Source organism: Equus quagga, chromosome 5 (genome assembly GCF_021613505.1).
Source record: "Equus quagga isolate Etosha38 chromosome 5, UCLA_HA_Equagga_1.0, whole genome shotgun sequence".
In the NCBI taxonomy this organism is placed as follows: domain Eukaryota; kingdom Metazoa; phylum Chordata; class Mammalia; order Perissodactyla; family Equidae; genus Equus; species Equus quagga.
In genome coordinates, this window is record NC_060271.1 from 34,175,455 (window position 1) to 34,299,634 (window position 124,180).

Here is a 124,180-nt window from a genome sequence, read left to right on the forward strand (position 1 = left end):
TCAGACAGAATCCAAATTTCCGGCTTCTCTTTAAAAGATCTGGCAGTCCTGGCTCTGGATTCCCACACGGCAACGACTGGCCGGAGTGAAGCCGGAGCTGCCCCCGTGGACTGAACAGGGGTCTAGCTTTGCTCTAGTCTTCACCGTTCCTTATTGCCTTATGCCCAACCTCCCTCCCCATTGCTCTCCGTCTGGAGGGCTCTCTAGTGGCCCGCCATGGAACTCAATCTTGAGTCCGAGCCTCTCAAGGTGTATCAGTAATGGGAGAGTGGGCGCCTTGAGAGCAGAGAGCATCTCTTGTGCAAATTTGTGTTTCAAGTGCTGAGCTCAGACCCAGGACATAGTGGTTGCTGAGTAAATACTGTGCAAGCACTTTAGAGGCCCCATCCCAGCATGAATCACTGAGGGCTTTCTGGAAGAGCAGTCACCTGCTAAGAGTGGGTTGGAGAAATTGGAACCCTTGTGCACTGTTGGTAGGAATGGAAAATGGTACAGTCGCTGTGGAAAACAGTATGGTGGCTCCTCAAAAATTAAAAGTAGAACTACCATATGATCCAGTAATTCACTTCTGGGGATGTGCCCAAAAGAATTGAAAGCAAAGTCTCAAAGAGATATTTGTACACCCGTGTTCATAGCAGCATTATTTGCAATAGCTAAAATGTGGAAGCAGCCCAAGGGTCCAGCAACAGGAGAATGGATAAGCAAAACATGATCTATCCATCCAGTGGAATATTATTCAGCCCTAAAAAGGAAGGAAACTGCTACACACGCCACGACTTGGATGAACCTTGAGGACGTTACACTAAGTGAAATAAGCCAGCCACGAAAAGACAAATACTGTCTGGTCCCACTTACATGAGGTGCTTAGAGTAGACAAAATCAGAGACAGAAAATAGAGTGGTGGTTGCCAGGTGCTGGGAGGAGAAGGGAACGGGGAGTTGGTGTTTAATGGGCATAGAGTTTCAGTTTTATTCACAAGATGAAAAGAGTTATAGAGATGGATGGTGGTGATGGTCATCCAACATTATAAATGTATTTAATACCATTGAACTGTACACATAAAATGGTTAAGATGGTAAATTTTGGGTTTGTGTATTTTACCACAGTTAAAAATTGGAAAAAAAAAAAAGAAAAAGAGTGGATTGGTGTTCACCAGAACAAGAATGTGAGGAAGGACATTTTAAGTAGAAGGAGCAGCCTACGCCAGCCTCACGGGCATGCATCAATTACAGTGGCTCGTTCAGGGAACGACAAATTGATGAGGTAGTGGGGAGTTCGGCAGGGGTCTTCTAGTAAATGTTTAATAACTGGCTCTCCAGGCAGAAAAAAAGCCCTGGTTTTCAACATTTGCCCATTTCTGTAGTGTAACCCCTCCCATCACGGGCAACGTCATGCTACTAACACAGGTCACTGACTGCAGAGTTGGAAAGAGATGTACAATCGCACGCCACTGATTGAAGCAGGATGCGTGGCAGGTAAGAGCCCACGCTCTTACCACCTGGAACCACCACTTATTAGCTGTGTGACCCTGGGCAAGTTGTTTAACTGCTCTGAGCCTCAGTTTTCCAAGCTGAATAAGGGAGTTAATCACTTGACCTGCCTCATCCCCACGTTCTGAGTTGACACATGGCAGGTGTTCAGAATTGTGCTGGCACAGAGTAAGAGTTCAATAAATGCTTGCTGTTTTTATACTCGGAAGGTGGAACATGCCCCCACTTGATTTCTCAGAAAGGGGACTTTCTTGACCTGTCTAGTAGGAATTTAGGAAGGGCTGGCTGAAGGGACACAGCTGGGTAGGTCACGAAGAGCCTTGGGTGCCAGGCTAAGGAGTTTGGCCTTTTCTCCGGAGGGGGTCCCAGAGTGACCTCCATCAACAGCCAGGAGATGGGAGTTCAATAAAAAGAGACTGAATATCTCCTGCCCCAGACCCCCAAAACTTACACGCACAAGGACAGGGTGGGGCGACACAGCCCAGCAATCACATGTGTGACCCCCAAGCCGGGTACCAGTCAGGTCACAGGGGCAGCACTGTCTTGGCGGTGGTGGCAGGAGTGCGGGGCCCAGGACGGGGCCTCCTAGCCCACCTGCCCTCAGACAGGTGCCTGGTCCCGAACCCCACTCTAGGAGGGTTTCTGGAAAACGGGGCTGTCCGGGTCATGGGATGCCTGTGGGATGGAGGGAATGTGGGCTGCCTAGGGTTTGGAAGGGGGCTTGGGGCGCCCAGCCTCCGTCTCCACGTTTCTGAAGGGCTGTGGGGCTCCAGACTGTGGGGGCAGCGCCAGGCGCCGGGCCTCTGAGGAGTCAGATTTTGGTTACACCCAGGGAAGTTTTTTCTAGCAACTCAAGTGTCCTTGAAAGGACGAGCTGTCTGGGGGCTGGTGAGTTTCCTGTCCCCAGAGGTACTTTCAGAAACAGAAACTCGGTCTGGGAGGTGGAGGCTGAGGGGTGGGACAAGCCCCCGCTCGACTTCTCGGGAAAAGGAGCTTTCTTGAAGCCTTGGGGACACGGGAGACTCACGGAGGGCACACGGAGTCAGTCATGCCAGTTGTGAAGCGTGGGCTCACAGGTCTGTAAAAGTGTGAAAAAAATTAACATTCTACCAGGATTTTTAAAGAAAAACAGAAAAATCAGGAGCCCTTCCATTTCTCTGTGGCCTGGAGAGGGCTGTCAAATATTCTGTGCTCCCTGCCTTCCGGGTCCCCCCTCCCCAACATTCATTCATGCCCGAGTCACATTCAGGGAGGATGCAAAGAGCAACATCTGCTGAGCGGGATATGGACTGGATGAGCTCCGGGGGGCCCACCCGGTGTGACATTCGGTAACAGTGTGTGCTCTCACGTTAACCTGTTCTTGAACATTCCAAGCTTTTCTACTGAGGCGGTTAGCATTGGTTGCTCCCCCTGCATAGAACACTAATACTTAGCATTAGGTCTCATCTTAAATGGCACCTCTTCCAGGAAGCCTTCCCTGACCATCCACCCAGGATAGCTCTTCCTCCCCCAGTTAATCTCACATTCCTGTTTCTCCTTTGTAGCACTTACCATCATCTTTAACTCTCTCTAATTTCTTTCTTCACCTTTTTATGATTTATGTCTCCTACCCCAACCCCTAGTGGGCAGGAAACTCTCAGTCCTGCTCTTCATCCTACTCTCAGCAGCCGCACAAAGCCTGGTACATATTTGGGGGTCGATACTTATCTGCAGCGAAAAGAATGATTGGGTGGGTGGACCAGTTAGGGCCGGAGGGGGTGGCAGCCTCGCTGGATTTCAGCTGTTCTGTAAGTTGGCAGCTTGCTCTAAAGGGACACGCAGCTTGGCCGATCTTGGTCTCAGTCTGGTCACCCATAGGTGACAGCTATTTTTCAATAACGGGCTCAAGTCCGCCTTTCATCGAGACTGTTGGTGGAAATGCAAATCCAGTCACCTCCTTGATCACAAGTCCACGTTATGTTTTATCTGAAAAACCACTTGAACTGCTCACTCTCAGAAACATACCCCAAACCGGCCTTTCTTTCTCTCTTTGCGTCTGTTGTTCCCTCCCCCTGGAATGCCCTTTGACCTCTCTTTCACCTGGTGAAAGCCTCCTTGCTTCTCCATGCTGTATTGTCACCTGTTTCTTGGAGGGGGGAGAAACCCTAGGTCAGGTACTGCTCTGCTTGGCAAGATCCAAGATCCAGGGTTCCAGAACACTGTCGATTCCAGGCCACTCCACCTGCCTCCAATCCCAGAGCAAACCAGCAGCCATTTCCGGAGCCAGTCCTGCAGGCAGAGCCCTAGGGAGGCGCCAAGAACACACAGCTGACTCCATCAGCCGCTGCACTCCACAGTCTATCATCCAGCATCTGCCCGTGAGGAGCGGGAAACGAGACCAGGCCTCTGAATGCCCGTGACACCAGAACAACGTCTGAACTCCCTCCTTGGGCCTAAGGCGAGCTGCCACCCCTTTGAGCCGCCCTCCCTGACACCCGCCAGGCAGGGTGCCCGGCTTCCTCCTCTGTTCCTGGGTCCACCTTCCTAACCTCCATTTCAGCACACATCACACGCTGCCAAAGTCAGAGGTACCAGCCTCCCGCACAGGCACGTGGCCCCTCGCGATCTGGCCCCGCCGCCAGGTCCGCAGCCCTGCTTTGACACCATCCACTCCCCAGCGCATCCCTGGGAAGAGGCCTGTGCCAGCCCTTCGGTTCCCCAAACACGCTGCATCTCTCTCCCTCTCTCCCCTCACTCCCTTTTCACCTGCTAGTTCCTGGCCTTTCTTCTCTTGCTCAGCTCCTACTCCTCTTTCTAGACTTAACATGCTTGTCATGCAATAGCTGTTTGGTAGCACCTGTTCTGTGCCAGGCTGTCTTCTGGGGAAACAGCAATGAACAAAATAGATGAGAACTCCACCCTTGTGGCCCGCATGGACCCTGCGTTCTGGTGGGAGGAGACAGAAATAGACAAGCAAATAAATAAAATATACAGTTTAGGGCTGGTGCTAAGTGCTATGAAGAAAGATTAAGCAGGGGAGGGGATGGGAGTGGTGTGTGCATGTGCGTTTGTGTGCGTGTGCATGTTGAGGGAGGGGCTGATGGTGGGAGCAGCCAGTTCAAACAGGGTGGCCAGGAAAGTTCGCACTGCAGAGGTGACATTTGAGCAAAGCTATGAAGGAGGTGAGGGAGCAGGCTATGGGGATATCCTGGGGGAGAATGTTCCAGGCAGAGGGAAGAGCAGTGCAAAGGTCCTGGAGCAGGAGCAAGCCTGTGAGTTGGAGAATCAAGGAGAAAGTTAGGTCTCCCTTTGCCAAAAAGCCTTCTACTGCACCCACCACGCTACCCGAAACGGGATGGGTTCCCCTCCTCCGTGTTCTCCCAGCATCCTGTGAGCTCCCTCATCACAGCATCAAACATATTCCATTACAGTGTCTCCCCCCAGACTGTGAGCAACTTGGGGACAGGGACTGTGTCTTTTGACATTCCCCTGCCCAGCATAGGGTTTCATATGTATTTATTGACTGCCTAACTGAATCAATGAATGAATGAACAAACTAGACAATGAATCCTTGAGGACATCTCATTCATCCCTACCCATGGCAGCACCTAGTTGTACACTGTATGGCACAGATTGGGTCCTAGAAAAAAAAGGTGTGTTGAATGACTAATAGAAATAGCTAATGCTTATTAAGCACAGATACCATGCTAAGTTCTTTATGTGGCTTATCCCATTTTATCCTTAAAGTGGTCCTATGATGTAGGCAGTACTATCATATGCAGTTTGTGCATTAGGACACTGAGGCTCAAAGGAAGACAGTAACACACCCATGTCATACAGCTGGTAAGTGGCTAAGCTCTGAGTTGAACCTGATCAGTTTGACTCCCAAGGCCCCACGTATACTTAGCCTGAGGCTAGCCTGCCTTCCAGAGAGAGGGGAGGCCTGGGAGTTGAGGGAGGGGAGTGCCAGAGAAAGATGGAGGAAGGGAAGAGAAAGACCCCCGCATAAGGGCCTGGAATGGCACCTTCCCTGTCTCCGCGTTTCTTTCTCCGTGCCCCAAAGTGCCTGCCGCACAGAGGATGCTCAGAAAAGGTTAGGGAATGTTGACAATTCCTTTTCCTAAAGATGAATATTTTCATGTGACTTGGGTTAAAAAGAAATTCAGGCAGGGCCTCAGATTAACATAACAAGTCCCAACTCTAACCTTATCAATAGCCCAGCCCAGCTTTGCCCCTAATTTCACGTATCATCTTCTGGGTCACCTCCATCTTCTGGGTCACCCCCGTCTTCCCTTGAGATGTGGCCTTGCCTCCTTGAAAACGACACAGCTCACCAGGTCTGATATGTTATGAGTAAAGGACACCAGCAGCCTGAGGGATCTCCTCCAACAGGGTCTGTGCCTTGCCCTCCCTTCCCAGGGACCCCGCTTTGCTCTCCAGACACCACCCCCACCCCCCCACCTTCTCCAGTCTCTCCCGCTCCAGCTTTGTGCAGCCCCCAAGCCCGGAACTGACCTCTTTGGCCTGGCCTCAGCTCCCGCTCCTGCGGCCTGCCCCCATGAGCAGCCTCATCGGGCAGAGCCTGGAGCCCCGGGCCCTGCTGGCTCCCCACCACCAGCCACAACATTGAGGTCCATGGGGTGCAGATCCCAACAGACTCCTGGCCTCCAGAATCTTAAAGCCAAGAATGCAAGCGAGCGGTGAAGACAGGCCTGGAGATGGTGAGGAGAAACTTCTGCCTGGACCCAGCCAGGCATTCCTCTGCTCAGCCCCCAGCTGCTTTCACAGACACAGGAAGTCCAGCAAACTCTCCGAGCCTGGGGCTGGCTCTCCAGCAAAGGGGCCTGGGCAGCCACCCAGAGAATTCCAGTGGGGGTGGATGTGAGACCTGAATTATCCAGGTCACGGCCTCATCCGGCTTCACAAGGCCTGGCTAATCCCCTCAGCCTGGAGCAATCACTGCCACCTCGGCCCTGAGCTCAAACTTCCTTAAGGACCTGACACCCTGCTAAGCAACTTGACCATTTGAGTACCTGGGGGTTCCTAGTCTTTGCTGAGACAGGAGCATGAACGCAGAGCCTGGGGATGGGATGCCCAGGAAAACAGATGGGGAGGAAGGGGGTCAGAGGAGGAATTGGAGCCATCCAGGAAGCAAATAGACTTCTAGAGGTGAATTCTGAGAGTGGGGACCAGTGGCCAGAAGTGTGGCGGTATCATTCATTCAAAAATTATTTCCTGAGAACCTACTGTGTGCCAGCCACTGGGCAGAGGGTCCGGGTGCAGAGATGAATCGGGGTCTCTTTGCTCAGAGTTTAATGGTGGAGACCTGACGAGTGAGCACGCTGTCAGAAACACTGCAGAAGTGCAGGGACACAGAAGCCCAGCCCAGCGTGGAGAGGGCCCCCAGCCCAGCCAGGGCAGCTGGGGAGTAATAGCAACAGCGGCCGCTGATAATAATTGCGGCGTTAACATGCATGGGGCGCTTACCGTGTACCAGTACGAGGCTAAGCACAAACTGTGATTTATCCCGTTCAACATAGACATTAACTGTGGGACAAGGGCTGTGCAGACAGGGGGTCCAGGGCGTGGGCCAAGGTGACACAGCTAACCAGACGCTCCGGCGAGCTTAGGACTCCGTTCACTCAGACTGGCAACCCCTCATTTGATTGGTATAGTCCTTGACACAATATGGATATTAAATCTTTTTTTTCTCATGATCAGAGAGGAGCAAAAAAATCATTAAAAAACAATCCAGAAATGTGTAAAGTTAAAAGTGAACCTTTGCCATAATCTACCCAAGATAACCACTATTAATAATTTTTATTTTTCTTTCTTTTCGTTTTTGTCCATAGTAGCTTTCACTTTGGTTTCAGATTTTCGTTTTTTTTTCTTTTTTTCAAGAAATAAAGCTTTACAGGCTGGCCCCATGGCCGAGTAGTCAAGTTCGCACGCTCCGCTTCCGCAGCCCAGTGTTTCGCTGGCTCCGATCCTGGGCACAGACATGGCACCACTCATCAGGCCATGCTGGGGCGGCATCCCACATGCCACAACTAGAAGGACCCACACTAAAATATACAACTATGTTCTGGGGGGATTTGGGGAGAAGAAGAAAAAAATAGATTGGCAATGATGCGGGCTTGGTGAGTCAAGGAGTCGAAAGAAAGATTTCTTGGACTCTCAAGGTCTGGCAATAGTGCACTTTTATTCAGAGAATAATATGGAATAGCATGGGGACAGGACCCATGGGCAGTAAGAGCTTCAAACACGGGTTGAAGGTATGGCTAAATTTAAGGCATAGGTATGTGAGTTATCTCTTTACAAGACAAAGGAAAGATTATGTAAAAAAAAAAGGTCGTTAAAATGGTATCAGTGCAGGTGGGGTCTGGTTCTTGAGTGGTTCCTATAACTTTAGGTAAGAATCAGATTGGATTAAGTCAGGATGTCCTTGCTGTCCCCTTTAAGAGTTTCTAGAGATAAGGTCATCCCCCCCCCTTCCTGGTGCAGAGAGGGAGACACCCCCACGGATGGAGACCTCCCTTACAAATGTAAATGTCTCTTAACAAAGGGCAAGTAAATTCCACTTTTCAGAGCCTCTTTCCTGTCTGCAGTTTTCAAAAGTAACCAGCCCAAAATAATCCTCATCAGCAAAAGATGTTAGCACAGGTGCCAATCTTTAAAAAAAAAAAAAATTAAAGCTTTACAGGTTAAATGGAAATTCTCATTGTCCCCTCTCCCATCCTACTTCTGTCCTTCCTTCTCTGCTCCTTCCTTCTCTGCCCACAGGTAACCAGATCATGAAATTGATGTGTATCCATAAACAATATATAACATTATTTCCTGCTTTCTATTTCTACACAAGTGGAATGAGAGTGTACTTAACATTTGCAACTTACTTTGTTCCCTCTATCCATGTTCATCCCAATAGAAGTGATTTATTCTAAGGTATATATTGGAAAGGGCAATGTTGAGTAATATTCACATTTTTTCCCAAAATTTTATTTTGAAATCTACAGAAAAGTTGCAAGATGAGAACAATTAACACCCATAAATCCTTCAACTCACCAACATTTTGCTACAATTGCTTTACTTCTCTCTCACACACATTTGAGGGTAAGTTGCAGACACTTCTAGGGGAGGAAGACATTTCCTCTACCCTCTCTGGGTTCGTCTGGCCAGAGAAGGAATTAAATTCACATGAGACAGAATAGCAGGAGAAAATTAAACAAAGCTTTATAAAATATATACATGGGAGGCTCAGGCAAACTGAGCAACTTGCCAAAATGGCTGAAGCCCTCACCTTAAATATCATGTCCAGCCAAAGACAAAGGAGGATGTTGGGGATGGGGGGAGTCAGTTACAGGAGGTTATCAGAAACAGGAATAAGATTATTATACAGATTTAAGTCCTTGCCTTTGGTATTGATTAAGAGTTTCTAGAGATAAAGTCATCCCCCTCTTCTTCCTGGTACAGAGAGGGAGGGACCTTTACACACAGAGATTTCCTTTACAATGTAAATGTCTCCTAACAAAGGGCAAGCAAGTTCCACTCTTCAGAGCCTCCTTCCCTGTCCCAAATAATCCTCATGCCAAAGAGACATATCTTGGCGTGGCCAAGAGCAGTCCCCCACACACTTCATCCGAAGTAATTGAGCAATCTGTCATCCAGACAAGACATTCTCTTACATAACTTAACACACTTACGACACTCAAGAAATTTAACATTGATAGAACACAATTATCTACTATACATTAAAAATGCTTAATGTCCAGTTTTCCCTATTGTCCCACCAAGGTCCTTTATATCCAATTTGTTTGCTTTTTTCCAATTCAGAATCCAAACAAGAATCAGGCGCTGCATTTCCTGTCATGGCAACCTGTTGTGCCTCTTCAGTCTCCCTTAATCTACAAAGTTCCTCAATCTTTTTTTTTTTTTTTGTCTTTTATGACATTCACACTTTTGAATCCAGGCCAGTAGACTTGCAGAATACCCCTCAGTTTCAATTTGTCTTACTGTTTCCTCATGGTTACTAGGTTAGACATTTTTGGTAAGAATACGACATGCACATTTTCAATTTTACTAATTATTGCAAAATACTGTCCTTAATGTTTGTACCAGTTTACACTCCTAGCAGCACCACAGCCAGCACTTGACAATGTTCCACTTGTCCTTATTTCCCAATCTCATGAGTAGGAAATGGTATATCCTTGTCATTTTAACTAGTTTTAACTCCCTAGCTGTTAGTGCAGCTGAGTGGTTTTGCATGTACTTAGCAGCCATTTGGGCGTCCTCTTTAATGCACACCTGTTCATATTTGTGCTAATTACGGTCCTATTTCCTCCCAGCTCCATCCCCATCCTTCCCCTGCTCAGCTCTATTTGGGAGCAGGGGTGAGGTGAGGGGGGTACATTCCTTCCTGTATCAGCTGCTTCCAGGAGGCAGGAGACTGGAGAGCAAGACATCAATCTTTTGCTCTGTATGTTGCAAATATATTCTCTAAGCACGTCAATTGTATTTTACCTTTATTTATGGTGTCTAGTATAAAAGCTTTCAACTTTTATACTATAAACTTATATAGTGTACTATGCTCTATAGCACAACTTATACTATGTAAGTTATGTGCTATATGAGTTATATACCATACTTATACTATAGTATACTACACAATACAGTAAACTGTACAGGATAGCTTATATAGTAGAAAAGCTTTTGAGTTTTATGTCATAAAACTTACCAATCTGCTTTAGCATTTTGTTTGAAAAGTCTCTCGTGACTCTGAGGTCATAAAGATATTATTCTTCTATTGGTTCTAAATTTTTAGTTTTTCCACTCGGAACTTGAATCCTTTAATCCATTTGGGATTGGCTTTTGTGTATAGTATGAAGCAGGAATTTAATTTAGCATCTCCGTAGGGAAGGTCACGTATTTCAACACCTTTTGTTGAACAGTCTGATCTTTCCCCTCCGACTTTAATGCTCCCTCAATTTCCACCTATGCTTAGATCTATTTCGGGGTTTCCTTTTTCTTACTCTCATCTATGTGTCTACACTTGCTGTAATATCACTTTGCCCAATCACTATGTCTTTGTAAGTCCTCATAGAAACTAAAGGAGGTCCCTCTCTTTCTTCTTCTTCAAAAACGTTTTTTTTTTTTTTGTTATTCTTGGACCTTTACTCCTCCATATGAATTTTAGAATCCACTTTTCACATTCCATGGCATCTCCCATTGGGATTTCTTTTGGAATTGCATTGAATTTTATAGATGACTTGATGATATTTAGTCTTGCCAACTCTGAACATGACATGATGTTACTCTATTAATTTAGGTTTTCTTATATGTTCTTGATTAATATTTTATAACTTTTCTTCGTAAAGGTTTTCACATATATTTATTAGATTTTTTTCTAGAAATCCTGTATTTTTTTATCTTATCATGAATGGCATCTTTCCTTCCATTACATTTTCTAATTGATTATTGGTGATACATAGGGATGCCTTTGGTTTTGTATATTGCTATGATATTTAGCAACTATCAAATTCTCTTATTAGTGAACCATGGTGATTGTCTCTTGGATCATCCACAAAGAAAATCGTAGTGTCTGCAAATGAGAATTTTGTCTATTTTTTTATAAATTTTACACCTATTTATTTTTGTTGTTTCATTCCACTGGCTAAGACTTCTGGTAAAATATATAATTCCAGGTGTGATAGCAGGTATCTGTGTCTTAGTCTTGGCCTTAATTGATTCATTAATTAGGTATATATTTATTGGGTGCCTACTATAGGACAGGCACTTTACTAAGCAGGCAGTTAAGCAAAATAGGAGGTTATTGTCATATCAAATTGAATATAATTCTTTAAGTTCTGAAAAAGTCACAAAATATAATTATTACCTACAGTGTGAATGATTTTAGATATTTTCAAAAAATCATATTTCTACAAGTGATAAAATGGCAGTGGTAGGCCCCCACATTTCAATAATCACTCTAAATGTAAATGGATTGAACTCTCCAATCAAAAGACACAGAGTGGCAGGATGGATTAAAGAACAAGACCCAACAATATGCTGCCACCAGGAAACACACCTCAGCACCAAAGACAAACACAGACTCAGAGTGAAGGGATGGAAGATGATACTCCAAGCTAGTAATGAACATAAGAAAGCAGGTGTCGCCATACTTATATCAGACAAAGTAGACTTCAAAGCAAAACAGGTGAAGAGAGACAAAGGGGGCAGTTTATAATGATAAAAGTTTATATGTCAAGAAGACATAACATTTATAAATATATATGCACCCAACACAGGAGCACCAAAGTACGTAAAGCAACTACTAGCAAAACTAAAAGGAGATATCAACAATAATACAATAATAGTAGGGGACCTCAACACCTCATTAACACCAATGGATAGATCATCCAGACAGAAAGTCAACAAGGAAACCGTAGAATTAAATGAAAAATCAGACCAGATGGACTTAATAGATATATATAGAACACTCCATCCAAAAACAGCAGGTTCCACATTCTTCTCAAGTGCACGGAACATTCTCAAGGATAGGCCATATGTTGGGAAACAAAGCAAGCCTCAACAAATTCAAGAGGATTGGAATAATATTAAGCATCTTTTCCAACCATAATGCTATGAAACTAGAAATCAACTACAAGAATAAAGCTGGAAAAGGGGCAAAAATGTGGAGACTAAACAACATGCTACTTAACAACCAGTGGATCATTGAAGAAATTAAAGGAGGAATCAAATATTATCTGGAGACAAATGAAAATGAAAATATGCCATATGAACTCATTTGGGATGCATCAAAAGCTGTATTAAGAGGGAAATTCATTGCAATACAGGCTCACCTCATTAACAAGAAAAAATCTCAGATAAGCAATCTCAAATTACACCTAACAGAATTAGAAAAAGGAGAACAAACAAAGCCCAAAGTCAGTAGAAGGAGGGAAATAATAAAAATTAGAGCAGAAATAAATTAAATTGAAACAAGAAAGATAGTAGAAAGGATCAATGAAATGAAGAGTTGGTTCTTTGAGAAAATAAACAAAATTGACAAACCCTTAGCCAGGCTCATGAAGAAAAAAAGAGAGAAGACTCAAATAAACAAAATTAGAAATGAAAGAGGAGAAATCACAACGGATACCACAGAAATACAAAAGATTATAAGAGAATACTATGAAAAACTATATGCCAAAAATTTGGACAACTCAGAAGAAAGGGATAAATTCTTAGACTCTTACAACCTCCCAAAACTGAATCAGGAAGAAATAGAGAATCTGAATAGATTGATTACAAGTAAAGAAATTGAAACAGTAATCAAAAACCTCCCCAGGGGCTGACCTGGTGGCGCAGCAGTTAAGTGCGCACGTTCTGCTTCATCGGCCCGGGTTCCCGGTTGGGATCCCGGGTGCGGACACGGCACCACTTGGCACGCCATGCTATGGTAGGCATCCCACATATAAAGTAGAGGAAGATGGGCACGGATGTTAGCTCAGGGCCAGTCTTCCTCAGCAAAAAGAGGAGGATTGGCAGCAGTTAGCTCAGGGCTGATCTTCCTCAAAAAAAAAAAAAAAACCTCCCCAAAGATAAAAGTCCAGGACCAGATGACTTCTCTGGAGAATTCTACCAAACATTTAAAGAAGATTTAATACCCATCCTTCTCAAACTATTCCAGAAAATTGAGGAAGATAGAGCACTTCCTAACATATTCTACGAAGCCAACACCCCCTGATCCCAAAACCAGATACGGACAACACAAAGAAGGAAAACTACAGGCCAATATCACTAATGAACATAGATGCAAAAATCCTCAACAAAGTTCTGGCAAACCGAATACAGCAATGCATCAAAAAGATCATACAGCATGATCAAGTGAGATTTATACCAGGGACACAGGGATGGTTCAACATCCGCAGGTCAATCAACGTGATACACCACATTAACAAAATGAGAAACAAAAACCACATGATCATCTCAATAGATGCAGAGAAAGCATTCCACAAGATCCAACATCTATTTATGATAAAAAATCTCAATAAAACGGGTATAGAAGGAAAGTACCTCAACATAATAAAGGCCATATATGACAAACCCACAGCCAACATCATACTCAATAGGCAAAAACTGAAAGCCATCCCTCTGAGAACAGGAACAAGACAAGTGTGTCCACTTTCACCACTCTTATTCAACATAGTACTGGAGGTTTTGGCCAGAGCAATTAGGCAGGAAAAAGAAATAAAAGGAATCCAAATAGGCAATGAAGAAGTGAAATTCTCTCTGTTTGCAGATGACATGATCTTATATAGAAAACTTCAAAGAATCCACTGGAAAATTATTAGAAATAATCAACAACTACAGCAAAGTTGCAGGATATAAACCCAACTTACATAAATCAATAGTATTTCTATACTCTAACAGCAAACTAACAGAAAAAGAACTCAAGAACACAATCCCATTCACAATCACAACAAAAAGAATAAAATACCTTGGGATAAATTTAACCAAGAAAGTGAAAGACCTATACAACAAAAACTACAAGACTTTCCTGAAAGAAATTGATGATGACATAAAGAGATGGAAAGACATTCCATGCACATGGATTGGAAGAATAAACACAGTTAAACTGTCCATACTGCCTAAAGCACTCTACAGATTCAACGCCATCCCAATCAGAATCCCAATGACATTCTTTACAGAAATAGAACAAAGAATCCTAAAATTCATATGGGGCAACAAAAGACCCAAAATTGTTAAAGCAATCCTGAGAAAAAAGAACAAAGCTGGAGGCATCGCAATCCCTGACTTCAAAACATACTACAAAGCTACAGTAATCAAAACAGCATGGTACTGGTACAAAAACAGATGCACAGATCAATGGAACAGAATTGAAAGCCCAGAAATAAAACCACACATCTATGGACAGCTTATCTTTGACAAAGGAGCTGAGGGCCTACAATGGAGGAAAGAAAGTCTCTTCAACAAATGGTGCTGGGAAAACTGGACAGCCACATGTAAAAGAATGAAAATTGACCATTCTTTCTCACCATTCACCAAAATAAACTCAAAATGGATCAAAGACCTAAAGGTGAGACCTGAAACCATAAGCCTTCTAGAAGAAAATATAGGCAGTACACTCTTTGACATCAGTCTTAAAAGGATGTTTTCGGACACCATTTCTTCTCAGACAAGGGGAACAATAGAAAGAACAAACAAATGGGACTTAATCAGACTAAAGAGCTTCTTCAAGGCAAGGGAAAACAGGATTGAAACAAAAAGACAACACACCAATTGGTAAAAAATATTTGCAAATCATATTTCCGACAAAGGGTTAATCTCTATACTATACAAAGAACTCACACAACTCAACAACAAAAAAATCAAACAACCCAATCAAAAAATGGGCAGGGGACGTGAACAGACATTTCTCGAAAGAAGATATACAGATGGCCAATAGGCACACGGAAAGATGCTCATCATCGCTGATCACCAGGGAAATGCAAATCAAAACTACACTAAGATATCACCTTACACCTGTTAGAATGGCAAAAATAACCAAAACAAAAAGTAACAAATGTTGGAGAGGTTGTGGAGAAAAAGGAGCCCATATACACTGTTGGTGGGAATGCAAACTGGTGCAGCCACTATGGAAAACAGTATGGAGATTTCTCAAAAAATTAAAAATAGAACTACCATACGATCCAGCTATCCCACTACTGGGTATCTAGCCAAAGAGCCTGGAGTGAGCAATTCCAAAAGTCCCATGCACCCCTATGTTCATCGCAGCACTGTTTACAACAGCCAAGACGTGGAAGCAACCTGAGTGCCCAGCAACTGATGATTGGATAAAGAAGATATGGTATATATACACCATGGAATACTACTCAGCCATAAAAAGGATAAAATCATCCCATTCATAACAACATGGATAGACTTTGAGGGTATTATGTTAAGTGAAATAAGACAGACAGAGAAAGACAATCTCTGTATGACTCCACTCATATGTGGAAGATATACAAACATGTGGACAAAGAGAACAGATTAGTGGCTACCAGGGGAAAGGGGGTGTGGGGGTGGGCACAAAGGGTGAAGTGGTGCACCTACAACACGACTGACAAACAATAATGTACAACTGAAATTTCACTAGGTTGGAAGCTATCATAATCTCAATAAAAAGTTCTAAAAAATCAGATTTCTGATGTTATAAAAGCTCCTCATCTCCTTTATTGAATTGGCTTAATTATGTGGAATTATTAATTTTAGGTATAAACTTATTTTTATTTCTCAAACAAATAACTTGTGATGAAATTGCATCAATAATCAGAACTTTGTCTAATCATTAATATCAAAGTCATTTATAAATAAATCAAACAGGGGGCCGGCCTGGTGGCGCAGCAGTTAAGTGCACATGTTCCACTTTGGTGGCCCGGGGTTCCCCAGTTCAGATCCCAGATGCGGACACGGCACCACTTGGCAAGCCATGCTGTGGTAGGCGTCCCACATATGAAGTAGAGGAAGGTGGGCATGGATGTTAGCTCAGGGCCAGTCTTCCTCAGCAAAAAGAGGACGATTGGCAGCAGATGTTAGCTCAGGGCTAATCTTCCTCAAAACTAAATAAATAAATAAATAAAACATTAATAATTGAGAAAAAAACCCAATTTGTATTATGTAAGAATTCCCGCCCAGATAAAAAATGACCATAAGCATATCCCCTATGTTAGTAGGGACAATGTGAAAAATAGCAATGATTAAATCAAAAGAAAAATAAAATACCAATATTTTACACATATACACAAAATAAAGAACTTCTCTGATACATAAAAAGAAATTGTTAGCGAGCCAGCCCTGATGGCCTAGTCATTACAGTTTGGTGCTCTCACTGCTTTGGCTGCCCAGGTTCACTTCCTGCTCTCAGGACCACACCACCCACCTATCAGTTGCCATGCTGTGGTGGTGGCTCACACAGGAGAACTAGAAGGATTTACAACCAGTACATACAATCGTGCACTGGGCCTTTGGGTAGGAAAAAAAAGAGGAAGATTGGCAACAGATATTAGCTCAGGGCGAATCTTTCCCTGCAAAAAAGAAAAAAAAATCATTAGTAAAGTAATAGACCAGCTGGGACAATTCAGAAGGTTAGCAGAAGGCAGTAGTGTGCTGGCAAATGTTTTACAACCCACTCTTGTGGGAAATAAAAAGCCCTGATTTGTAGAGTTCGCCAATTTCTGAAGTGTAAGGTACTCTTACTATGACTGATTTCAAGCTACCTAAATGACACGACCGAACGTGCAAATAGGGAAAGAATTGTCAAGTTGGACTTTATTAAAATTAAGAACTTCTGTTCTGCAAAAGCCAAAAGCCACAGACCAGGAGCAAATGCTTTGCGAAATACATATCTGATAAAGGACTTGTGTCCAAGATATACAAAGAACTCCTGAAACTCAACAGTAAGAAAATAAACAACCCAGTTACAAAATGGGCAAAAGATCTGAGCAGACACTTCACCAAAGAACATAAACAGATGGCAAAGAAGCACATGAAAAGATGCTCCACGTCATATGTCATCAGGGAAATGTGAATTAATACAACCCCCACTACACACCTATTAGAACGGCTAAAATCCAAAACACTGATAAACACCAAATGCCAGCAAGGATGTGGGGCAACAGGAACTCTTGTTCATTGCTGGTGGCAACACAAAATGGCACAGCCACTTTGGAAGACCATTTGGCAGCTTCTTAGAAAGCCAAACATAACCCTACATTAGCATCCAGCAATTAAATTGCTAGATATTTCCTCATTGAGTTGAAAACTTATGCCCACACAAAAACCTGCACATGAAAGCTTATAGCAGGCTTATTCCTAATTGCCAAAAACTGGAAGTAACCGAGATTTCCATCAATAGGTAAATGGAGAAACAAACTGTGATACGTCCATACATGGAATGTTATTCAGCAATAAAAGGACGGAAACTATCAAGCCACAGAATACACAGAGGAAACTTAAAGACATATTAAGTGAAAGAAACCAGTCTGAAAAGTCTACATACTATAGGATTCTAACAATATGCCATTCTGGAATAGGCAAATCTATGGAGACAGTACAAGGATCAGTGGTTGCCAGGAGATCAGAACGGGGAGAGCAGATGAATGGGGGAAGCACAAAGAACTTTTAGGGCTATGAAACGATTCTATAAGATACAGTGACGGCAGACACATGACATTATGCATTTGTCAAAATCCGTGGAATATACAACACAAAGGGTCAATCTTAATGTAAACTATGGGCCTTAGTTAATAATAATGTATCAATGTTGATTCATTCATTGTAACAATTGTGCCACACTAATGCCACCCTAATAATAGGGGAAACTGTGTCCAGATTGGGAAGAGGTATATAGGAATTCTGTACAATTCTTCTGTAAATCTAAAATTGTCCTTAAAAAAAGTCTATTAATTTTAGAAGAACCATTGTTGTAATAAATGCTTTTACATGATTACATACCTTCTTGATTACAGTGAAAGCATGGTAAAGATTTTCTTTCTTGGTTCAAACCTATTCTGTGTTTGATTGGCTTTCATGCCCTAGGGTGGTATTTCTCAAATCTTACTATGCCTACAAATCACCTGGAGATTTTGTTAAGATGCTGATTTTGGACCACAAGTCTGGGGAGAGGCCTGAGATTTTTATGTTTCTAACAAGCTCCCTGGTGATCCCAATGCTGCTGGTATGTGGTCCATACTTGGAGTAGCAGGACATGCAAAAAAGACCCGAAGACTCGGGCCCCACCCTCTGTAATCTGTTTTCTAGATAAGGGGGGAAGAAAGATCTAATTTCATGACAATGCTCATCAGTGCTTTTGTGGTTCCTTTTTTAAATTCCACTTTTAACGCTGCCCTTGTTACCAAAAGCAGGGTGGGTTCCCCTACTGGCGCGTTAAATCGGACGTTCTACCAGAAGTTGTCTCACAAAGTAAAGTACATTTGTGGCAAATAGGAGACCACGTGGAATCATTTCCAGAGTTATGGCGTCCCGGAACAAAGGGAAGCTGGGACCTTTTATTTCGGATGGAGAATGAATATTCAAAAGGAAGAGGTGGGTATTTGCTTGAGCAGTCTCAGTTGGAAAACATGCTTCCACACACGCTGCAGGTTACAGAAATCAGCTCCTGCTGGAGAGCTCTTAGCCAGAAAAATAAGGCAAAGGTCACAGGCGTAGCTCTCTGGTGAGGCGTGGTCTTCTTCAGGGAGATTGGTGATTGCATCTCCTTAATGTAACAAAAGGAAAAAAACAATTTGGAAAAACAGTTAAATGCTTCCAAAACCACCCTTGAGTTCCTCTGAGAACTCAGTTAGTGGGTGATACCCTTTCTTTCTGAATCACGTTCATTTTCTGTTTCCAAAGGCACTGGAACTCTCTGCTTCAACTAAATGAATCGGCTGAGACTGGAAGTTTATATGGCTGAGTGAAACCCAACAAAAGGTTATGGCGGCCAATAGGGCCACCAAATATTTGCGTTTGTACAAATCAAGTGAATGTTGTGTTCTAGAGGCTTCGAAGGTCACTACTGGCATTGCCCAGACAATGGCTACTTTGGGGTTAGAAAGGACAGGCTGCTTACTTGAAAGAGAGTCTTAAGTCAGGTGGCAAACACAATGAGAAGGAGGTGGTTGCACTGTACCAGCTTCGTGTTCCCAGACAGCCATGGCGCAGCACAAAGACTCAGAGGGGACTGGAGTCCCAGCTCTGCCAGATTCTCTGGGTCTCAGCTTCTCCAGCATTCCCTGTTCCCATATGAGATGACTGAGTCCCAGCCTCTTTAGGGGCCCTTCCTACTCTGTGTTCTTTACTTTTATTCTAAGCACATTCATTCCAAATCAGGGCCCGACTCTGGGTTTTCCAAGGCCAGGGTTTCAAGTTTCCAACTTGATGAGGATCCAGGCTGCCCCAGGGAGAAGACCAAGGCGTCCTGCCCTACATACCCATCTATATCATCCTCCGGGAAGCTTAGGATGTCCTGATTTAATCTGATCTGATTCTTATCTAAAGCTATAGGACCACCCAATAACCAGACCCCACCTGCACTGATACCATTTGTCGCCGAAAATAATCCATAACCAATCTATAAATGAAAATTTGGGTGAGTTTATTCTGAGCTTAAATCTTAGGATTATAACCCGGGAGAGTCTTTCCACAAAGGAACAGAGCACTCCAAAGAAGTGGGGGTACACAGGGTGGTTATATACCCTCAAAGAGGGTGTTTCACATATGATTGGAATGTCCCTCCCACAATAGTCACAAGATTGCCCTGTCGGCACAGCGCTTGATGGACACAGCAGGTAGTGGGTCTGCTATCTTGCTGGGCATAGCAGGAAGCAAGTCTGTTGTCTTGGATGGGTGATCACAGGTGAGCGCAGCAATCAGTTCGGAGCCTAAGGAAAGATACTTAACCCAACGTTGGGAAGGGGAGGGAAGTTGCACCTTTATCTCAAGGGCCTTTGCTCTTGCCATAGAGAATCTCTAAAGCAGATATACAATGCATGCTCAATGGCCTCGGTCAGGCCCTTTTGGAAAGACAAGGTCAGGCTGAATTAGGTTTATACCAAATGGCTTCCTCATATATTCCAGTATATCCTATTACTTGCCATTTTTATTTGTCACATTTTAACGATTTTTTTCATGATCTTTCCTTTGTCTTGTAAACAAATGACTCACGTATACCTATCCCTTATAAATTTAGCTCTAACCCTCAACACATTGCAGCTCTTACTGACCAGGGGTCCTGTCCCCTTGCTACTCTATGCCATGCTCTGAATAAGGGAGCACTACTGCCAGACCTTGAGAGTCCAAGAAATCCTTCTTTCAACTCCTTGACTCACCAAACCCACGTCACAACTGATCAGCTCCCTCTCCCATGCTTATCCACCTTTGGTCCATTAAGCGGTAGTCAGACGAGGCTGCAGCCTTGGACTTCCAGCTGCCTGACTTCATGTCTCAAAGCCGAGGGGGAAGCCAGTTCCAGGACGGGCTGCGTCTCCCGGGCAGGCTGGAAACCCCAGGACGCTGGGCACTGTTAGAACACCCTCCTCTCGGCACCTCTGCCCACAGGCTCCACTGACATCAGATGGCCTCGGGGCACCTGGCTCCATCCTGGAGCCAAAGAAGATTTTGCTGCAGTTGAATAGATTCAGAAAAGTCAGTTAAGGAAACGACTGAATAGGCCGCCAGCACTAACCGGAGCACCTGTTTGCTGTGAGGAAATCAAACTCGTGACTTAAATCAAACACAAACTCTTCAAGAAGCCATGAGCAGGCATTTCCCTGGTCCTTCCCCAGACCTCAGCTACAGGTCCTGGTGATGCAGGATCGGCGAGCCGAGGAGTCGAAAGAAAGATTTCTTGGACTCTCAAGGTCTGGCAGTAGTGCTCTTTTATTTAGAGAATAGTGTGGAATAGCATGGGGACAGGACCCACGGGCAGTCAGAGCTGCTGCTGCCCTGAGTTGAGGGTTAGGGCTAATTTTATAAGGCATGGGTATGTGAGTTATTTCTTTACAAGACAAAGGAAAGAATATGAAAAACCGTTAAAATGGTATCAGTGCAGGTGGGGTCTGGTCATTGGGTGATCCCATGACTTTTAGACAAGAATCAAATCGGATTAAGCAAAGGTCAGAAGCCACCACCCTAAATCAGTTACGTGAGATTGCCAGACAGCAACCAACTTAAGATCTTGCCTTCCCCATTAAGAGTTTCTAGGGACAAGGTCATCTCTCTTCTTCTTCCTGGTACAGAGAGGGAGGCATATTTTACAGATAGAGATTTACCTTACAAATGTAAATGTGTCCCAACAAAGGGCAAGTTCCATTCCCCAGAGCCTCTCTCCCTGTCCCAGTTTATCGAAAGCAATCAGCCCCAAACAATCCCGATGCCAAGGAGACATATCCTGGGGTGGCCAATTTCAGGTCCCTACAAGGCCATCCCCCCTTCCTTCACAAATGCAAATATCTCTCAAAGAGCAAGCAAATTCCAGTCCTCAGAGCCTGCTTCTGATCTGCAGTTTTAAAATTAACCAGCCTAAAATCCTCATCACTGGGGCTCTGGAAGCTTCAGACTACAGCTCTGTCCAGTTATGAGCCAATCATGACCCTAACAAGCAACTTATAAGCCTCCCAAATGTTGGACCTAGAATTAATCATGTGCCCTACTACCTGGTGTTTGAGATGATAAATACCCACATATTTACCACTCATTCACTCTACACTCACTTATGGAGCCCCTCCGTTCAACAGGCCCTGTGCTGTGGGAACAAGATGCACAGTAGTTTGCTTTCTGTTGACGAAAATAATCCATAACGAATCTATAAATGAAAATTTGGGAGAGTTTATTCTGAGCTAAAATCTGAGGACCATGGCCCGGGGCCTTTCTTCCCGAAGCAAGAAAGGGCACCAAGGAAGTGAGGTATACAGAGTGGTGGTTATATACCCCCAAACAGGATATTTCACATATGATTGAAATGTCCCTCCCACAATAGTCACAAGATTGCCCTGTTGGCACAGTACTTGATGGACACAGCAGGTAGTGGGTCTGCTATCTTGGTGGGCACAGCAGGAAACAAGTCTGTTGTCTCGGATGGGTGATCACAGGTGAGCGCCGCAATCAGTTCGGAGCCTAAGGAAAGATACTTAATCCTTAAGGAAATGCCAACGTTGGGAGGGGGAGGGAAGTTGCACCTTTATCTCAAGGACCTTTGTTCTTGCCATAGGAAATGTCTAAAGCAGATATGCAATACATGCTCAATGGCCTCAGTCAGGCCCTTTTGGAAAAACAACGTCAGGCCGAATTAGGTTTACACCAAATGGCTTCCTCATATACTCCAATATATCCTATTGCTTGCCATTTCTATTTGTCATTTCTCACCTTGTCAGCCCAGGGCAAGTTCCCTCTGAACGTTCAGCTCGGGAGCGGAAGGGGACTAGACTAGATCCACGAGTGCTAACAGAGTTTTTCCTCTGCAGTGGGCTTCCCTGCTCAGCTCTGCTGTCCTGGCACTCTCCATGTGGTTCGAATTGAAGGGACAATTTTCTTACGTCTTCTTGGAATGTAACGTAGGGAGACAGAGGAGTATGAGATGCAGAGAGTTTCCTGTCGGATGGGAAAGAACATTCCTTATTCTCAAGGGGTTCTCAGTCTGCAGAGAAAGACACAGCTCTGTGCTTGCAGAGCTCCCAGAATTGGAAGAGCTCCTTGTTTGGGGACAGACTGGATCCGTAAATACTAATCTCTAAGGATTTGCGGCACCTTATAAAACAGCAGAGGGCTGGCTTATTGCTGAGGGAAGGAGGTGGGTGCCTTACCCCCAGGGAGGTGTTTTGATGGAAGATATGTAGAAAGAGGGATTCCTTCGGGCCCTACTCATTTCAAGCATGAAGGAGAAGCCCACATTCATACTCGTGCTGAGAGATTTATGACACAAGTGCAGCGGACAGGCCAGGGTGGAGCAAATATGAGATGACCTCTCTGGGTGCCAATTATTTTAAAGTGGAAAACAGAATCAAGGACATTTTCTGGAAAAGATGAAGAGGTGGATTTATTTGTGTTCCTGGATCAAATCCCAGAGAGAAGTCTGAGCGATGGAGAGACTCAGCCCGCCCAGAAGGAATGTCCAGAATCGCCAAGCTGCTTGGTCCATAAAGGGTCATTAAGCCCAGTCCCCTGCGGCAGTGAAAGACCTGCTTTATCCAGCCCCCAAAAGGGCTCTGGGCCTCTTCCTTAAACTCATTCCAACGCTAGCCTCTGGATGCCTCTGAGTCTTAAAACAAAACGAGGTTTTCTTCATACCCAACCTCAACGTACCGCTGTATTGAATCTCTCTGTGTGTGGAAAGTACTGAATTGATTGAAGATGAGAGCTGATCAATAGCATTCCACCTTTTACAACATGGCTTCACAGTGCCATAGGTTGAGCCAAGAAGGCCAGAAGGCCTGCGGTACTCTAAGCCCTTCTGACTTCTCCACTTCCATTTCATCCCCTGTGCTCCATCCCAATGGCCTTTTCTCACTTCCTCCAACAGCGCACTTCCTCCTGTACACAGCCGTGGTCCTTACAGCTTCCTCTGCATAGAATGCCTCCAACAAGCTTCCCCTAGGACACCACTCAGTGTTGGAGGTCTAGCTTATTTAGAAGAAAAATATTTACAGAGGGCAGTGCATCCTACAGAATCATTGGGATGTCAGAAAAGCAGACCAAGTTTCCAGACACGACTCCCAGAGTCACATCACAGAGCTGCTCTGCGAAGGGAGCTGCTGCCCTGCCACCACAGGAAGTTGCTCATCAAATCACAAAGCTGTCGTCATGGTTTCCATCCCCAGAATCTCGCCTCCGCTATGACCCTAGGCCAGAAAATTGATGCCTTCCATCCAGCCCCTTTTCCTAGTCACTCAGTTCTGATAGCAAAGCTCAAACAAATATATCTGATAGGCAGAATCTTAAACTATATGGAATCTTATCTGCAAGGAGTTCTTATTTAAGTTTTCCAGCTTCTGCAGTGCAGGAAGCTGAAGGAGATGGAATTGAAGGAGGTGTTGAACAAGGCAGTCCACAGATATCTTCCACAGTCTGTCTTTTTGTTTATTCTATTGCTACGTGTGCCCTTCTTCTCATATTTGCACCTCACTTCCAACTAAGTGATCTCCTATTATTCCAGAGGAATGAGAATGCCAAAATGGCCATGTGGTAATTCCACATGGAATTAACTTCCAGCTTAATTGAACCAATTTTCTGTACCCTGGAGAAGGCATTCCTCACTTGGACGTTAATATCTTTAATCTCCCAACCAGGCCACAGAGGGAACTGGTGCCTCCAACACAATCAGGAAACTGACTTGCCAAATGGAGAAGCTGCTTCTGGAGCTGCAGCTCCAGAATCAGGATGTCCGTCTACAAACTGCACCAGCAAAATGCATGCCTCAGACCCCAAAATCAGTTCTGAATTCAAGATTCACATGGCTGTAACTTATTTACAGAACCTAAATCGAATTCAGAAACCTAGCTGCAAAAGACACCAGGAATGTTCTCTACAAGAAACCCACTTTAAATATAAAGACATACATAGATTAAAAGTAAAGGGGTGGAGAAAGACATACTATGCTAACACTAGTAAAAAGACAGCAGGAGTAACCATTCTTGTTTCAGACTAAGTACACTTCAGAGCAAGGAAAATTATTGGGGATAAAGACAGGTATTCACACACTATAAAGAGATCAATTCTCCAAGAAGATGGGACAGTCTTTTTTGTATATGTGCCTAACAACAGAACATCAAAATAAGCATGGCCAAAACTAACAGAACTTCAAGAAGAAATAGCTGAATCCTCTGTTGTAGTTGGAGGCTTCAACACCCCTCCATCAGCAATGGACAGAGTCAGAAAATCAGCAACGACATAATTAACAACACAGTTGAACTGAACGGCACTGTCAATCAACTGGATCTAAGTGACATTTATAGAGTACTTCACGCAACAGCAGCAGAGTACACATTCTTACCAGGCACATGGGAAACATTCACTGGAATAGACCACATTGTGGGCCATAAAACACACCTTAACAAATTTAAAAGAATAGAAATCATACAATGTAAGCTCTCAGACCACAGTAGAATTAAACTAGAAATCGATAACAGAAAGACAGCTGGAAAATTTTAAAATACTTGGATATTAAACAACACAGTTCTAAATAACACATGGTTAAAGGAAAAAAATCTCAAGAGAAATTAAAAGATATTTTGAGCTAAATGAAAATGAAAATACAACTCTTTGAAATTTGTGAAAACAATGTTTGGGGGCACTTCATAACATTGAATGCATACATTAGAAAAGAAGAGAGATCTAAAATTAATAATCCAAGCTTCCACCTTAGGAATCTGGAAAAAAAAAAGAGCAAATGAAATCCAAAGTAAGTGGAAGAAAAGAAATAACAAAAATTGGAGAAATCAATGAAACTAAAAACAAGAAATCAACAGACAAAAGCAGTAAAACCAAAAGCTGTTTCTTTGAAAAGATCAATAAAATCAATAACCTCTAGCCAGGCATCTAAAAAAAGGAGAGAATGTACAAACACTAATATCTTACACAAAAGAGGGGCCATCACTACAGATCCCATGGACATTAAAGGGATATAAAGGAATATCATGATCAACTCTACACTCACAAATTCGATAGCCTAGATGGACTGGACCAATTTCTTGAAAGACACAAACTGCCAAAACTCATGCAGGAAGAAACAGATTTGAATTTCTTCAAATTCTTGAAATTTGAATAGATTGATATAAATTAAAGAAATTGAATCAACAATTAATATCCATCCAAAACAGAAACCACCAGTCCCAGATGATTTCACTGGTGAATTCTACCAAATATTTAAGAAAGAAATTATGCCAATTCTCTACAATCTCTTCCAGAAAATAGAAGCAGAGGGTATACTCTATAACTCATCCAGAAGGCCATCATTATTCTGATACCAAAACCAGACAAAGACATTACAAGAAAGGAAAACTATAAACCAATGCCTCTCATGAACATAGCTGCAAAAATTCTCAAAAAATACCAGCAAATAGAATCCAGTAAAGTATTAAAAGAACTATACAACCAAGTGAGATTTATTCCAGATATGCAAGGTTGGTTCAGCATTTGAAAATCAATTAACATAATCCAACACATAAACAGGTTAAAGAAGAAAAGCCACGTGATCATAATAACAGAAACAAAAAAGCGTTTGACAAAATCCAACACTCATTCATGATAAAAACTCTCAGAAAACTAAGAACAGAAGAGAACTTCCTCTTGATGAAGAACTTGTACAAAAAACCTACAGCTAAAATCATACTTAAAGGTGCTAAACTGGATGCTTTCCTGCCAAGATCAGGAACAAGACAAGGATGTCCCCTCTCACCCCTCCTATCCAACATCATACTGGAAGTTCTAGCTAATGCAATGAGGAAAGGAAAGTATACTGATTAAGAAGAAAGGGGGAAACTGTCTTTTTTCACAGATACATGATTGTCTTTGTAGAAAATCCCAAAGAATCAACAAAAATAAACCCTGAAACTGATAAGCAATTATAGCAAGATTGCAGGATACAAGGTTAATATGCAAAAGTCAGTTGCTTTCCTATATCTTAGCCATGAACAATTGGAACTTGAAATAAAAAACAATACCCTTTACACTAGCACCCTAAAAAATGAAATACTTAGGTATAACTCTTACAAAACATGTACAAGATCTATATGAGAAAACTACAAAACTCTGATGAAAGAAATCAAAGAACTAAATACATGGAGAGATATTCCATGTTCATGGATAGGAGGCTCAATATTGCTAAAATGTCAGTTCTTCCCAACTTGATCTGCAGATTTAATACAATCTCAATCAAAATCCCAGCAAGTTATTTTGTGGATAGTGACAAACTAATTCCAAAGTTTCTGTGGACAGGCAAGAGATCCAGAATAACCAACACAATAATGATGGAGGAGAACAAAGTTGGATGGCTGACACTACTTGACTTCAAGACTTCCTATCAAACTACAGCAATCAATGACAAACAGATCAAGGGAACAGAATCAAGAGCTCAGAAACAGACCCACACAAACATAATCAACTGATCTTTGACAAAGGAGCAAGGCAACTCGATGGAGAAAGGATAACCTCTTCAACAAATGGTGCTGGAACAACGGGACAGCCACGTGCAAAAAAATGAATATAGACACAGACCTTACATGCTTCACAAAAATTAACTCAAAATGGATTATAGACCTAAATGCAAAACACAAAACTATAAAATTTCTAAAACATGACATAGGAGAAAACCTACATGACTTTGGATTTGGTGATGACTTTTTAGATACATTGGACTCCATTAAAATCAAAACCTTCTGCACTGCAATAGACACGGTCAAGAGAATAGGAAAGACAAGACAGGAACTGGGAGAAAATATTTGCAAAAGTTAATAAATCCATTTCTCACAGAGGCACAGATTTTGCAATTCTAAAACGACTTTATTTGTCCTAGCATTAAACAAGTAAGTAAACATGTTGTGAATAGAGAAACTCCTGTTGGAGAAAGCAGCTCTAAATAAGGAAGGGGGGAAGGTTAAAATGAACCCCGTGGTGTTGGATCAGAATTGGAGGTGTCAGTGTGAACTCATCATGAGTGTGTGTGTGAGTGCATGCGTGTGTCTCTATTTCCCAATTTTGACTGCTAATAAGATTCTCTGAGAAGGACGCAATATCGCTTCTGTGATATTCTTGCCAAAAATGCATAGCCTCGATCTGGTCATGAGAAAACATCAGACCAACCCAAACTGGACATTTTACAAAAATTTGAGCAGGGCTCTTCAAAAGTTTCAAGGTCATAAAAAGCAGACAGACTAAGGAGCTGTGATGGATTGGAAGAGACGAAGGAGACGTGAAAACTACAAGCACTGTGGATCCTGGACCAGAAAAAAAGACATTAATAGGAAAACTGGTGACGCGCAAGTAAGTTCTGCAGCTTAGATAATTATGTGCATTTCCTGCTTTCCGTAACTGGACCACGGCTGTATGTAGGATGTTAACATTCAGGGAAGCTGGGTGAGAGGTACTCAACTTTTCAATAAGTGTAAGTGTCTTTCAGAATAAGAAGTTTTTCCAAACAAAAAGAGAATGAGTAATTTTTTCTCACAAAGGAAAAATTAGGAAGCAGAGAGTAGTAGAAAAATTTCCACCATAATCCTGAAACTAAAAGCAACCACTGCCAATAGGCTGACTCTTTTAATTATTAACAATTTAAAACTTCTGAGCACCGACTTTGCTCCGCGTGCCTCCCTTCGTGCTCGTCCATCGTATGTCGAATTGCAACCCTCCCTTCACCCACTCGTAGTCCTGCTGCGCCCCATCCATCTCTGGCGCTTCTTCCCCAGCGCAGTGTCACCATCTGACATGCTATATAATCTACCGATCGTGTCTTTTGTCTCCTGTCTGCCTCTCCACTAAAATGTAAGCCCCACGAGAGTGGAGATTTTGTTTCATTCGTGGATGTATTCCAAATGCTTAAATTAGTCCTTGGATGAAGGAGCCCAGACAAGAGACCAAATCATGGACTTTGAATTCTTGGGAAAAAATCCTGAAAAGACGGGAAAAGGAGAGGCAATGTGTGACGTCACCAGAGTCCTTGAGTATTGAGACCTGGACGCGATACCAGGGGCCACCAGGACATATGGGAGGTGGGGAGGGGGGTAGTCTGCCTATTGTAGAAACGACAGAGTTCCAAACACTGAGGGGCTTAAAAGAAGGTGAAGCTGAAGCCCATCACCTCTGAACCGTGACTTACACCTGAAACAAACAGCTACGAGTGAAAATCCGACATTACAGAGAGCGAAGGAGATTGACAGAGATCCCTGGAGGTGGTGTTGGCTGGCTGGGGCTTTGCACCAGGTACAAAGTACCACACACTGAATGGCGGAAACAGCAGAAATTTATTGTCTCACATTTCTGGAGGCAGAGATCAAGGGCCCGGCAGTGCTGGTTCCTGCTGAGGGCTGTGAGGACGACTCTGTTCCAGGCCTCTCCCAGCGCTTCCGGTGCTGTCCTGGCCATCTTCAGCATTCCTCGGCTTGCATCCCTCCCGTTTCTGCCTTCATTTTCACACGGCCTTCTCCCTGTGTGTGTCTCTGGGTCCAAATATCCCCTTTTTATAAGGACTCCTGTCATTTTGGATTTGGGCCCATCCTAATAACCTTAACTAACCACTTCCACAAAGACCCTGTTTCCAAACCAGCTCAGCTTCTGAGGGACTAGAAGTCAGGACTTCAACATAGGAATTTTGCAGGGGACAAAATTCAACCCGTAACAGGGGTCCAGCCCTTGACATAAATTGTATTTTCAAGGTGAAAGCACCTGGATGGCTGTTAGCACAGGTTAGATTATGCTACAGTCGCTACCAACCTCAGTGACAGGCAGCTTAAAACAACCAAAGTTTATTTCTTGCTCACACTGAGTCCACTGAGGGTCTGCAGGACTCTCAGGACAGCTGCGCTCCACGCCGGGACACAGGGGTCCAAGCTGCTTCCATCTTCCGGTTCCTCACGAGGGGCGGAGAAAGGCTGGGGCACTGCACGTGGTTTGCACCTTGTTTTAGCCTGGAAGTGACCCTCAGCACCAATGCTCACGTATTGCCAGCCAGCACCAGTCTCCTGGGCCTGCACCCCTATAAGGGGGCCTGGAGAAGGTGGGGCGCAGATGGAATGTTTGTGAATGTCACAGCCTCTGCCATGCTGACTTTTGGGGGGCTGGTGTCAGTAGTGTTTACTTAAGGCCGTGTTTCCTTAGAGCGTTGGCAAAATTGACTTAAATCCTTAGCATATATCAAAGGACAGGAAATAAGCTATTTGCTTTAGAAATTACAGCAGGAGTCACTGTGTCCCTGAAGACTGGAGAAGAAAGAACAATAGTGCCAGGGAGCCTTAATTGGCTCCGTCTCCAAACAGGTGAGGACTGGGGATGAGGGGAAGGCTGTACTTTGGAGGGAAATTCCAGAACAGTCTCTGGCTTTTCCCAGAAGGAGAGGAGGAGGAGAAGAAGAAAGAGGAGCTATAAGAGAATGTAGGGGCGTCTGCCCCATTGCACCCTTTCCCTGCTGGGGTCCGCAGGGGCAGGGCACGTCTTATCACCTCCTGAAAGGCTCCCATGGGGCCTGGCACTTTGTAGAGCCTTGCGTGTACTTCCTGGGAATGAATGATTGAGTGAACGAATGAATAACACTAAATGCACTGTTTCCAGTTCCCAAATGCCATGTCGAGCAGAAGGAAGCAGAGATCCTCACTCAGTCAAGGTCCCACTGGCCGTGCAAACGAGTCCACAGCCAGCAGTGGCAGATACCCTGCCCTCTCCCGGAAGTGGTCGCAGGGAGGTGACTGGCACTCACGCCCGGAGCCAGTTATGGGAGTTTACTCAGTCAGGAGTGAGGCCTGTGGTAAAGGTTACGAAATAATCTAAAATTTTGGCATCAGCTAGCGGCACGTAAGGTTTTTCCCTTTTCAGCTCTGTCCTGCCAGTTGATGAGGGGAAGAAAAGGGGATTACCCTGGGGCGTGGGCATGCCAAACTGTGAGTCCATGCACTGGCCGCACCCCCATGCCATGCCCCTGCCCTGCCAACCCCCCAGCTCCCAGAGGGAGTGGCTATTTAAGGGGAACTGGAGTTCAGAATACACAAGGCAGTCGCTTGGAAGTATCAACTCTCACGTCCTCTGAGAGGTAAATACCCAGAAATGAGTGCTCCTGGGGGAGTGTAAGATTTCCTGCTCATTGGCTGCCTTTGAGAGTGTCTGGGTTGTGTGTGTGTGTGTGTGTGTGTGTGTGCATGCATATGTAGGCATACTTGAGCAGGAGCACGCATGCACATGATTTGATGTGTACAAGAGGGTATGCGTGCACAAGTGTGTTGTGCAGCTGTGTGAGTGTATCGTACAAAAGGATGTCTGCATTAGTGCATGAGCTCAAGAGTGTGTGTATGTGTGCATACGTGTGTAAATGTGTGCATGTTTGTGCATGTGTATATCTGTAAGGGGCGGGACAGTCTTACAAAGAGAGGGTGCTGCTTTCATTCTGGAGAAAAATATTGGGGACTGGATCCATAGAGGAAATTCCCAAGCCTTGACTCCAGTGTGGGGACAAGTAAGATATGTCTAACGGGGGACACACAACCTATGACGTTGGGAATCTCCCAGTTCGTTGGGACCTTCCAGGAACTCTCAGTCCCCTGAGGGCAGAGGTCTCACTAGTGTATCAGGTGGGGGTAGCGATAGGTCTGAATCCTGCACGTGTGTGAAAATGTTCATTCAGCAGAGCTGGGAGGGGTCAGGAAGTCGTGCATGTGCACACTTCTTGTGTACCCTGTGTGTGACGAAAGTAGTCACTCTGGCCCCCGCCTGGGATGGAGGAGCATGTCTGAACATTGCCTTGAAGAGTCCCTTCTCTGGGGTTGTCGAGGGTGAGCAGGAGAGCAAGGGACCAGGGCAGAAGCTGGCACCACCTGGGAGAAGAGTCTAGGTCAATCCATCTGCCTTTCTCCCACACAGAGCTGTCGACATGAAGACCCTCCTGCTGTTGGCGGTGATCATGGCCTTTGGTAAGAGATGACCCTGACCTCTGGCCACAAAGGGGCAGCCCAGGGAGGGAAGCCCTCCTGTTTCCGTTCCCATTGCAGGAGGCTCTCTCTCAGTAGGAAGAAGGAGAGGCTGAGAGGGAGGACACAGTGCCTTAGGCCCCATCACCACGTGATTTCCTTCTAGGCCTGCTGCAGGTCCAGGGCCATTTGCTGGATTTCCGGAAAATGATCCGGTTGATGACAGGAAAGGAAGCTACATCCAGTTATGGCTTCTACGGTTGCCACTGTGGTGTGGGCGGCAAAGGATCCCCCAAGGATGCAACAGATCGGTGAGGCCACCCCAGCCCTCCCTTCCCTCTGCCCACTTGTGGCCCAGGCAGGGCCGGGAGCTGCAACGGTAGGACTGGTGCCCCATGGGCACAGGACCCCAGGAGGGCCTGGCTGGAAAAGCAGCCAGCGTGTTAGAAGCTCTGCTCTAGACTATCCCAAAGTCACTGGGTCTCTGCCCAGGGTCAAGGGGGTGAGACCATGCACCAGGCTCCCTGGAGCTGTGACAGGGCAGCCCCAATAGGATGTTCTCGTCACAGGTGCTGCGTTGCCCATGACTGTTGCTACTATCGTCTGCAGAAACGTGGGTGTGGTACCAAACTTCTGAACTACAAATTTTCTTACCGCGGGGGCAAGATCATCTGCGGTAAGAAAGACTTCTGCACCTCCACCCAGTCTCCTTCATTCGTGTCGCTGAGTGTCCACTGTGCTGGGCACCATGCTGGGCACCAGAGACAGAGTTCCAAAGGGACAGAGTTCCTGCCCCTAGGAGCTCATAGTTGAATGGGAAGTAAAGAAAATGAAAACACAGCATGATAGACTCCAATAGGAAGTAAGCAAACTGGCGGAGCCTGGACACAGGCTGAGGTTCGAGGAAGGCTCCAGAAAGTGGTAACATCCAAGCTGAGTCCTAAAGGCTGTGCAGGAGTCAGGGAAGAGGAGGATTTGGGGCAATCCAACAAGAGGTCACAGCAGGGTCAAAGGGACCAGAGGGAGTTGTCACAATTCTGTGCTACTGAAGGGAAATGTGAGGAGGAGGAGTGGGGAGGGAGGAAGCTGGAGAGATAGGAAGGGGCTAGACCAAGCCCCGAGGCCATATTGTATTTAAATTTTGTCACAAAGCAGTAGGGAGCTCTTAAGTAAAGGAGTGACAGGACCAGATTTGCATTTTGGAGGACTCTCTCTGGCTGAAGGGTGGATCCAGACAGGATGAAAGGGGGGCCCAGTGAAAAGACCATCGGCATAAGGCAGACAAGAGAAAGAGCCTAACGCGTGACAGTAGTGGTCAGGATGGAAGGGTGGAGAGTGACATTAAGATGCATCTGAGGTAGAATCAGCCAGGCTTGATGACCGGGGGATAAGCAGCTGTTGAGAGGGTACATGAGGTGTGGATGGAACAACTGAGGTACAGATCACAGGAGGGGGGTCTGGTGGGTGAGGGGAGAGGAGTTCCATTTAGAACACGTTGAGTTTAGGAGGCTTCCAGAAGCCCCAGGGAGATGTGCAGGCCGCTGGATGTAGAAACTCACGGCTCCAGAGAGGGATCAGATCGAGACCAGGGGCACAGATTCAGGAGTCAGCAGCAGAGAGCTGACAGTTGGTTGTGCTCACCCATCTGATGTTTAAAGGCCCAGAAAGAAGACAGAGGAGGGATAGTCAGAGAGAGAAAGCTGGAGAACTGAGAGAGAAGGTCAAGGAAGGCAAGGAGCAGATGATTCACAGCAGCCAATTCAACAGCGGAGTCCTCTGGGATAAGGGTTAACAAGGCTCCTTGGGTTTGGAGGCAGGAAAACCATTGAAGACCTCAGGGGGAGCCGTTTCCATGCAGTGGTGAGGGCAAAACCAGATTAGAGTGGATTGGGGAGCAAGTGGGAAGCGGGAAGTGAAGCAGAGGCAGTAAGTATAGACAACTTTCTGGAGAAAGCTTGACTCTGAAGGGGAGGAGTAGGGAGGGCAGATTGGTAGCTGGAAGGGTTTGCTCAGTGCCCCTAGACAGCAGATCCACTGGTGAGATTTTGAGAAAGCATAAGCTCTCGTCCCACAGCCTGAGTTCTTTAAGATCAGAAATTATGTCTCCCCATCATGACCTCTCCACGGGGTCATGTATCCTTGGAGGCCTTTGAGTTGCAAGCAACAAGATGCCCAACTCAAGCAGCCTTGGATAATGGGGAAGTCTGACTCTCATAGAACAGAAGCCTGGAAGAGGGCAGTGCCAGGGCTGGGACAGCCTCTCAACTGTGTCGTCAAACACCCAGCCTCTTCCCAACCTTCTGCTCTGCCGTGTTGGCCATGTGATGCCAAGACACACGATGTAGCTCCAAGTATCATGGCCTCACCGTACCAAAGAGGCTTTCCCCTTGCACATCTCTTTTTGAGGGAGGAAATGAATGCTCCCGGAAGGCCCCTTCAGACTTCCTCTTTTGGATCATCGGCCAAGGCAAGGTCACGTGCAACCCAGAGGCCAGTCACTGCAAAGGAAGAAAGGATGACCATCCTGGACACATCCGTTAGCAAGAAGAAAGAGACAACGGCTGTCGGGAAAGCCTTTAACAGAGTCTACCAGTGCTTGGCTACTGGTGTCCCCATCAGACTGAGTGTTAGCTTCCTGAGGGCAGGAATTCTGTCTCCCCGTCAGTCAGAAATATCTGGAGCATAGGTGCTTGTCTCAGACTAGAAGTTTCTGGAGGAGAGGGGCTGTGTCTTCTCCCCCAGGGTTCCCACAAGAAGCCGTAGAATATTAACAAACCCTCTTCTGGTGTTCGTTTTCTTATGATTTCAGCAAAACAGGACTCCTGTAGGAGTGAATTGTGTCAATGTGACAAAACAGCCGCCTCGTGTTTTGCAAGAAACCGGAAGACCTATAGTAAAAAGTATCAATACTACAACAACAAGTCATGCAGAGGGAAGACCCCCCGGTGCTGACAGCCCCCGACCCTGGGAGCCTCGCCGCCCAATGCTGTATCCTTCTCCAGCACCCTGCTCCCTGCCCGATCCAAGTTCCCTGGCCATGAAGGAACCACCATCTCCCATCCTAGAGACAAGCCAGGAGCCCTCCCATCCCCAGACAGAAGTCTTCTATCCAGAACAAGGAGCCTAAAGCCTGGCCCTTCTCCCATCCGTGCCTGGCCCTTTCCCTCTGCTCCCTCAGCATTTCCGCTCTCCTCCAAGTCCAGCTTCCTGCTCCGTAGTAGTAGCTACACTCCCAGGAGGCTCTTCTGAATAAAGCAGTTCATTGGCAAACTGTGTGTGTGTGTGTGTGTGTGTGCACTGCCCCAGGCACTGTTAGTGTGAAAACAAACTGGTACAAGGCCGTATGGCGTAAGGGGTTAAAATCCAGACTCTGGAGTCAGACCGGCTGAGTCAAACCCCCTACATCACCTCCCTAAGCCTTAGTTCTCTCATCCAAACGGAGATAACGTGGGTACCAACTGCATGGGCTTGTTGGAGAATTCAAAGAGAGAAGGAATGTCAAGCACTGGGTCTGGCAGGTCTGCATCTGTCATCATTATTACACGTGGAAGCCAGCCGTCCGCCTCTCCTTCCCTGGGCAAGGGCAGCTCCTGCTGGCCTGTTGGGGGGAAAACAGGAACAACGTTGGTCTTGATGTCCTGGGGAGCTATCGTCCACATCTTCTGCGTGGCACGTTTGTCTCCTGTCTTGCCACTTGGTGAAAGTGGGTTCGTGTAATGCTGGGCACCAGCAGTGCCCTCAGAGCACTATCCCCTCCCCCAGGGCCAGCTTCCTGGGCATGCGACCCGTGCAGAGTCCTGCAGGGCCTCACGCTCGGAAGGATGCCGCATCTGGTTTAATGCTCTGCCCCAGCCATCTCAAAATTCTTAATAAGATGGAATCCCACTTTTTATTTGCACTGGGGCCCACAAATTATGTAGCTGGTTCTACCCTCACCTGAATGCTATTTCCCCTCCTGTCATTCAGGGTTCCGTGGGGATATTTCCACCTGGACCAGCTACAGCCCCACCTGATTCTTCACTACCCATCATCAGGGGTGCTGGGTGTGGACGTCTGCACAAGGCACCTTGCTTAGGGGTGCAGGTGGGAGCTGAACTTTAGTCCACGCACGGCTCAGCAAGCTCTGCGTTCACCCAGAGGCGATGGCTTTCTGTAAGTCATCCTGCCAGAAGGAGTGCCTTTCTCTAATTCTGCACAAAGATGCTTCATTTGCTGGCAGTAGCCCTGATCATGTTTACTGTCACTCACAATAAAAGAAATGAAAATTTAAACTCCCTTGAGATACCATTTTTATCTGTGAGAATAGATCAAACTCCAAAAGTGTGACAACGAGCTCTAGCGGCCAGGCCGCATGGGGAAACCGTCACTGTCATAGGTAGCTGGCAGGAGGCCAGAAGGCCCACAGGTGGCAAACGGGCAACAGCTACCAAAATTATAAACGCCTTTCTCCTTTGGCTCAATGACCGCACTTCTGGAAATTTACCCTATGCTTGCACACACACACACAAGCACATGCACAGTGATTCGTGAGCAAGTTTTTCATTGCCACATTGTTCTGAATTGGGTTGGAAATAATCCCAATGACCATGTAGAGAGGACTAGTTAGAGAAACAATGATACCACCTCAAGATGAAACACACTACATCTGTTTAATGAGGGAAGCTTCGTCTGTTGCCATATAGAAAATCTCCAGGACGTGGCGGCAAGTGAAAAGAACACAAGGGAGCACGGTATAAACCATGTGCCACGTTCCTGTCGGAAAGGGCAGAAATGCGGATATGTGTTTGCCAATATTGCCATAAACACTTAGAGAACACACAAGAAGTTAATTAAAATGGTTACCTATGTAAGGAGCAGGGCTGGCAGGAAAATGCAGCGGGCACAGATGAGATGAGAGGGAGATTTCTCAATATATAATTTTTCTTAGTCCTCTAATGTATTTCTTATTCAAAAGAAAATTAGCGTAATCAAGCACACACAAACATTCCTCTCCCTGAGACAGATGCTAATTCTCAGAGACAATATAGTCTAATCCCAGGACTGGGGAACCAAGCTCGCCAGCCAAATCTATCCACTGCCTGTTTTTATACCGCTTAGGAGCTAAGAATGGTTTTTACATTTTTAAATAGTTGGAAAAAAAAACAAAAGAAGAAGAAGACTTTGGGACACATTAAAATGGTATGAAGTTTACATTTTAGCGGCAATAAATAGAGTTTTATCGTAACACAACGATGATCTTTGGTTTGCATGCTGTCTATGACTGCCTCGATGCTACGACAGCAGAATTGAATGGTTGTGACAGAGAAGGTAAGGCCTTTTACAGGAAGAGTTTGCGGATCCCTGGTCTAAGCCAGGGCTTCTCAAACTGCCCCTGGGGAAGGACTGGTTCTCGTTGTCTCTGATCTGCCTCAGATCACCACTTTTGCAAAATAAAAGACAACCCAAATGTAAAATACAATACGAACCCAAAGGTTTTATTATTCCATTCAATGAACATAAAATTACTCTAAGTTGCTTTGAAGTTTCTAGAGACTTTCAATCTCTGTATGTACCTCACCCTGGATGGAAACAGTTCACAGAGACACTCGCCCTTGGACCCCACTTTGGAAACACTGGTCCGACCCATATGGAGGAAAGACAAATGCTCTTAATGATTTCATAAGCAGCAACGTGTTTCTGTCCTTAAGGTAAGCACCACTATTCCTGGGTAGGCAGAATTGCTTCCTTTCCCCTATCGACCCTTCAGGACCCGCTGGAGTGAGGATGGGACCACATTACTCCTCAGTGATGGCGCTTCAGCTTCAGAAGAGGTGCTCTGAACCGCCCTTTGAAGAAAGCCACAATTAAGTGTTTGACAAAGCCTCTTCTTTCCTTCTGCCTTGATCTAGGGGAAGAGAGAGGCAGCGACTGACAAACTCTGTTACAGCTCTCCCTCTAGCGAAGACTTTGCTCTTCCTAATTGAATATTCTTCCAAGAATATTCTCAGGGCGAGTCTTTATGTGCAAAATCTTCGAGGCCTTCAATTTCTAAGAACATTCCCTTTATACCTCACATTGTATAACAACTTGAAAGGACACAATATTCTAGGTTCAATTGTTTTCTATTATACCTTAGAAATATTCCTCCGTTTTCTTCTTGCTTTCAACGTTGCTGATGAAAAGTCTGATATTAATCTGCCTCCTAATCGTTGGTTGGTTGTCTGCTTCTCCTTCATCTTTAGAATTTTTCTCAGTCTTTGATGTTCTTAACTTTCACTACAACGTGTCCAGTCGTCAGTTTTTCCTTATCTGTCCTGTGTGCGTTCTTATGTCTTTTCATCTTTCTTTAAGTACAAGAATTTCATATTCATTATTTCTTTGAATATTTCCCTCCATTTTCCCTCTCCTTCTGGGACTTCTATTATCTGCACGTGGGCACATTTATCCTCCATATCTCTTCAATTTTTTCCCCCATTTTCTCTATACACTTTCTCCCATGAGGATTTCTCAATCGATGCCCCTAACTCCCCGTGTCATTCTTCAGCTGGCCATCCCATCTCAACAGTTACATTCTTCATAACTAACATTTACACTTAGGGTATTTTTTAGCGATTTCTTATTCTTGGCTTGTAATGCTAATATCTTCCCTTATCTATATATGTATATTTAACATGCTTATTTTCAGTTCTCGTTCATCCATTCTAACAATTCTATTTCACATGGTATATGCAATCAAGTATATTTCCTTTTTTCCTAGTGGGCATAGTCCGTATGCCTCACGGTGAATTTAGAGAGAGGGGAGGGGATGAGTCTTAGATTTCATGATTGTCAATTGCTGCCCCCACAGGCAGGTGCTCTGGTCAGATAGCACCTGAGAAGCATTAGACACCTGAGAAGCAGCCACACTGGCAAGAAGCCGCACCCCAGGTTCAAGTCGGCCGCCCCTGGGATTGGAGGTGCAGTGGAAAAGGAGGTAGTGAAGGATGAGATGAAAGAATGAGTGCCTGAGGGTCGCTGAGCAGCCTGGATTATTTTCAACAATTCCTCACTGCAGCAGGTTTTTGGACAGTCCTAATATTATCTCCAGAACTTGAGCATCTTACTTCTGGCTTCTGGGATGAAGAGGCAAAGGGAGAGGAAGGAGAGAATTTAAGAAGCTTCCTCCCAACCTATCCAGTCTTTGCCAGAACGAGCCATCCTCTGCTCCAGGGCACAGCCAGCTCCTTCTCCCGACAGCCACACCCAGCCTTCGAGATCAGCTGCATATTTCCTGCAGGACGCTGCACGGGCCCTTCGGTTTGTTCTTCAAATCCAAGCCTCTCCCTTGGATTTGTAGGTTTTCCAGACTGGTTTTGGCAAAGGGAGCCAGCGGTCTTTGCCAGTTTGCAATCTTGGCAGAAGAAAAGGGGAAATATATAGCAGAGTATCTTGTGAGTAATTTAAAAGCACACACGCGGAGACACTACATATTTCTCATGGAACCATATATTTAAATAAAAATGAAGGATAAATCGATAGCGGAGCTGGAGAATGAAGGAGAAAAATGTATAAAGCAAAACCAATGTCTTACATAAACCAGTGATAACAGTGTGCCCTGAGGAGAAGCCGTGGTGTAATGGGTTAAGCAATTGGTCAATTCTAAATGCATTTATCTTTTGACGCAGCAACTGCACTTCTGGAAATTTACCTATAAATGCACAGACACACACACACAGTGATGCATGAGCAGCGTATAAGGGACAGAAAATTCAAACCCAGAGCTGTCTCGATCCAAAGTCTGTTCTTTCAACTGCCCATGATGTTAGAAAGCTTGACTGGAATGTCAGTGTGAGTGCCCACTGACACACCGGCCGGCTAGGCCTCTGGGTCCTCATTTATACAATCTAGCCAGAATGAAATGCCCATTTCCCAATTATTGCTATCTCTGGGCTATGTTAACAGAGACCATACAGAATCTGAAAATCATTCTTATTTTGCTTTTGCCCTCAGTTTTATGATGGAGTTGAACTGGTGGATCCTGCCTGATCACCAGAAGAATAAAGTCAGGTTCCTGCTGAGTGGCAGGAAGGTGATGCCCTGAGCCTGAAATCTTCTATACATGACGCGATGGGACGTTAATTAAGTAGATGCATGAGTGAGTGGTGTTGTGGGAGCAACTTGAGGATAGAAACTACATCTAGTTCACCATAAGCTCGGGGCCTGGCCTGGATGCAGCAACCGCTGAGGCTCCAGGACACAGGTCCTAGAGAATCTGGGGAGACCCAGAAACAGCGCCTAGCACAGTCTAACCCCGGAGCCACTCGGATCCACTTGTGCTCTCCCATCCCGCCCAGCTTCCACGCTACAGCACGGTGCCACTGTTATCTCGTGATAACAAGATGCCCTCGCTTCCACACTGAGAGGGAGGTACAAGGTCAATGGGTCACAGAGTCTTCTCCAAGATCCAATCCAGATCTAAAAGATTTTATCAAAAAGGTTAGTGAGGGGCTGCCCTGTGGCCGAGTGTTTAAGTCCGCGCGCTCTGCTTCTGCAGCCCAGGGTTTCATGGGTTCAGATCCTGGGTGCGGACATGGCACCACTCGTCAGGCCATGCTGAGGCGGCGTCCCACATGCCACAACTAGAAGGACCCACAACTAAAATATATACAACCATGTACCAGGGGGCTTTGGGGAGAAAAAAGGAAAAATAAAACCTTTAAAAAAAAAAAGGTTAGTGAAATAGCCACAGTCCCCACTGCTTTAGCCGCTTCTAAGGTCTTAGCTGATACTCATCATCTCCTTCCTCCCACACCCATCTCAGATTTCCTTCATTCTCCGCCCACACTTTGGCTCATTTCTTGTTCCTATGGCATACGTCACCTTCACTCAAGAGGATAGACCTGGGCGAGTGACCCACACAGGTCCTGGAAGTGACTCAGGGCCATTTGGGCAAGGACATTCCAGAGTCACAGGCTCCCTGATCGTGGTCTGGAAGGGGGACCCCAGGCTGCAGGCAGGAACACCCCAAAGGCCAGCAGAGTCCTCGCCCCAGGCCAGGGGCCCTGGCGACCCACGTCTAAGAATGGTACTGCCACCCGTCTTGGCTCAAGAAACTCTGAGATTGGACTCTTGGAGAAAAGGATTTGTCCCAAAGAAGAGGCTCTTTCAGGAAAGGCTAAATCTTTAGGGGAAAAAACCATCCTTTTTTCTAGTCACCTCCCAGGAGCACATCTTCCCTTTACTTCCATGACTCTTATTTGGCCAGTGAAGTGATGAGGCTGTTGCTGGTCTCTGAAGACCTTGAAAATTGAATTGAGACCATCTGAGCTTCCCACATTTAGTTCAAACGTAGCCCGGGAGAGTTTTCAATGGCAAAACTACTGGTGAATTCCATTCCCTACGGGAAATAAATCACATCCACCACTTATGCGGTGTGGACGAGATGAAAGAGCCAGCTGGCTGACTGAGGGACTTTCCCACTTTTCAGCTGGGTCACGGCCCGGGAGTAACTTCCATCCAAACGAGAGCGTGGTGGAGAAAGCTACTCCGAAGCCAGGATATTGACAACAGCCGCGAAAGCTGTGTCTCAACAACTCCCATCTACCAGCACTTACTTTGTGGCAGGTCCTGGGCCAAGTATTTTAAATGCATTTTCTCATTCAATCCTCTTAACGATCCTACGAGGTAGAGAACATTGCTATTCCCACTTTCCATTCATTCATTCAACAGGATACTTATTGAGAACTTTTAATGTTCCAGGCGCAGAACTAGACATTAAGAATCCAGCAAAAGCCAGACCGCCAGTGTCCCTGCCTCTCCGCACTTACAAGCCACAGGGAGGAGCCAGCTGCAGCCAAGAAACAAATTACAAGGGAAAAGAAGATAGCAGTAAATAATATAAAGAAAATAAAATAGGAGAATAGGAGAGGGTAGGGGGAAGACAGGTACGTGTTTTAGATAGAGTGGCCAGGGAAGGTGCTGCATAGGAGAGGGCATTTGAAGTGAGATCATGCATGACAGCAAGGGGTCAGCTCTAAGATGATCAAAAGAAAATCAGTCCAAGGGGGAGAACAGCTAAGGCAAGGGCACAGAGGCAGGACTGAGCTTGATGTAGTTGAGGATAGAAAGAAGGAAATTGAAGTACAGAACAATACCAGAAAGAACCAAAAGAAGGTGCAGTTAGCAAGCAGGAGAGCATAGGAAATGAAATCAAGGCTGCTTAATCTTGCCTGGAATCTCTTCTCAGGCAGATAAGAAGGGAAAAAAAGAAAGAAGAAGAAAACTCCTAGGTATCTGGAATAAAATATGGAAAGAGATGTACACCTACCTGGTGGCTTTGGGAAATAATAATTATAGTAATAGTAACAATAATAATAATAATAATAATAATAAGCTTGTGCCTCTGGATCAAACCATACCTGAAAGCCTCTTGTATTTTCCTTACACAAGTCAACAGATTTCTTTTATTGTTTAAAGCAGTTTGAGTTGGAGTTTTGTTACTTGCATTAAAAACATCCCAAATGATTTGTATACATTCTTATGTTTACTATTTTTCAGCTTCTCTGATGAAGTAACTATTGTTAACTCCACTGTATAAATGGGGAACAGAGAATGAAAAAGGTCAAATGATTAAAACAAATTCTTACTTAGTGAATGGCAATTGGGATTCCAACTCAGAGCTCCAAAGACTGAGCTCCTAATCCCTATGATACATCAGCTCTATGAAACCATGGCAACAGGTCTTCCACTAAGCCTGAACCTCAGAATCTCTCCACACCCCAGCCAGTCATGTGGAAGGATGGAAGAGAGAGCCAGGAAGTCTACACCAGCCAGGAAAAGAGACGAGAGCACCACTCCCGTGTGCCTAACCTTTTTATTTTAAACTTTTGACTTTTGAACATTTCTAACATATACAATGTAAACAAAATCACATAACGAACTCCTCTGCACCCATCCTCCAGCTTCAACAGTAATCCACATTCTGGCTTCTTTCATCATCTGTGCTTCCACCCACTCTGTATCTCCACTCAGTTAACATCATCATCATTATTATTTATAGCTCGTTCTTAGAGGTAAAACAGACACATGTTGAAATACACAAATCTCAGCTGGACAGGTTTACCAAACCGATGGATACACCCTCATAACCCACATGCCATCACAGTGTAGAACATTGCCCTCTCCCAGAAAGCTCCCCCGCGTCTCTCCCCAGTCAGTCCTCCTGTCTGGGTGGATTCGTCTGCCAGGGCTGCCATAACACAGCTCCACAGAAGGGGTGGTCTAAACGGCAGGAACCTACTTTCTTATAATTCAGAAGGCTGGGAGTCCAAGATCAAGGCGTCAGCAGGCTGGTTTCTTCCCCTTGGCTTGCATAAGGCCATCTCCTCCCTGTGTCTTCACACCGTCTTCCCTCTGTGCCCTAACTTCCTCTTCTTATAAGGACACCAGTCAGGTTGAATTAGGACTCACCCTAATGACCTCATTTTACTTTAATTACCTCTTTAAAGACCCTCTCTCCGAACATAGTCACATTCTGAGGTACTGGGGCTTACAATTTCAACACGCGGATCTGGGGGGACACAAGTCAGCCCATATCACTGGGGAACCCGCTGTTCCAATTATTTTCACATTAGACTGGTTTGCCTGCTTTAGAACTTCCTGTAAATAGAATCATAGATGGTGTGTCCTCTTTTATGTCTGGCTGATTCCGTTCAGCATAATAACAACGAGATTCATTCGCAGCCGTGTGTCAGTAATTTGCTCTTTATTGCTGAGCAGCATTCCATAGTGGGCATCACTACAATTGTTTATCCAGTCTCCTGATGATGGACAATCGGGCTGTTTCCAGTTTGGGGATATTTTGAATAAAACTGCTCTGAACATTCTTTTTTTTTTTTTTTTTTGAAAGATTGGCACCTGAGCTAACAACTGTTGCCCATATATTTTTTTTCTCCCCAAATCCCCCCAGTACATAATTGTATATTTTAGTTGTGGGTCCCTCTAGTTGTGGCAAGTGGGATGCCGCCTCAGTGTGGCCTGACGAGCGGTGCCATGTCCACGCCCAGGATCCAAAGGAGTGAAACCCTGGGCCACCGAAGTGGAGAGCACGAACTTAACCACTTGGCCATGGGGTCAGCCCATGAACATTCTGATACATAAGTTTTCGCTTCCCTCGATTGAGTATCTAGGAGTGGGTTAAAGGGTAGAGGTACGTTTAATTTTACAAGGACCAGTCAAAACATTTTTCCAAAGCATCTGTCCCATTTTCCATCCCCACCAGCAATGTACGAGAGTTCCTGTTGCCTGACCTTCTGCGCTTAACATTTTATGGTCAATGATCCCACCCACTAGCAAACATGGCTCAGATGGCGTCCTAGAATCTCACCAGTCCAGAGCAACCCCTCCAGTGACAACCTTGGAGATGCCCCTGTCAGTCTCCCTTCCAATGAGAACCCGTTTGAGGGGTGTAGTTGGTGGGCAGCCCCCACGCTCCTGTACCTTTGGGATCTGCCACCTGTTCATGACAAAGCCGTGTGCGCCTGAACTGTTCCCATGACTCAGCGTGACAGGGGCCTGGATCCAGGCCACCCTTCCTCTTGCAGGACCCTCCAATGGGCATCCTTCCTTTGGGGCTCCCACCAGCCTCTCTGAGACTCCTCAGAACTGCCCTGCGGCTCCCCATCCACTCCTCCTTCTTTCCTCCTCTCCTGTCAGAGGTGTCAGACCTGTTCATGATCTGAACGCCCTCTCTCCCCACTCCTCTCCTTCTCTTTCCCATTATCTTTCAGAGCTGTTTCCCCCAGGACATTTCCTTCACATCCAACTCCATCTTGGCATGGCTTCCAGAAGACCTAAGGCACACACCTGCTCTCAGGAGGAAAGCAAAAAGAGGAGTGGAGAAAACGGGGAGAGTTTTAAAGCTTCTTCTACCCAAGAAGCCTATAGGTCCCCACTTTTCATCCTTCTTTTAGCTAACCAAAAAATAAAACTAACAATGAGGTGCTCAAGATTGTGATATCTGTCAAGAAGGAACCAAACAGGATGATACGGGAAAGAGTAAAGAGCTGAGGGAGGAAGCTGCTGTAAATTGGGTAGAAATGGAAGGGCTCTCTGGGGAGGCGATATTTGAGCCAGAAACTCAGAGATGAGAAAAAGCCACTGTGAAAGAACATTCTAGGCTTTGAGCTTAGAACATCCCATTCCAGGAACAGCAAAAGATCAGAGGGGCTGGAGTGAAGTGGGCCAAGGGGAGCTCTGTTTCTCACTGCTTTGTTCCCCACTGAACCGTGAGACCCCACGATAGTGCCTGACACACAATAGGTTCTTGAATAAATATTTGTGGAATGAATGAGTAAATGAAGGAAATGCATGAAATGCATGCCCTTGGCACACCTCTCACTCCCCCGTTTACATGCATGCACACATTACCACGGGATTGCTTTATTTCAAAGACAAGTGCAACATGACGGATGGCTAAGGGAGTGGATCTAGAAACAGTGCAGGACTGGGGCCCCATGCGGAAAACTTTGCACTCCATCCCCAACAACCTCCCAGGAAGCAGGGCCAGGGCCAGGTAAACATGGTTCAGCCTGACTTTGGCCTTTCTGTTCTTGGGTGGGGCCGCATCCTGCCTCTGGGTGGAGAGGCTGGGGGACCGAGAGTCTGGGTTGTGCAGAAACAAGCAAGTGGAGGAGAGGAAGCCCTCGTCCTGGAAAAAGGCTGGAGGGAAGAGGAGGCCCCCAGCAGGGGGGGACCAGCTTTGCACACAAGGCACTGGGGAAGGTGCACATCATTTCGTTGTAGGTGCAGAGGTTGCCAAGGAAACAGTAGGCAGCCTCCTTGTCTCAGTCACAGGCTGCTTCCTAGCAGAAGGCATCTTTCACCGAAACCACGGAAAACAGACATGAGAGAAGGGGAAAGACACGGGGTCGCATTCTATACTGAACACCTCCGGGACATACAGAGGAAGGAGTAGACTCAGGCCCCCCCCTCTGGGGCCTCTGACCAGTGAGGACACTCAATACCTCCCCTCTGGACCTCCCAATCAAGTGGAGGGCAACACAGTCCCTGGCTTCAGGGAGCACTCAGTCTGATGGAGGAGACAGTCTCTGTCTCTAAGAATCCGCAAGTCTGATGGTGGAGACACCGTCCCAGCTTTAGGGGAGCTCCCAGCCTGATGGCAGGCAGCCCCTGTTCTGAAGGAGCTCTTGATCTGATGGGAGAGACTGGATCCACACCCTCAGGGAACACACAGTCCCTGACCAGGGGGAGCCCTAGAGGTCAGGAACACTCAAAACCGAGCTCAGGGCTCCATCCTCAGAGACCCTAAGTTATCTGTCTCAGACTGAGCAGCCCCCTGCAGCAACCTCTCAACCTCTTTCTGCCGCCCTTCACAATCGGACTTTCTAAAAAATGTGCCTACGTTCACTGTCTCCATTTCCTCAGCTTCCCCTCGCTCTCGATCCACAGCAGCCCGCTTCATCCGCACCAACCATAAGCACCGCACTGACCAAGGTCCCCAGTGGTCTCCAGGTCTCCGCCTTCAGGAAGCCCTCTCCATCAGTGTCCTACTGGAGCTCTCTGCTAGCACCACTCTTCTAACACCATCCGACACCTCCTGCTTCTTGAAACCTTCCACCTGTTGACTTCCAGGACACTGCTCCTTCTTGTTTTCCTTCTACTTCCTGGTTTTTCCTTCTGCGCTCCTTTCTGAGCGCTTAAACATGAAATGGGCAATCTCTTTCAACTCTCAGTGGATAAGTCTCCAATCTAGGGGTCCTCAGCCCCGACCCTCCCGTGAGCCACAGGTGCATACCTCCAGCTGCCACTGGACTTCTCCTCCTGGGTGTCCCACAAGCCCCTGCATTCAATATGTCCCCACCGGAACTGCTCTTTCTCCATCTAAGACCTCCTCCTGTGGTCCTGACCTCAGCCGGAGGCACCACCATCTCCACCCCATCTCCACCCAACCACCCAAGCTGAAAGCATGCTCCTCGCTTAGCAACCCTCTCACTCTCCTTCACATCTGGCAGTCACAGGTACCGCCGGTTCCGCCTGCTAAGTACCTGTCAGGCCCATCTTCTTCCCTTCCCATCATCACTGCCCTGAGAAATTGAATTTTAACTCTGATTTAATTTTAATTAATTTACGTTTAAATAGATACACATGGTTAGTGGCTACCATATCAGACAGCGTATGCCTAGAGTCTACACTGCAGGCTGCCCTACATCTTGGTCCTCCTGTAGTTTCAGCATCCAGCACAGGGCAGGTATCAACAAGCGTTTGCTGAATGCCTAAAGGATACAAGAGTCAACAGCATGCGCTGAGCTCTCACTGCACTCGGAGCTCCTGCTGGAATGTCATCTCCTGAAGCCAGGAGTTGCTGTTCCCTGCTGTATCCTCAGTGCCTAGAGCAGAATCTGGCAAATGTTTCAATATTCTGCAATATTAAAAGTGTCCTCATGCATATAAGGGTCCTTTAGGAGAATTACCTTTCTGAGTGACTGGGGGCTTTTCTTTCTCCTTTTTGTTAGTTATCACTCCTTCTTGTTGTGTTGTAGACCAAGTCTGCACAATTTCCACCTTTTTTTAAAATTAATTGATGGTTTCTTGAGACCTGATGTATGGTCTGTCTTTGGTTACATCCGAGACACACTTCACTAGAAGGAATAGCCTTATTTACAGGGCATAGAATTAAACCTGTTAGATTCTTTACACAAGCATTCAATAAACATTTATTGAGCATTTATTACGATCCAGCACTGTTCCAGGTACTCAGAACACATCAGATAAAACAGGTGTCTGGCAAAGGTCCCTGCCCTGGGGTGGCGGGGGTGGGGGGGGAGGGAGGAGATAGTCTGTGAACAATAAACATAATTAATAAGTAAATTATATGGTATGTTAGAAGGTGATAAATGCTCCGGAAAAACAAAAAGTGCAGCAGGTTAAGAGGAACAGAGGCAGCGGAGGAGTTGTAATCGTAAATGGTGGGGGGGGCCTCACTGAGAAAGTGACATTTGAACAAAGAACTGAAGGATGTGAGGGTGTCTGCCATGCAGATATCCAGGGGAAGAACCTGCCAGGCAGAGGGAGCAACCAAGACTGAGGCCCCAGAGCAGGGGTGCAGCTGGCATGTTGCAGGACCAGCCAGGAGACCAGAATGGCTGGAGCAGAGTGAGGAAGAAGTGTACAGGAGAGGAGCAGGGCGTTGGAGCATCAGGGCCCTGTGGCCATGGTGAGATTTTGTCTTTTACTCTCAGATGAGTGGGGACGCCCTGCAACTTTTCGAGCAAAGTGAGATGATGTGACTTACAGGTAACATGAGCACTCTGGCCGATGTGCGGAGAAGAGACTGTAGGAAGCAGAGGCAGAAACAGGGAGGAAGGGAGCCATACAGGTGAGAAGTCATACAGGTGAGGGATGCTGGTGGCTCAGACAGGGCGGTAGCCGTGGAGGCACTGAGAGGTGGTCAGTTTCTGGAAATAATTTGAAAGACAGTCAGCAGGACTTCTTAACAGATTGGATAAGGGCCGTGAGGAGCCAAGGATGACGCCAAGGTTTTCAGCCTGAGCACCTGGAAGTAGAAATTGCCATCAACTGAGACGGGAGACTGAGTGAAGCAGCTCTCTGGGCAGGTCAGGAGCTCCCTGGCGGCCGTGCTGGGTATGAGATGCCTATTAGACTCCCACGTAGAGATGTCGAGTAGACAGTTGACTAAATGCATCTCCTGTGGGTGGGGCTGCAGATATAAACTTGAGAGTCATCAGCCAAAGGATGGTATGTAAAAGCCATGGGAGCGGTGACACCACTGGGGGAGAGAGTATGAGAAGAGAAGAGGTCCAAAGGCAGCCTGGGGCTCCCCAGGGACAGGCCGGGAAGGAAGGTGAGGAGGAACCAGCAAAGCAGACTGAGAAGCAGTAACCTGGGAGTGGGAGGGACCCAGGAGAGGGTGAGGTGCTGGAAACCAAGTACAGAGAAGGGGCCGAGGAGGTGAAGGATCCGCGTGTTAAATGCTGCAACAGGTCCGGGGAGATGAGAAGTGAGAATCAGCCATTGAACCAGCAGTTCGGCCGTCACTGGTGACCTTAGGAAGAGCCGTGAGGTGAGGTGCTGGGGCTGCGACTTATTGATCAGAGAGTGTATCAGTTAAGGTCCCGATGGAAAAGAGGTGGCCCTTCAAGTTGGGTAGCTCTAGGGGAGTTTCGGCAAGAATGTGGGCAGGTGTAGGGAAATCCCAAGGACTGTGGAACCGTGCGGGAGTTGTCACCATCCCCACCCCTGAAACATCAAAGGAAAGAAGCCGCTTCTGGAACCCAGAGAGCGGCGCAGAGAGGGGCCCAGGGGATTAAACGCCCTGACCTCACCCTCCTCCCTCCTCTGACTTCCTGCTGCTCCTCCCTGAGGCCAAACCCTACGGGAATCCAGAGGGCAGGGGGCCTGTAGACACAGCCACAGAGGTCAGCCTCCCGGGATGCAGGCAGGACAGGGAACAGAGCTGGACGGGCAAATGGAACGTATCCAGGACAGAGTGAGTTTGAGAGAATAGTGTTTGAAGCCTTTTCCCAGCGTTTTTAATTCCGTTGTGCCCAATATGTGCAACAGCTGTAAGAGAAAGAAGTACACACTTACGACTTAAAGGAAAGAAAATTTTTTAAGTTAAAAATGATGAGGCCATGAGAAATGTTACATGTTCCTGTGGGATGAATCTTTCAACAGAATGTTTCTAAAGAACAAAGAACAAACATGCAACAAGAGAAGCACACACTGGCCTTAACCAGAAAGAGAAGCCCTGGTCCTCTTACCTCAAACTCTCCTCCCTTTTGATCCACACTCTCCTGGTTTTTCTCTCCCCTCACTGGCCACTCATTCCATCTCCATTGCAGGCCTCCTGCTTTACTTGACCAGAGTCCTGGGGAACCCTCTTCCTAAGTGGAATGTGGACAAAATGGCTGGCACTCAAGCAACCATATTGAATCATGAGGTACAACACTTAGAATAGCAGAGCTGCAAGACAGAGGACACGCAGACCTTGATGACTGTGGACTTACTTTTACACTCAAGATTGCCTACTTCCAGACTTCTTTTCTGTGAGAGAGAAACGAACTTCCATCTTGTTTAAGCCACCATTATTTTTGGTTTCTATCATTCACAGCTGCACCTAATCCTGATACACCACTCCAAACCCAAAGCTGAAAATCCATTCCACATTCTGTTTCCCATTTCATGTTCACGCTCATTGTCCAGCACACTCTATTAGAGGTTCTGCAATAAGTTCAAATGACACCAGAAAGATACTCCAGCAACAAATTCCAACAATAAAGGGCCCTTTATTTGCACATGAACCCTCTCCCATTCAAATTCCCAAGAAGGAATAAAGTCTGAAAATTATCCTAATTCATTTATTTTAAAATAACGATTTTCCCCCCTCATTTTAATGCACCCAGATGCATCTTAAAATCGATGTCATTTTACAGCTGTCTGACGGGTAGCATTTTTGACCGACTTGTGTAAAAACCTTCTGTTGACCACTTCAGATAACATCAAAGAAAAACCAGCATCAAGGTATGTTAGATTAAAGAGAATACGATTCCACCTTGCAAGCTAAAATCCAAGGGAATTACGGTTCAAAGTTATCCTCCCCAATTCCTCATGGGCTCAGGCGCAACTGGAGGATTCAAGACCTCATTTTCCCTTTTATGTTTCTAGTCGGTCCCTACCATCTCAGCCTCTCTCCTAAGGCAGTGGGTCTCCAATTGCAGTGAGCATGAGAATTACCCGGAGAACTTGTGAAAATGAGTTCCAGGACCCTACCCTTAGAGTTTCTGGTTCAGAAGATCTGAGGCGAGGCCTGGGAATTTGCATCTCTAATAAGTTCCCAGGAGATGCTGATGCTGCTGGTCGGGGACCACATTTGGAGCATCACTAGTCTAAGGGCATCTCTCCCCTCGGTTAACCTGCCTGTCTCCCTTTATGTTGTTTCCCTTCTCCAACTGCTCTTGTTCAGGTTGAAAATAAAAAACCTGAGACATGCTTCTCAAATAGTTCTGGCTCCTTTTTTAAGTTCCTGAGCAATCTTGATCCCTAGAGACAAAGTGTGACAAACACAGGCCACTTTAACTGCCTTCTTGATCCTGGAGTCGACAATAATTGAATTGCATCATTTCTCTACCTCACGACAGGTAGAGGGCACGTTATGCTTATAAGAAAAGGGCCCAGGGGCCGGCTCTGTGGCCGAGTGGTTAAGTTCATGTGTTCCGCTGCGGCAGCCCAGGGTTCGGATCCTGGGCGCGGACATGGCACTGCTTGTCAGGCCACATTGAGGCGGCATCCCACATCCCACAACTAGAAGGACATGCACCTAAGATATACAACTGTGTACAAGGGGGATTGGGGAGATAAAAGCAGAAAAAAAAAAAAGAAAAGGGCCCATTACTTTTTTGTTTTTTTTTCTCTGTTAAAAGATCTACCATCTTTCCCTAGGTGAGCCCCATCTTCGGCCATGGCCTGACTTCTGTAATGAATAAATTCAGAGCTAACGTGGGACTTCAAGTGGGATGGACCACAGGCAGACAAGCCATGTAAATCCAAGGCCAATCCTTCTACAGAGGATGTGTCGACCTCGGCACTACTGACATTTAGGCCAGATAATTCTCTGTCGTGGTGGCTGTCCTGGGCATTGCGGGATGTTTAGCAGCATCCCTGGCCTGCACCCCTGGATGCCGGCAGTACCTCCCAGTTGCAACAACCAAATAGATCTCCAGACATTGCCAAATGTCCCCTGGGGGCCAAAATCACCCTTGGCTAAGAACAACCCTCTACGGTTTAGTCCCTTGGCTCTGAGGCCACTCACAACATAAACAGAAAGGAATTTGGGCCACCCATCTGTGCCGACTGTGTAGGCCTTTCATGCGAAAAGCTGAACCCCTCGTGCCCTACAGCAGCGCTTCTCAAAACGTAACATGGCCGAAAATCACCCAGGGAGTCTTGTTAAAAAGCAGATCCTGATTCAGGAGGTCTGGGGTGGCTCCTGCCTGGGTACTCACGGGATGGTCCAACCTAGTCTAGGCGAATCAGAATCTGCATTTTAACAAAATTCCCAGGTGATTTAAATCCCCATTAGCGTTTGAAAAGTGCTGCCCCATAAAAACACACTTGAATTTAGCTGAAGCTACAGTCCTGGCCTGCACACCTGGCTGAGGAAACACAGGTACCGAAGCAAACCATCACGCTGCCCCCAGGCTCTGCAGGACCTGCATCCCAAAGGCCTCTTTTCCCCCCTGAGGAGTCCTTGCCTCCGCTGTGCATGCTGCCGCAGCTCCCGCACCCTCAACATCTGCTAAATCCCCCTGCTACGCAGGGCGCTGTGCTGAGGCCAAGCCCCTCTGTTAAGGGTCACGCTGAAGCAGCCTACACACTAAGGCCTGCATGGCCCACACTTTTGCTGTGTCTCTGCCTGTGAATCTGCCGGTGTCTGCCAGGACTGCCACCTGAAGCTCCGCCCACATGCACACAGCAGCTTGCCTCCAATACGACTTGCGTTTTGCTAATTCTATTCCTTATTTGTTTCTTACATTCCTAGCTGACATTAGATTTGGGTTCTGGAGCCAAGGTCATTAAATAGCACTTTTCCCTTCCCAAGTAGGTAGGTTTTGCCGTGAACCTTCAAATGTGTCTCCTGTTAACACAGATCCGAAAGAATACTTTATCTCGCCTAATTGTAACGTTTTGAAACATTTTAACACAAGTACTGTAGAATTTCAGTCTACCTCTCCTTTGCCACTTATCACTTTCTACATGAGTTAAAGTCATTTCTGCCCCTGCTTATCTCCTTTTCGGGATGACAAACTTGGAGGAGAGGCTACATATCTGATTTGTTTCTGTACCCGGCCAAAACCTTGCACGTAAGACATGCTCAATAAACATTCATTTAATGAGTGATCGTGACTGTTTTTACTAGGCCCCTTGGTCTGTGTTATTATGAATTAAGTAATCCTTCCATTCCTTCTAGCTGCGACATACAGCCTGGTTCTGTGGGTCAGCCGGCCCTGCTCAGACCCCTCCCACAGATGGGAACTCTGAAACTATGGCTTGCAGATCTTGTGCCATATTGTCTAATTCGCTGGTTGATTCTTGCTCGTGTAGCTCATTGCTAGCCTTTTGTTAATGCTTGAAGTCACTTTTATCTCGTTTGCTTTTCATCCGTTCTTGGATCACCTTTGTTCCATTATCTCAGCAGCTAAGGACGTGATTGACAAGTTATTTCAGATCTTGAGCTGAAAATGTTCTCTGTCTAACATCAGAGTATAACAAGGTGGCCCTGGGTAGGAAGGGACACGAAGCTGTTTTAACTGTTGGTGAGGAAAATGAGAAAGGAAGGGACCTGAGCGTGGCTGTGGGTATCTCACACGTGGTGTGACGTGACACTGACCAGCCTAGACTTGGGAAATGTGATGAGGATGATGGTGATGAGGATGACGATGATGATAAGGAGGAAGAAGGGGAGTCAGCAGTATGATTTCTTCCCTGACACTCAAGTATGAGAAATGTCACATTGCTTCAAATTTCCAAATCAAATCAATTTGGTTCCCCTAACTCAGGTTGAGGGCAATTCAAATCATGTTTTGGGGAAATTTTTCCCCCTTCCCTTGAAGTTGTAACTAGTCCTCAGGATTTTTCCAGCCCAAGAACATTTGGGAAAGAGTTTTGGTATGCCACAGCTGTGTTTCCTGGTGGTCCCTTGGCCCATTTGAAAGGCTGGGGCTATACTCTCTCCAAGTCAAGGTTGAGCCCACGGAGCTTTGTTGAGGTTTCCAACCACAGTGCCTGGGGTTCTGCCTCACCTCCATGTACCACCTAGGGACACCCATCCAGGGGTCTTCTGAGCGCAAGTCTATGACATGTGATACGCACCAGCATTTGAATTTGCCAATCTAGGCAACATTAGACACACAGGCGCTGCCCAAATTAGCCCACGGAATTGCAGAATCTCAAGGCCCCCATAGTAACAACTCCATCCTCATCCTACATTTTATTCTTGGTGGAGGAGCCTCAATATCTATTCCCACAATTTCTCCCCAGATTTTTGGTAACATGAATTAGCAAATTCCCTCGATTCTTTCTGGGATAACACTTCTGTTTCTTATTCCAGAAATCCTAAGCTTGAGCCTGCTGTTTATTCACACGTGCATTTGTTCACTGAATACTTAAGTGCCTGCTCTGTGCCAGGCATTGTTCTAGGCACTGGAGATAGAAGAGTGAGCAAGACGAAGTGGTCGCCCTCAAGGAACTCACGTTCTGTTAGAGGAGAACAGAAGAAATAAACAGAGAAACGTGACATATAAAATGTTGGGTGGTGCCAGGTATGATAAACATCTCCATCTTTAATTAACCTAATTCTGTCAAAGCACCCATCCCATGATGAGGCCTCCCCGTTCCTCATCCCCTTTCAATTGTTGTATGTCAGCAACCATCCAGGCCCCCAAACTTTGCCTTTGGTGAGCAGGTAGCTGTTTAGTGACTGTGGGTACCATGGGCAGCCAGCGTGCCTAACCTGGTCCCATCTCTGCCGAGTAACCTATCCCAGATTCCCTGTTTCCCGCAGGGCCTGTTGCCTACAACCTTCTTTCTGGTACCAACTTCCACATCAGTTAAAGATCTTTGTCTGCAAGCTACAGAAACTTATTCTGGCTAACCAAAGCCAAAAAGGAATTTGATGAAAGGAAGCCGGTGACTCGTGAAATAGAAAGAAGAGCTGATCCAGCAGGCTTTGGGAAGTCTCAAGAGCAAGACCTCACGGACAGCCTCTTTAGGACACCAACAGCAGACTCGCTGTGCTCCATCTGCCTTCAGCTAGTGCATTGCTCTGCTGAAGATGTTGAGTCCCGGGACAGAGTCTGATTGGCTGGCTGAGGTCATGTGCCCAACTTTGGGGGTGGGGTCTCATTGTGATTGGCAGTTCTACCAGGACTATATGGAATGAGAGAAGGGAAAATGGGATGATATCAAAGGAAGAAGGGATGCTGAGCAGAGAAAAGCAGTGATGTTCACAGGACTTCTGAGCTCATGGGCCTCTGTACCCACAGCTCCTGCTGCATCTCCCTCCCTGGGGCTGTCTTCAGCTGAACCCTATGACAGCTCCGCTCTGCAGCTCTCCTCGAAGGCCACCCAGGCAGAACGAATTGTGCCCTCCTCTGTAGCTCCCTGGTGCTTTAGTCCACACTTCTGTTATAGCCGCTCACACACTTGTTTATCTGTCTGCTGGAATCAACACCATGTTAGAACCCTAAATGTTTGCTAAACTGAATGTGTTGAATTCTTTTCTCTCTTTGTACGGACTTGGTAACCATTAATTTGCACCTATTTTGGGTATCTCAGGGCAACGGGGGCCTGCTGCTGCTCTGGCAGTTTCTCTCTGACCTCTGGCAGCTTCTTTATTCATGTTGTAAGAGTTTCTGGAAGCACCAGAGCGGCCTTGCTTTGTTTTTGAGATGTTGCTCTTTGTTCTTGCATCTTATCTTGCTGGTTTTTCTTCCTAGGCTTGTCATTTCTCTTTGTTTAAGAGGATCCAATTGTTTTTGTGGGTGTGTTCTGGCTGACAGGGACTCACCCTTGGCGATTCTTAATGCTGACTCCCTGATATCCCCGATGTATCTTCTAACAACTGATGACGGCAACATTCACATCCTTAGATCAAGGCTCTGGGGCTTAGAACAACTATCTCCAGAATTGCCCAAATCCAGGTGAGATTCTTCTGGGTTTTTCTCCGGGAGTAGTTTCAGTGCCACAATTTTACTGAATTGGTTTGGATTCAGTTTTTCTCCCCAATCTCACAACAGTGGGCTCTTCTCCCCACCCCGCTTCCAATTTAATAGGCATTTCTGGATTTACTGTAGGTTGTTCTAGAAATGCCCTCATTTCTGGAAATACTGTAGTGAAGGGAACATGCTCTGTGTCTCGGTAGCATACATTTGCCCTTTGAACACCTTCCTAACAGAACCCAGGTTTCCCTTTGGGGACCCACCCCTTCTCTGTTGAATAGCAATCATCCAGTTGGGTTAATTACTCCCATTCCCCCAGATCCAAGGGTGGGCCCCAAAGGATAAGTCAATCATTTCCATCTTATCTCCTTTGCAATAGATTGTCTTGGGTTGGTCTTCCCAGAACGAAGCTGAAGCCTTTTGTGCAATGACTGTGGGAAACTATGCCTCCTCTTTTTCTCCCAGTGAGAATGAGGAAGTGTGAAGCCCTGGTTGCATGCAGTTGTCTTACAGTCACTAGAGAAGCCAGCTTAAGAACAGAGGGCACCCTGGGAGAGAGCAGGATAGAAAGAACTGCAAAGAAAACAGAACCAGATCCATGATCCAGCCATGCCTGAAAGCTGCCATGCCTCCAGAATCTTCACTGACTTGAGCCAAAGATCCACTTTATTATTTAACATAGAAAATTGTTTCTTTCGTTACTTGCAGTGGAAAGCACCAATATATAAGAGTATATTGTCATAAAAAAGTCAACAAATTTGTATATGTTATATATATCTTCTTTCCTTTATTCATTCAACAAACTTTTATTGAACACTTATTATGTGCTAAGCACTGAAGATACAATGATGAATATCCAACCCTCATGGAGCTTAGAGTCTGCAAAGAGAGAGAGATAATAAAATACTCATCAAATTTTTTTAAATGCTAAAAACAATGATGAGTGCTACAAAGGAAAAGAATAGAATGCCTTAAAAGCATGAAAGAGACTTCTGTGGGAGAGACACCAAAAATTCAGGCTTCCTTGGTTGTTGGGAGATTATTGCTGGAATGACGGCAGCAGCCCGGTCAGGGACTACATTTCCCAGCCTCCTTTGCATCTGCATGAGGTCCTGTGCTTAGCTCTCACCAGGGGAAGGTGAGCAGCAGTGATGGTTATCACTTCCAGGCTAAAATGGTTAAGAAACAGGTGTGTCTTCCCCTCTTCTCTCTTCTCCTGGCTGATGACAAAGCTCAGGGCGACTTTGGAAGCCACGTGCTGAAGACGGAAAAGTCTTCATCCACCTGGATCCCTGAAAGGCTGCATGGGACAGAGCCGCCCACCCTTCCCTCCCCGTGCCATCCTGCACTGGACCATCATATGAAACAGAAACAAAGGTGTGCTATGCTAAGTCACTGAAGTCTGGGGAGCTGTTTGTTATAGCCTCCAGTATTATCTTAGCCAACATGGCTTCTTGGATGAAGCGACCTCAGCGTTGAGATGGGAGGGAGATCGCTGGGTAAAGAGACTGTGAGGAGCAGCGTTCCAGGTAAGTGTCCCAGGACAGGAAGGAGCGTGGTGCAGGTAAGGGTTTAAAAGAAAGCCTGCAGCTAGCACACGTCACGCCCTGTGCCGGGCAAGTCACTGGGCCAGTCCCCAGCATCTACAGCAGTGCAGCAACTGTCTCGTCTATTTGTCTTTCAACCTAGGCGGTTATTCTCTTTGAGGGCCTAATGGGTTACTTACGATCTTCAGTTGTACCTTGTGTGGGTGGGACGCCCCAGGCACTGGATGTGGCTTAATCTCGAAGAGGTAACTTACTCCAGATCCCAGAACTTCTCAGGGGCAGAACTGGGACTCGAACTGAGTCCGATTGTCCAGAGTCCATGCATATTATTATGGTATGTTAACACACAGCATGTTACTTCCTGCTATTGACTTTTCGTAAATTTCGGGATTCATGAAGGTCTTGGGATATCTCCCCCGTGAATATACCCACCATAGGTGCATCAGCCATTATTGGAAGCAAGGAAAATTAACATATCTACTAGGTGCCCTCAGTGTGAGGGGGAAACAAAGAAACAGCAAGACAGGAGACCCAACTTCTACTGCCAACTTGGCCACTAACTCTCTGAGTGACTTTCAGCAAATCCCTGCTCCTCTCTAGGCCTCGTCACCTTCCAGGAACCCAGGGCCCCGGGACATCTAAGTGAGCAAGAGACAGCAGGCCTGTGCCTAAACTCACCACTGGGAGGCAGCATGGAGCAACAGCATTGGCCTCCGGCTGCTGACCCATTCAGGAACTGGGTGACTTTGTGGCCTTCCCTGGCAGGACATCGAGCCTGACTTTCATCATCTGTAAAACAGAAACAGCAATACCCCCTTCACAGGGCTGTGCTGCCGGTTACACGTAAAGCCCCTAGAACAACATAGGAGGAGCTGAGTCACCACCCCCAGCGCCGCCCTGGGCCCCATGCGGGAAAGGCGCCCACATATCACACACACACAAGCACGAGCACACACATGCATACACACATATGCACAGACACACACAGAGACACGCACACACATACAGACACACAGAGACACACGCACACATAGGCATACACTCACAGGTTCACACATACATACCCCCGGAGGCACAGAGACACACACTGAGACACATAATCACACACATACATACACATACATACATGTACACAGAGATGCACATGCACACAGAGACACACACACACTCATACATACATATGCACACACATAAATGTACACACGCCGACGGACACACACACACACACAAAATCTATTGAAAGGTCCAGAGTGCCTCTGTCCTCTGACGGGCACCAGCACTGGGACACTGCAATCCCCAGCCTTAAACATCAGCTCTCCTAACTATCACCATTCTGGCCCAGCAAACCGCTTCCTCGCATCTCTTGCCCCGGGCCCACAAGACAAAGGGCAGCTGCCTCAGAACATCACCGAGGCTGCGGGCTGTGCTGTTGCCGGATCGTGGACGGACGCTGCTCCCAAGGGAGGCTGCGAGCGCAGGACGGGAGGGTCAGCTCAGAGGCTCCCTCCCAGGGAGCTAGTTCTTGCCCAGCAAAACATTGCCTGCCACTAGCTCCAAACACCCACTTTCCTGTGCCCCTTCATTTCCAACTCACAGGTCCAGAGGTGCCCCTGAATTAGTGCGGGATTCCCCACAGGGTCACGGGGGCACTAAAGGACACTGGGCGATATCAGACAATACATGTTACTCATAAACTTACATAAATGTAGGTTTACACATAACTTTGGGTGATGATGGCAATTCTGTACACTGGCAGCTAAATGAGATTGAATGTTAGAATTGCAAATAGTTTTATTTTTATTAAAATATTTGGCAAGACGTGATCCAATTTCAACAAAACAGTTTTCAAAAAGCCAACTTTTAGTCAAATAAATTTACTTAAAATGTTTTATATTCATTAGCTATAATTTATATTTTGCCTTTTAATTTTAATAGAGAATTTAGAGTATTTTCGAAGAAAAAACTTATGAAAAAATATTAAAATAATTTTAATCTTTTCTCTTTAGACTTATTTTGTTCTTTGTGAAACAATTACATTTTATACACTTCAAATACAATAACACTTTAAAAATCTTTTAGATCATTACTGTCAGGGGAACACAAATCATGTAAAAATTTGATTACAACATAAATGGAGATTTTGCTGAAATGAAAGCAAGAAAAATACGTTTTATGGAACAAATGTATGATAATTTATGAAATACGTAAGTCTTTGTTTTATATCATTTGAACATTGGCAGCCCATTGACAGATCACCCAAGCACACACAATAAGAATTAACTCAATCAGCTTAGACACATTTCTGACTTTCAGTCTTACAAAACCTGTGGCTTTTCATATATCCTTTAATGTGTTGTTAGAAAAGTATATTGAGATAGAAGGATAGAACACACTCTATTCCCCAGTCTGTCGGCTTGATTAGTAAGCTAAGTATTTAGGCACACACCATGAGGATCCCCAGACCCCACAAATGTTAAAATGTTAAGGGTGAGGGGCTGGCCCCGTGGCTGAGTGGTCAAGTTAACGTGCTCCACTTCAGCGGCCGGGGGTCCACTAGTTTGGATCCTGGGGTGGACTTACGCACCACTCGTCAAGCCATGCTGAGGCAGCATCCCACATAAAAGAACTAGAATGACTCACAACTCAGATATACAACTATGCACTGCGGCTTTGGGAAGGGGGAAACAAGTAAGATTGGCAACAGATGCTAGCTCAGGGCCAATCTTCTTCACCAAAAAAACCCCCAAAAACATAAAATGTTAAGAATGATCCTGAACACCACCAACCAGAACAGGTTCTGAAGGCCTCGAGGAAAGAAGAGGGTTACGGGTAGGAAGGGGCTTTGTAGGGGAGGCCCCCAAATCTGTGTTGACTAGTAACCCTGCTGTTAGCAGCCACAATATGGTACTTGCAGGGCCCTCCTCTAAGCCCTTCGCATATTGTTCTGTTAACTCTCCCAACAATGTCATGGGACAGACAGTTTTATTACCCTCACAGTACAGACGAGGAAACGGAGACGTGGGAAGTGAGGTCCTTTGCCTAAGAGGACCCAGTTAGCTGGTGGTGAAGCCAGGCAGCCTGACCCCAGAACCCCTAGAGTCACCTCAGCCAGGACACTGTGGCACTCAGAGCAAACGGGCCGTCACAGCGGGAGGGGCCTACCTGTCCCCCACACGCACAGCAACTTACAGACACACGCACCCCAGCAAAACGCACAGTGCTGGTGCTGCGCACGGCCCCTGCCTGCACCTGCGTGGGCAGCACTGCACCCCAGGGTCCTCCTCCTCCCGCTCCCTTCGTGGGTCAGCTGGGGGCGGTGGAGCTCTTGCGGGACAAGCATCCTCTGTTTCCCCTCCCTCCTCATGACCGGCCGCTGTACCCGTGAAGGCTCAGTGAGAGTGGTGGCCCGCTGCACTCGTCGCCCCTCCTCAGGCCCCACCCACCTAGTGCTCCCAGCACGGCCCCTCCCTCACCTGACGTGTGTGGCCCGTGCCCCTCTGGAGCCTGCGATACCCCGCTACCTGCCTTTTCTTCCTTGCTGGTGTCCCTCCTATTCATTCTCCTCTCAGCGGCCAGAAGCGTTGGGTCCAAACACAGATGTGAGCAGGACGCCTCCTTGTTTCACACCCTTCACTGGCCATCCATTGTTCCCTGGACGGAGACCAACAAGGCAGGCCATTTTACAAGGACGTCGGCCACCTTATAAAAGACGACAACAGGCCCACGCCAAGGATTCTTGTTCTTTACTCTCCATCACAGGCAGGAGAACCCAGATGTGTGGTGACAGTTGTACCAAGCCTGTTCCCACTGGAGGGACAAGCCTCCGTGGCCTTCAGGTGCCCTTGGAGGCTCCCCATTGGATGAAAATACCACTGGGTCTTCCAGAGAGGTGCCTCATTCTCATGGGGGACTCCCAGGCCTTCTCCAGCACTGCAAGCTCCAGGCCACCTCCCCATTAGGCTAGGCAAAGACTTACTGTGGGGTAAATGAGAGGTCACAGTCTCAGGTTCAGCTTCCCAGGGAATCATGCCCTTCAAGGCCCACCCACCACCAGCCCAGTTACCCCAGCCTCCTTTCAGCCCCTTCTGGGTGCCGTGCCCCTCAGACCACAGGGCCTTTGCACGGGCTGTCCCTCTATTTAAACTCTCTCCACTTCCCTCTTCATCCAATAAACTTCTTGAGATCCCTGCTAAACCATTTCTTCCACAGAGAAGCCCTCACTGACCCCCTGCCCATACGACACACCCCTGTTAAATGCTCTCATAACCCCACGGGACAGTCTGTCAAGCTACTCATCCCTACGCGCAGGTTTCCATTCAGTATATAATTACTAACGTTTGTGCCCTGCTGGATTGTCAGCTCCATGAAGGCAGGAACCGTACCTGGCTCTGCTCTCCAGCGTATCCCAGCACATAGTAAGCCCCCAGTATAGTTTCCTGACTGGACAGGCCATGCATCCCATGAGGAATGAGGTCATCCCACTTCGCTGGGCGGGCTCCATCAGATGCTTCAGGCTCTGAGAGAAGCAACAGAAGATGAGATTGAGCAGAGGAAGAGCTCTCAGCACAGTGCCCGCAACACTGTAGGAGTTTAATAAATGGTACTTGGTTTGCCATTTTTATTGTTAAGGTGCTGTTGCTGCTGCAGATGATGCTGATGCTGCTGATGCTGATGCTGATGCTGATGATGCTGATGATGCTGATGCTGATGCTGATGCTGATGATGCTGATGACGACAAAGACTTCTGAACCTCAAGGGACAAGTTTACTCCCGGAAAGAAGACATTGCCGGGCTCGTCCCTCTCCTGTCCTCCACCCCAACCACCCTCCGTCGTGGAAGTTAAGATCTGTCGAGGGGGACAGTTATCCCACTGAAAGGCCGGGGGCCCTCATCCAGCTGCTATACCACAGCCCGGGTGAGTGTTGGGAGCTCTTGGACAGCAGGTGGCTCCCCTGTGGCCAGGTAACAAGGGACAAGAGGAGAGACCCAGTATGTACTGGTTCCTCCAAGGGGCATGGCATCCTGCGAAGGGCTTTACACATTTCGTTTTCTTTTCATCTGGTCCCAGACTCTGAAAGGCAGGTCTCATCACCCTGACATGGATAATGGAGCTGGGCTCCAGAGGGGACGGGATGGGCCAAGGCCACACAGCCTCTAAGTGGTAGAGCCAACACCTGAGTCCTAGTCTTGCTGAGGCAGAAACCTGGTGCTTTCAGCCACATTCTGCCACTGGTGAGAAAACCATGAAATCCACCACGTTTCCTGAATGCCTGACACCCTCCTCCAGGTTCAAGTCCTCTCAACGTCCCCACTTCGAACCTCAGTGAGGGACACCTCTGCCTGGAAGCCTGCCTGGATTTCCCTGCCTGGCTCTGGTCCTACAGTCCTCGGTTTTCTGCTGCAGATACACACTGACAGGGGCTTGCAGGGGCCCCATCCTGGCTGGGACAGGGTTCAAAATGGCTCACCAATGGGACTGTCTCAAGAACCTGGCCTTTCCTGGGGTGCACCCTTATGCGGCTACAGGAAGGGCTGTGGGCCAGACCTCCAGGGAATCAAAGCTAATTTTCGGTTGTTTAGGACGTAGCTCCTCAGTGACTCACTGTTTGGGCTCTTGTGTCCCAGGCCAGGAGCCAGGCGATGCCAGGAGATGCCCTCATTAAAAATCAAAAGGCAATAGAGCAAAGGGGAGCTCACCTGTCTGAGACCATGACTCATGGCGGCTGGGTGACCCTGGCCAGGTGGAGTCACCTCTCTGGCCCCTCACCCCCCAAGTCTTCTGTAAGTGGGACGAGGACAGCCCAGCATGCAGAGTTCCAGGACCGGTTATTAGCAGGAAATGGGAGGGATGGAGGCAGGGCCTTAGCCAAATACATGTCAGTGTTTACCCGGCTTTATTCTTGCGTTAAAAACCATTAGTCTCAAATCACTGTCAAGGATCCCGGCCACCAGGGCTCCATTCCCCGCTCCAGGGTGACACTCCCAGGGACTCTCCCTGCCGGGGTGGGGTCAGGGAATTTGTATCGGAGTCCTTCCTGGGCGTGATGGGAGCCCCAGCCTCCTCCCCAGGAATGGAGGCCGGTGCCGGGCCGAGTCGGCTCCCGAGGGAGGAGGCCACGTGCCCAGTGGTTGAACTCAAGGCTGCAGCGTGAAAGTGTCGTGGGCCCTGGGCGCTTTAGCTTCCATGGGCCCTTTTCTCCATAGAAAGGAAAAAAAAGTAAAAAGCAAGTCTTATGACCCTATTGGTATGAAGACAAATATAATCCAGACTGGATGGTCGTCATTCTGATTTTAAAGAAATTAGAACATTTTGGAGGCCCCTAAGGTATCAGGGAGGCTGGGCCCCACACCCGCTGTCGGGACCCTCTTTGAACCGCCTGGGCCCAAATTCTGGCTCACCGTTTACATAGTCGTGTGCCTCAGTTTGCCTCTCTGTAAAATGGGGATGATGGTGGCCCGTGCATCATGGGCCTGTTTGAGGGCTCCTTGAGGTCTTGCTTGAGAAGGCTCGGCGCAGTCCTGGTTCGTAGTAAGTTCTCGGTGCAACAAGCTGCTCAGTTGCATGCCACCCTCCCATGAAGGAGGCAAGCCCGGGACGCCTCTATCCCTGTAATATAGATGGGAAAACCAGGGTCCGGAGCAAGGGATAATCATAAGCATGGAGTCAGGACTCCAAGGCCACAGATCAAGCAGCTTCCAGGCCCTGGAGGTCGACGGACGTGGCTGGTCAAGTTATCCTAGTCACAGACCAGAAGGAGGGAGGGCAGGGGCAGGAGGAAGTCCCAGGCAGGACAGCAGCATCTTGCCCCCAGTTCTGCCTCAGGGGACTCACGGAAGCCAGCAGCAGCCAGCAAATGAGGCCACTGTGAGTCCACGGCTGGTGGGACTGAAATTTCTGACCACGACTGAGCTGGGCCCTCTCATCCATCCCGCTGACAAGCAGCCACGCTCTGAAGCCTGGCCTCCATGTCCTGACCTGACCTGCTGGACAGGCTGGGCCTGGGGGCTACTGCCTCCCCCACCCAGCCCCTAAGATAGCATCAAAAGGACAGAAGTTTCCAGGTTATGCAGGCATGTGGGTTTTCCAACTGGCTCAGACAGAGCCCATTTTTACAGCAGCCACACTATGTCACTGCATGATGATCTGGGCAGACAGAAGTCACATCTGGGAGTATTTTCCTTGTCAGACAAGCGGGAACCTGCCTGGGAAAGAACAATAAAGAAAAACCCTTAAGCACAGCTGGCTGAGCGCCCAGCCCTTGGCTTATACCTTCCTATACGTCCCAGCCTATGTGGCCTTCAGGTTCTTAGACAGATGGCCCCCCCAGACTCCTGGTGCCCTGCTGCGTGGTCGAGCTCTCCCTCTGGGTAACGAACGCAGAGGCTGGGGATGGGGCGAGGGGCAGGGAGCAGAGGGCACGCTCAAGTAGCCAGGGGCACAGAAAGAGGACAGACGTGGCCTTGTGAACTTACGTTTCTCAGCCTCTCGTGGGGATGCGGGGAAGATGCCAAGGATGAAAAGCACCAGATGTAGCCCCTGGGTCACGCTCCATCAGTGGGAGCTGGTGTGACGGTTTTTAGAAAGGGGTAGGTGATGGGAACGGCAGTGAGCAGAAAGAGTCACAGATGGGCCCCCTCCCCAGACTGCCTGGAAGGGGAGCCCACGGGCCCCCCGGCTGGCCCCTCCCCTGGGGACTTGGCCAAAGTGTCAGACCTGGAAGTGTCATTGCATCACTGGGCATTTGGGGGTTAATGACGGGGAGTGGACAGGACCTGGGTATTTAACTAATTGGGGAGGTGCCCTGAGATCAGAGGTGCCCCTGCTCACTTCCTTCTCCCACAGCCCAGCTCCTTGGCCCCCTGCTTGCCTCCCCTCCCCAGAGGATGAAGTCTCCCCCTCTTCTGACCCTCCTTTGCCTCCTGGGTAAGTGATCTTCATGACCCTTGACTTTGCCCCACCCCAGCTGGGCACTCCAAGCTCCCCAGAGGCCCCTGGCCTGACCCTGGGGAGGCCATGGTGGGTCATCCTGAGGCCAATTCTCCCCAAACCAGCTCTGGCCAGCGAGAGGGGAGAGGAGGTGAAGAGTGCAGCCTGGGGGGCCTCGGGGGCCTGGGAAAGGGGCTGGTGGGGATCCCAGACTGCACACACGAGGCTCCTGCCACCCGCACTCCATCCTCCACCCCAGCTCCCATGTTAGGCTGCCACCTGCCCAGGCGGGCTGCCCCCCATCATTGCACCAGCAGGACCTGGAGGAATCCGGGGGGGCCCAGGTGGTTAGAAAGCCTATCCCGTGGCATCTGAGGAGACCTGGTGGGGACACAGTGCTCCTGGGGGCCCGGGGCTGACACCTGGGGAGACAATCAGGACCCACAGGGAAACATTGAGGAACAGCGGGGAGCAACCGGGAAGATGAGTGGGGGCATTCTGGGAGATGGTGGAGGAGCGGCAGGGGGACTGGGTGCACTGACATAATGGGGGTGAGGACTAGGAATCAAGGCAGGATGGAGGGCTCAGAGATATTGTTACTGATTAGCATCCTTGTTATTGCGAGTGAGGTGCTCGGCAAGGCGAAGTTAGCTGAACCATCAGAGAGGCCTCTGGACTCAGATTGGAGGGGCCCTCAGGGGAAGCTGGTGGCAGAGGGTGGGGCCCTGAGGATCTGAGGCCTCTGCTCTCCCTCCTCGAAGTGGCCCTGGCTGGCGGGAACCTGGTCCAGTTTGGGGTGATGATCGAGAGGATGACGGGCAAGCCCGCGCTGCAGTACAACGACTACGGCTGCTACTGCGGCGTCGGCGGCTCCCACTGGCCTGTGGACCAGACAGACTGGTGAGCAGGCAGCCCAGCCGGAGGAGCTCCCTGCGGAACGGAGGAGCTGGGGACACCTAAAAGTGGGGGCTGACCTCTCCCTGGAGCCCTTTGGGCCCTGAGCCCCCGGCAGCCCCCGGTCCAACCTAGCCTGGCTCACAGTCCACTCCAGGTCGACCGTGACCCTTACAGGTGCTGCCACGCCCATGACTGCTGCTACGGGCGTCTGGAGAAGCTGGGCTGTGAACCCAAGCTGGAAAAGTACCTTTTCTCTGCCAGCAGGCGCCGCATCCTCTGTGGTAAGTAAACAGCCCTAAGCACCCCAGACGCCAGGGAGCAGGGACAGCTTCAGACAGGAATCCCCTCCTGATGATGACCCTTGGGCCTCGTCAGGGCCAAGAGGGGTGGGGTCTTCCATCATCACGGAATTGGGGAGAGGCCTGTCCCTCTGCCCAGACGCTCACCTGGCATCCAGTCTACAGAACCCCAGGACCCATCAACTCCTGCCCTGGCCCCAGGCACTGCCCCCCACCCCAAGGCCTCCTAGCTTCTGCCTCTGGGAAACAGAGCAAAGAGGGCAGAACTGAGCCAGGCCCCAGAGGAGCTGTCCTCACACAGCCCTCCTCAGGGGTCTGCAGCTAAAGGCCTGGTCACCAGGACAGAGCCTCGAGAGCACACTCCCAGACAGAGAGCGGGTGCTTCGATTTGGGACCGCAGAGCCTGTCCCCAAAGGCTGACTCTCCCCAGTGGGGCTGCCAGGTTGGGCCCTGTTGCTCAGCTTTGCCGGGTCCAGTGCCCACTTGGACCAATTAGCTTTCCTCTGGTCCCCGGCCCAGGGAAGCAGCCTGAACCAAGTGTGAGTGTGCAGGGCCTCAGGCAGCCCAGCCCCACGGAGGGAGCCCAGGTCAGAGAACCAGGTCTTCTTCCCCCTGCACAGCCAGGGCAGGGTGGGCAGGCCCAGCATGGGGCACAGTGGAAGGACCTGGGAGAGTCAAAGAAGACTGAGCTCAGGTCTCTAAGGTCTGTCCTGGGGGAGGGGGAAGCCAGAACCAGAACCCCCAGGGGCAGTTTTGGCTCAGGGTTTCTTGCTTCTGCAGCCATCCACTCAGCAAGGCAGCTTTGTCAGGTAGTGAGCTCCCCATCACTGGGGGTTTGTGCAAGGTGGGGACGGCCACCTATCAGGGATGGCACTGAGAGGATGAGTGAGGGGATGTCAGGGGAATAGGGACACAGGCTCAGGGATTTGCTTTCTACCCGATGCGTGACTTTGGGCTAGCGGCCCTGGAAAGCCTCTGCCTCCTCGTCTGTAAAATCAAGATGAGCACTCTCACATCCCTGGCTGAGGCCCACTCCTCCGAGAATCACCTGAGAGAGCGGCCGTGGTGGTCAAGCCCCCTCCACCTCTGAGTGTTGCTGAAACAGCAGGTGTGGGCAGAACCCTGACGCGAAATGGAGGCCGACCTTGAAGGGGGAAAGGAGAGCCCCGGGCACTTCTGAGCTGTGAGATGTATTCGTGGGGACAAGAAGGAGCCAGAGTCCCGCGGGCAAACAGAGGCAGCGGAGACAAAGGGAGGCTTTTGGGCTGAGTGTGGGCACACACTTGGAGAAGGGGGTGGGGGGCTAAGGCAAATGTCAGAAAATAGGGTCCGTCCACTCATGGAGGCAGGCATAGGGCCCGAGCAGGCCCTAGCCTCGGTCCCAGTGACCTCCAGTCTGGACGGGGGCTGCTCTGGGGCCTGCGCAGGCCACCTGGGATTGGATTGCTGTCATTTCATAGCTCTCCTCTCGGCTTGACGGCTGCCATCCACCGTCAGCCATGCATCACACAGACAAAGGAGCTGCCTAGAGAGCCCCCGGCTGGGCCGACGAGAGTTAGTGGGCCAGATGGTCTCCCTGGGGGAGTGGGCTTGGGGGAGGAAGGAAGAACGGCTAAGACCAATTTCCAGCCTTCCCAGCCTCCCGGGCCCCAGCAGGCCCCCCCTCAGGCCCTGCCCTTTCTCTCACCCATCCTGGAACATCCTCCACGAGAAAGGGCTTCCAGCAGAACGGGGGTGAGAACGCGGACCCCAGAGCAGTCCCACGTGTGTCTGAGAGCAGGAGGCCTGAGCAGCCGGGTCCCTGACTTGCCTTGTCCCATTCAGCTGGCAGAACCACCTGCCAGCAACAGACCTGCGAGTGTGACAAGAGAGCTGCACTCTGCTTTCGCGACAACCTGGGCACCTACAACCGCAAATATGCCCGTTACCCCAACAAGCTGTGCACCGGACCCACCCCGCCCTGCTGAGGCTGTACTCCGCCTCCCAGGCCCCCGCCTCCTGCTGCTGTAGCCCCGGCCCTGGGGAACATGGGCACCAAAGGCCCTCCCTCTGGAAAATTCCTTTCCTGCAAAGCCATCCCTCCCTGAGAGCTCCCAGACCCTGGCCTGGACCATCGCTGACCTCCCAGACCACATCTTCCCCTTAGGAAGAGCTGAGCCCACGAGCCCTGGGACCTTCCGCATCCAGAAGACTCTATACCCCACCCCTGGGACCTCAGGTCCCTCTTCTGAACAAGTGAATAATGTTTTCCCATAATTCTAATATTCTCAGATTCCATCACTGTAGGATTTAATTAGTCTCCAGTTTCATTCATTCATTCATTTTCTGAGCACCTACTATGTGCCAGCAATATGCTAAGCACCGGGATTCGGCAGGAACAAATCTGACCTGGGTGGCCCCAACATGCAGTTTCAACATTCTGTCCTTTTAATTTTCCACTATGGCAAGTTTTTGTGATTCTCTTTTTCTAAAATTCTACAATCTTACTTAAGACAATAATGGCAGTCTCCAGAAGGAATATTTCTGGCCGTGTCACATAATGTGAGAAGCATGAAAAATACCAACCTAAAACTATTGTCCCCACTATGTCATCAGGTGTCAAATCCCTCTCATGAGCAAAGACTGGTTAAGAATGAAAGGAAGTTCTAGAATCATCTTATCCAAACCCCTGCTTTGACAGATGGGGGCCAGAGAGGGGAAGTTCTACCTGAGGGCGGCTCCTCACTCCCAGGCCAGTGTGTCTTCACTTCTTCATGAGTTGGTATCAGCCACTGACACTCTGACCCTCTGATTGTCATCTCAGACAGACCAGGGTGGCCAGCGCAGGACAGCAGTGAGGGTGCCCAGGCCGGGTCAGGTTCCTGATACAGAGAGGGAAGTGGAGACATTCCAACATCCAACATGGTGGGGCCAACTCTGGCACCATAAAGGTTTTAATGCACCAAAGGATCCCCAGCCTACCCTGGGAACAATATACTTCAGCAGATTCTACTCTTAAACACAGATGTAATATATCCACTATCTATAATATGATATGATTAATATATATATCTATAATATACGATATTGTATATAAATGATATATGATTTTATATATGTGACAAATACCATATATAAATGATAAATGGTCATATATATATCACATGATAAATATCATATATATCTATAATATGATATAGATATATCATATCTATACTATGATAAAAGTTTCCAGGATTGAGATGAGCCTATTCAATGAGAGAAAGCACGTAAGAAGGCATTGCACGGGGCAGAGCTCACAGGGGACACGCAATAAATGTTCACTCCCTTTGTCCTTTTCATGCCACGTGTACACCATTCAGGACTTTGAGGGCAGGAGAGAGCGTGAAGAAATAAAAGGGATGATCACCATAAACTGTGAAAGGTGAAGAAGTTCTGGGCTAGCAGAAGGAGGGAGAGCAGGTGTGCACGCTTTGCTGCTGTAACTGACTCAGATCCTCCGTCAAGAATCACCAGAAGACCAGATCTCAAAGCAAAAATGGGTCGCGTGGGGAAGACAGCCGGCCGTCTCTGCCGGGGAAGGTGGTCCTGGGGCGCCCTCTGGTGTCCACTTTATTCAGGCTAACGGGGGAAACGTAAGTTTGGCTTAAACCTAGATTTCCCCTTTATCAGGTGGGCAAAGCGTGCTTCTGGGCTAGTGAAATCGGTCGCTCCGCATTGTAAATAATAAACATGCAGGGACATAACCACCTAAGTCCTTACAACCATCTCAGAATGATGGTGCCACTGCATAATGAAGAATCGCGGGAAGGAGGAACTGACTTGGGGAGGCGGAGAGAAGCTGTGCCCTGGGTGATGGATTTAAGGTTCCCATGGACGAGGACCTCATAACCTCATAGCTGTGTAACAATCCAACAAAGCGAAACTCAGAACTTAAGAAGGAGACCTCAGAGCAGCCTGCTGTGACCTTTGGGCCAGAGACCAAGTCTTATCCTTTGTTTTCCCAGGGATCAATAAACGTTTGGTGAACGAATCGAGAGCTCTGTCTAAATTCCATTTGCGTGTGCATGTCTATACTACACACACTTGGTTTCCAGCTGCAGACCTGTGGAAAGGACTAAAAACAGGAGAGGAGAGCCCCAAACTTGAGATCAGAGATTCAGGTAGAAACCTCTGCTCTGCCAGTTAGCAGTTAGCATCTGTTGCAGAGCTCGCCGCTCGATGTGGTCTGAGGACAGCAGCAGCAACATCGTCAGGGAGCTTGTTAGAAATGCAGAATCTTGGATCTGACCCCAGACCCGCTGAGTCAGAATCTGCAGGTTAAGACGACCCACAGGTGATTCGTGGGCACGTTAAAATCTAAGAAACACCGATACACAGGCACAGCTTCAGTTTCTGCATTTGGAAAATGGAACAAGGACATTTCCCTGGCAGGTTCATTGTGGTAAGGTTTCAGTAAGTTAGCTTGTGTGAAAGTACACAAAATAATGCCTGGCCACATAATAAACATTTGTATTCTATAAATGAATGAATGTAGTCATAATAACAATAATAGCTAACATTTATTAAGCATTTGGCATTGACTAGGGACTGTTTTAAGTACTTTACGTTTCTTAACTCATTGAATGAATGAATGAACGAACAAATGAGGCATGGGGGCTACAGCAAGCCTGGAGAAGAGATTTCGTTCCCCGGATGTTTCACAGCTTCCCTCTCCAATTCTGACGACAGGATTTGGATTGTTTTTGCTTTTGTTCTCACTTAGCCCCTAACAAAAGCTAATGAAGCTAATTGAGCTAATGAAGCACTCAATTAAATAACTCACTCAGTAAGTGCTTAGAAATCACACTGGAATTCCCGAGTTAACTCAAGAGTCTGATTATGATATCAGGACGTCCATCTGCTTCTCTGGGGGGTTTTCTGCAGTGTCGCTGCTGGAGAACTGGACACTGTATTAAAGTTTATTCTTTCCTCCAATATGCTTTTATACAAACTATGCTCCTTGCCCCTTCCTGAATGCTGGAGATGGAGACAAATCAGATGTGGCCAACCGGCGGACAGACAATTGTTCTACACTAGTAAGTGCTGTCACAGAGCTACGATCGGATTAGCAGGACCAAAGTTTCTTCAGCTTTCCATCCTCCATCCTGTCCATCAATGCCAGCTGCATCTTCCCACAGCTTGATTTCCATCACGTTGCTCCTCAACTCCTGAACCATCAATGGCTCCCCATTGTCCACCAGCACTTGGCATTCAAGTTTGGTATCATCTGCTTTTTCAGTCTCATTTATCCAGCCATATGTATTTCTCTATGCTCCTCACCGCTCCCAGAACATGCCCATTGCCTTCCTGCCTTCACACCTCTGTGCAGTAGCTTCCTTCAACCTAGAAGCTTCCCTGCTCACACACCACCATGTTAAAATCCACGTGCTTTAAGGTGCCTCCCCAACGCAACCTTTTCCACGATGCTTGTCCACCTGAAGCAGATTTCGCCGTCCTCTGAATGCCAAGCAGTGTGTTCATGCCTTTCCTGGTGTTGTTTACCCCAGGTATTTGGGTTCTTGTTTGGGGTGCCTATCGGGTGGAGGCAGATTGGCCTGGGTTCAGTTCCTGCCTCTGCTACCAATCTGATCCTGGGCCACTTATGTATTCTCTTGTGTGTCAGACGGGGACAGAACCGTCAGCCAGAGTGGTTGCAGGGTTTAAACGAGGCAATGTATTCAAAGTGCCTGGAGCCTCGGAGAAGCTCCAGCCATGCTGGGTCACTTCAGGATTTTTGCTTCCCCTATTGCCTCCATCCCACAGGAGATGCTAAATAAATCTGTTCGCTAGATGCCCCAGAAACCTGATCATTGGAAGTACTTTGGGGAGGCGGCATCATGTGTATGATAAACGCGTTACTCACTGATTTGAACAGCCCCTCAGCTCACTCCTCTGAGTGCTCATTTATCTTACGTGGACACGCGTTTGAAAATCATCAACCTTCAGTGCCCTGAACCGACATCTCACCGAGGCAATGGGGCAAGATTGGCTGGAGAGACGTTGCGCAGCGCTCCTCCTGGAGGGCTGCTGCCTGAGATGTGTTCCAAGGTCAAAATGCACACCAGGGCCAACTCCTGACACTAAAACAGTCAGGATGGATGCGGTACACCCCGTCTTTAGAGTTCATGCAGCAAGCACAGCATTTCCCTTCCAGTAGCAAAAGGCATATGACAAGTGTTCGAAGAAACAAGTTTTCAATCTTTCTCCAAACCAGTTGTATATCCTTCATAAACTCTGTCCTAAACACGAGGGACATCCCACTCTAGGTTTTGCTTATGCTGGTGCTTCAGTCCAAGATGCCTTCACTCCCTATTTCCATATTCTGTCTCCCCTTTCCTGCCTAGTCCAAAAGTCACTTCCTCCGATAAGCCTTCCTTGATTTCCCTTCTGAGTTCACAGCCCTCCTTGATTTCCCTTCTGAGCTCACAGCCCTCCTGTCACTACCTCTCTTAATGGTCTGTGTTCTCTTGGGTCATATGATGTGTCCATTTTCCCTCCTGGACTGGAAACTTCTTGAGGACAACGTCCACTTCTGATTGAATGCCCAGAAATAAAGACCCACACACAGCAAGGATTCAGGAAATGTTAGACAGATTCCTGGATGTTTAGATGGGTGAATAAGTGACTAAAAACTGACTATCTTGAGATATCGAAGTCCCTCTACCACAGGTAGGTTCAGACAAGTTTCTCCCAGGTGGACAATTTTTCCTTCTGCCAAGCCAGCATCTTTGAAGTGACTGGATTGGTCTTGATCCTTTACAACAGTTTACTTTAAAACAGTTCTGAGCCTCGGCCTCACGGTGGTCTGAGCGCCCGCTTGTGCTGCAGTCCAGCAAAGCCACCTTGGCGCAGAGCACATCATGACAAACTTTGACAGTGTTTCAAGGCACGCTTACGCCTCTGCATGCCGGGGACAGGGCTTTGCTGTGGCGTCTGGTGAACAGGTAACTTGCACCTGGGTTTTCAACCCGGCTTTCTCTTAGGCAACCATGGGCAATTCGTTTCCAAGAAGGGACACTGAAACAGCCACTTTCCCCGTTATGGTATTTCAATCTTTAGCTCATAAATTGTCACTCCCTCAGAGTGAGCAATGCTATAGCCTTAGAGGAAAATAGAAATAATAAACCATGTGTTCTCTAATTATTCCCTACCTGGCCTGAGAACATTTCCGTCCTTACAGAGGCATCCAACCTCACAGACAGAGCCTCACAGGTCCTCTAGACCCAGGCAGGAAGCCCCTCAAATACCACCCGACTTACCAGTGGCCCCTTGGCCTGGCCCCCGCTGAACCACTGTGGAGATGGCACTAAGGAGCCAGGAGTTCCCAGCGGCGGGGAGGTGCGCCTAAATCGGGGCATCACTTTAGTCCTGGCAGATCCTTCAGAAGGACTCAGCTGGGCTAACAGGGATCAGAATGGGTGCCTCATGGGCTCAGGAACTGGAGAGTGTGTGCACCCAGAGGTCCTCAGTAGTGGACCAGGGTAAAAATCACACAAGGATTCTTTTCTTTCATCCAGGGTATACCAGATACCTTTTGTATCAAGGTACTGTGGAGCCAACTAAAAGCTGCCTGATAAGTATGAGTTAGAACCAGAGAGAGTGGGAGTCTCCAGGCCGAACTCACAAGGACACAGCAAGGCCTGGTGCGACGGCCCAGAGGCCGGTGGGGGCTGGCCCTACTGCACGCGCTGAGCGGGTCTCCTCCCTCTGGTTTCCAGTGGCCACCCTCCTCCTCCTCTTCGGAGGACCTGTTCTAGCTGAGTCCATGCTCCCATCACTTCTGTCCCCGTGCGTCTGGGGGACTGTGCCCCCTCCTAGAATGGGGTCAAACCAACCTTCGGAGTTCTGGAGAAACCCCAAGCTGGCAGCCAACAGACAGCTGCTCCATATTCAGACAACTTCGAATTGTCAGAGATGTTCTCAGACATTAAACAGAGATCTTCAGCGCTCAGTCCTCTGGATGGCTCTGCCTGTGTGTGGTGGCTGTGCTCGCCCGTGCTAAAGCTACAAGCAGCGGTTTTAAGCTCAGTGAGATTCCAAACAATTAAACAATGGATCGACATTCACACCTCTTCCACGCACAGGTCTCCCAGGAGGATGCTTCCCGGCATGCTCTCTCAGACTCGTGCGTGCAAACAGTGGTCGGAGAGTGACAAAAACCACCTGAAACTCTGTCTTTAAACTAGAATTTATTGTCATACAAAACTCCATTTCATAGATAAAGTGGCACATCTTTGCAGCTTCTATTGCACCAAGTATTGAAGGTTAAAAACACAAAAAAAGAAACATTTGGTTTTGAAAACACTGCAAATAGCCAAGTACAGTACTTTGGTAAATAAAAAACAAAATGGTTCAGATCAACACACTCTGTGGAAAGAAACACGCTAGAGGAAATGACCTACGGACATCGACGACGGCCACATTTCTCCCCATCGAGCTCCACAGATAAGGCAAGACTTGCTAAGTCTATGGATCATGAGCCCATGGAGGTCTGAAATATCTCCAGACTGAAGCTAGAACAAGTATAGTGCAATTAGAAAAAAAAAGAGAGAAGGTTCCTGAGCCTGTGAAGGCCCCTATGTTCTCCACAGCCACACCTGCCCTCCTTCATAAAGGCGGCTGACGCCCACCAGCACTTGTACATCAGCAAGAGGAACACATAGGTTTCAAGTCCAACTCCTGGCTCTTTTCTTCTTCCCACTGAGCTCAGTGCTGGTGGAGGATGCTGGAAGGGCAGCCAGGGAGGCCAAGGGCCCTTTCCACTATGGAAAATGAAAAGTGAGAGTGAGAAGATATGAGGAGCCCCACACCAGCATTCCCCAAGTTTTGGTCGAAGGACCTGCCAGGGGATCAAATCACAGGCTAAGATCTCTGAATGAGCTCAAATGATTGTCATGGACGGCTGGCAACAGCAACCTGCTGGAGGCTGACCTGCAAAGGACTAGGGGCAGACCACAGAAGTTTCATACAGTGATCATTACACTCCATGACCGTCAGCACAGTGAATGGAAGTTCTGTATCACTGGTATGTCCTGCTTCCAATAAAGACACCACGCAGAAGCTCCTGCTTTTACAGAAATATACTCTTTACTGGTATCAGCCCCTTCTCAAGTAACTTGGCAAGGATGCTAAGCATTTTAATCAAGCTACAAAGTCATCCTAATTAGGATAGAGAGACTCCGGAAAGTAATCCCTTGGAAGAAATGGTTAAGAGCCTGAGGGTTTCACAGGGACTGGACCTTGGGACACAACAGGGCCAGGCAGTACACAAGGCCCAGCTCTTCCCCAGGGCCAGGCTCTGCGGCACATGTTTCAAGTTCCACATTGCACAAGTGCTTTCAGACTGGGGCTCGCTATCTCCACTCCAAGCCAGTTATCCACATCCCCCTCTAATCTGTGACGGCAGAAGATGTGTTATCATTTAAACATGCCATCTAGATCCTCTACGATACCAGTGGAAAAACACAATTTGCTTCAGTCAGGAACACACACCTTGCAAAAAGTGCCATCATTAAATCACCTCAGAACAACTGCTGGAAGGCCCCAGAGTTTTAGCAGCACCTGTTCTGAAAGCTGAGATGAAGGACAGCAAACAATGAGGCCAGCAGGACAGAAAGACGGCATGAGACTCCGAGTCTAATGGTTTGCCACAGACAGACAGAGCCTGGAGGTAAAAAGGTGAAGAGCTATGCATCTACCCAAAACGGGAGTCGGGGAGGGCCACAGATGTGACACACTGAAACCGAGACGCTCCATTCCCAGCCCGCCCACCAGGACGCCGCAGGTCAGGGTGACTTGGGCAGCTCTGACTAGGAATCCCAGCTTCCTTTAACCGACTGCATACTCAAGGTGAACGTTCCACAGAGGTAAACGGACAGCATTCTCTGTTGACCCAGTAAAACCCAGGCAGAGTGTGTAGTTTCTCAGAACGAGAGAAAGTGCACATTGTCGACAGGGACTCACTGCGAGTACAGGTCAAGGCCAAAGTCCACGTGATACCTACCTACTTAACATGTGAGCAACCCCCACTTAACACGGCCCCTCCCACCTCACACAGTGAAAGCTCCCCAGGGACGCGGGGCAGGGCATTATAAATTTCCGACACAAATGTTCCCTCCGAGTCCAGCTCGAGCTGCCCCACAGGGAGAGCCCACTTCACAAGCCCTCGGAATCAAAACGGGTTTGGAAGCATTCTTACAGTTCATAAAAGAAACGAGAGACAACCTCAACTAAACTAAAATCCTTCTTTCTGCCACAATTCCTCAACCAGACTTTGCTCCTGAAAGGACATGTTCATGTTATTGAAAAATTAAATATACATACACATTCTATTCTCTAATTGGTGGCAACTATACTATTTAGAAGTTGTGATTCTACGTTGTTTTAATACATCTACCTCTCTAGTACAAAGCTGTTGCCACTAAACTTTTATTTCTTATTTGGACATTTAAAAAATCTTTTTTTAAAATCCATAAAACCTCTATATACAGTTTACGAGACTAGTAAGCAGCTAGGACCACTGCCCCAGCCCTTTCCTCCCGGCCTCACTGAAAGATACCAAGACAATCCCATGTAACACAAACCTCTAACAGCCAAGGAACAACACAGAGGGGAAGGAAGATTCGCTTCCTAACGCGGAGTCACATGAGCGCCTGCACTAGGGGACAGGCACTGACAACAGCCATCCCAGAACTAAATGCACGGGGCCCCCACTGTGGCTGCCAGTGGACTACTTTTCAAGTGCTTACCAAGGCAGCCAAGTATATGGATTCCATCTACCTCCTACTTCGCTGAGACTGAGGCAGTGAAGTCTAAACTCAACCCTACCTAGAAGACAGCACTAAAGTTGGACACATACACCCCATTTCTAATAATTAACATACTGAACACAGATCAATTGTAACTAGAAAACCATGAAATGGAAACAAAAGAAAATTACTGACGCTATTTGATTAGTTTTTAAAACCACTATTATTTTACCCCAGAAATGCTGGTCTGTTATCAGAATTAGGTAATTTATAAATAAATGTGCCCAATATTCTTTAATAACTTTAACAACTTATAAAACTTCTAAAACCCAAAAGGGCCTAAGGCCACCTTCATTCACCAAGTAACTAAAGCAATTCTACTATTTCTGACAATGGGACTCCCTGAAGCTATTTCTGACTCCTAATTCTGCTCAATTTCTGATGCACAATCTTGATCTTTCTGAGAGGATCTGGGCTGCTGCACTCTCGCGGCACAGACAGACAAGAAAGAGTGTTCCTTAGAGAAGCTCAGCCACAGGATCTGCCCAGAGCTGAAAGCCAAGAGAACAGGAGATCCTGAGGCAGTGGCCCTCACTCCTTTGGAGACAGCAAGGCAACGCGGACCCTTCCCACGTTTGGACTGACTGCTCGAGCCTCAAACTCAGAACTCTGGGATGTGCAAAGAAAAAGTGCTGCGCAGTTTCCAAATCTGCTAACTATTACAATGTACTGTACCAGGAAGAAGCCCAAAGCACCATGTCCTGGGAGCAATTCCAAGAGACTACTGATAATCCAACCACAAAAAGTCACCAATTCAAACAGACAAAAATTAAAGTACATTATCAAAACAGAAGAAAGCAAAGTGCCTGCTAATAGAGACAACCCAATGATCCAGGGCCAGCCCAGACAACGACACGTCTACAAGTCAAAACTTTTTCATAGTTTTCCCTTCACCTCAGAACTTTCATAATTTTGAAACTTGAGTGGCGGGAGAGAGAATTTGCCTTTTGATTCAGCATATATTAATCATCCACATATCAGGTCCCCAAACAGCAAAGACTGTTCCAGACTGGCCACTTCACTCAGGAGACGGCACATCCGCTCACTCGGTTTCAGGAACAACATCTCTCCACTGCCCACATCTGTCCGTTTCAGAACTGCAGAGCGGAGTCAGCCCAAGCATGTTCTCTGCCCTGTAGGTCTGACCTAAGTCATCGACAACTGTCAGATGCTGGAGAGTTTTTCCAACGTCAAAATCCCAAACAGCAGCTCAAAAACAAGAAATAAACACAGCATTTTATGAGTTTTCATTTTCACAATAGTAAGAAAATTTAACAACAGACCACGTTACCTTTTACTTCTCCGAAGGCATCTTTCTAAGTCTAGGATAGTAGGGAAGAAAATAGTTACTTCACATGCGGACATGAAACACCTGAGATATTCTTCCAGACATCCTTCCCCTACAAAATCCAGTAACTCTTCAGACTCTTCCTAGGCAAAAACTCAGAAATCCCTTGCTTCCTCCCTTTGCAACTAGGGCTTCTGCTCTCCATTCTATCAGAATCCCAGAACCATGTGAGCAGTAACATACCGTCTCCTCATTGTCAAAAACAACTACCAAAAACTCAACAACGCTCTCTATTTTCCAGCAAAGCCCAGGCCTAATTAACAGTCAGGCGCATTTATCACATGGCTTGAGGGCAACGGACCAACAGCACCTGCATCCTACCTGAAATAACATCAGAATCAGTAAGGAGAGGAACACAGTTGTTTAGTTTCCCCCCTGACTACAGGCCACAGCCTCATATCATATCACTTTGGGAAAACACTTTCTGAATTATTTTCTGATTAACTTGGTTTAGAAGAAAATTAAATCTAAACAGGTTCCTGAGTTGGAGATTGCTTATAAACCATCCTGTGTATCAATATCTATTTGAAAATGAAAGAGAAACTTGTCATTCTGAATTTCTAGCAACTAATCTAAACGACTTCATGAACAATTACAACAAAACTCACCACAAGTGTTAAGGAAAGCTCCAGCGTCACTTAACTCTGATGTTTAGGGGAAATAAAACCACACTTAAAAGGTTTTTCCTGACCCAACTATCCACCTCTAAAACTCGGTATTTTAATTAGAGAACATGAATGGCTTCACTGCACTTTCATAAAATAAAACACATCACTAACAAAACTTTGAACAAAAAAGAGGCAGCTTAAAGGAAATTAACTCAGAGTGCAAGCCTCCGTGTGGATTCCGCGGGCTGTGTCTCATCCCGTCGAGGATGGCCTCACTGGAAAGCCTGGTACGCAGCGGTCCATTTTCCATCCACTCCTGTGACTCCCAGAGGGCCAGAGTCAGATGTTGAGAGCAGCAAAGGTCTTCACCAAGGTGACCTGCGTGTTCGCATCTGCTTCACTTCTGTTGTCCCTATGGTTGCTCCTGCTCTCCAGGGCTTTGTGACGGTGCCTCTCCTCCTGTCGTTTCTTCTTCTCTAGTCGCTGCTGCTCTTTCCTCTGTTTGTTTGTGACCTGAAAGAGAAGATAGCTGGTGAGGCGCCAGCACGGCTGACTCAGGCTGCCGCCTGCTGAAGAAAGACGTGGGGCTGACAGAGGCAAAGGGCACACGCTGCCTTTCAACAACCGCAGAGGAAACCCACCCAACTGACCAAAAATTATTTTCCATCACTGCTCAAATTTACACTTAAATTTCTATCCCCTTGCTCAGCTAGCAAACAAAATCAACTCCATTCTCCTCATAAACCAATTCAAAATGAACTGAAGAAACATTAACCCAGTCCAGCAAGAGATAACACTCAAACAGGCCAGAGGACACCTTTCTCTACATAATTTAGTGGCCCAGGGAATCCTAACACAGTCCTCAGAAGCTTCCTGCATCTTTGCCTCTGCCTGCGGCTTTTATTATATTGCATTTTGAGCTGAGAATTTCTTGGTCAAGACTTTAAAATGAACTCCAAATTCAGTAAAATGAAAGGTGTCATATACTACTTGTGGGAGTCGGGGGTGGAGAGGGGAGACATACAACATTTTGGGGAAGCACTTGACAATTTACCAAAAAGCCTTGAAAAGATTCAAAGATCCATGCCCTTTAACCTGTCAATTTTTCTTCTGGGACTCCAGCCAAGAAAATAATGCAAAATACAAAGATTTGTACACAAAGTTGTTCACTGTGGATGACGGCATTAATGAGAAATAGGAGTTTAGCACATGGACTAACCGGGAAGCACCCAGACATGTAGTAACCTCAGGCGGGCAAAGGAGACTACGTGTGCACACAGAGCACAGGGCGTTCTTCCTTCCTTTGGCGTAGGTGACCTTCCTACGCCAAACAGGACGGGCAAGGTCTTCATTCTGCTTCTTGATATACCCTCATGCACTCCCCGTATCTTCTACAGTAACTACTTATACAGACCAAAAGAAAATGACGCACTAAAATGAGCTCCAAGTTCCCACCACCACCACCACCACATTACAGCAGCAACCATGTCCCCTCCACCCCATCTTTCATACCTTTGGGAGCTGGTTTTTATTTGCTTTGTTTTCTTCACTTGGGCTGGCCCGCGCCTTATTGTTTTCAGTCCTGCCTTCATTTAAGCCCTGGTTTCCAAAGCCTCTGGTGCCACTGCCACCCTCCTCCCATAAAGGGCCATACTGTTTCAGTACTCGGCCACTGGACTCGAGGTTCTCCTCTGCATCTTCCAAAGAAAGATATTTTATTAGAATTGCGAACCTAAGACAGTTACACAATGCGATCGTTGTTAAATGACTCCAAAAATACCTGGGTCCCTAGATCACTGTCATTTGGAAAGCAGGTTTCCTTGAGGCAAAATTCTAACACCAAGTCAATACAGCAGGCAAGATAGGGAAAAAAACACTGGTAAAATTGGGAAGAGAAATTTAAAGCAACGTGTTTACCAGCATCATCATCAGCTTCCCACCAGCAGAGTCTCTTATTAGATTAAAGCACTTTCGACCATGAATTTTTAGGGGGGGATCTTTCATTCGCACCCAAAAACCAGAAAAGAAATAGGCTCTGAAGCTGTGATGTCCAATACAGTCGCCACTGGCCACATATGGCTATTTAAATGCAAATTAATTACAGCGAAATAAAATTTAAAATTTAGTTCCTCAGTCTCACTTAGCCACATGTCAAGTACCCACCACACTGGACAGCACGGATACTGGGCAGTGCCACTTTAAAGTCACAAAGACCACACTACTTACAGTTTTCTAAGAAGGCTTAGCAAACATATAAAGAGGATGGTAAAATACCCAATCACATAGAAATCTATCATGCCAGGAACAGTATCTGGCACATAATATCTGGCAGTGCAAGTACTGAAATCATTTTAAATAAATGACAGTAAATAAAAAACAGTAAGATGTCACATCTTTTTCCCTCCCTCTAAGACACAAAATTAAACTCAGTTCAAGTAAAAAAAGTCTGAATTATCAGCAGTTGATAGGTTCTAGTAATTTAAATATTTCCATCAGAAAAATAAGGTATTTTTCTCTCCATAAATTTTGGTTATCATTTTGGTTTTATAAAGGAGTCTTAACTCTCAAAGGACAAAGTCTTCCCTGACACTCTCCACCCCTTCCCAAACTGGGTGAGGTGGCCTTTTCATGTGCTCCCCCAGCACCCTGCCCCCGACTCCATTAAGTATTGTTGTATCTGTTTACTTATCTGTCTCCACTGCCCTAGATGATAACCCGCATTCTGCTGGATGAATAAACGACAGTATAATTACTACCCGTGACTCGATTAAAAATAAATATTTGGAAAATGGCCAATACAATCATTTTGAAAGCTCATAAATATCCATCACAGACTTACTATTTCTTTTCCCCTGGTTCATCTGAAGCATGGCAATTATTGCAGATTCAATATTATAGTTTTCAGCTTCCAGGTTCTGGACTATCAAATCAAAATCCTATCCAAGAAACAAAGGAACACTTCAAGACTCTGGGTATATTTTTCTACCTATCACTACTTCAACAATTTGATAAATAAAAAGATGCAATAGTGAGAACTCAGGCAAGGTTTCAAGACCCTTTCCATTTAGAAAATGTCTTAATTTTCAGTAACGTTGGTTATCTGAAATAACTATTTAAAATAAATACATTCTTTATAAAACAGCACTGATGAGAAAAAAATAAATGCACAGACTTCCTTAGGATTTTGAGCAGTATTGGGTAAAGTCTAGCAAACGAGAGGGAAATGAATAAACAGCTCTCATTAAGTCACATCGCATAACCTAATCAAACTACAAACGTCATGGACCTTTTGTGGTCCAGCAGGTGTTGGCACACTAGAGCGGAGCTACAGAACCAGCAGGTAAGCTGGGCACAGCACCGCTCGTTACAAATCATTACCACTGCAGGACAGAAACACTAACTGAACATCCAGTTGCGCTGCACACTTTCTGGACAGCATCTTCTACTTCATCTCTCAGGTCATCTTCAAAGTCCACTCCTTTTGTCTTGATCTTTTCTCTTTTATTTGATTCATCTTGATGAAGCATCTGAAACTAAAGGAATTATAAAAAGTAATAATCATGGAACTTGAGCAAACTATGTTTAGAATCCTCAACATAGGAAGACGCCCTAATCTCAAAAACATTCAAATATATGGGGAAAAGACTCTAAGAACAACCTTAAGGGAATAGCAATGACTAGGCTAAATTTGATCCAGACATTGAGATTCCAGGCCACAAGAGAAGTATTACAAAGAAAGGCCCAGAATACAATTCCATTTACAATTGCAACAAAAAGAATAAAATACCTAGGAATAAACCTAACCAAAGAGGTAAAGACCTATACACCAAAAACTACAAAACACTGTTGAAAGAAACAGAAGAAAAATATTCCATGCTCTTGGATTGGAAAAATTAACATAGTTAAAACGTCCATACTTCCTAAAACAATCTACAGGTTCAATGCAATCCCTATCAAAGTTCCAATGACATTTTTCATGGAACAAAGAATCCTAAAATTTATATGGAATAACAAAAGACCACAAATAGCCACAGTAATCCTGAGAAAAAAGAACAAAGGTGGAGGTATCATACTCCCTGATTTCAAAATATACTACAAAACTATAGTAATCAAAATAGCATGGTACTGTCACAAAAACAGACACACAGATCAATGGTAGAGAATCGGGAGCCCAGAAATAAACCCAAACATCTATGGACAGCTAATTTTCAATAAGGGAGCCAAGAGCATGCAATAGAGAAAGGAACATCTCCTCAATAAATGGTGTTAGGAAAACTGGAGAGCTACATGCGAAAGAATGAAAGTAGACCCTTATCTTACACCATACACAAAAATTAACTCAAAATGCATTAAAGATTTGAATGTAAGACCTGAAACCATGAAACTTCTAGAAGAAAACATAGTATGCTCTTCGACATCAGTCTTAGTAGCACATTTTCCACTACTGTGTCTGACCGGGCAAGGGAAATAGAAAAAATAAACAAATGGGGCTATATCAAACTAAAAAGGTTCCACACAGCAAAGGAAACCATCAACAAAACAAGACGACAACCTAACAATTGGGAGAAGATATCCGCAAACCATGTATCTGATAAGGGGTTAATATCTAAAATATATGAAGAACTCACACATTTCAACAACAAAAAAACTAACAACCCAATTAAAAAATGGGCAAAAGAGCTGAACAGACATTTCTCCAAAGAGTATATACAGATAGCCAACAGGCAGAAGAAAGGATGTTCAACATTACTAATTATTGGGGAAATCAAAATCAAAACTACAATGAGATACCACCTCACACCCATCAGAATGGCTATAATTAACAAGACAGGAAATAACAAGTGTTGGAGAGGATGTGGAGAGAAGGGAACTCTCATACACTGCTGGTGTGAGTGCAAACTCGTGCAGTCACTATGGAAAACAGTATGGAGATTCCTCAAAAAATTAAGAATAGAACTACCATACAATCTAGCTATTCCACTGCTAGGTATTTATCCAAAGAACATGAATGCATAAAGATATATGCTCCCCCTATGTTCATCGCAGCATTACTCACAATAGCCAAGACTTGGAAGCAACCTAGGTGCCCATTAAGGGAAGAATGCATAAAGAAGATGTGGTGTACATACACAATGGAATACTACTCAGCCATAAAAAAGGATGAAATCTGGCCATTTGTGACAATGTGGATGGACCTTGAGGATAATGTATTATCCTAAATGAGAAAGTCAAATACCATATGATCTCACGAATAAACAGAAGATAAGAGCAACAACAAACAAACACATAGAGACAGAGATTGGATTGGTGGTTACCATAGGGGAAGGGGGGAGGGAGGAGGGCGAAAGGGGTGTAGGCACATGTGTGTGGCGATGGATGGTAATTAGTCTTTGGGTGGTGAACATGTGTAATCTACACAGAAATTGAAATATAATGATGCACATCTGAAATTTATATAATGTTATAAACCAATATTACTGCAATAAAAAAAAAGATTCCTTCTAGCTCTAATAAACATCCTGAGATTTTTTTAGTCACCAAAAAATAAAAAAAAAAGAAAGTCCCAAGATACGGGATAAACTATTCAGCAAGAATGGCATTAGAACTCCTACAGTTTCTAGATACCAAGATTTTGGGAGTGACTGCTAACTCGTGCAGCACACATCTGTCTCAACTGATTTCCAGAGCTGTGAGCTTAATGACAGCAGAGATCCTCTACACTAGCACCCGCCAAGCTTTTGCAGCAGGACAACTCATCTTGAAGAAACATACATACGCTTCTCATCTGGTTCGCCAGGCTCCATTTGATCATCAGCAACCTTCAGTGCGAAGCTCCTGTGCCAATGGACAGGCACAGGTGAGCAGGACTCATCTAACCTCGTGTGCACACCACCACACTCACGGGAACCTGTCAATCCAAATTCTAAAACCACAAAGAGCAGTTCACTTGGCGTCCATGAGGCCTTTACAAGCCAAGCCTAAAGCAGAAAAGGTAAAATCATCCCTCCGGCTGCTCAGGTGCCTTCTCCCTCTGCTTCCTATTAACGCAGGGAGATGGTAAACGCACAAGGACACTTCTATTTTTTGCATGTAAAAGTGTAAGTGGAATCCAGTAATGTGTAGTATATTCCTTAAAATGCTAATAAAAAGCAACCTATTATAAAATAATACCCTGACAATTTGGCAATGTGAACCAAGAGTCTTTGAAATTTATCCAAAGGAAATGTGTCAAGCATAGAAAAGATTCATGTAAAAGTGCACATCACAGTGCTATCCAAGTGGTGAAGGACTGGGAACATGCTAAAGCTTCCAGAGTGTGGGGAGCATTAAACAACCACGGTAAATCTGTAGAATGATGCTTCATTCCCATTAAAGTGAGGAACACAATAAAGATTTTCACTACTACTGTTATTATTTAACAAGGTTTTGGAGGTAACAGCTAATGCAATTAACCAAAAAGAAAAAAACAAAGTATAAAATTGAAAAGGTGGGGCCGGCCCCAGGGCCGAGTGGTTGGGTTTGCACGCTCTGCTTCGGCGGCCTTCGGTGGCCCAGGGTTTCACCGGTTTAGATCCTGGGCGCGGACATGGCACCGCTCATCAGGCCACACTGAGGCAGCGTCCCACATAGCACAACTAGAAGGACCCACAACTAAAATATACAACTATGTACTGGGGGGATTTGGGGAGAAAAAGCAGGGAAAAAAAAAAAGATTAGCAACAGTTGTTGGCTCAGGTGCCAATCTCTAAAAAAATAACATTGACAAGGAAGGAGAAAAGTTATCACTATTTGCAGATGATATAATTCTATACCCAAAAAACAGAGTCAATTAAAACACTACGACAAACAAGAAGAATTCTGGCAAATCACGTATCTATAAGAATCTGGTATCCAGGATATACAAAAAACTCTTACAACTCACCAACAAAAGCACAAATACCCCAGTTAAAACATGGGCAAAGGACTTGAATAGACACCTCTCCAAAGATATACAAATGGCCAACAAGCACATGAAAAGATGCTCAACATCATTAGTCATTAGGGAAACGCAAATCAAAACCATGAGACACCACTTCGTACCTAGTAGGATGGCCATAATTTTAAAAGGGAAGAAAGAAAAACAGTATTGGTGAGGATGTGGAGAAAGTGGAATCCTCAACAGATTGCTGGTGGGAATGTAAAACAGTGCAGATACTGTGGAAAACAGTGTGGCAGTTCCTCAAACAGTTAAACAAATAATTACCATATGAGCCAGCAATTCTATTCCTAGGTATATACCCGAAAGAGTGAAACAGGTACTCAAATACTATACACAAATATTCACAGCAGCACTCTTCATAATAGCCAAAACGTGGAAACAACCCAAATGCCCATCAACAGATGAATGATAAACGAAACGTGGGATATCCATACAATGGAATATTATTCAGCCTTAAAAAAGAACCAAGTACTCAGATATGCTGCAACACGAACGAACCTTGAAAACATTACGCTAAGTGAAAGCCAGACACAAAAGGCCACATACTGTATGATTCCATTTCTATAAAATGCCTAGAATAGGTCAATCCATACAGACAGAAAGTAGACTGGTCATGGCTGGAGGAGAAAGGAAAGGGGGAGTGAGTGCTTATTGGGCACGAGGTTTCCTTTTGGGACGATGAAAACGTTTTGGAACTGGATGGAAGAAGTGGCTGCACAGCTTTGGGTTCGGCAGTACTCAGGGCCACTGAATTGTACACTTTAAAACAGTTAATTTTATGTTATGTGAATTTTACCTCCATTAAAAAAAGAATTCTGTAGGATAGCTGGTACACACATAATTAACATTTTGTTAACAACTCTCATATATACAGCTAGATAACAAGCTGGGAAATGTAAAGGGAAAAGATCCTTTCCTCACAATAGGATCAAAAAACACAAACATCTAAGAATAAACTCAGCAAAAAATGGGAAAGACCTACATGAAGAAAACGCTCCTCCAGATCACCAAAAAAGTTGATTAAACAAATAAAAAAGCTTATCAGGTTCTTGGCTAGGAAGATTCAACATCATAAAGATGTCAATTTTTCCTTAAGTTAATCTATTAATTTAATGAGATCCCAATAAAAACAAATATCAACAGAACTTCTTTTTAACTAGACATTCTAACATTCATATATCAAACAAAAAAAGAATATACAGGAAAGTATAAAAAAAGTAATGAGTGAAAAATTCTACCAGATTTTAAAATACACTCTTACTTAATTAACATAATGAACACATTAACACATGAACAGAGAAACCAGTGAAGCAAAATCAATGTCTAGAAATAGACCCACACGCATATGGGAATTTAGTGTATGAAAAAAGGCGGCATTTTGAATCAGTAGAGAAAAGCTGTATAATTAATAAATGTTTTGAGTACAACTAGGTAACCACAAGGAAAAATACAGAGTTGGATCCAAACCCTCACACCTTTATATGAATATAAATTCCAAATAGAGACAAGATTTCATTTTCTTTAAAAAAAAAGAAACCATAAAAGTGCTAAAATAAACGATGGGAGAATTCTTTCTAACCTCAAGAGTGGGAAAGGCCTTCCTAAATATGACCCCAAAGACGTAAGAAAGCTTGATAAATTTAACCACATAAAAATCTAAAATTCCTTCAGAGCACAGAATAAAAACACAAATAATAGGCTGTGAAAAAATATTTGCAACTCATACCACAGACAGAGGTTAATAATTTCCCTAATACATGGTCTCCTAAAAATCACTAAGAAAACTTAATAGAAAAAAAATAGGCAAAGAAAATGAATACAGCTCACAAAAAAGGAAATAAAAATAAGTCAAACGCAGGAAAAGATGCATAAAGGCACTAGTAAGAGAAATACAAATTAAAACTACGTTAACAATTTTTCCCTAACATCGAAAAAGATTAGAAAATCTGACAGCACGCTGAGCTGGCAAAGGTGCAGGTAGTGACATATATTTCGAGTAGCGGTGTAGACTGGGAAAAACTCTCTAAAGAGCAATTTGGCAACACCTGTCAAAATCATACAGGCAGTAAGGCCCTTCTAGGAACTGCTGCCACAGGTACACTCACACGTGTGTGAAAAGACGCAGAGATACAGCAACACACGCTGTTTGTAAAAGCAAAACTTCGAAAGCCCCTAAAGGTCCCCAGAAGGGACTGGTCACACACAGCCTAATGCGTCCATACAACACAAGACCATGCAGCCATTTGAAGAGGTGCGCGAAGTTCCTTCCGGACTGCTACAAATTAAACTCCACGACATGTTCAATCTGACAAGCACAGGGCAGAACAGCATGTGCAGGATGCTACGAGTGGGGGTAGGGAGAGTGTAAAACAGCAAAAGTGGAATACATGCACAAACGCACACATTTGCTTGCTATGTAAAATATCTCTAGGAGATTTTATGATATACTGATGACAATGGTCACATCCAGCAAGGGAAACAAGGTTGGGAGAGTGACTTCACTTTATTTTTTTAAATTACAAAGAAAGCACATAATAATGCGAGAAAAGGCTTTTCAAATAACATTACTTGATAAAAGCAGGAAACAAAGCTATATAAATACCAAAGCAATAACAAAAATTCTGTCCAGGTAGTTGACTTTGTGGACTTTTCATTTTCTTTACTTTTTCTATAGTTTCCAAACTTTAGATACAAAGCATGGAGTAATTTTAAAACAAAAAAGAAATTTAAAATTTTTATATAAATTATATTCATGTAATCATAGCTATCAGCTATTAGGGAAAGCAAAAGAATGACAAGAAATTTTATCCGTCACTCTCACCTGAGCTAAAAACAGTAAACAATCACGCCACAGATTCTTAAAGGCACCTTTCCATAAAACGTTACTAGTTTTCAGCTCCAGGGCATTTGGCACTTGCCCTGGTTCCTCCAGGGCTGAGAGCACAGAAGAAACCAGAGGCCACACTCACATCGGTCTGGAGATGTGCAGGTGCTTCTGAGTTGTCGTTGATCCTCCGCACACTGTCATAGTGCTCTCCATACCGATAGGCAATGTGTAACTCCCGCACGTTGCTTTTGTCTGTACCACGGATCTGCAGGCAAGAGAAGGAGAGATGCCAGCGAGGACTTGGACGCTGTCAACTTTGTCCGAGAAATGCCCAGGAAGCCCCGTCAACAGGCTCTACACAGACCCAGACTGGGAGTATGACTGGGGCGCGCCAGAGGGCTGGGCTGGAAGACAAGGTGTCTGAGAAGCAGCCGCTGCAACAAGAGCCACGGTGCCGCACCCTGGGCACTGGGTCCTGTGTTCTTAGCTTCTGCGTTAATTTGCAGGAAAAAATAAAGGAAAGGCGTTTTTTCTTTAAAAAAAAAACTGCTTAGGCAAGTTCTGAATTATCTTTCTCCCACCCATGTATGCACACTTCTTTGTGCTTACTAATATGTAACGATATGGAAATAAATCCATTTGAAAACACATATTCAAAAACGAGGGGCAGATTTACAGTGAAGTTTTATAATGAAAACTTACAATGAACTTAAATGAGCTTAAGCTTCAGGGGCGCTAGTACCTTTCAGCCCCTCAAACGCACAGGCCCCTTCCAAGAGGCAAAGCCCAGGGCCAGATGCAGGTTTGTTGGGCTTGAAACTCAAACAATCATGGAGCCCTCTCTGAGAAAAAGAACACAAAATTACCATTATAATATTGCTAGACTGCCTCCCAAGACCTCGAAAGGAGGCCATAAAAATGAGGGCCCTGACAGCTGTGCTCCACAGTAAACCTACCTCTGCTGTTAAAAGAAAACAGCATTCTCCATCAACCACCTACTGAGAAGCATGAACCACAAACTCAAAATCTCCCACTTTAATCAATTTCAAAACAAAATTATACGTAGTCTCGCAGTACTACTGCTTTTTACAACCCTGGAGGCATTACTCACAAGGCATTCTACGTGAACGGTGCCCCTGGAGCACAACCCTCCAGGAATGGGGCTCCACAGTCCTGCAACACAGCAGCCCTAAACTCCAGCCTGCATCTACTCCCAAAAGACCGCTACCTCCACGAAACACGAACGTAATTCCGAATCTGTCCCTTAGAAAGCCCGGGAACTATCTATCTATTTGTTAAAACCCCAAAACATCAGTACCTCCTTCTTGTTTTTATTGAAAGTCATAGGTGGTAAGATACAACTATTAATTTAAACAATATCTGTGGTCTAAAAACACAGCAAAAGTCAATGGAACAAACAGGAACCACACAGGTCTAGAAGTGAGAACCGTAAGTTTTCCCCAGGTAGACTATCTGGGTCTCAAAGTGCAGAGAGTCCGGTTTTGACATACAAAATAGAGATGGCATCACCACTTAGCTCCCAGGAAGGGTACTGGAAAAGGAAACTAGCTGATTAGACTCTGAATGACAGAATCCCTAAAGCTCTTACATGTTTAAGTAATAATCATCTACACACACATTATGAATAGGAAAAAATAACTGGAACAACTGTCACCATATGGTTAACTGCGATGTTCATAGCAAGGGAGATTAGAGAGGACTGGCACTTTCTATGTTACACGTCTGTATTGTTCACAGAAGCATATATTCTATTTCTAACCAGGAAAAAAATGTAGGTTTCACTATCTCCACGTTGTGAGTATAAGCCTACTCATTATTCACGAAAACGCTCTTACCCATGACAGTAGCAACCAATGCAGTTTCAATTCTCAAACTTTCTAAGATGCTTCATTGGGGTGAGGGGAGATGGGGAAGATCCAGGGGACAGTTCCATTACAAAGTAAATACGTTTAGGTTAAAAACATACTTTCAGTGTTTAGCTAACCATGAAAGAGAATACTACAGAAAAGTATTTGAAAAAAAAAATTTTAACTATGCAGAATTATCTTCCACAACTACCTAGATAATTAATAAACTAAAAAAAAAGTTATCGATGGAGGAAAAGGCAGGCTATGATTACTAAGCTGGCATCGAGTATTTTCCTTCAAGAATAGGGTCAGTATGCTGCATATTCAAATGATTTTGATGACTTCTGGTAAAAAGTGAAAATTTAACGACAAAAATTTGGGACAGTGAAGGAGGTAACCACTATTCTTGGCTCAGTGACCACCGATAGAAAGAAAAAGCCTCACTAAAAATATGATAGCTCTCCCCAGCGTCACTGCACCCAATAACATGGCCCCAAAGAACACCACGCACAGATATTGTTTCCCTCCTGCTCACTGTGCCCTGTAAGGGAAAATTCAACAGGTTATAGTGAATTTGGTCTTTGTTTCCCTCCACCTAAAAAACACATATGAACACCAAGGGAACAGTGCATACTTCAAACTGGAATTGTATGCACTAATCTTTTAAATTCTCACTCAGATATTTTTACAGAATTACCTAAAATATTTCCAGATTAGGCTCTCTGCCTCCAAATTATCCAACTAACTGACTGTTGAATAATATTTCTCGCCCTTTAAAGGTTTCTGTATTATACTTCAGACTCCATTTGTACACAGTGCAGGGTTGAATTCCAAGCCCCCATAAGCTTCCGGTCTTTGGTTAGGCTTGTAGTCCTAGTTACTGTGTTAGAGTTCAATATCACAGGTCAAGCCCCATCATCTTAGGACATCCCCAAAGCTAGTTTACAAACAAGAGCTTGAGAGAAATTCTTGAATAAGTGACCTACCTGCCACAAAGGGGCGTTAAGTTGATGAATCACCACATTCAATTGATGATTTCTTGCAAAGGCGACAATTGCATCATTGCCAGCAAATGTACCAGACTTTGCCAAACTGGCCACTGCAAGGAAATGGGAGAGAGAGTGAAATGAAGTCTTTACAATGGAAAAATCCAAATGCAAAAAGCAAATGCAAAAATTAGTATTTATTTTGTTCCAAATAATGAGAACTGAGGGCATACATTTGAAAAGTCCATTAGCTTTGTCAGAGTCTAGGAATTTAGCTGGTTGAACAGTACATAGACTGCTACTCAGAATTATTAATGAAGGATTAATAAATCCATCATTAATAAAGGATTCATTTATTTACTCTTTCAATAAATATTTACTGAATGCTTCCTATATGACTAACTCTATAAAAGACACTGGAAATGTAACAATAACCACAGTAATCATAATAGTGTGCATTAATGAACGCTTATGTGTCAAGCACTGCTCTATTCACTTCTCACAGATTATCACTTTTAATCTTCAAAATAACATCTTGAAAGAGGTATTATGCACACCATCTTACAGATGAGTAAACAGAGGTACAGAGCAGTTTATAACTGTGCCCAAGGTCACAGAGCCAGTACACAGCAGAGCTGTGATTTCATCCCAGGCAACCTGGCTCCCAGAATGGCTCGTGGCCACTCCATTAGACTGCCAGTCAGTCTGTCCTCAAGGAGTTTACAACTGGTGGGGGACAAATGACAAGAAAACAGACACAAGTGCTGCAGGAAAGGAATGTGGAGTAAAGAATTTGGCCTTGCTCAAAGAGAGGTCTGGCCTTTGTCGCTGCTCCTCAGAGATAATCTCAAAACTCTTGGAATTTCCCAAGTGACAGCAGTGTCTTCGTTATTCGTGGTGGGCCTCTCAGCCAGACCTGACAGGTCACACTAATGAGGTGACTCCTGGTGGGTCTCTCTGGCCCTCTGCTGTCGGAAGGACTAGGGGGCTGCAGGGCCAGAGACTGAGTTCAACCACTCAGGCAACCAATTCATAACATCTACATTATGAAGCCCCAATAAAAACTTCAGACACAGAAGTTCAGGTAAGCTTCCTTGTGTACTGTCTAACTCTTCCCAGACTCCACCTTTTCGTTTATTTTGATCTGTATCCTTTCCTTGTAATCAACTATAACTGTGAGCATAACAGCCTTCAGTGAGTTCTCTGAGTCCTTCTAGCAAATTAGCAAACCTGAGAGTGGCTTTGGGAAACCCCAAATTTACAGTTGGTGTAAGAAGTGAGGGAGTCTTGTGGAATACTGGTGCCCTCCAACCTTACACTTTGGCTGACTCCAGGTCAGGAACATAAGGCAGTTTGGTAGAGGGGAGGGGAGGTAAGGTGTATCAGATAAACTTCTGAGCTGAAACAACTAAGCTGATTCCCAAAGGACAAGTAGGAACAGCCAGATAGAAGAGGAATAAATGACCTTCCAAGCAGAGGTGAGAGAGAGAGAGAGAAGGCTGAGCTTGTGGACTAAACAGTGCGGCAGGAACTCAGATTCCTGAGATGGCAGGGTGGGGGAGCAAGAAAACGTAGTGGGAAATGACCAGAGATGAGGATAGAGAAATAAGACAATCACAGATCACAAAGGGCTAGAGTTTGAACTTTATCCTGAGGTCAATGGGGAGCTGCCAACAGGTTTCAGATAGGGGAACAGAGTATTAGACGTGCGTTTACATTCACCACTCTGGCTGCAACATGGAAAACAAACTGAACGGGTCAAGAGGCAATGCGGTCAGTCCAAAGAATATGCAAGAAATCTAGGCAAACCGCCACAGAGGCCTGATTTTACAAGGTGGTAGCAGTGAAAGAAAAAATATTGAAGTAGAAGCGACGACACTTAATGAATGCCTGGGTTTGAGGCGGCCTTAAGAACATTCAGCTTTCTGATCTGGATATCTGTATAGTTGGGGGGAAAGAGGTTGCTGATTCTCCAAAGCCACAGTCTAAAGGAAAAGAATAATCCTAAAAGACAGCCAGATGCACAGGTAATCAGGTCCCGAAGAGTTAAGTGAGCCATTCATTTATTCATTCAACAAACATCATTGCCTACAATGTGCCAGGCATTGCCGTGTTGGGGAACAGCCATAGGCCCTGTGCTCAAGAATCTCAGTGTACCAAGGCAGACAGGGACTAAAAACACATAACTCTAAGAATGATAAATGTGGTAAGTCTAGCCTTCCACTGACACACAAAGAGAATGTGCCGCCTTCTAGGATTCTTTTCACTTCTGCTATGGCAGTCAGCGCCACTTCTCCTTCTCTGATGCTCCACTTCTCACGTAGCACCAACCAACCATCAGGAGTGCACAGAGACGTTTCAAGAAAACACCTTCCCATAGTACCTCTAAAGTGACTAGCATACTGGCGACTGAAGGTTTGAGTTCCTTGTCCTGCCATACCCCCAGATCTACCACAAGACTGTCAGTGAAGATGTTCAAAGCGGAATTTCATGTCACCAACTAAAAACTTACTTCATCCAGAATCATATTTTAATGATTTACATAGCACTAAACTAGAAAACTTGCCTCATATACCCACATTTAATTTGTGAACTGCTGACCGTCTGGTAAACTGTGTCTATCCACTAGACAGAAAGTGATCCAGGAGGAGGGACCATCAGAACTCAGGGACTCGTATAAAGTACTCACGGAGAGTTCTGCTGCTGTGTCTCTTCTGCTGCTGAGGCCTAATGAATGAGTTCTTTCACAGTGAGGAATGAGAAAGGCTCTGGGATCACTGATAGATCCCCTCCCAAACGTCTTCCTCCTGCTGCCCCCTATTTTGCTCACAGCACAGTCACACAACGCATCATCACAGTTCAGTCAACGACAGACCGCATATACGACGGTGGTCCCATAAGATTAGTACCATACAGCCTAGGTGTGTGGTAGGCTATGCCATCTAGGTGTGTGTAAGTGCCCTCTATGATGTTCACACAACAACAAAATCACCTAACAACACATTTCTCAGAACCTATCCCCATCGTTAAGTGACGCATGACTGTACAGCCACCTAGCCTTTCCCCGAACAGAAACTTCAGAATCACCTTTGTCTCCTCACTCTCCCCTCCTCCCCACCTTCAACGAGTCCTGTCAATTATACTGCCAAACTGTGTCCCGGGCTGGACCCTATTCATTATCCCTAGTAGCTGCCTTGGTGGAGAACATCTCATTCTTTCATATGGCCAATGTGGAGAGCCTTCTAACTCGGCTCCCTTCTCAGTCTCTCTCCCCATGCGTTCTTGACAGTTTCCAGAGTTAGCTCTCTAAAACACAGGAAATAGTCTCTTTCCTGATAACAGACAGATAAGACTGTGAGCCCTGTGATGAAAATGCTATTGCAAAACATAAATGTATCAGCACCTAGCATAGTAGATCCTCAGTGAATATTTGTCAATATTAAAGTTTAAAAGCTCATCTATATTTTCTTACTAGATTTGTGCCTATTAAGAAACTAATTAAAATCACTAACTGACTAACCTCAAAGAAAACAGGTTGTGTTTGGGTTTTTGATGAGAAATTAAAATGACTCTATTGATCTGATTACAAAAGTAATACATGGTCATTTAAAATCAGAAAAATCTGCAGAAGATAATTTAAATACTCAAGGTCCCACTATCCCCAGAGGATTAATACTTATTAAGAGCTTATTTAACTTGTGTTACTTAATTTAATCTTCATTTAAAAACCCTGTGAAATATGTGCTCTTACTATTTCCCCTTTATAGAAGAAGTTTAAAGAGAATGAGTGGTTTCTGAAAAATAAGTGGAGACAAGAATTAACCACCATAAAATGTTAGTATCATTCCAAAATTTCCCTACTGTGCTTCTGTGTGTGTCTACCTTTTAAATATAGGACCAGCCTATATACACTATTTCATAGCCTGCTTTTCCTCCCACTAAATAAGAAGTCATGAATAGCTTTTCAGATCAATTAACATTACCAACTTTATTAAGGGCATACACATCTAAACCTATTGATTCCTAAGTGCCTAGCATGCTGCCTATTACAGAGCAAGCAAATAAATATTGTTGAATAAATGAATGCCATAATTTGTGTAATCAAACCCCTGGCTGGGAGAGTGGGGGTTCTGATGGATTTAATTACCCAATGCATTCCTCCTGGAGGATCCAGTGTTCCACGGTGAACCTACCATGTTTCTCAAAAGGAATGTCATCTTCTACAAAGGGCTCAAAATCTTCCCGCTGCTGTATCATGTAGTCCACGGTCTCTTGTCGGTGCTTGAGATGATTTCGTGAGTGTCCCTCCAACTGATCACCAAGAGCTCTGAACAGGCAATTGCTATCAAAACAAAAATGTTGGTCAAGACCATTTAAAAGTGAACTTAGTTCATACAAAACAATGATGCTTCACGCTAGGCCCTCCACGGGAAATCTTTTACAGAGCAGACAGAAAGTCTGCACTTTTCCAGTCCAGAATTCTTCCCAGACACTTAGGGGAGAGCACTAGGGCAGATGTCCAAGCACATCACCTTCACGAGAGCAATAAACAAGGATCCTACTTCCCACTTACCAGCTGGCTGACTCAGAAAGTTATTAAACTTCCCTGGGCCTCAGCTGCCTCAACAAGTGAAGCTGTGACACGTTATCCACCGGAACACAGGGTCCAGACCTTATAGGCCATTGCACACCTAAGGGCTATGATTTCCAGATTCCCTTCCAAAATGATAAATCTATCTCCTGCCTCTTTTCTGAAACAAGTTTCACTATAGCTGCCCAGCTAACTAATCATTCATGTAACAAACAATACCCAAAAGAGAGCAATTTGTCAAGCTCCCAATACAAACAACTGAACTCGACATACAGTTTGAGTCCTAAGAACACAGTGGAGAACGCCATGAGAAGGAGGGCACTTGGACAACATGGAGTGATACTTGCAATGACACTTCCCCTCCTTGGCTCCTAACCTCTCACCCAGGGAACCACAATGCTATTTTTACTCCTGCCAAATGAAACACCATTTTTTGTTTTGTTTCTAAAATTAAATACTGGTAATAAAATTTAAGAGTTATCTTTACTTTCAAACCCCTCAAAAGCTTCTAAAAATCCAAACTATATCACAGACACAGAACCCAGATACACAGAGAACGAAACATACAAACACAGTCTGGTATCAGTATCCTTAAACCAAGGAAATACGCCATTCTGAAGGCAAACAGTAGCCCAGTTTCACAGCAAACTGTTTGCTCTTCCACATGAAAATCTGATACTCTAATTCCAAAATATAAACTCATCACTTCCAGAAAGACTTCAGACCTAAATGTGTAGGAGAAAGAGGTTTTTTGTTTTTCAACGGAGAAAAGTGAGTTTTCAACAGGAATTTATAGAGAGGCAGGAAGCTCTCCAAACATACAAAGATTTACACTTTTTTTTTTTTTGCAGGGGCAAGGAAGAATTTAAAGATTAATTTTCTATAAACTAGAAACTAAGAAGCTTTGCCTCAATCTGGGGCAAGATTCTAGAAGGGATTGGAATATAGCAGTTCTATACACTAGACTGAGATGTCTGTTGCTAAAATCTAACAATGGCAGTCTTTTTTTCAACCACAGGAAAAAAAGTAAGCTAAAAGATAAAGCATTCTCAATTTTTCTCTCAAACTTTTCTTAAGCCTTTTGCATCTGCCACCATTAGTCTATTCTTTAATCTAGTTTAAGGGGAGGTGTGGTTTAGCCCAAAATTATGTATTTAGTTATTTTACATTTAATACATCAAAACTCAGGGTGTTTTACAGAAAGTACCATGCTTTCTAAAAAACTTGTAGTAACACGGGCAAATGCTCTCTATACAAGCCAAAAACTGATAGAAAACTGTGTACACTGCATGAGCTCAACCATGTTCATCTGTGCAGTATATACATACAGAGAGATACACAAATGTATGCAAAGAAAAAACACTGAAACCAGCACTTAGACAGCTCTTAGAATGTGCCAGGGACTGTTCTAAACACTTCACATGTATTAAACATGTTTAGTCCTCACAACTCCGTGAGATAGGTACTATTACAATCCCTGTAAGGGAACTTGCCCAAGGTCACAAAACTAGTAGGTGGTGGACCCAGGATGCAAACCCAGGCACCAAAACTTTAGCCATAGTTATCTCTAGGGAGTGGAGTTAGGAGTAACTATTAAACCTACTCTAATATACTTTTCTATACTTACCAAACTTTCCTTGAGCTCACCAAAAATAAACAGTCAAAATGAAATATCAAGATAGACAAATCCCTTCCTCTTCTGACAGAGTTACAAGGTAGTGACAAAGGAAATGTGAACAAACAGCCGACCTGGGTTCCCGCAGGGAGCCCAGCAAGAGCACCCATGGAGAACAGAGCAACCATTGCCCAAAGGACCTCTAAGGGATCAGGCTATTTCCTGAGGCCACAGCCTCACCCATCACACTACAGCAGGGCTTCTCAATGCCCACACTGTGGACCTTTGGGGATAACTCTTTGTTGTCGGAGCTGTCCCGTGCACTGCAGGATGTTCAGGAGCATCCTTGGCCTCTAGCCAAAAGATGCCAGTAGCACCACCACGACGTCCTTCCCTGCCAGTTGTGATAACCAAAATGTCTCCAGGCACTACCAAATGTCCCTTGGGGAGCAAATCATCCCTACTTAAGAACCACTGTGCTACAGGGATGTATATAAGGTCTTGCATTTGAGTTCACAAAAACAACACATTACATAAGCAGCATCTAAGGGTTTTCAGTGCCCGACCATTCAGTATGAGACAATATTACACACAGACATAACAAAATGAAAGGGCCCCCAGGCTGCAGTAACAGTAGTAAATGTGCAGGAAAAGGAGGGGGACATGTTTCGTTCTATTCTGAGATCACATCAGCTAAAGCACTGGGTACCATCCTGGTTACTGTACTTGAAGAGAGACGTGTTCAGAAGAGATGACGTGGTTTTAAAATGCATAACATGAAGAACATAAACAATAGTGACGTTTAGCATAAAGGTGGCTCAGGGGGACACGACAGTTGCCTCCAACAATTTGTTATGGTGAAAGGCATGTTATACAACGAAACTAAAACTAAAACATGAGACCTACTGAGACAAAGATTTTGGCAAATAAAAGGAAATTTTATTTTAGCACTACAGACTACAGACTCAGGGTTTTGTAAATTTCTATTGGCCATCCTCAGGAATTGTCAACATCTGTGCTGTAAATTATAGTAGCCACTAGCCACGTGTGACTAGTGAGCACTTGAAATGTGGTTAATCCAAACTGAGGTGTGTTGTAAGTGTAAAATACTGGATTTTGAATAGTATTTTTAAAAATGTAAAATATCTCATTAAAAACTTTTGTATTGATTATATACTCAAATAGTATTTTAGATAAAGTGGCTTAAAATATATATTAAAATTAGTTTCACCTGTTTCTTTATGGTTCCCTCACCACCGGAAAAACGTTAAATTACGTATGTGGCTCCCATTTTATTTCTATTGGACAGCGCTGGTCTAGATCACTAATTCTCAAGCATAAGCCCTGACTAGCATCACCTGAGAACTTGTTCACATTGAACATTTTGGGACCACCCCAGGCCTGATGAATCAGACACCCTGGGGTTGGAGCCCAGCAATCTACTCCCTCCAGGTGGTTCCCTTACATGCTCAAGTTTGAGAAACACTAGTTGAGAACCTAGACTCGAAATCAGTGGTTTGCAATTATGGGTGCACATTAGAATCACCTGTGAACCTTTTACAACATGGTCAATAACCAGGCCCGGCTGCCTGGGGTTCTGGTGCTAGCTGATCTAGGAGAGAGCCTAGGCACTGTACTTCTTTCCAAGTTCCCCAACGACTCTGTCGTGCCCTCAGCGTTGAAAACTACTGAGCTAGACACAAAACATGAGGCTGCCGTACCGCTGATGCAGGTAACTAATGGATAATTCGATAAGACAATGTATGAACGCCCTTTCATCGCTAAGATCCTATGACCACAAACACAAAATTAAAAACTAAAACAACTTTTTTAGAGACAAATGGCTAAAATTAAGCATTCTTTAATGTTTTAATTTTAGAACACTACTAATTAGTAATGTAATTTAGGGCTACATTTCGCAAGATACAACTAAATACAGTTCAGAGATGCTAATATTGTATTGCCTAATCCTATTAGCGATTCTTTTCACCCTATAGCCAATCATGTTTTTAAGGACAATATCAAGGGTAAAACATCTTTCTTGTTTTGAAATTGAATCCAATTTATGTGGGTCCACCCTCCAGACAACACGACAAATATGAAGGCGACCCATGACGCACCACAAAACCCCATAGTAGCTCCCTGATTAATCTATGCTAAACTGACTCATTCATGGAAAGGCTACATTAGAGGATACCAGCTAATTTATCCCCAAGCACCCGGAGGTTCCAGAATGCTACAAGAACCCATCCTGCCAACAAGGAATACACCTATACAGCAAGATGCTCTCTCAGGCTACTCAATATTGTAATCAGACCAGAATGGAAAGACAGAAGAGCGGAGACTGTCAACAATTCTTTTATACTACCATAACTTTATTAGATTCCACCAAGAGTACTCAATAAATATTAATAAAAGAATCTGCTGATACCTGCCAACTGATCACATACACAGGAAACGCCATCCACTGCAGTGATGACGCCCATCATCACCATATCCAAAAGCGCCACGATAGTAAAGAGGGCTGAACCCCGTCCATCTCCTGGTACCCACGGCAAGACCTCGTGAACAGGAGGTTAGCTTCGTGGAGCTAGTACAAGAGGAATTACCATTGTCGTTTTATCTAACATTGTCCAAAGAATGGAGACCTCAGGAGTGAGAGACATGAGCATTCCAGTCAACGGGGCCCCTGACCTCTACCCTTCTACTCTATACTCCTGTCATCCTAAACAACCTGTAGATCTCTCAAAAACAACGTGCTCCTGTGTCTTTCCACATACTACTCCTCAGCCTAGACGGTCCCCTTGGCATATTCCCACTGCGCCTTCATGACCCGGTCTGAGTAAGACCTCCTCTGAGGGGCATCAGCACAGCGCACGTTCCCATGAGCATTTGCTGAACAGAGGAGAAGGCCGCCCTGACCACTTCAGGAGAGTCAGCCACTTCCTTCTCAACAGCACCACTATAATCAGGCACCGTGAAGAATACATCAAACTGTATTTTAATTATCTATATAATCCATTCTCAGAGTGTGGCCCAGTTTGGGGGAGGAATGTCTCTGAGACCCTTTCAGGGCATCTGTGAGCTCAAAACTAAGATGTTCGTTCTTTCTCACTCATTCTCTCACAAGTGTCCAGTGGAGTCTTCCAGAAGCTACCTGATACCTGAGGTTATCGCTCTGAGAGCTAATGGAACGTGTGTGCATTTTCTTGTGTTTTAAATCTTTCTGTTTTACTTTCTAATACAGTAAACACTGGTAGCTATAACCTACATAAACAAAAGGTCTTTGGAGTCCTCAGTAATTTCTGAGAGCGTAAAGACTCCTAAGACCAGTGTCTGAGCCCCGCTGTTGTATGTCTCTCTCACTAGGCTACGAAGTCTGTAAGCATCTTAGTCATCAGTGAGCTCCCGGCACCCTGCTCAACCAACCAGCGTTTGCTGAACAACTGAAGAAGCATGCTGTCTTTGAGGGGAGAACACAGGTAGTACCCTGAAAGCTTCCCACAGCATTAGGAACGCTCCCTCAAGATTTTACAACTCCTTGTGCTGCGATTCCTGCCCGTAAGCAACGTCCTGTTGAGTCCTGCAGCTTCCCGGACCCCCCGACGTTGACAATACCATGCCCGGTAGAGCAGACACATGCAATCCCATCATTTGCAGGGACAACCCCACCTTAATCTCACTGTAAAGTGTCCAACTGGTATTCTGATTTATACAGCAGCTTCTTGTGCTTGTGAGTTTGATTAGGATCAGTGAGGCCCTGAATAGTTAATAAACTATATTTGACGAAATCAAGGCACTAAAGCAAGACCCAGCAAAGAAAGCCTTTATCTGGAGTGACTCCACCAAGAAAATGTCCCTTTGAGAAGCCCTGCTAAGGGTCTAATTGGCCTCCCTCTGTGATATTTTTGTCATTCATTCATTCAACAAAAATGGACTGAATGCCTTCAACATACCAGGCACTGTACTAGGTGGTGGTGAATAAAATGCAATCATGCTCTAAATCCAATGCGCCTGGGGCATTGGGCAAATATATGTAGGAAAGGTGGGAAAGGTAAATTAGGGCCAGTTCACAAAGTCTTCATTGATAAGCTGCGATGTAATGTGAAATTACAGAAAACACTTTTTCCTCCCTCTTTTCCAAGCTTAATAGCTAAGGCAACTCCGTATGGTCCTTAGCTTCATCTTATTCCTCCCTCCACCCTGAGTCCTCAATGGAAGGGAGGAACAGCAGCCAGGCAGTTATTACTTCTGCCTCCTCCGGAGTGACATCCCAGCCACCAGATGCCCTCTGACCCACCCTGCAATGGGGATGCTAACCGTTCTCCGCCCCTGGCCCCTACCTTTTCCTTCTTCCCTGCGTCCTCCTGCATCCACATCACCTTTCCTGAGGCCATTTTTCCTTCCCTTCCCCCATCCTCTCCCTCCCACCCCATTTCTTTACCTCGTGTTCCCTAAAAAAGCTGAACCTGGATTCCAGTCTAAGCCCCAAGCAAGCTTGGGTAAGCACCCTTACTTGCAAAAGAGAAACTGAGGCCCAGGGAAGTAAGGATGAGAGAAGCTGGCTGCAGCTCGGTAAACAACAGGCCCTCACGGCCCCAACATCCCAAGTGTAAAAGGAGGGCAGGACCCAGCAGGAAGGAGGCAGAGCTCGGTCCCCGGCGGGGCCTCCGCCTCTGTCTACTCGTGTGATGGTCGTTAGGACTGCTCTACGTGCGTCCTGGTCTTGGAAGGGCTGGCCCCATCCCGTCCCTTCGGGGCTCGGCTCAAGCGTCACCTTGCGGAGAGGCCTCCCTGGGCACCCGTCTAAAGGACACCAGCTCCAGCATCCTATCTGTGGACCACTGGCCAGTCCCGAGCGGCCTCTGCCAGCATCAGGGCAAGGGGGATACTCGGGCGTCCAGAGGGGGGGCTCGCCGCCTCGCCCGCCGCCGGAGCCCTGCACCGGGCAGCGGCCGGAATGAATGGGGACGCGAGCGGGCGACGGTCCCCGGCCCGGCGCGCCCCCGGCGCAGCCCCCGCGCTCCCGGCCCGCCTCACCCGTCCCCCGGCACCTCCCGCAGCTTCAGCCCCAGGGCCTGCAGCTGGTTGGCGAAGCTGACGAACTCCTCCTCGCAGCCGCCGCCGGGCTCCGGCCGGTTCCGCCGCTCCTTGGCCAGGGCCCGGCGCGCCGCCCGCTCGTCCCGCTTGCGCTCGGCCTCGGCTTTCCGGCTGCCGCTGCCCGGCCGGCTCTTGGCCGCCTGCTTTCGGGACATGGCCGCGGCCCCACGGCCCGCAGCGGCAACACGGAACCCCGCAGGACCGCCGGGCGGCCGCCTCGCACGCCGAGAAGGCGAAGCCGCGCGGGCGACGGAGCCCGGCGACGGCGAGGTGACCACCGCGCCTGCGCCGGAGCCGGGCACCCCGCTCACGTGACGGGACCCCGGCCCCACCCCCTTCTCCCCCGGCCCCACCCCCTTCTCCCCCGGCACGGGCTGGGGGGCGGGGGGTAGGCACCATAGAGAGCTCACCTGCGGGAGCTAGAGAGGCACCCATCTTCGTTTGTTCCGGTCAGCCACCTAGCGGTGGGTGGTACCCAAAGTGAGGAGCCGGCGAGACGAGAGAAACAGCAGAAAAGGATAAAGGAGGGAAGCGGAGAGTGCTAGGAAAGTGGGAGAGGGGAGCAGCGGCAAGAGTGAGGAAACAAAGGAAACAGCATTTTAGCTCTAGTTGTGAGCCTACAGTTGGAATAGGCGCTTTCACGTCGCTCGTTCTTGTTTAATTATGCCAAATTACGGGAAGTTGAATCTGAGAGGTTAAGTAATTTTAAGAAGATCACACAGATCAGAAGCAAAGTTTTTCCCTGGTTCCAAAGCCCTTACACCTTGTTTAATCCTTCTCTGCTTTACCTCTCTCCCAACCCGCGTAACTCGGGGGAGAGGTAGCCTTTGTCCAAAACTTCTGGCTCCTCTGGTCATCTTGAGTCTACCCTAGGGTGACCAACCTAGGTTTGCCTGGACTTCGAGTTTTCTGGGATACAGGACTTTCAGTGTGAAAACTGAGTGAGTCCCAGGCAAGCCAGGATAGTTGGTCACTGTAATCCATACCCCGCTACTCTGGTACCTGCCTGGTCAGTAATCCCCTCTCTTCTGCAATAACCCCCTTGTTAAAAGGCAAACTGAGGCACAGTAACATTTTCAGGAGTTTATTTGAGCCTACATCGATTGGAATCAGGCAGTGCCAAGCCAGACGTGGCTAGGAGCAGTGCACCAACGGGAGCTGGGGTAGAGGTTTTCAAAGAGAAGACAGAAGCAAAGCAAGGAAATGATTTGATTGGCTATAGCTTAAGCAGTTGCCTTATTTGGAAAACCTAGTTGTTTGTGATTGGTTGTTATTAGACTTCATCTTCTCAGATTCGAGTGCATTGACTCTGGCTTGGGTTTGGTTCGCTTACCTAGGCTACAAGGCATCAGAGCCCCCCAGTCTGATGGCCTCGTCGCTTAGTTACCTCAACACCCTCTTCTCCCGCATCCTGGCTCCTCTTTCTTAACCCTTTCTCTTCCCGTGGTGATGCCACTGGCTTCTCCTCCTCTTGGCCCTCTAAGCAATCTCTTTCACCATCCCTGCGAATGTGCCTAATGTTTCTGCCCTTGTTGATTTATTGTCTCGCTCTCCCTACAAGTTCCCCTTTGGTAATAGTCTCTGCTTCCTCAGTTTCAACCAGCATCTGTATTTATCTTCCATATGTAACTCTCATTTTAGGCCCTGTGCTAGGTGCGAGGTGTGACAGTGAACCAAAGAGACGTGGTGGTTGTCCTCAGAAACCCGATTCCAGTGGGACCTATAGGCAAGGACACGGAAATGACAATGCTGGATGACAAGCACTCCTGGGGGGGAGGTACAGGGTGCTGTGGGGGGAATTGCAAAAAGGCCTCCCAGGAGAGCTGAGTTCTAAGCTGAAGCTTGAAGGGCGAGTAGGACTTGGCCAGACGAAGAAAGTTCAGAGAGAGGCTTGTGTATCCAACACCAGAACGTGGTTTTGAGGAACGGAAGGAAGTGCAGTCTGACAGGAGCACAGGGCTTGAGCCATGAGGCAGGAAGCGGGAGGAAGGCCCAGCTCTCGCCCAATCTCTTAGGCCATATGAAGGGTTCTAGCCCAAGTCCTTAGAGCCACGCAGAGCCATTGAAGGGTTTTAATTAGGGGACCGACATGATGAGGCTTATGTTTAGAAATATGTCTTTGGTTATAGTGAGGAGAATAGGTTGAAGAGGTAGGAAGCTGCTGCAGATGTCCCAAGACAGATGATGGTGTTGGTGATGCTGCGTCTGAGATGGAAGGGAAGAGAAGCAGATTGGAAAGGTAGATTCACGTGCTAGTAAAAGTTCATGAAATGGGGGGACAGCCCAGAGGTGTAGTGGTTAAGTTGACACACTCTGCTTTGGTGGCCTGGGGCTTGTGGGTTCAGATCCCAGGCGTGGACCTGCACACCGCTCATCAAGCCTTGCTGTGGCGGCATCCCACATACAAAATAGAGGAAGATTGGCACGGATGTTAGCTCAGTGGCAATCTTCCTCACCAAAAAAAAAGTTCATGAAATGGAATTGGACTGAGTTGTTATGGAACGTAGTTCCTCAAGTTCTTGCTCTGCAGATCCTTCTTTCATTCGCGGAAAGAAAGAGCATGAATTGTGCCCGGCCCTGACTTTTCTTGCACAGACATTCCAAGGCCTGCTGTGGCCCCTCTGCTTGTATTTGGTAAAGTTGGAGGCAGTGTTAGGAATGGAGAACCCCCTGGACAGGATGGAGAGACCCAGATTCCGGTCCAGGTCTATCACTGACTGACTCCGTGATCTTGAGTGAGTTGCTTAACCTCCCTAGTCTCCCTTTCCTCATCTGTAAAATGGTGAGAACAACAGTGAAGACCAAATGAAATAATAGTGGTAATAATGACAAATTTTTATGGTGTTTACTGTGTGAAAGGCACTATTCTAATTGCTTTATAAATACCATCTGATTTAATCATTACAACGACCCAATGAAATATGTACTATTTTTAATCTCTACTTTAGAGATGAGAAAACTGAGGCATAGAGAAGTTAGGCAATTTGCCCAAAGTCACGCAGCTAGTAAGTGGCGGAGCCAGGATTTGAAGCCAGGCCATCTGGCTCTAGAGTACATGCTCTTAACTACTATATGATGCTACACGTATGACTTTTCATAAACTGCAAAGAACTCTACATCATACATGAATTTATTTCATCGTTAACTCTCTTACACATCCCACATTTGTTGCTGATATAGTCTTTCCACCATCTCTGTTGTCACATGTCACTGTTGTCTGATTTTCTCTGCATTAAAGCAGATCACAAAGATTTAGAGCCAGAGAAGCCAGGGTTTCCATCCTGGTTTCCCCTTAGATGAGCTCTTTCACTTCTGAACCTCGCTTTCTATTCTGTAAAATGACAACGATAACGTAAGAATGAGAGGGAGTTGTAAAGATTCAATAAAAATGTGAAGCCCCGGGCCCGTGCTAAGTACCAGCTTAATGAAGTTGTTTGAATCATTCTTCTGATTGTGGGAAGCTGGTGGGCTCAGGAGCAAAGACTTGACATTGCAAACTTCAGAAGCCAGGGAAGAAAGGTTTGTCACCCCAAAACGTGTGGAAATATTGACATAAATGCAAACACTTGCCTTTCTTGTAAAAATCTTTGCTTGCATAAGCCCTTGGCCGGTCAGCCCATGCCTAGAATTTTGGCTGAGCTAATTTCTCTTCTCACAGCAGAGGCCTGTGTTAAACAATGTCTCCTTTTGAGTGCAAATCAGTACCACTTATAAATTATATCTAACGGCCAAAGGGAAGGAGTACTTGTGAATTCAATGGATGCTCTTAAATTAAATGGATGCCAACTTCACCAGAGTTAATTAAAAGAATCATCAAACCTCATTGGGTGGCATGTAGCACAAATTAGTAAAACAGTGTGACTAGTAGAATTTTAGTGAAGAAATGCAGCTTTAGGTCCTGTAAGAACACACCATCAAGGGAGTGGGGAAATGAGAGCTCCGCACGCTGCTGTTGGGAGGTCAACTAGTCTGGCAGTTGGGCAGTCTGTGGTATCATCCTAAAAGGCCGACAACCCAGAAATGCCACATCTCATCATCTCTCCTAAGACATATCTTGCACACATGCCCTAGGAGGTATGTCCAAGGGTGTCTAAGGCATAATGGTGTGTAAAGGCAAATAATTAGGAACAATGCAAATATCCGTCAATAGGAAAATGGCTTCTTAAATTATGAAACAGCCACTTATTAAATACTACATAACAGTTTAAAAAGATGAGGTGGAGGGGAAATGAGGTAATCTGGATGAACTCACGTGGACAGCTCTCCTGGACGTGTGGTTGAATGAAAAAATATGTGGCATAGTGATGCATTCCACGTAGCCTTTATGTGAAACAGACCAACAACAACAGAAAATGAAACAGAAGAGCTATAGGGGCTGGCCCGGTGGCATAGTGGTTAAGTTCGCACACTCCACTTTGGTGACCGGGGGTTCATGGGTTTGGATCCCAGGTGTGGACCTACACACTGCTCATCAAGCCATGCTGTGGCAGCATCCCACATAAAATAGAGGAAGATTGGCACAGATGTTAGCTCAATGTCAATCTTCCTCACCAAAAAAAAAGAACTGTATGTTTTCTGGAGGTATATATGTATACTTAAATATGTAGAATATGGTCTGGAAAGATAAATACCAAATTGATAAGAGTGAGGAGAGAAAAAAAGAGTAAAAGTGACCTTATCTTTATATGTACTTTTTTTAATGAGGGCAATGTAATTGTGTATTATGTATAGAATTAAATTAATAAAATGATCTTTACTGGACTAACAAAATCTATTCTTTCCTTCAGATTGAAGCCCTATAGAGTTCTTTTGGGGACCTGCTTTGTCAGCTAATGGTACAGACCCTCTTAATCTCAAGTTCGCATGCCCAGTGCGCAGCGAGCCAGGCGCTGAGACATCGGTGCATGGAGATGGAGGAGGATTTATTCCCATCGGCCAAAACGAGTAGGTGGGAGCCTGGGTTTGCTCAATTCCGCCTCCCCAAGAACAGAAAGCAGGGGGTTTTATGGAGCTGAGGGCCTTGGCAGGAGGGCCTTTGGGGAAACAAAGGGGTCATTCCTGATAAGTCCCTGGGCAATCTGACTTCTGGACTTCAACGGCTGCTGAGGGCTGGCCGGCCATCCGCCATCACCATCGGTGATCGCAATCTCCCCACAGGCATTCTCTTTCTTCTGCAAAACAAGCTCACAGATCCTCCAGACCCCTGAGTCGCCCCTCAGGTTAAACAGGAAAAAGAGCAAATTGGTTTAATACCTACAGTGCCCCTCAGGTACCCGGCTCCACTAGCATGAATTTGTAACAAGCATATTGCTTTGCCCAAGAAGGGGGTATGTCTGGTCTGTAAGAGTTCTTGGCATCTTACTCTCTTGCCTCTTTCCCCGTATCACCCTCAGGTCAGTCTTGTTCTACTGCCAATTTGCTCTTTCTGTGAGGACAGAACTTTATAAGCAAAATTAAATATCAACTCAGCCATGTCCAGACCATCACACTATCACAGATTATGTAGCACTAGAATTTGAATTAATGATATGTCACTTTATTTGATGGGCATACAGGGCATACACAAACATCAAATACTCAAGACAAAGAGCATCGCTTCACCCCACCACTCAGACCCACTCCACAAGTGACCATGGCCAGGATGAGTGCTCTGTGCAGAGCAGAGACTCTGAGAAGGACAAATTCAGGGCAGGGAGTCTCTGGCACCAAGGCCAGGTCTTTAATTTCATCATTTGTACCTAACGTTGCAAAAATGCAACACCATTTGATTGTCTTCTGTGGCAGTCCCATACTAGGCCACAGGGAAGAATGTTATTCAACAAAAGTCTTTCTTTTCTCTCTCTCAGTCATTCTTTGTTTCTGCATGTTTTGTGGGTGTTGCGTGCGTGTGTGTTTGCACATGTGCAGGCACACCAGTGGAGTTTTGTCACTCCTTTGGCTCTTTCCATTGTGGCTCTTGCTCTTAGTGGTGGTTGGTCCCACTGCATGCCTCTGTCTGTCCCATTTTCCCTCTCGGACTTCATCCTCTTTCTCTTTCCAGTGCCCCTTTTGTCTTGCCCACTCAGCATATGAGGGACCAGAAAGAAAGGAGTTTGGGAGTGGTCAGATTGAATTAAGTCCAAATCCCATTTCTGCTGTTTACAACCTGTGCGACCAGTGGTATTTCCCAGAATCTTTCCAAGCTCTAGTTTCCTCATCTGGAAAATGAGAGCAGTCATGGCCTCTTCCCAGAGTTGTTCTGAGGTATTAAAATCATAATTCTAACAAAGTACCTGATCCAATAAATATTAGTTTCCTTCCTCCTCTCTCCTTTATTTCTCTTTTTTTTCTGCCTCGCCATTGCCCATTCTCTCCTCTTTCCCTTAAGTGGCTATAAAATCAAAATCTATTACATATACTAAATTATTTATATATGCAAAATGAATTGTTTAATATCCTCAATTGTTTCTTTTCCAGCAACGAAATAGAACATTTTACACTGCTCCCGAGGGGAACAAAAGACATCGGTTTTGTTTTCATGTGACTCTCACTTCGTTTCTGCATTTCCTCAATGGCCTTGGATGGGGGAAAAGGTCGTGAGCTGTGGGAATGGGGGCTCCTATCCCTGGGCTCGATTCTGGATGCGCATCCTCATTCAATGACTTTGCTAGTCCTCGAGCTGCTGGATCTATCTTCACAGCTCCCTAACAATTTCTCTGTCTGATGTGTCTGTGCCAGAGATCCTCATCGCCCACAGGGTCTGTCATTATAGTCATCCTGCACGAGTCGCCTGCAGTTGCACCAGTGACACCTGGACCAGGAGCCCACCCTATGGCCCAGATTAACTAAAGCTCAGGGACGGGCAGAGGAGCCGTGTGCTGTAGGGCTCAGCAGGGGGCAGCAGAAACACGGCTTTCTCTCGCCTCTCAAAAGACACGCATCGAAATTTTTCTATGAAAAACATAAAAATGTTCATGGGAGAAAATTTTAAAAGACTTTAAAGAATAAAAAAGAAAAGAATCATCCACAATCTCCCTCTCAGAAATAGTGATTGTTGCCATTTTGGGGTATTAGGCTGAATCATATGAGATTGCTGATAATCGACCATTTTTAACCAACAAAAATGACAATTTCTTGTGGCTTAACCTAACATTTCCTCTCATCTTTTCTCTGTGATGAATATAAATGCATGTTTAAGTACAAAATCAAGATGGGGTTATATGTGCATATGTGTATCTTTAAAGCCCGCCTTTTTAAATGAAATATTAATGATATGTGTAGAGTTTAATGCAGTGTACGCCAGCAGATCTAACGCTGCTCCCTTGAGAAATAAAATATCATATATACAACTGAAGCCCCACACACGCCCTTCCCCAACAATCACCGCCTCCTCATCTCCTGGGGGTAACCATTCTCATAAATTTGGCGTTTATCATACACAGATTTGTATCACCGACAATATGCAGGATTGTTTAGCATTTTTAGCTTGATATAAATGACACCAAAGTGGATATGTCATTCTGTGACTTTTATTGCTTACTAAACATTATATTTTTAAAAATTTATCCATATTGATACATGTAGCTTGTGTTCATATGCTTTCATTTTTTTTTTGCTCTCTACCTCTCTCCACTGTTCTGGGCTCCTCCGGGCTGAGACTCTGTCTTAGCTCTGTGTGGCTTGACAGCCCCATAAATGGGTGTTGAGTGGAACAGACAAATGCAGGAGGTGAAAGAGTGAAAAACATTGTGCTAGCAAGTCAAGCCCAGACTCCTTGGTGGTACCCAAGGCGGAGATCACTGATGACAAGAAGGCTCTTGTGTCTGGGAGAGGCAGACATAGAAGCTGAACATTGCGCTATGATGTCACCTCTCTGGTGACAGACTCAGGGTGCTAGAATGTCCCATCCAGAACTGCAGGGGACGGGTGGAAGCATCAGGAAAAGCTGCCAGTGGGTCCTGAGCCCATTCCTGAAAGAGGGGAGGTCCCTTTCACCATGGCAACCAAAAGCTCCCATTTTCAGGTAAATGCACGGACACGTTCTCAGGATTCTCTGGTTACCTTATCTCCAAGTTTTTCGGACAATTAAAATTTATGATTGGTAGGAAACGGCATCACTGGAGCCTTAAAACACAGACAACCAAAAAAAATTCCTTTAGTAGTCAAAATCTTCCTAACCATGATGAGTTTAAAGTTTACCTATAAACTGAACTGTAAAACACAGGGATAACAATAAACCGCAGAAGCAATGAGGCACCGTGGCAAGAGTTCAGAGGCTCTGGAATCAGACAGAGCGGATTAAGAATCCTGACTTCCACTGCCTGAATGTGTGACCCCAGGAGAGTTAGCTAACCTCATTCAATTTCTGTCTCTTTGCCGGCAGAATAGAGATACTAATACCCACTTTGCAAGTTGACGGGTATAAACTGCTTGGTCTATGGTGCGCATCCTACAAAGGGGAGCAACTTTTATTAGCAGGCTGGGTTGGCACAGAACTGCCTTTGACAACTGATGCTGGACACGGCCGTTAAGAGAGAATGAAAACTGCTCACAGATCTGAAAACCCAGAATCTCAGTGTCACTGCTGCTGCAAGCCGCTGGTCCTGGATGGCAGCCGGGAACCATTGTTCTCAGCCGTCTTCAAGAACATGTCTGTCCCTTGAAAAAGCTACATCTTTGACATCCCAGGAAGCTGCCTTTGGTTCCGTGTCCATTTCTCTTCTCGGAGAAGATGGAGGGAATAAAAGGATATGTATCAGCAAAGTTCAGGAGAGACCCTGATCTAGAGAGAGGATCTCTCAAAAAAAGTCGAATGTTCCCAAGTCCACCTGAGTCCCCTGTGAAATCTCTAGACGCAAAATCACAAACTCAAAAGCATCCTGAAAAAGGAGAATCTGGTGGTTCCACCATAGCTATTCCTCCCCAGGCAAACATCTCTTTTTTTTTTTCAGTTAGAAGAAAAAGGACTTGAAGTCAGAATGACTCCCTTAAAGTAAATCTACTCAAAGAAATAAACATTTAACTTTATTTTAATTAAACTTTATTTTAATTTGCACAGCTAGACCTGCTGGGATTTCTCCATTTTGCTGGTGGAAAATAAGTCACACTTTAAAAATGTGCATGCCAGTTGACCCAACTGTAAGCTCAAAAATAATCATTATGGCATTTGTTATCATGGGAAAAGTGGTACACAACCCAAATGTCCACCGATCAGGGGTTTTGCAAATAAACTAGGATGTTGTCATACCACAGAATGATATGTAGCCATTCCAAATAGCCTCATGGAGGGCCATGCATCAAATGAAATGGATTGGGGGGCCAGCCCGGTGGCGCAGTGGTTAAGTGTGGACGTTCCACTTCTCAGTGGCCTAGGGTTCGCCAGTTCGGATCCTGGGTGCGGACATGCCACCACTTGGCAAGCCATGTTGTGGTAGGTGTCCCACATATAAAGCAGGGGAGGATGGGCACGGATGTTGGCTCAGGGCCAGTCTTCCTCAGCAAAAAGAGGAGGATTGGCAGCAGATGTTAGCTCAGGGCTGATCTTCCTCAAAAAACAAACAAACAAACAAACAAAGAAATGGATTGGAATAATGTATACAGTGTGTTATTAGGTGAAAAAAGCAGTTTGTAAAGAGGTAGGGGTGCCATTTCTGTATAAAAAGACACACACATACATGCACAGAAAGAATGAAAGAACATGTCAAAATGCTAAGTTGATCACAGCCGGGCCCTTGAAAAATGGAGGTGATTTTTATTTTCTTTTGTTTGCATTGTTGCACGTTTGTATTTTTGTAGTTTTCAGACACTGAAATTTTACTACAATGGTAATAAGAAAATGTCCCCAAAAAGATGTGAACAGCCCTGGAACACCTGGACCTATTTCCTAAAGCTCCCTGAGCGCCAGAACTCACAATGCCGGGACTGGAGCAGCCTCTTATGGGGAAAGGTCAAATACTTCATTCCTCCAGCAGCTGACTCTCATTTTGATCATGCCAGGCATGCCACTTGTGACGTTATCTGAGCATATTCATCAGTATCAGAAATGGGGTAGCTGCCATACCTATTGGTTTGACTTGCCCAAAAAGAAAATTGAAGAGTAAGAATTCAGATTTTTGAGAAAAACATTGAGCACCTCTCCTTAGGGACGCTCATGCTTACAGCTGTAACATTGGCATTGCTGTGGCATCAGGAATTTGGGATGAGCTGACCATCACATGGATGGCTGAGTCATCTTATTTATAGGCTAAAGACAGCCGCCAGCCCTTTCCTATGACCCTAGAACCTGACCTTGGCCCCCTCCAAGTGGGACAGAAAGGACAAACCCACCTTGTCCCGCTGTGAGTCCATTCTCTGCTCTTTATTCTCCTGTTTATGCAGTTCAGGAGGTTTGCAGTCATAAAGTGGCAGCCAGGCTGGTCTCCTTACTGACTGATGGTCATTTACAAAGCCAGTGGCAGCAATGCGCTTGGTACAGGTCAAGTGAAGATGTAAAAGTGTCAAAAGACGTAACGTGACAACCTCTTCCCCAACTCACAATTCAATACTCCCTCCAACTCTAACATCACCACCTACAGGAAGCCTTCCAGGGTTTCACAAGCTACCCTTAGACCATAGACTATCATCCCTCTATCCTCAGATCAGGCATTTGAGAAAGTCTATGAATGAATGAATGAACAAATGGGTAACTAATATGTGAGTGAATGAATATGAGAATGAATAAATGAATGTATCTGCTCCCACAGCACTTTGTAAATATGCCTACTCATTCATTTCACAAAAATTTATTGAGGATTTACTATGTACCCGGCTCTGCAGTGTGCACTAGGATACAAAGTGAGCAAGACTGACCAGCTCCCTGCTTTCAGAGAGTTTATGTTCTAGTCAGGGAGATAGCAGATCCACAAGGAAACAAACATGCGCCTGATTTCAGACGGCGATGGCTCTATGAAGAAAATACACAAGGTTACATGAAATGGAGCACCTGGAGTGCGGGGTGGCTAGAAGACAAGGGGAGCAGAGAAGGCCCCGCTGAAAAGGTGGCAATTGAGCTCTGACTTTGAAGGACTGTGAAAGCACTGCTTTCAAGTGCTTATTTAGCTTGTTTCAAGTGCTATATTCTTGAAAATGAAATGTCAAGGACGTGTCTGACATCGTCTTTTTCTTGACAGTGGAAGGTATAGCGCCTTACTCGTCGCTGTGAGCTAGCTGGATGCAGTGGCAAGCACGTGGGATTTGCAGCTGGACTACCTGGGTTCAAATCCTGCCTCCACTACTTACCAGCTACAGACCTTGGGTGAGTTACTTCAGCACTGGAGCCTCAGTTTCCCCATCCAAAAATGGGGATGATGATGATGATACTTTTACAAAAGAGATGGCTATTGGCCCACCAAAAATCATGTTTCCTCTTCCACAGTGTGAAGTTGTTGTTAAAAGACAGCTGCTCAAACATGCATTCCTTTTTCCAGCGCCTCCTATGCCCAGATGTAGCCAAAGATGAATTTTTGCCACTGAGATGTGAACAGAAGTCTTGTGCGTCCCTTCCAGGCCTGGAACAACCTCATTGGACTGTTGAGTTTGAGAAAAAAAAAACTTTGATCGTATTAAACCTCTGAAATTTTAGGGTCTATGTGTTATAGCATCTAGCATCATTATGCTAACCCTACAACCTTAAAGTCTTGTGGAAAATGAATTAGTGTGTCGCGCAGTGCCTGCTCAAGGTGACTGAGCCTAACTGGGCACAGGGCTTTGAGGCTTTCAAATCAACTTCACAACATTTTGACCCCCGTCCCTTCTCATCTTTTCAGAAGGGGTTGGTTTTTTTTTTACCATACTTGATATTTATTTCTGCGAAGGTTAGTTTCTATAGGAAGGGAAATATTAGGCATCTAGGACATTGCAGACTTGTGTTACCAAAAAAAAAATGTCTAATTGCCTGGGGATAGAGGGGGAGAGAATCTTGCTCAACACAGTAGTCTCTCCTCCTGGAGCTCAGAGTTTGCAGCGGGGTTTGAAAATCAGGAGCTTCCCCCAGGATATAAAACCTTTTTCCTCTCTCTCCCTACTCTTCCTCCAGGCGAGTTCTTCTGTCATGAGGTCCCTACAAGGCTTTTAGTTCCCAAGCATCTGAGAAAGAAGAAGAGAACCATACACCTCATGTTTTCATCCACTTTAAAATGAGATGTTGCATACAAAGCTCCTAGCACAGCAAATGGCACATAGTAGGAATCTGACAATGGGGCCTGGCCTCCCTTTAGCTCATTTAACTCCTGCTAGCTCACTGTCAACTATGACGTGATTGATAGCTTGTCTTAGCCTTTACTAAAAATCACCCAACTGGTATTATTTTTCCTAACTGGACAAATAAGAAAACAGAGGCTCGGGGAGGTCAAATATGTATCACTATTGTGTTGATAGAATCTGGTACGTATTTTATCTGATTTAATTCTCACAACCATCTATGGAATGCATGGGACTGGTCTTATTGTACACATCTTCCAGACAAGAAAACTGTGGCTCAACGAATTTAGACAACTTTCCTTCTTCAACAAACATTTTTTTAGTACTTTTCTGTGTGCCAGGCTCTGTGTTGGGCGGCTGGGAATCAACAAGAAGCGATACAGACACATTCCTTGCTCTCATGGAACTCACAGTCTGGTGTGAGACACAGCCAGATAAAGAGGTAATTTCAGGTATAATAAGTTAAAAAATCTGAGCAAGCCCAGGATGCTATGAGTAAGCAAAGAAGAGGGGCCACCTAACCCAGAATTGGGGACAGAAGGAGGGGACATGAAGTATTTTAATTTACATTAGTTACAAAACAAGATGTGACTTGTGGATAGGATTTACACACTGGGCGTTGTGGAAGAATGTTCCAGAAACAGGGACCTTACTGGGGCAGCTTCCCCGTGAGATGTCCAGGGTGGATTTCTTTCTCTTTATTCTGTGGATTTTCTATTTAGTCTGGGAATTGTTGGGCTTCTTGTGTCTGTGAAGAGAAGTATCCTCATTTCTGGAAATTTTTCTTCAAATATAACCTGTGCTCCATTCTGTGTTTCTTTCTGGGACTCTAATTAGCCCTAAAATAGACATTCGACGTCACTTACCTCTCTTACATAGTTCACATCTTTTTGACTCCCCATGTTTTTTTCTGGAGATTTTCTGTCTTATAATTCACTGCTGTTCTTTCTTTAGCTGTGTCTAATCTGATGTTAAAATCATTCGCTGCATTCTTAGTTTTCTTTTTTGTATTTTTCAGCTCTAGAATTTCTATTTGATTCTTTCTCAATTTGTTACATCACTTGTTATCACTTCCTGTTTCCTGACAAAATTTTCTGGCTTAGCTTGTATCTCCTCAAACCTCATGGGTGTAGTTGTTTTATTGTTGTTTTCTGATCATTCGAACAACGGTAGTCCCTATGGGTCTGTTTCTGTTGTCTGTTGTTTCTGTTGACTCTTGATCATGGTGTTTTACCTTTTAGTGTGCCTAGTTATCTTTAATTACTTCTTGGATATTGTATTTTTTTAAACATAATCGTTCAAATACTTTGTCACCTAAGATGATGTTATGTTCTTCCAAAGGGGATTTTCACTAGCATCTATCAAACAACTCAGGGTATTAACTGTCTAGGACAATTTTATCAAATTCAAAAGATTGAGGTTTTCTGGGCCACCTTGATGACTCGAAGCCTGCCTACAGTCTGAGCTACAGCTGGTTTACTTCCATTTCATCCTTTCTCCAAGGGCACGGTTCTTTTGAGTCTCGGCTAAAAATGGAAATGGTTTACCAGGATCCCTATGCTTGATGGAATTCAAAACTCTACTGTAGTTCCCCCAGCTCTGAGAGACTGCCAAAAGTACAGCTCAATCTTTCAGCTGCCTATTCAATATTAACAAATGTTCCTGAGCAAAAGCGGTCCTGAGTGTAGGGCTCATCTCTCTGGGATCCTATCTGTTCCCAGATCTTAGCCAGTACTCCTCACTTTCTTGTTAGCTCTTTGATACTTTTAAGATGTTTTTGCATTTTATAAAGTTCATTTAAGTATCTTCAGCTTTCAGTCACTACTGAATACAGAAACTTAACAACAGTATGCTCCCAGAGATCACAGAGCCTCTGAATACGACAGGCAGGATTGGAATGATGTAGATCTATTTACAATCCCAGATTCTTTCTTCTCCATTGCACTGCTTGGTCCAGATGATGATGATATAGATAGACAGATGATAGGTAGGTAGGTAGGTAGATAGACACATAGACAGACAGATAGATAAAAGCTAACTCTTATCAAGCCCCTACTCTGTCAGGCACTCTGTTTTAAAAGCTTTAGGGGCTGGCCTTGTGGCACAGTGGTTAAGTGTGCATGTTCCGCTTCAGTGGCCCAGGGTTCACCGGTTCGGATCCCGGGAGCAGACATGGCAACACTTGGCACATCATGCTGTGGTAGCCATCCCACATATGAACTAGAGGAAGATGGGCACGATGTTAGCTCAGGGCCAGTCTTCCTCAGCAAAAAGAGGAGGATTGGCAGCAGATGTTAGCTCAGGGCTAATCTTCCTCAAAAAAAAAAAAAGCTTTAGGTTTTTTAACTCATTCAGTCTTCACAACAATCTTATGAGTTAGGTGCTATCACTATTCCCATTTTAAAGATAGGACACTGAGTGAGGCACAGAGAGATTAAGTAAACTAGCCCAAAGTCACCAGCCAGCAAAAGTTGAACTGGGTGGGGTTCAAACCTGACAGTCCAACTCCAGATCCTGTGCTCAAATCACAAAGTTTTAAACAAAAATTTCCTCTTGCCACGGGTCTGAGAATCATGTATGCTACCTCGTGGATTCAGGCGCAAATATCGATCCCAGGACCACTCGTTCTCCAAGACTGAGCTTCACGCTATTTCTACCTTCGCCAGCCTGAGTCTAGACAGAACAAAGTGATCAGTTCTAGGTATCGGGAAGGGTTGCTTTGAAAACAGACCTTCAGTTCTGTAAACTGCAACCATCCTCCTCACCTCCATCAGATGTCACTCTCCAAGGAAGACCAGAAGTAGTTTACAGGCTAATGAGCGCTCCCGCCAGCCTCGTAAGTGGAGAGCCAAGGGTGGGGCAGTGAAGGGGGAAATGTTTTTATTGTCCCCATTTCACAAAGGCAGGTTCCTGCTTCGGTTCCAAACCAAAGCAGCTGAGTCACCCGCAGAGATCACCTGGTTTGTTCCGCTTCCCTGAATTCTCTCCTGCACTGCGGGACTTTACCCCACGGAGAAAGCCAAGTCTCTTCTGAGAAATATGCAAAGTAGACGCTGGGCCTCCAGAGAGAGGGCGATAGGAGATAGGTGCGTGCCAGGTCCGTGAGTCTCTCGAAGGATCGGCTGATCCCATATCTCGAATTTTCAGGACATTAATAACCATCCAAGTTACTATTAACTGAGCATTCACCACTGTGCTGAAGCACTTTCATGTATTATTTTGTTTAATCTTCGCACAACCCTCAATTGAAGATTCTATCATTGTCCCCACTTTCAGATTAGGAAACTGAGCCAGGGAGGTTATGACGCCTGCTGTGCCCACCGAGTTAGGAAGCAGCAGGTCTATGGTTTGACACTCTGAAGTCGGTGGTCCTCTGCTGCCTTTTCTTCTCCGCCTACAGACGTGTTTCTAGATACCGAGAGCCAGAGCGGGGACAGAGGGCTTCCCTGGGGTCCAGGGTCACTCAGAGTCGTGGCCAAGGAAGCTGAACCCCAGAGCAAAGGACACCAGGAAGAGGAGAGGGTTCCTCTGAAAACAGCAGGGTGGGTGCAGACTGACGTGCTTGTCGACACAGCAATCTGGACACACCTGGAAATACCTGCTCCACCGCCTGGAAGGCCTGATGAGGCAGGTGCCACTGGGTCATACTCTTTCCGTTGTTCTTCTCTTCGCATCTCTGCAGAGTTGTACAAAGATCAAGCCCCATCAAGGGGATTCCCAAGGATCCTTATCCCCATCTTATCTTAGGATAAACCTTGGAGAACGTTTTGGCACTGAGGATCACCCACTGGAATGGCCTCTGCCTGGGCAAGGAAAGTGCTGCCTCAAGTGCATGGGTTGAATGGCTTCAGAAGAGTGTCTCTGCCCCCAGATAGATCTCCTATCGTGACATGTCACACCGGCTGAAATTTCACCGTAAGAGCTGTCCTTTTGGGTAAAAAAGAAATGAAACCTCTTTCAAAATGTAATCATTCCAAGAAGGGGTTCTGAATTTTTGTCCATCTTAATTTTGTTTCATACAAAGATTTTTTTCCCCAGACTTTTGGAACTTTCTACGATTTGTCTGCTGAGAGTCTCACCCGTAAAAGGCCCCCAATTAATATAGTATCTATTTACTATCTAATGAATGCTCAAAAATGACTAAGCAAATAAACAAGTAGCAGCCTAAAATTAGAGAGAAAGCTTAAAGAAAGCCATGCTTCAGCAAACTTCTCTCCCTTTTTCAACTGAGTTGTACATATAACATAATTGCGTTAACTTGTTTTTTAAGGGGAGTATAAATAAGTTTTGTGATGCTCCACAAAGAGCACTGTGACTAAAGTTGCTTTTGCACCTGAACAATTTTTTAAACCACTGAATTCAGGTGATTGGCCCTGCTAGCATTCATTCACACTTTAGAATAAACTACTTTGTGAAGCTGTCTTTCTTCAAACACCTTTCTGGGTGTCTCAGCATTAGCAAGAAAACATGTTGAAAGAGCTCAGCACAGAGTCTGGCACAGTAAGCACAGAATATATTGCAACTGCTATTATTGGTGTTTGGAGACTCGAACTTAGAGACTCTTAATATTTGGTCTAGAATATTTTAATACCACCCAATTCTGTCTCTTTAAGAGCAGGAACACTGATGGAGAGATAGTAAATACCTCCATGCGGCCTGAGGGCACAGAGCACACAGCAAGCCAGCAAGAGGAACAGCACCAACCGGACACTTCTCCCTTGTCATAAGCTCACCAAGAGCACATACAATTAGGTGAACGTGGAAGTGGAGTGGCAGGGAAAGAAAGGAAAAGAGAGAAGAAAGAGGATGGGAGAGGAGAGAAGCCGCAGGTTGGTGCTCCATCTCTAAAATTGATGGGCAGTGCTAGATGATTTTTAATGCCCCTTTCTAGTGCTCTATGATGGAAGAGTAGTAAAGAGAAAAGAAAGAGGGTATGTGATGGTGAGGAGTGGTCCGAAAGCCTAAAAGAAGATGCTGAGCCCATGAGGGCTATGTTGCTCATCACATGCATTGTATCTAATCTACAGATCATGTAACACAAAGAGCAAGAGGGAGAATGGCACCAGTAGAGATATCATCCTGTCATGTCAGCCTGGATTTCCCACTGTGGCCTCATCTGTTCTGAATCTACACCAAGCATCCAATACGGGGCCACAAATACTTGTTGGTTCAAACACAATTATGCTTTCATTTTAGGAAATATAGGGAAAAAACACCAAAGAGTATAAAGAAAAAAATAACCATCATTCATGACCCCATCACCAAGAAATAGTAACAGGAAATGGTAACTAACATTTACTGAGCGATTATCATGTGCTAATCACTTTACATCCTTTGTCTCTTTTAGTCATTTACTTAACCACTGTCAGTATTTCAGATTTCCTTACAGGTTTTTTTCTATACATGATACATAATATTTCCAATAGTTGTGCTAAGCCCTTTACATATGTTTTCTTATTATCCTTCCTCTCACTGTTATTTCTTATAATCCTCACAGCAAATTTAGGAGGTATCTGGTTTTTTCTCCCATCTTACAGATGAAATCACTGAGGCTCAGGAGGTAAGTTGCCTAAAGTCATAGAGCTAATAAATAACGGAGCTGGGATTTGAACCAACATTGGACTGGCAATAATGCCCATGGTTTCATCTATCACCTGCTCTCTCTGTTTCCCAGGTGTTCTTCACTATGGGATGTGCTTGAGGAACGACGGGCTGTCTCTTCCCAGGGGGTCCTAAAGACAGACCTTCAACACAGTACAAGGGTTAAACACGTGTAAGGTGTGGTTATTGCTGTAAATGGCCAAAGAGACCCTTGATTCGTACCACCCTTTTGCCAAGGAGATAGCTTTCTGTTATCCAGTGACCCAACTGGAAAGGCGTGGACAGTGTCAGGGTCCATCCAGGGCTGCCACTGTGGGAGGCACAGACTGAGTTACTGAGAACTCTAATCTAACAAATATCACTTTTATGACCACCTGGCTATTTGAGCCAGGTAGAGGAGGGAATTTACCCACGTCTGGAGTCTAGGATTGTCAGACAAAATCCAAGATGTCCAGTTAAATTAGAATTTAGCCATTTATGTAACCACTGTCAACATTATAGGTATATGTCTAAGTATGGAGACATGCTTGCACTAAAATGCTATCTGTTCTTTATCTGAAACTGAAACTTAACTGGGCATATTTGGCACATATCTACACTAAAAAAATTACTCATTGTTTACCTGAAATTCAGATTTAACTGGGTGTCCTGTATTTTCCTTTGCTAAATATGGCAACCCTAATAAAAGGCCTCCCTTTGGTTCTTTTTTTCCCTCCCCTTCGTCCTCGATTTCCACCCAAATCGACTGTACTTAATGTGTCCATCTAATTTACCTCCCATGTGTTTATTTTTACATGTACTTAAATTTGAAACTGTATCATATTGATTTTTTTAATTCACAAAAATGGAATGTACTATAAATCTCATTCTGTTCCTACTTTTCTCCTCAACATGTTCTTCTTGAGATCTGTCCATGTTGCTATATATACGTCTGAATCATGAGTTCTGGATTCTATATAATAACTTGTTGAATGCATAGACCACGTTTTGCCCACCAGTTCCCCAGTGGTAGACATGTAGGTAGCTTTCAACTCCTGGTTCCACAAACAATTCAGGGTCAAACTATGTGCACATGTTATGGGAGTCAAGTCAATCTTGTTGTGTTTATTTGTGTTTCTCTGGTTATCTTACAGATGTGTGTGAGGCTTATTAGGAGTAGGATAGCTTGTTCATAGAATATACACATGTATGATATTCAAAATATTTAACAGTCATTAAGACACAGGCACTGACCACACAGTACAGACACTGCCCGTGCGCCATGTTGGTATGCACAAACTGGATGTCTGCCTTACACGTGCACAGATATAGTTTCATTAGTGCAACTAGATTTACTCAGGAATGGCTCTACCAGTCTACACTCCCACTAGCAGTGCATGAAGATCCTCTTTTTTCTCATATTGTCACCATTGGAAACCAACTTTTAATTTTTGCTAACTTGATTGGTGTCGAGTCACTCTCATTGTGGTACTTATTTGTATTTCACTGGTTATGAGGCTGAACATTTCTTCACACACTTTTTAGCCATTTGGGTTTCCCTTTCCTTCTGTAAATTTGCCCTGTTGCCCATTTTTCTCTTGGGTTTCCACTCTTTTTTCCTGCAGATATAGAAGAGTTTCTTGGATAGTCGAGAACAGCGCTGTCCAATAGAAATACAGCGTGAGCCACAAGTGTGATTAAAAATTGTCTAATAGCCACATTAAAAAAGTGAAAAAAGTGAAATTAATTTTGACAATATATTTAATCCAATATATCTAAAATATTATAATTTCAACATATAATCCACATAAAAATGATTGAAATACATTACATTCCTTTGTGCATGCTAAGTCTTTGAAATCTCATATGTATTTTACACTTACAGTGCATCTCAATTTGTACTAGTCACATATAAAGTTTTCAATAGCCACATGTGCCTAGTGGTATATTGAATAGTGCAGGCCTAGTATCTAGACTCTGTGTAATTATTCCTTGTTGGTTTGGGTTGAAAAAACTCTTCCTCTGGTCCATCTACCTTTTAGCTTTGTTTATGATGTCCTTTGTTTAAAAAAATGTTAATTTATGTGTAACTAAGTCCATTATTTTGCCCCCTAAAATTTGTGTTTCAGGCTCTTGTTTTTGAAATCTATACACAGGCCAGTGTGTCCAAGGTATAATCTTACACTTTTCTTCTATTAGCTTTATAGTTTTTGTCTTTCATAGGTAGATCTTAAGCCCATTGGAGGATTCTTTTTTCATATTGCAGGAAATAGGGATCCAACATTTTTGGGGGGTAGACAGAGCTGTTTTCCCCAACACCATCTACTAAATAATCTGTCCTTTCTCTACTCATTTGTGAAGCCATTTCTATCATATATCAACATCACATATATGCAGTCTGTTTCTGAGTTCTCTATTCTGAAATTTAATTGTCACCAATACCTTTGTTGTATAAATAGGATGATTAAATTGCAGAGAATTTGGTAAACGGCCCAAAGTCACCCAAATAGTAAGTGTCAGAGTTAGGATTTGAACCCAAGTGTGTCTGATGCTGTACCAGTTATGACTGTATTTGGCTCCATATAAGAGAAACCAGACTACAGTGGCTGAAACAAAGGGGTTTATTTTTCTCAGATACTAAGAATTCTAGCGATAGATCATCCAGTATAGGTATAGTGGCTCCATGATGCCACCAAGGATCCAGAAGCCTTCTGTCTTTCTGATCAGCTTTTGTCTTCACGGTTACAAGATGGCTGCTGCACCTCCTAGAATCTGTCCTCATTTCCAGAAGGAAGAAGGGGAAAGAGAAACAGCAAAGGCAAAAGAGTGTGTCGGCTGAATCTGTGCCTTTTAATCAGGAAAACAGTTATTTTCCTACAAGTTATCCAATAGATTTCCACTAACATCTCCTTGGAAAGAAGTAGGTCACATGGACGTGCCTAGCTGCAAGAGAATCTGGAAAATGGAGGCTGTTTGTTATTTTTTCAGCTGGGGCTATTGCCACCTGTAACAAGATACCATAAACTGGTGACTTATAAACAACAGAAATTCATTTCTTACAGTTCTGGAAGCTGGGAAGTGCAAGATCAAGGTGCCAATAGATTCTGTATCTGGCAAGAGCCTGCTTCCTAGTTCACAGAAGCAGTCCAGGGCAGCTCCCTGGGGCCTATTTTATAAGGGCACTTATCTCCTTCATGAGGACTCCACCCTCATGACCTAATCACCTCCCAAAGGCCCCTCCTCCTTGTACCATCACTTTGGGGATTAGGTTTCAACATATGAATTTTGGAGGGATATAAGCCATCAGCTCACGGCACCACCAAAATAAAATCTGGTTTCTGTTAAAAATTAAGAAAGTGGAGGGGCCGGCTCCATGGCAGAGTGGTTAAGTTCGTGCACTCCGCTCCAGCGGCCCAGGGTTCGGATCCTGGGCGCGGACATGGCACTGCTCGTCAGGCCACGTTGAGGTGGCGTCCCACATCCCACAACTAGAAGGACCTGCAACTAAGATATACAACTGTGTACGGGAGGGGGGGCGTTTTGGGGAGACAAAAGCAGAAAAAAAAAAAAAAAAGATTGGCAACAGTTGTTAGCCCAGCTGCCAATCCTCAAAAAAAAAAAAAAA

At 45.6% G+C, this 124,180-nt stretch overlaps 4 protein-coding genes and 1 long non-coding RNA gene across 18 annotated transcripts in view; 2 read left to right on the forward strand and 3 right to left on the reverse strand.

Moving 5' to 3' along the window:
• The window catches only part of PLA2G5 (phospholipase A2 group V), a 20,062-nt gene extending 13,850 nt beyond the window's left edge, over window positions 1-6,212 (reverse strand). The window contains exons 1-4 of one of the 6 annotated variants that reach the window (XM_046660168.1): window positions 5,985-6,212; window positions 4,327-4,415; window positions 3,610-3,772; window positions 1,942-3,395 (exon numbers count right to left, since the gene is read on the reverse strand). The gene's annotated coding sequence lies outside the window, so the exon portion shown is untranslated. Of the gene's footprint in view, window positions 1-1,941; window positions 3,396-3,569; window positions 3,773-4,326; window positions 4,416-5,984 lie in introns of all 6 variants that reach the window. The other 5 variants (XM_046660167.1, XM_046660170.1, XM_046660169.1 and 2 more) reach the window with 5 other exon arrangements.
• Window positions 6,213-30,673: 24,461 nt separating this feature from the next.
• Window positions 30,674-34,899, forward strand: PLA2G2A (phospholipase A2 group IIA). 2 transcript variants are annotated; one of them, XM_046662759.1, is made up of 5 exons: window positions 30,674-30,753; window positions 31,578-31,627; window positions 31,791-31,935; window positions 32,194-32,300; window positions 34,434-34,898. In XM_046662759.1, exons 2-5 carry the CDS (start codon window positions 31,588-31,590, stop codon window positions 34,574-34,576), a joined length of 435 nt encoding a protein of 144 aa, XP_046518715.1. In that variant the 5' UTR covers window positions 30,674-30,753; window positions 31,578-31,587; the 3' UTR covers window positions 34,577-34,898. The 2 variants fall into 2 exon arrangements, with proteins under 2 accessions (XP_046518715.1, XP_046518714.1); XM_046662758.1 differs by lacking the exon at window positions 30,674-30,753 and adding an exon at window positions 31,428-31,489 and having other exon boundaries at window positions 34,434-34,899.
• Window positions 34,900-61,267: 26,368 nt separating this feature from the next.
• Window positions 61,268-103,035, reverse strand: OTUD3 (OTU deubiquitinase 3). 7 transcript variants are annotated; one of them, XR_006888633.1, is made up of 12 exons: window positions 102,700-103,035; window positions 95,647-95,795; window positions 91,454-91,566; window positions 88,742-88,864; window positions 82,195-82,326; window positions 81,633-81,729; window positions 80,306-80,490; window positions 78,794-79,306; window positions 68,716-68,869; window positions 67,696-67,860; window positions 63,285-64,084; window positions 61,268-61,401 (listed from the first exon to the last, which is right to left on the reverse strand). XR_006888633.1 is itself a non-coding variant. In XM_046661451.1 (8 exons), exons 1-8 carry the CDS (start codon window positions 102,912-102,914, stop codon window positions 79,133-79,135), a joined length of 1,188 nt encoding a protein of 395 aa, XP_046517407.1. In that variant the 5' UTR covers window positions 102,915-103,035; the 3' UTR covers window positions 74,202-79,132. The 7 variants fall into 7 exon arrangements, 1 of the variants encoding a protein (XP_046517407.1); XR_006888632.1 differs by having other exon boundaries at window positions 63,285-64,088; XR_006888635.1 differs by lacking the exons at window positions 61,268-61,401; window positions 63,285-64,084 and adding an exon at window positions 65,560-65,693 and having other exon boundaries at window positions 80,306-80,484.
• Window positions 61,396-70,024, forward strand: PLA2G2E (phospholipase A2 group IIE). 2 transcript variants are annotated; one of them, XM_046661454.1, is made up of 5 exons: window positions 61,396-61,800; window positions 64,729-64,809; window positions 65,574-65,712; window positions 65,884-65,990; window positions 69,350-70,024. In XM_046661454.1, the coding sequence occupies exons 1-5, from the start codon at window positions 61,533-61,535 to the stop codon at window positions 69,355-69,357; spliced, it is 603 nt and encodes a 200-aa protein (XP_046517410.1). In that variant the 5' UTR covers window positions 61,396-61,532; the 3' UTR covers window positions 69,358-70,024. The 2 variants fall into 2 exon arrangements, with proteins under 2 accessions (XP_046517410.1, XP_046517409.1); XM_046661453.1 differs by lacking the exon at window positions 69,350-70,024 and adding an exon at window positions 67,833-68,301.
• A 10,026-nt stretch (window positions 103,036-113,061) lies between the features above and the next one.
• Window positions 113,062-117,854, reverse strand: LOC124238853 (uncharacterized). The gene is made up of 3 exons (XR_006888417.1): window positions 117,741-117,854; window positions 117,560-117,648; window positions 113,062-114,303 (listed from the first exon to the last, which is right to left on the reverse strand). It is a non-coding gene; the product is annotated as an uncharacterized LOC124238853 (long non-coding RNA).
• Window positions 117,855-124,180: the final 6,326 nt, after the last annotated feature.

Coding starts and splice junctions, on each gene's coding strand:
- PLA2G2A (XM_046662758.1), top strand. CDS start 31,443: ATGTCTGAACATTGCCTTGAAGAGTCCCTTCTCTGGGGTTGTCGAGG. Junction 31,490..31,577: donor CTTCTCTGGGGTTGTCGAGG/GTGAGCAGGAGA, acceptor TCTCCCACACAG/AGCTGTCGACATGAAGACCC. Junction 32,301..34,433: donor CGGGGGCAAGATCATCTGCG/GTAAGAAAGACT, acceptor TTATGATTTCAG/CAAAACAGGACTCCTGTAGG.
- PLA2G2E (XM_046661453.1), top strand. CDS start 61,533: ATGATGCTGATGCTGCTGATGCTGATGCTGATGCTGATGATGCTGATG. Junction 65,713..65,883: donor CCTGTGGACCAGACAGACTG/GTGAGCAGGCAG, acceptor TGACCCTTACAG/GTGCTGCCACGCCCATGACT. Junction 65,991..67,832: donor CAGGCGCCGCATCCTCTGTG/GTAAGTAAACAG, acceptor TGTCCCATTCAG/CTGGCAGAACCACCTGCCAG.
- OTUD3 (XM_046661451.1), bottom strand. CDS start 102,914: ATGTCCCGAAAGCAGGCGGCCAAGAGCCGGCCGGGCAGCGGCAGCCGG. Junction 95,796..102,699: donor CGGGAGGTGCCGGGGGACGG/GTGAGGCGGGCC, acceptor TTGTTTTGATAG/CAATTGCCTGTTCAGAGCTC. Junction 91,567..95,646: donor CATTCCTTTTGAGAAACATG/GTAGGTTCACCG, acceptor ATTTCCTTGCAG/TGGCCAGTTTGGCAAAGTCT.